Here is a 144179-nt window from a genome sequence, read left to right on the forward strand (position 1 = left end):
GAGAGGACCCCAGAACTTGGGCAATCGTTCGTCGCGCCGGATCTCCACGTGGCTTGCTGCCCACCACCTTCGCCTGTTGTTCCTCCACCTGGCGCCTCGCAGTTGTCTAGAATGTTCCACGAGAGGGCGTGGCCGGAGGCAGGGCCTAGCCGCGCCTGCGGCTATATAAGTGGAGGAGGACTCGAGGTCGGTGTGGGGGAGTCTTGGGTCCGGACTGCATCGCTGCTCGCCGTCATCTCTCTCCGTCGTTCAGCCACGTGGCAAATCTCCTGCGGAGCTCCACCGCCCTCCCCGGCACGCCGTCAGCCAGCGGCGAGACCGGGAGCGGACAAGCGGAACCCGCCGTGCGATCAACCGTGTGTGTAGTCTGTAGAGCGTAATAGCTAAGTGTGTACTTGGAGAGGAAGCTGATACCGTTGGCCTGTGCTGTGCCCGTGCGTGGAATAAAGAAGAGTACCCTCGATACGACGTGTCGCGGAAGTCGCTCATTACGCATGCATTGCAGACTTGAGTGAGGTCGGAATACATTGAACCTTCCATAAGAGGTTATACTGCTAGGAACCTCCTGATTACACCAGCCCACAGGGGATTATTGTGTCCGTCCGTCCGTCGGGCATCAAAACATGGGAGGGGTGGGGCTGGGTAGAGAGGGGAGGGTGGGGAGGGGCTGGGTGGGGTGGGGAGGGCTGGGGTGGAGGGTGGGAGGGGTGGGGCTGGGTGGGGTGGGGAGGGGCTGGGTGGGGAGGGTGGGGCTGGGTGAGGGTGGGAGGGGTGGGGCTGGGTGGGGAGGGGCTGGTCACCCCGTGGTGCCCTTATAAAACTCAACGTTTAACCTACTCACGCCGGCTTGTGCCCGCCCTCACAGTCGGCCATATTTGCGGAATACACCACGCCGCCGTTGACCCTGGCCATTGACCGAGCAACCCAACGTTCCTACCAGCTCCCTCCGCAGGACAATGTGTTTTTGTTGGGTTAGATCGCGTAAATATAAATGTGTCGTGAAACCCGACCCCAGCCGACACGGCCAATTAATAAGGGTTGACTCCTAAAAAAAAACATGCCTGACCGTTAATAGTAAATGCTGTGGATTTTACTCTCTAACACACCGTTGTGCTAAACTAGTAACGAATTGGCATGCTTCGTTTACGGGACAAACCCTTTCTAACTGTCCGTTTCGGGTGGCGGCGGGTTTAACGACACACATTTATATTTACACAATCTAACACCCCCCTCCCCCACCCCCAAAAAAAACCTCTATTGTGGATAACATCGGTCGCCGAAAGCCTCCTTGCTACGTGTTCAACTGACATTGAACCTCGTCCATATCCCTCGCGGTGCTTTAAACACGAGGGAGGCATTCGGAACATTGACGTCAGTCGGTCGGTCGGTCTTCGCTCGTGACTCAACCCGGCGGCTTTCCCAACGTCCATGGACCCCCCGGACAAAACGAATTCGGCAGGCGGACTTAACACCACGCGGTCGCCGTTCGTTTTTGCGACGAGAACAAACGGACGAATGGAAAACAACAGCAATAAGCTCCTTTAAAAAAGTTTTTTTTAAACAACGGTTTCATTAACGACTTCGTTTAACTCACGGTCGAGACACGCGGCGCCTGCGTTTTGTGCGAGCCGATTCCACAGTTTAGGGACCACGGCGTTTTTTACCTACACAAAAAAATATAATGAATAAGCCGTCCTTACAAAAATTGTAATTGCTTGAAAGGAGGCAATTAATTGATGAATTGATGCCGCTTTTCATACAGGCATGCATTGTCACCGGATCGGAGTACGTGTGTAAAATTTTAAATTGATTGGACAACAAGAAGTCGACTAACTTGTGATTACAAGATTTGACCACGACAAACACAAGTGAAGTTCAATAAAATCGTTGAAAAAATCGCCGACGCCTCCATCAACTGGTTCACGGAGGTACTTGCTACCACCATCTTTAAATTAACTGCTTCGTGAACCGTTTTTTTATTAAAGGACCACTGCCGCCTCGTATTCCCGTTGAAATATTGAGGCGGGCGGGGAGAGGGGACGGGGAGCTGGAGTTTAACCGAATTCCAAAATAATTTGGCTCTTCTCAATCTTCATGGTTTCCGACTCCCTCGGGGATATCGGAACCACGGCGTCAACTCCTCCTCACTCGTGGCCAACAACAGCCTCGCGTGTTCACGCGCCAGTCCCTTTGTCCACTTGAAGGACATCAACTACATTCACCGCGTTCGCCACACTTAATGTGTCTTCTTCTTGGTTTTTTCGGTAAAGTCACGTAGAAGGGAAGTAATAAGATAATAAAAATAAAACATAATAAAATAATTCTCACGACGTTTCGGCTACAACGCAAGCAGCCGTCTTACTTCCCTTCTACGTGACTTTACCGAAAAAAACCAAGAAGATGAATCCCTGCAGTCACGAAAGCTTTAAATCGAAATACACTTAATGTGCTTATGAAGAAGGGGGCCTTCGACCCGAAACGTCGTCTGTTAAGGCCATGCTCGCACACTGCTCAAAGCAGACGCGTTACACGTCAACCCTTAACCACGTACATCTCTATTCATTGCACGCTAATTCGTACCAAGATCCCCCGCGTAGCCTTAACAGCCTGTTTGGGGCAAGGGTCGTTAGCGAGTGGCACCCTATGAAGGCCGGCACGGTACGGCACACGTGCGGGTAGGGTGAGACCAGCATCACGACCCCGAGTAGCGACGTTTGCACATTGTATCGGGTAGTCATTTGAGGCCGAGCCGACCTAAGCGAAGCCCCGGACCGATTTCAGATATCTGCCAGTGGTGTTGTTGGCCTCGAGCGGGAATCGAACTCGGACCTCCGGGTTCGTAGCGCAACACGCTGACCACCGCGACACCGCTGCCCACAGGGGTGAAGGTCTGACCTCCCCGCGCCGTGACCATACCTCAACGCATTGTGTTCACTGCGGGGGTTAAAAATGATTTTCAATATATCACTCGCCACGTCGTCCCCTAGCACCACCCCCCACCCACCCACCCCGCCACTCGTGCACAGAGAGGCAGAGAGTGCCGGGGGTACCCCTCCCTCCCTCCTCATTCCTCCCCTCCCTCCCCTCTCCCTCCCCCTCTCCCTCCCTTCCTACTCCTCCCTCCCCCTCCCCTTTCCCTCCCTCCCCCTCCCTCTCTCCTCCTCCGCTCCCTCCCTCCCCCTCCCTCCTCTCCTCCCTCCCCCTCCCCCCCCCTCCCTCCTCTCCTCCCTCCCCCTCCCCTTCCCTCCCTCCCCCTCCCTCTCTCCTCCTCCCTCCCCCTCCTCCCTCCTCTCTCTCTTCCTCCCTCCCCCTCCTCCCTCCCCTCTCTCCTCCTCCCCTCCCTCCTCTCCTCCTCCCCTCCCTCTCTCCTCCTCCCTCCCCTCTCTCCTCCTCCCTCCCCCTCCTCCCTCCCCTCTCTCCTCCTCCATCTCCTCTCTCCTCTTCCCCTCCCTCCTATCTCCCTCCCCTTCCTCCCTCACTCCCCTCCCTCACTCCTCCCTCCCCCCTCGCTCAACGTGGAACTGCGACACCAACCAGCATCGCCCACGTACCGCGATGCAATGCGTGGCGGAGGAGTGCGCATCGCTTACGGCAGCGTATTCCCTTGCAAGGCCCGCGGGCCACTCACGGCCCCCGGTGGCCTTTAGTGTGGCCCCTGGTGGCCTTTAGTGTGGCCCCCGGTGACCTTTAGTGTGGCCTCTGGTGGCCTTTAGCGTGGCCCCCGGTGACCTTTAGTGTGGCCTCTGGTGGCCTTTAGTGCGGCCCCTGGTGGCCTTTAGCGTGGCCCCCGGTGACCTTTAGTGCAGCCCCTGGTGACCTTTAGTGCGGCCCCTGGTGGCCTTTAGTGCGGCCCCTGGTGGCCTTTAGTGCGGCCCCTGGTGACCTTTAGTGAGGCCCCTGGTGACCTTTAGTGCGGCCCCTGGTGACCTTTAGTGCGGCCCCTGGTGACCTTTAGTGAGGCCCCTGGTGACCTTTAGTGCGGCCCCTGGTGACCTTTAGTGCGGCCCCTGGTGACCTTTAGTGTGGCCCCTGGTGGCCTTTAGTGTGGCCCCTGGTGACCTTTAGGCGGCCCTGGTGCACCTTAGTGCGGCCCTGGTGACCTTTAGTGCGGCCCCTGGTGACCTTTAGTGTGGCCCCTGGTGGCTTTAGTGTGGCCCCTGGTGGCCTTTAGCACCTGGTGACCTTTAGTGGCGGCCCTGGTGGCCTTTAGTGTGGCCCCTGGTGCCTTTAGTGTGGCCCACCTGGTGGGCCTTTATGCGGCACCTGGTGGCCTTTAAGTGCTTAGGCACCTGGTGGCCTTTAGTCGTGGCACCTGGTGGACTTTAGTGCGGCCCCTGGGTGGCCTTTTAGTTGTGGCCCTTGGTGGCCTTTAGTGGTGCACCTGGTGGCCCTTTAGCGTGGCACCTGGTGGCCTTATAGTGCGGCACCTGGTGGCCTTTAGTGTGGCCCCTGGTGGCCTTTAGTGCGGCCCCTGGTGGCCTTTAGTGTGGCACCTGGTGGCCTTAGTGTGGCCCCTGGTGGCCTTTAGCGTGCACCTGGTGGCTTTAGTGTGGCCCCTGGTGGCCTTTAGTGCGGCCCCTGGTGGCCTTTAGTGTGGCACCTGGTGGCCTTTAGTGTGGCCCCTGGTGGCCTTTAGTGTGGCACCTGGTGGCCTTTAGTGCGGCACCTGGTGGCCTTTAGTGTGGCCCCTGGTGGCCTTTAGTGTGGCACCTGGTAGCCTTTAGTGCGGCCCCTGGTGGCCTTAGTGTGGCACCTGGTGGCCTTTAGCGTGGCACCTGGTGGCCTTTAGTGTGGCACCTGGTGGCCTTTAGTGTGGCCCCTGGTGGCCTTTAGTGTGGCACCTGGTGGCCTTTAGTGCGGCCCCTGGTGGCCTTTAGTGCGGCACCTGGTGGCCTTTAGTGTGGCCCCTGGTGGCCTTTAGTGTGGCACCTGGTGGCCTTTAGTGCGGCCCCTGGTGGCCTTTAGTGCGGCACCTGGTGGCCTTTAGTGCGGCACCTGGTGGCCTTTAGTGCGGCCCCTGGTGGCCTTTAGTGCGGCACCTGGTGGCCTTTAGCGTGGCCTCCGGCGGCCTTTAGTGCAACCACTGATGGCATTTAGTGCGGCGCCCACAGACGATACACAAACAGTGAAACCACCCACCCATCATCATCATCATCGTGCTACTGTCCAAACCCCCCCCCCCCGCACCCCCCCAAATGGTTTCAAATGATGTGGCGGCCCTCACACCGATAATATATTATCGGGGAAAGTGGCCATCTCTGAAAATGATTTGCTTACATCCCTTGTAATATATACGACCCCTCTGGTCTTCACACCTGATTGGATCATAGTGATGACGTCACCTTTAAACCCGGAAGCAGGAAGACTTCTTCACAATTCCGGCACATCACCTGATGAAGTTGGTTGCGATCGCCAGCGAAACGTCACGTTACTAGAATTATAAACGTTGCCGTGGGTTTACTCTCCAACGCACCGGTGTGTGCAGAAGTTGCAACTGATTGGCACGTTTTGTTTACGTGACAGACCTTCCTAAATAATGACACATTTATATTTACGCAATCTAAGCCAAAAAAAATAACTTTGTTACGCACCGCTTATTTTTGCTTTTCATCGGTAAAATATCAATAGTGGAAACGTCTTCAAATAAAAATTATAACGTTTAAGAGTTGTTTATTTTACATATACATTGTTTATTTGACTATTGGGGTAAAAAATATAAACATTCATTATATCCGAATCTAACGGGTAGCATTAATCGTACAGTGCATAAGGCGAAAACAAAAGGCAAAAAAACAAGGCAACATACGTAAGGAAAAATACATGAAGCAAAATACGTGAAGCAAAAACAATTGAACACGTTTGTCAATAACATGGATCAATAACAGCAGGCATGTTATTTATAAGCGGTCCGACTGCGATTTACACCGTAAAAATTGTGAATGCATGTTTTCTGTAGTTTTTTTGTCTTACTGTGTGCCCATTAAACTGGCTAACGTTAGCCCAACGTTGGCATTTAGTTTCAAATTCTTGGGTTTTTTCGGTAAAGTCACGTAGGTAAAAAATTTAAATTATTAATTTTAATTAAAAAAAATTAAAATTATTAATTTTGATGTTTAACCTACGTGACTTTACCGAAAAAACCTAAGAATATGAATCCTTGCAGTCACGAAAGCTTCAAATCTAGAATTAAGGCATTTAGTTTGGCCCAACGTCGGACCAACGTTGGCCCAACGGTGACTGGGTGGGTCTCGTGGCAATTCACGTGCACCAAGCCCAGGGGGGGGGGGGGCGGGGGGGGGGGAGCCTCGCTGCCGCTGTGCGTCACTGCGGTGATGGGGCCAGATGTCAACAACAACAACAACAAAAACCCGACATGCGTGCCGAAGCTCTATGAAAGTTTTGATTTAAAGCTTTCGTGACTGCAGGGATTCATCTTCTTGGTTCTTTCGGTAAAGTCACGTAGAAGGGAAATAATAAAAGAATAAAAATAAAACATAATAAAATTATTAAACTTCCCTTCTACGTGACTTTACCGAAAGAACCAAGAAGACTCTATGAAAGTATTGTGAGGGGCCATCCATTGAGTAGGTACCCAAAAATCTGTCAAAGCATGACCACCTCCCCTCCTCCCTGTACGCACGCGAACTTTTTACACCCCCCTCCCCCGAATCCTACAGAACGGTCGATATTTAATCCACGCAGAAATTATCAAGGATTAATAATATTAAATAATATTATCGTGTTTAAGCAAACAGATACGATAGTCCGGCGGTGGATCTAACTCATTTGAAGGCCAATGTAGACAAATTATTATCGAGGCTTCAACCCCCCTCCCCCCACGTTTCCAATGCGTACATTGTCAGTAGACCCACTCATACGCAAGCATACGCATTTGGGTTAACCCCCCCATGCATGCGTACGTACTCAATGGATGGCATCCTTATTACGCTTGTTAACCGATGAGAGCCTCACTAAGTCACTGAGACTCAGGAAGGGTCCTGCCAAGTTGTCGCAGCAGAGGGCGTGGGGTGGAGGGAGGGCAATTTATTTCTGCTGCGCATGCAATGCAAACCGAGTCATTTGCGGGAACATTTTTATTTTATTTTTTTATTTGAACCACGACGCGACCGACGCCAACGTGATCTAGAACGTCAACTGCTAGTCAGGCGGACAGTGGCGCTTAGTCCAGACGTGTGGGATTTTTTTTGTTTTTGTTAACACACCTGCAGTAGACTTTCGCGAACAAATATTATCCAATTCTGGGCAAATCGCCTGACGAAGCTGGTTGGTGTTGGTGTAATCACCCGGCGAAACGTCACGGTAGCCAAATTGTAAATGTTGTTGTGGGTTTACTCTCCAACACACAACCGGTGAGTGCTGAACTAGTATATTACACTATACACTACACTATACACTACACTATACTACAAATGTAAATGTTGTTGTGGGTTTACCCTCCAACACACAACCGGTGTGTGCTGAACTACGATATTATACACTACACTATACACTGCACTATACACTACACTATACACTACAATATAATTGTAAATGTTGTAGTGGGTTTACTCTCCAACACACAACCGGTGTGTGCTGAACTAGTACACTACACCATACACTACAGTATACACTACACTATACACTACACTATATACTACACTATACACTACACTATATACTACACTATACACTGCACTATACACTGCACTGCACACTATACACTACACTATACACTGCACTATACACTACACTATATACTACACTATAATTGTAAATGTTGTTGTGGGTTTACTCTTCAACACACAAGCGGTGTGTGCTGAACTAGTATATTACACTATACACTACACTATACACTATACTACAATTGTAAATGTTGTTGTGGGTTTACTCTCCAACACACAACCGGTGTGTGCTGAACTAGTATACGATACTACACACTATACACTACACTATACACTGCACTATACACTACACTATACAGTACACTACACTATAATTGTAAATGTTGTAGTGAGTTTACTCTCCAACACACAACCGGTGTGTGCTGAACTAGTACACTACACTATACAATACACGATACACTACACTATATACTACACTATACACTACACTATATACTACACTATACACTGCACTATACACTGCACTGCACACTATACACTACACTATACACTGCACTATACACTACACTATACACTATAATTGTAAATGTTGTTGTGGGTTTACTCTTCAACACACAACCGGTGTGTGCTGAACTAGTATACTACACTATACACTACACTATATACTACACTATACACTACACTATATACTACACTATACACTACACTATACACTACACTATATACTACACTATACACTGCACTATACACTGCACTATACACTGCACACTACACTATACACTGCACTATAATTGTAAATGTTGTTGTGGGTTTACTCTCCAACACACGATCGTTGAGTGCTGAACTCGATACGATTTGGCACCGTTTTTGTTTACGTGACAAACTTCACTAATCGGCTGCGTCGGGTGGTGGCGGGTTTAACGACGCGTTTATAGTCACGCGATCTAACCCCCAACAACAACAAAAAAACACTTCATTATGGACACCTGCAGTGATAACCAAGGCGCCACTTTTTACAAATTTTCTTGCTGTGATTTTCACACCTGATGATGGGCGCTTGTGTTGCAATCGAAACGTCGTGAGAATTGTATTGTTTATTTTTGTTATTTCCCTTCTACGTGACTTTACCGAAAGAACCGAGAAAATGACAACAACACATTCGAAAATAGCTCCACCACACGAGCTTGAAAGGATAAATGTTTCTACTGTAATTGGTGACGTTTCGGGCAATTGCCATTCTTCAAGGTGCAAAGCACAGCAGGGCCCATGTTATGCAACATTTAGCCCAATGGATCATTCGCATGAACTAAACTATAAACTAAACGAATTTTTTTTTATCAGCCCCACTGAGCTATTTCGCTCTTTTTCAGAAGCGACCTGGCCATCACAGATGATAGCTCAGCAAAGCGCCTTACCACGTGGTAATGTATAGCAGCAGCCAAAGCGCGACCACGGGGGGAGCGAGACACGCAAACTCAAAATATACAGCAGGCATCAGGGTCTGGATCGAACCCACGACCTCCTGCGTACCAGGCGAGGTAGTTAACATCTAGCCACCGTGATGATGATGAGAGAGAGAAAGAGAGACACGCAAACTCCAAATATACAGGGATTGTCAGGGTCGGGATCGAACCCACGACCTCCTGCATACCAGGCGAGGTAGTTAACATCTCCTAGCCACCGAGATGATGATGAGAGAGAGAGACACGTACACTCCAAGTATACAGCAGGCATCAGCAGGGTCTGGATCGAACCCACGACCTCCTGCGTACCAGGCGAGGTAGTTAACATCTCCTAGCCACCGTGATGATGATGATGAAAGAGAGACACGTACACTCCAAGTATACAGCAGGCATCAGCAGGGTCTGGATCGAACCCACGACCTCCTGCACACCAGGCGAGGTAGTTAACATCTCCTAGCCACTCTATGGTCAATCGCAACTGCAACTATTGTGGGCGACTATTAACGACTTTCAAAACAACGTACAGTTTAGAGATCGACATTTGAACCTTATTCAAAATGCATCATCGATTGCAAGCGTTTGGGCTTTTATTGACTCATTCATTGAAGAAACTAACGGGCATGATCAGCATTTTGACCGCTATCGAAAGCGTTGCCGGCCGGACAGTTCAATTCCAGCGCGGGTTCTGAGCAAGTAGAACGAAACGCGCCTCAATCTCTGCTCAGCGCCAGTGCCATCAATCTTCTGGATTTCACCTCTCGTATCTCTCCCCCCCCCCCCCCCCCCGGTTTATTGTGAACGCAGCTCGGTTTGGTCTGACACACACACACAGAGATCCCCCGCGTAGCCAACAGACTGTTGGAGCAAGTGCTGTCAGCGTGCGCCTATGAAGGCCAGAACGGCACACGAGGGGGTGGGTGGCCAGCAGCATGCCCGGCTGCCTTTGTCTCTCCAGTGGCGATGTTTACTACACACCACAACGAGGTACTCATTTGAGGCTGAGTTGACTTAGGCGAGGCCCGGGGCCCGTTCAGATATTCGTCACTGGTGGTGGCCGTGAGCGGGAATCGCCGGGTTCGTAGCGCAGGGTAGCGCTACCCACTACACTACCGCTCCTCAACAACAACAACAACCGCCATTCACCACTAAGTGGCGGTGACGTCACCACGACGCTTGTGTCAGGCTATGTGCACCATGAAGCCACGTGAAGTGTAGAACGCCCGCTGGCAGGAGGTCACGGGGCAGACCCAGGTGCCACGAGTCGACTGACTGAAATGACCGAGACGAGTGGCCGATGCACCACCTGTGCCCTCTACTGTGCCAACTTGCTGTGCTTTAGCCACCCGGCACTCCGCTCGTTGTTGTGAGCGTCGCTCCTCCGCCCTCCGTTATTGTTGGAGGGCGACTGCCTCCAACTGCCCAGTAGCGTCCTTCACGAGCCTCCTCCACAGAGGCCGATCTTGACACCGCTGGTACCGGTCATCGGCAAGTCCACTCAGCTCCACGTCCTCCTGTACCACATCACTCCATCTCTTCTCTAGCCCGTGCCGTGCACGTTTAGCCCCCTTCATCCAGCCAAACAAAAGCTGTTTAGGCATGCGGTGGCTGGGCATGCGGGCTACATGACCCAGCCAACGCAACCTTGCCCGCCAGAGAAACCCACCAATGGGACTTTGTCCAGAACTTTCAAGGATTTGTGAGCTCCTCACACACACAGACGCACGCGCACACGTTGCAACACTTCCCTTCCCCGTGGGCATCGAGGTGGTGGCATAACCCTGGAACTCGCCAGGAGAATCCGGGTACGAGAAAATGTGGACTCCACCCGGTTCCCTTCTGTATGGGATGCAGCGTTGCTCCCTCGCATGCGTGGGTATTTTTAAATCCTTTATATTAAGTTCACTTGCTTGCTTGCGCGCTTACGACCGTGCAAATCTTTCGGTCGTTTTTTAACCCACTTCCCGTGATCCAATCGAGCTGACATTTTCCACACAGACTCGTTGTGCGTGACAATTAATTTTCGTGAAAATTTTTTTCCAAAATTTTACACTGTTTAGGGGAATTTTTTTAAATATTTAATTACCAATTGCTTAATGCTGGCAGACAATCATCTGACCCATAGATGGCAACCATCTCAAGCCAGAGGACGAGAGGACTCTAGCCGCCACGCATATAAAGGATTTATAGCGAAAAACTTAGTTTTTACGGGTTAATTTATTTTGTGTTCCGGCTGCTCCGGTTCTCCAACACACCGGTGTGCTGTACTGGTAACGAATTGGCACGTTTTGTTTACGTGACAAACTTTACTAATTGGCTGTGTCGGGTGGTAGCGGGTTAAACAACACGTTTATATTTACGCAATCTAACCCTCTTAATAATATTGGTCGCGATAGCCTCCTACTACGTGTTAAATTCCCCAAAGCTCTGCGGTCCTCTATGTAGGGTGCTTCCAATAAAGTGTTAACACTTACATGGGACAATCGTTTTTAATGGGAAAAATTAACCCGTAAAAACAACGTTTTTCACTATAAATCCTTTATATGCGTGGCATCGGTTTTATTTTATTATTCATTTCTGTTTTTCTTGAGTAAGAGTTTAATTTTTATCACATTGCTATTTTAAATGAAATATGAAATGTTTTTTTCCTAAAATGTGGAACATTTTGGAAATTGTTTTCACGAAAATAAATTGTCACGCACAACGAGTCTGTGTGCAAAATGCCAGCTCGATTGGATCACGGGAAGTGGGTTAAAAAACGACCGAAATATTTGCACGGTCCTAAGCAAGCAAGCGAACTTAATAAAAAAGGATTTAAAAAGAACGGACAATGTACACTGTAGACATGATAACAAATGTAATGTTAATAGCGTCAAAAAGTCACAAAGTCTCCACTTGCTCGCCGCCGTTGTCAACACACGTTGCCTGGAATCTTCTCCAGGTGGTCTCCAGAAACCGGGAGGCGCATTTCTCGTGGTATCGTTGCAAATTCTCAGAAGCGTTAAAATGTTTTAAGCACCCTGATACATTCAGGTGCTATCGGCCAATCGATGAACATTTGACACGTGGGAGGAAACCGGAGCACGTGATGGGAGAGGCAGCACCACTGGCACAGACGGAACGGGTTGGAGCAGAGGTCGCAACCGGGTACCCGATACCCGTACCCTACCCGCAACCCGGCTACCCGTACCCGGCCAGGTACGGGTACCCGTTTGCGACCCTGGTGCGGCCGGGTACGGGTAAGGAATCAAAACCCGTTTGCGACCTCTGGGTTGGAGTCCACGTTGTTGCTGTACTGCCCTCTCCTGGCAACCCAGGGGTCACAGCACCTGCTCGAAGCCCACCCAATGGGAAGGGGATTTTTCAGGCGAACATCGATTCCTGATTGCCGGTGGATCCAAGCAAACCATCTCGGCCGCTGCCTGGATTTACAGGCAGCAAACTGCGGTAGCCACCACCGCTGCCCGGCTAAGTTGAGAACGTTTTGGGCCCGATGCCAGTTCGTTTACGTTTGTACGACGGTAATTGTTGTTGCCTTAAAGCTTTCGTGACTGCAGGAATTCATATTCTTGGGTCTTTCGGTAAAGTCACGTAGATAGGTTCAAAGAAAATAACAAAAAAACTTAAAAAGTTACAAAAAACTACGTTTCGATCGCAACACAAGCAATCGTCATCAGGAGAGGGAAAAAAACGATCTACGTGACTTTACCGAAAGACCCAAGAATATGAGAATTTTCGTTCTCCCCCCCCCACCCCCCGCAGTGAAAATATATCAATGGGAAAATGTGAAAACGGCGGCGGTTGCAGAGGTGGCACGTGCGTCTGTGAGTGTGGCGAGGCCGGGGACTGTGGCTTGGCACAAACGCCGCTTACACAACATTAAACGCAAAGGCGTTCCTGGTAGGAACCTCCTGTTTCCACCAGCCTACAGGAGATTATTGTGTCCGTCCGTCGTGCATCCAGAAATGGGAGGGATGGGGCTGGGTGGGGAGGGGCTGGGTGGAGAGGGTGGGGAGTGGCTGGGTGGGGAGTGTGGGGCTTGGTGGGGGGTGAGAGTAGTGGGGCTGGGTGTGGAGGGGCTGGTCACCCCGTGGTGCCCTTATAAAACTCAACGTTTAACCTACTCACGCCGGCTTGTGCCCGCCCTCACAGTCGGGCATATTTGCGGAATACACCACGCCGCCGTTGACCCTGGCCATTGACCGAGCAACCCAACGTTCCTACCAGCTCCCTTCGCAGGAATGTGTTATTTTTTTTACTAATGACAGCTCATCGCCGAATTTAGTTTTCTGGGGAGGGGGTGGGGGTTTAATGCAGGCACGTTGTCTTACGCGTGCGTGAACCACTCACGCGCGTTCTCTCTGACAGGTTTTCCGCAAACGTTCAAATTGTAGGAATCGGCGTGACCTGTAACGTAGGCAAGAATCACTATGGCACACATATCACCCCCAGAGAATTGTAGCTACCCATGTGACCGCAAAGAAAAAGACCCCGCATAACCTTGAACAGGCTTCTTGGGTCAAGTGCTGTTAGCGAGCAGCTAAGAAGGCCGGAACGGCACACGAGGGGGTGGTTCTGGCAAGAAACCATCCCCAGCCGCCTTTGTCTCCCCAGCACCAGGCACTCGTTAAAAGGGCGAAGAATCGACCTAGGGGGGAGACCCAGGACCGGTTCAAATATTCACCACTCTCGTCGGCCGTGAGGAATCAAACTAGGGTGCGCCGGGTTCGTAGCGCAGCGCGCTAACCGCTGTCCCGCCGCTCCCCAATTACACGCCTGTCGCATGCAATGCGCACCAGCGTGTGGTCGGGGAACGACCGGAGAGAGGGGGGGGAGGGGGGAGCGCAAAACCCCCGTGGTAGAAAAAAATAAAATCCAAAATATATGATGGGCAATAAAATTAGTGGAAAGTGATGCGAGCTTGCACTCATTCGCCTCCATACGATTACGCACAGTTCTGTGCTGCCGCACAATCTCATCATCTGCGCCCCCGTCACGGCCTGCGGGGAACCGCCACTGGGCATAAATTATGTACATGGAGCGGCTTCACTTTCCTAATTATTTTCTCCACTGCTTCTCGCAACGGCCCCCCCCCCCCCCCCCCCAGGTCGCAAATTCCATTTCGTGGATTAAATTGTTCCGACGGACCTCGTGTTTAAGATTGTCCGCAGTCCTTTCACGCAGCCGCCCAGTAAACATGCCAAAACGTTGGCCTCGACGTTGGCCCCAACGTTGACCTAACGTTGGATTAACGTTGGGGCTAACATTAGGGCAAACGTTGGGGCCAACATTGGGACTAACGTTGGCATGTGGTCGGAACCGTTGAGGCCAACCTTGACCCAACGTTAATCCCACGTGGACCCAACGTTAACCCAACGTTCACCCAACGTTTCATGCCGACTGGGTTGTGTTAAGATTCCCCCCCCCCCCTCTGCTCCCACACCCAAACACAAACACGGATACCAGAAAAGGACAAACAAAACAAGGCATTCTAAACAAATGCTACCCCCACCGACTTCAACTTTACATTTTTGTTTTACCGATAGCGAAATACGTAAATACCGCAATGAGGACACGACGCACAGAAACAAATTACGAACGCAGGACAGCCAAGTTGGTCAGTATTATTTTATTCAAATGTAATACACCGGCGTAATACAAATTGTGCATGTGTGTGTGTATATATATTAAATCGAGGGGGCTAAACGTGCGCGGTATTGGCTAGAGAAGAGATGGAGTGATGTGGTACAGGAGGACGTGGAGCTGAGTGGACTTGCCGATGACTGGTACCAGCGGTGTCAAGATCGGCCTCTGTGGAGGAGGCTCGTGAAGGACGCTACTGGGCAGTTGGAGGCAGCCGCCCTCCAACAACAACGGAGGGCGGAGGAGCGACGCTCACAACAACGAGCGGAGCGCCGGGTGGCTAAATCACAGCAAGTTGGCACAGTAGGGGGCACAGGTGGTGCATCAACCAGTCATCTCAGTCGACCTGTGGCACCTGGGTCTGCCCCGTGACCTCCTGCCAGCGGGCGTTCGACACCTCACGTGGCCTCAAGGTGCACATGGCCTGGCACAAGCGTCATGGTGACGTCACCCCCACTTAGTGGCGAATGGCGGTTGTTGTTGTTGTTGTTATATATATTAGGGGTGCGATCTCACGATTTTTGTGTTCATCCAATTTTTCCCAAATTAATTAATCGCTCCTAGATATAAGACATCGGGATTATCCCGAGTGGAAAAAAAATCCTACGTCGGATTGATCCGGTAAAGCAGCGGTCGGGAACCTATGGCTCGCGAGCCATATATGGCTCTTCCGGTGACGGCATATGGCTCCCAGACAATTTTGAGTTGAAAAAAATAATAATAAAAAAATAAAAATAAAATCAGTTTGGAACTGATTTTAAAATACTTGTGATATTGCTTAATAATACCGTGTCATTTTAAAGTAAACAGAAATTAGTTTTGAAGATAACATTTCTCGGGTCACGGGTCCCGTGACCAGAAGTCGCATTAAAAGTAAGACATTTAATTTATTATACGTTAAAAATTACAATATGGCTCTCAATGAAATATGTTTAGAAATATTTGGCTTTTATGGCTCTCCCAGTCAAAAAAAATCAACACACACGGCATCGGACGCCACGTGTGTAGATTTACAACTAAGACGTATTGAATTAATGTTACGTGTCTTTTGTTTTTCGTTAAATACTACAGACTTTAACGGTAATTCTAGATTTGAAGCTTTCGTGACTGCAAGGATTCATATTCTTAGGTTTTTTCGGTAAAGTCACGTAGGTAAAACATTAAAATTAATAAAAGTAAAATAAAATTAAAATAAAAAATCACGACGTTTCGGAGGCAACACAAGCTTCCATCTTCAGGTGGAACCGTCACAGCCACGACAGCTGTATCAAGTAAATGAGAGATTACAAGAGCTACCACTCCGTATATATAATGGTTGGAGAGGGGAAGGGCCAAGTACAGCACACTTTTTATTAATATGGTAAGGTGAGGCTTAAGACTAAGAATAGACTGCATAACAAAGGCTAATTTTAATGTGTTACCTACGTGACTTTACCGAAAAACCCTAAGAATACTTTAACGGTATTTAAAAAAAAGGAATAGTCACAAACACGAGAATATTTTCTATCGGGAAAACGGCACGCACGAGAGGAGCCGTATATTTTGTGTTTTCTTTATTTAAATCGTTTCATTACACCACACCCAGCACCGGCTTAAGCTAGTGCGGGGCCTGTAAATAAATAAATATACACGTAAATATTAAAACAAACATTTTAAACTTGCATAGTAAAGTAATTGTATTTTTTCATTTGCTATACAGCCAAATAATACGACAAATCGCTAACCTTAAACTACCCCATCATTCATAAAAGTCGAAGGCGGTATAGTACTATAGTGATAGAGCAAGTGCAGAATCACTGAACCGGAATTAATAGCTTGAAAGCATTTAGCGCGGGGGCCCTTGAAATTGCGGGGCCCTTGAAAAAAAAAAGAACACGTTTCAGGTGACGGACGCTTGTGTTGCAAACGAAACGTCGTGTTTCTTTTATTATTTTTTCTATCTACGTGACTTTACCGACAGAACCAAAGATTATGTAGTAGCTATTCTGTAAAGTCACGTAGGTAAAAAACTTTAATAACGTAAATCATGACCTCGTGATTTAATTTATTTTAAGTGCGTCCACTTAAGCGGTTGTGCTTTCGCTAAGTTGTCCCTTACCACGTTTCAGGTGACGGACGCTTGTGTTGCGCCCGAAACGTCGTTATTTAATTTATTTGAATTTTTTACCTACGTGACTTTACCGAAAACTTAAAATCTAGAATTATGTAGTAGCTTACTTGTGCTCCTAGGATAATCCGGCGCTGCCACCACCCCGTGGCATACGAGACGGCAACGTCCTTAATGCGTAACGCCACGAAGCACAGCGATTCTTACAGAGCCCCATGCACACGCAGCGCAGGAGTTGTGTGCCTGTCGACCATCACCCCCCCCCCCCCCCCCCACTGCTTTCGTGCGTTTTCCGTTTTTTTCTCGTAACAAAAAAATCATTTTCATTTAAGAACAGCAACAGAAAGAGCCTCCCTTGCTGATAACAATTTCACCACAAAGCCTATTCATCTTCTTGGTTCTTTCGGTAAAGTCACGTAGAAGGGAAATAATAAAATAATAAAAATAAAACATAAAATAATTCTCACGACGTTTCAGCCACAACGCAAGCAGCCTTCTACGTGACTTTACCGAAAGAACCAAGAAGATGAATCCCTGCAGTCACGAAAGCTTTAAATCGTTTTCCGTTTCTTTCACGACTCAAAAAGTTTGCGCGAGCTGCAGGCCTTTGACGTCGGTTAACCTTGCCCGGCATTCAATGAGGGTATTTTAAAAAAAATCTGGCTCCGCGACCAACGATCCCCAATTTTATCGAATGCGTTCACGTCCCAAATCCGAGGGGATAAAAAAAAAATTTGTTGAAAAAAAACCGCAACAATTTTCTTGGCCGCTCCGTGCCGGCCGTAATCGCTCTCCTCATTAAAGATGCTGCCACTCTCTTCCTCCCCTCGTCGCTCTGCCGATCCGTCACAGACAGGTCTCGCAAGGCGCCACGGTGGCTAGCAGATGTTAACGACGTCGCCGGGTGTACAGGAAGGTCATGGGTTCGATGCTGACGCCTGCTGTGTATTTGGAGTTTGCGTGTTCCCTCTCTCTCTCTCGTTCGCTCCCCGTGGTCGCGTGAATTTTGCCTCCGGTTTCTTTCCGTTAACACATTATAAACATGCGTTTAGTGTATTTGGTTTCGATGCACGTCGACCTGATAAACCACTTTGCTGGACTATCATTTCTGATAGCCAGGTCGCTTAAAAATAAAAAAAAGCTGTACAGCTCAGTGGGCCTTACCTGGTAAAAAAAATTAACCCATAAAAACAAAGTTTTTCACTATAAATCTTTATATGCGTGGCGGCTAGAGTCCTCTCGTCCTCTGGCTTGAGATGGCTGCCACCTATGGGTCAGATGATTGCCTGCCACCATTAAGCACTTGGTCATTAAATATAAAAAATAAAAATTCCTAAAAAGTGTACTATTTTAGAAAAAAAATTTCACGAAAATAAATTGTCACGCACAACGAGTCTGTGTGCAAAATGTCAGCTCGATTGGATCACGGGAAGTGGGTTAAAAAACGACCGAAAGATTTGCACGGTCGTAAGCGCGCAAGCAAGCAAGTGAACTTAATATAAAGGATTAAAAATAAAACATATTTTATAGTTTCTACTCAACCCCAATTATTCAAAAATGACGTCTCGTCATCTCCTCCTCCATCCGCCACAAGACCCCGGGATGTCCCTGCGAATCGAGGAAAACAGTCGCCTCCCCATTCAGCAGGAACCTCGCTCGGTCACCTGCCTCGCCATCACTTGAAATCACGCAATCCCTACTCTTGGTTCTTTCGGTAAAGTCACGTAGAAGGGAAATGATAACATAATAAAAATAAAACATAAGATCAAATTCTCACGACGTTTCGGCCACAACGCAAGCAACTGAAACGTCGTGAGAATTTGATCTTATTATGTTAAATTTTTTATTATTTTATTACTTCCCTTCTGCGTGATTTTACCGAAAGAACCAAGAATATGAATCCATGCAGTCACGAAAGCTTTAAATAGAAATTTCACGCAATCCCCTTTGGGACCCGTCCGTTTCACCTCAACCAATGCCAATTCAACGCCGGCGAAGTTTTGTAGAGCTGAATAAGCGAGTTCAAAAGAACTCGCGAACAAAAAAACTGCCTTGTGAAAGACCCAACGCAGATGATCCCTGGGGTCTGATCTTCCACGAAGCACATGGCCCACCCCTAAACCGCATTCACTGCACAAACCATGGCAGATGCGGACAATAGCGTAGCCAGGATTTTCAGGTAGGGGGGGGAGGCAACCCCTCCAGCAGTGAAAAATTATAGAGGAGTTGTTAGTAAGTAAGGACTTGTCCCTTGCTTTTTATTCGATGCGTGTTGCGGCGATGGCGCAGCCATCGATCGAGGGTCGAATTCGAACCGCGTTGATGTGATCGGCATCGCGCTCGCTGAAGGTGAATGCCTTCAGGGAAGTCGTGTACTGTATATGCAACTGCGCACAATTCTGTGAGTCACTTATAACTGCTTTGCCGTTACTTATTGCCAATTATGGACTCAGACTATTGTCCTATCATCTCATAGAGTCCCTGGGACGTAATAATATGCAACACAGTGGCAGTGGGGGTCGCAAAATGCCGATTTATTACCAATAAACCCCAATGATCCGATCGAAATTAGGGATTTCGATCGGATCATTGGGGGGGGAGGCACGTGCCACCCCCCACCCCCCAATGGCTCCGCCAGTGGATGCAGATACCTGATGTACAAATGGAACATTCAAAACTATCCGGTGTGCGACTGCGGTCATCCACAACGTGTAACGGACCCAATGGCCCCGTCCATAAATTACTAATGAGACGTCGCAGCAGCGTTAAACTCCTCTGCCATTATCTAATCATCTGAATGTGAAATTCGCTGCTGTTGCTATGCATCCCCAACACCATCGGCCGCACGCCAAGCAGACGATCTCCTTCAAACGTGCAATGGGGGGCCAGCTCTTGAAGCCAGCGTGGACACGCCGAGAGCCATTTTGTCTATCCACTGCTGGGACGGATACTTTCCCTCCCCGCTTTAACGACAACACAGCAAGCATCACCACAACAACAACAACAACACGACCACAGCGATACAACAACGCAAGCTCTTATCAATCGCAATCATTCGCCGTCGTTGTGCTGTACTGCTATGCCCCCTGCCTTCAACGTGTAGCTATCATTTGCGGCCAATGTCGGTTCTTGAAATGAAGTTATCAACTCGGTGGGCTTTGCCTGGTAGAACGGGGGATGGTTTCGTGTTGTTTTTGTTTGTGTTTGGGTCGATTTAACTTTCTCGTGCTTTGCCCTACTGTTGTGTCTTTGTACCGTTTGTTGTTGTGACGTTCCTACCCCGTGTACCTCATCGGATTCCTCCGGCGTAAAGACCTATTCTGGTTCTGAATTAGTAAAAGTGCATCACGTTTCGCGATGTGGACGATACTGGCGTTTGCTGCAGTCCGGCTGCATCCATTCCCCTACGAGCAGGTGTTGATTATACCAATCTGTAACACGATTCTTGTCCATGGGTAGGAAGTGTTATTTCATAATTGATTATGCCTCAAAAGTATAGAAAATGGCTGTTATTCCACACAAACAAACTTTGCTTTTGTGACCAGGACTTTAAGTGAAGGAATGACACAAATGCACACCACGTTTTCTCATTTAAAATAGGAACATTTCAAAATATCACTGTCCTGGTCACAAAAGCAAAGTTTATGGGGGATAATAGCCATGTTCTGTACTTGTGAGGCATAACCAATTAGGAAATAACACTTCACACCCAAGAACAAGAATAATTTCGATTTAAAGCTTTCGTGACTGCAGGGATTCATCTTCTTGGTTCTTTCGGTAAAGTCACGTAGAAGGGAAGTAATAACTTTACCGAAAAAAACAAGAAGATGAACAAGAATAATCTTGATTTAAAGCTTTTGTGACTGCAGGAATCAATACTCTTTGGTTCTTTCGGTAAAGTCACGTGGGGGGGGAGGTGGGGGGGGGGGGGAGGTGGGGGGGAGGTGGGGGGGGGAGGTGGGGGGGGAGGTGGGGGGGGGAGGTGGGGGGGGGCATAGAGCAGCAAAGGATGACAAAAAAAACAAGAAACGCGTCGCGATCTCAGCGACGAACAAGCAGGTTAAACAACAATAACAACAACAATGACAACAACAATAACAACAACCCCCTCAACATTCGTCCACACCACGCGCGTGGCGACGGAGAAGACAATGACGATGACGCTGATGACTTTGATGACTTTGATGACGATGACGACGACGATGATGAAGATTACGCTGATGACGTTGATGACGACAATGATGATGACAATGATGACGATGACAATGATGACGACAATGATGACGACAATGATGACGATGATGGAGATTATGCTGATGACGATTATGAAGATTATGCTGATGACGTTGATGACGATGATGATGACGATTACCATGACGACGATGATGACGACGATGATGACGACAATGATGACGATGACCACGATGATGATAAAGATGATGCTGATGACGTTGATGACGATGATGACGATGATGACCACCATGACGATGATGATGATGACATTAATGACGACGATGACCATGACAACGATGATGACGATGATGATAACGATGATGACAATGATGACGATGATGGACAACGATAACAATGATGATGATGATAATGACGATGATGATAACGACGATCACAATGATGATGACGACGATCTTTTCTTCTTCCGTACGGCTACTGGTGTAGATTGCAGAGACAACAACAACAACTACAAATTCAAATTCAGGTGGTCAAGCCAAACCACCGCATCAGCAGGAGCAGCAGAGCAGCGCACCGCTGCTGCGATGTCTCCTTTGTATTAGTGCAGCGGTCGGGAACCTATGGCTCGCGAGCCATATATGGCTCTTCCAGTGACGACATATGGCTCCCAGACAATTTTTAGTTGGAAAAAATAATAATAATAATAAAAAATAAAAAATCAGTTTGGAACTGATTTTAAAATACTTGTGATATTGCTTAATAATACTGTGTCATTTTAAAGTAAACAGAAATTAGTTTTGAAGATAAATTTCACGGGTCACGCCTGCACGAAGCTCAACCTCACCACGTATGAACCAGACTACAAGGCCATCAGGAAAACCATGCAGCACCAGAAGTCGCATTAAAAGTAAGACATATTTAAATTATTATACGTTAAAAATACTATATGGCGCTCAATGAAATATATATAGAAATATTTGGCTTTTATGGCTCTCCCAGTCAAAAAGGTTCCCGACCCCTGTATTAGTGGATTGGGGCATTGCGTCGTTATACATCGTCACGGTGCTGTTCTAGATGACCACAGTTGCACAATACTACTGAAGAGTTTACGACGACGATGATGATGTCAGCAGTGATTTCACACGTAGGCTTTTGCGACCAATATTATTCATAATAAAGGTTTGTGGGTTAGATCGCGTTATTTATAAATGTGTCGTAAACCTCCACCGCCCGACACGGCCAATCAGTAAAAAAAATGTGTCACGTTTACAAAGGACAAATAGTTCACTACTTTAGCCCACCGGTGTGTTGAAGAGTGAATCAACATCATTTACAATTTTGAGTACCACGTTTCGCTGGTAATTACATCCAGCATCATCGGGCAATTTGTCAGAATTGAGAAATGTGACGTCACATGCACAACTTTAAATAAATATAGAATTGTTATAACAACACTCCTACAACATCAGAGTGCAGCGCCACATTAAACACGCACTACACTGACAATAGTTTAAAGCGATTTGAAGCATGTTTTATTTTCAAAATGGAAATATGTTTTTTTTGGGGGGGGGGGGGCAGAGCTTTGTGACGTCATATTTGAGGGGGGGGGGGGGTCTGACTTTTTGTGACGCCGTGTGACCAGGGTGGGGGGGGGGGTCAAAAATCGTCCAAAATCGCGTGACGTCATTTATGGACGGCCCCATACATTATCTGTGTCCTATTTGTCAGAATCATTACACTTCATCCATCCACGTTATTGAATGCAAATGGTCTGTCCTAACTCGTGGCCATTGAGCAGGCGAGAACTCTCCACTTGCCTCGCAACCTCAAATTATCACGGGTGGCTACGTACGGTGCAAAAGAAGTTCAACATACGCACGTACGTATCTGTATTTCCCCGCTACTCAATGAAAACAACAACAACAACATCTTGCATCCATGACGCGTTTAAAATGCAACCGCGTCTCGCAACGCTGTTCAATATAATGGCACGCCTCCCATGGTGAGCGAACAAGGAGGCTTATATAAGGCATCTCTCTCTCTCTCTCGCTCCATGAGCCGTGTCCTTTCTGAAATATGTCAACGACCGTGTCCTTCCTTCCCATTCAGCTCTGAACCGCTCGATATCCACTCGCGAACTTTTGCGTCGAATAATCCTCCCCCCCCAGTCGCATCCAATCGTCCGCACTTGCTTACACAGCGATTCATCCGCTTCTATAACAAGGCGTTAAACCTTCTTGGTTCTTTCGATAAAGTCACGTAGATGGGAAATAATAAAGTAATACAAATAAAACATAATACAATGTAGTATTTTATTTTATTATTTTATTCTTTTAATTTATAATGTTGTATTTTTATTATTTTATTTTAGTATGTTTTATTTTTATTATTTTATTATTTCCCTTCTACGTGACTTTACCGAAAGAACCAAGAAGATGAATCCCTGCAGTCACGAAAGCTTTAAATCGAAATTTAAGGCGTTAAACCTTGTACCTGCGTCCCACCCCACACGCCACACCACGGCGAAGAGAGCAGAGTCAAGGACGATCATACAGGTGGAAACAATGTTCCACACTGCCCACCAGGGATTTATTGTCTGTCTGTCTGACTGTCTGTCTGTCGTGCATAAATAAATATATAATGCACACAGCTCTTTGATTGGTGGAGACCTACTGCCGGGTACGGAGAGGTGCCTAAGGGAGGAGGGTCAGGGGAGGGGCCTAAGGAAGGGGGGAGTCATGAAAGGGGCATGAGTGGGGGGGGGGGGGTCAGAGGAGGGGCCTAAGGGAGGGGGGGTCAGGGGAGGGGCCTAAGGATATGGGGGGTTGGTCAGGGGAGGGGCCTAAGGAAGGGGGGAGTCATGAAAGGGGCATGAGTGGGGGGGGGGGTCAGAGGAGGGGCCTAAGGGAGGGGGGGTCAGGGGAGGGGCCTAAGGATATGGGGGGTTGGTCAGGGGAGGGGCCTAAGGGAGGGGGGGTCAGGGGAGGGGCCTAAGGGAGGGGGAAGGGGGAGGGGCTGATAGTTAAGAGGGCTGGCTACCTGGCTGTCTGCCTGGCTACCTCAAGTCAAGTTATCTTTTATACAGGTAGGAACAACAGGTTCCACACTGCCCACCAGGTATGAGTTGTCTGGCTGTCGTGCACGAATGCGCTGTCCAACCAAGTTCCTACCTGCCCACTCCGAAGGAACGTGTTTAATGAAAAAGAAGAAAGCAACGGGGCAAGGGAAGGGGATGTCAGGACGGAAGCCTCCAACGACGGGCAAAGATGGAGGAGGGCACGGCCCAAGATGAGCAGCGGGCAGAACGAAGAAAGAGCGCTGGCGGAGCAAGGAGTGGGAAGGTCGAGAGGGAATGACCGGGCCATGATAATCGGGGATGACGAGAGGGCTTACTAGTTCCCGCTCCGCACTCAAAACTCACTTATTGCTCCCCGGCTCACCCCACCACCACCGCTTAATCTCCGCCTCATAACCGCCACCGTTACTTTTCCCTCTTCATAGTCTCAGTGCATGGGCTTTCACTCATTCCACATTCATTCAATTCCATTCGTCATCATTTACTGCCATGAATTCCACTTTCACCGAATCCACACATCGGCACGCACTTGCCCATCGCAAACCTCTCATCGCTTTCATCCGCCTCATCTCCACCGTTACATCCGTAGGTTGTGCCGTTGTTGGTTCCGTGGCAAGCGCCTTGGGATGAGGCGCTATGTAACATTCCTTTAAGACGAGGAGGGGAAAGAGAGATGGAGAGGGTGGGAAGTCGGCCGAGTCTGTTTTCGCAGCGGGCGGAATGGGGGGGGGGGGCTCCGAGTGGGCGTGTACGCACCGGAAGCCACGTGACCCTCGGGAGGCTTCAGCTGGTTTTAAAAAGATAAACTTTGCTTGTTTGAAAGTCGTAGGCAGAGGGAACGATGGATGTCTTGAGCCTGGATTTACACAGGCATCTTTTGGGGTACTAACGTCCCAAATTTAGGAGGCCATTGGGAGCTAAGCACCTTTAAATCCAGAATGAAAGCTCATTCCTTTAGGGCGTGTTGTTGTTGTTGTGTTTGGCTTGTTGTCATTTCTCCCGCACCTCCGATTAGCGCGGCTGGCTAACGTACGGTGCGGAAGAAGTTCAACCGCACATACGTACAAACGTGGGGGGGGGAGCGAACGGATGGCATCGTTGGCCGGGTGACCCTTGAGTTTCAGATAATAGCCGAGACAGCCGAGATGGACTAGTTGAGAGCTCAGCGCCAAGAATAAACCCAAAAGGCTTCACGCACTGTCTCATCGCCGGGGGCAGCGAGTTGAGGAGGCGCACGCTGAAACAGGAATCATTGACGAAGCGTGAACATTTATTTTATTTTTTGGCTGACGAGGGGTTTTCAGAATCACGTTCTGGCGATGCTGGATGAGGTTCGCACCGATTTAAGAATGGGCCCCATGTCCATATACTTGTCAGAATTATTCCCATTCTCCGTTATTGTCTTTGTCTCTGTCTCTCCGTGCGTCTCGTTATCTCTCAGCCGTGTTCCGCTCTCCCAGTGTCCGTCTCTCTCCGATTCACGCTGCCTCTTTTTAAATCCTTTATATTAAGTTCACTTCCTTGCTTGCTTGCGTGCTTGCGTGCTTGCTTGCTTGCTTACGACCGTGCAAATCTTTCGGTCGTTTTTTAACCCACTTCCCGTGATCCAATCGAGCTGACATTTTGCACACAGACTCGTTGTGCGTGACAATTAATGTTCGTGAAAAAAATTCCCAAAATTTTACACTTTTTAGGCAAAAATATTATATTTAATTACCAATTGCTTAATGGTGGCATGCAATCATCTGACCCATAGGTGGCAGCCATCTCAAGCCAGAGGACGAGAGGACTCTAGCCGCCACGCATATAAAGGATTTATAGTGAAAAACTTTGTTTTTACGGGTTATACTTGTTGTGTCTTTCTTTCCACACCATCGATCGCTATGCCGACATCATAATCATCACAATTTATTCCCGTCAACCAAGTTCATGGTCAGTGCTCTCAATCACCAACAGTCACCATCATGCGCACCCACTGCCATGGCCACCACCATCACCACCATCCCCATCACAGCAAATTATCGTCATCAATCACATCAAGCTTATCCGTAAATTGTCATCAATAATCTCCATCACCAACGTCATCAATCGCGATCATATTCCCCACCAACACCACCATCATCATCATCACCACTGTCAACATATCAACAAATCATTCTCAATCGTTGTCATTATCATCCAGAACCAAAATCAGCATCACCATCCACCACCATCATCAGCGTCCCCGCTAACATTAATATTACAACCATAATGCGTCACCATCATAATCATCATTACCACCGTCATCATTCCTGCCATCAGCATCACATTTAGTAATTATCAATGATCTTCAGCATTATCATCATCATCATCATCCATACCATACTATCATCGTAAATCACTGTCACACATCATCACCATCAACACTAAGATCTGCAGTGGCAGATCTCTCGCCTACTTCAGCAGTTTTTTTCTTGCTGTGGTTGTCCCACCTGATGACAATTGCTTGTGTTGCGATCGAAACGTCGTGATCCATTACACTGGTCAACAAAAAAAAAAAACATTTTTTTCTGGCCTGGACTTTTGCAGCTGTTCTAGATTAATTTCAGGGTGCTGATTCCAAATCTGATCTTAGATTTGCTCTATCACATAATTTTTATGCTATTGGCATACCCCATTTTCATTGATTTTACCCGAAATTAACTCTGTCACTTATGATTGCAAGTCAGTGACTGCTTTAGTGTTAAAATATGTTGCTGTATTTTTAGGATAGTGTGTTTATAATATCATTTAATGTAGATATCCACATTTATTTAATATTTTTCTTCTGCAGTTTTTATTGAAATGCAATATTTGATATGCAGCTGTTCTAGATTAATTTCAGGGTGCTGATTCCAAATCTGATCTTAGATTTGCTCTATCACATAATTTTTATGCTATCGGCATACCCCATTTTCATTGATTTTACCCGAAATTAACTCTGTCACTTATGATTGCAAGTTGTTGCGAGTCAGTGACTGCTTTAGTGTTAAAATACGGTGCTGTATTTTTAGGATAGTGTGTTTATAATATCATTTTATGTAGATATCCACCTTTATTTAATATTTTTCTTCTGCAGTTTTTATTGAAAATGCAATATTTGATATCTCAAAAACCTGATGTGATAGACAAAAAATGATGACAGATTTGGAATCAGCACCCCAAAATTACCTTAAAACCGTTGGAATATCTTATGCCAGAAAAAGTGTGTTGACCAGTGTTATTATTCTACCTACGTGACTTCACCGAAAGAACCAAAGAGTTTGGATTCCTGCAGTCACGAAAGCTTCAAATCTAGATTTTACCTCCTCACCTGTTACCCCAGCCATGGTCAAGTGGTACACTGGCATCAAGCAGCTTAATAGCAGCAGCTCGTCGGTAGGGCTTGGTGCCAACCAACGCCACACTGCCACAACCTAAGGATCTAGAGAGGTCGGGGAGTACTGTACGTACGCCAGTCAGTACTTTAAATACGTACGGAAACCGGGAGAGAGAGGAAGAAAAAAAATTAACCCGTAAAAACTAAGTTTTTCACTATAAATCCTTTATATGCGTGGCATCGGTTTAATTTTATTATTCATTTCTGTTTTTCTTGAGTAAGCAAGCAAGTGAAGTAATATAAAGGATTTAAAAATGTAAGATCACCTCTTGACATGCTCCGTATATTCCCGAGGGCACTAGCGTTGACCCGTTTTACCACTTTCAAGAACCTGGCGGCTTCAATGTAACTGCTCTATAAATAGTCTCCATTGTGCAGCGTGGGGGCAGGGATTTCATGCCATGTGGTTAGTCAACATTTGCGTCATCATGAAACGGGCGGCTAGAGTCCTCTCGTCCTCTGGCTTGAGATGGCTGCCACCTATGGGTCAGATGATTGTCTTCCACCATTAAGCAATTGGTAATTAAATATTTTTAAAAAAATTCCCTAAACAGTGTAAAATTTTGGAAAAACATTTTCACGAAAATTAATTGTCACGCACAACGAGTCTGTGTGCAAAATGTCAGCTCGATTGGATCACGGGAAGTGGGTTTAAAAACGACCGAAAGATTTGCACGGTCTTAAGCAAGCAAGCAAGTGAACTTAATATAAAGGATTAAAATAAGTAATATTAAAAAAAAATTAACACGCTTTAATGAAATGTACCGTACGAGTAATGGCAGAACTCCACGACTCCAGTAAGTGGCCCTGAAGCTTGCCATAACGTAAGGGGCCGTGGACAATTACAGTCAGTTGAGCATGGACAATTAGACCCAAGCCGAAACATAACATATTTTAAAAAAAATTGTTACAAATATATATTTTATTTTTTTATGATAGAATATAGTATTGTCACCAATATGACATAAGTATACCAAGTTTGCAGTCGATACGACATTGGGAAGTGGGTTAAAATTGAGTTACAATATTTGAGGATACGACAACAGACAGTGAGTTTATCAAAAGCGTGTAAAAGAATGTTTAAAACTATATTTTCGATTTTTAATGATAGAATATAGTCTTGTCATCAGTATGTCATAAGTATACCAAGTTTGCAGTCGATAGCACATTGGGAAGTGGGTAAAAATTGAGTTACAAGATTTTGTTAAATAAAACCGCGTAACAATAAAATAAAAACCACACGCACGTAAGATAACAATTTTGTTGCAGATGTAATTGGGAACAGGATGAGGTTGCAATGGATGAGCGAAGCGTGCAGGATGTAGGAAGGCGGACACTGCCATTACGATCCTCAACACCGGTTGGGACTCCGCGTCTTTCCTTCTCTACATCTCCCCCCCCCCTGACTCCCGAGTGCGTTTCTCTCTTTGACTAGTGTGCGTGTTGCAACTCGCTGACCCACTTCATCGCCTTTTGGCATCGTCTGGTCTAACACCGTTTGAGACTGGGCTCAAAAGAAAGTTGTCTCTGGTGTGGACCAATCAGTTTCAAAGACAATGCCACAGATATTATCAGAGTATTTTTTTTGTTTGCATTCTGACCACAAGTATAGTGGTTAATGCAGACATGATTCCTTGTAAAAGGTTTCAGACACGGAGACACAGACACACACACAAGCAGAGAGAGACACACAACATAGACACAGAGAAATCTATGTTGTGTGTCTCCGTGTCTGTTTTGTCTCTCAAATGTAGTTCTACCTGATGACGGTTGCTTGTGTTGCAATCAAAACGTCATATTCTATTATTTAATTTATTTTCTTTCCACGTGATTTTACCGAAAGAACCAAAGAGTAATTCCTGCAGTCACGAAAGCTTCAAATCAAGTTTGAAAGGTTCTAATTTCTGAGGCTACCGAGATGGGCGCGTGGAGTGGCACACAGATGTCAGCGACCATCAAAGGGGAAGTCCTACAACCAGATGGTGGTGGTGGTGATGGCGGTGATGATGATCAGACTGTAGGGAAGGGGACCCTAGAGGTCAGGCATCGACTTTGCAGTCACTGCGGAGTTCTATGAAAAGGAGGCGATCGTGAGGTGTGGCAGCATCAACGGCATTGGCCGAGATGACCCCTTGACCTTGATATTGCATTCAAGACTGCAAAACGGCCAGTGCACACCACTCATAGGTGATTCGGGCTTAAACCGCTAAATAATGACGGACCACACTAACATGTATGGGCCACTTTGTGCAAATTGATTTGATGTATATATCAATATTTAATCAACACATATCCGGCATTAAATTCAGACGAAAAAAAAAAACATTTCGCTGGGCGCAACATCTCGCTCCGAAACACAACCCGATCTAAATATTCCACATTCATAAATCCCCAACAATTCAGTCACACAAAGACAAAGGTCCCCCGTAGAGCCTTAACCGACTATTGGGAACAAGTGTCGTTAGCGAGCACCCACGAAGGCTCACAATGCCAGGGTGAGAAGTTGACTGGCCGTGCATCCGCCCAGGCGATCGATCCCTCCGTGGAAATCTCAGCCACTTGGGACATGCCCATCGAGCAGAGGAGGTGTTCAAGTACGGGGGCAGTTCCAGAGACCTTCGCCTGTGCAAGGTTCTAACTTCGCGTTCATTTTTTTCTGTCTCCAGTGACGTGTGCGATGAAACGCCTGAGAGAAATGTCCATTGCATTAAAGCGGCGGTTAGCCACGTTCATGACTGGAGACACCAAATGCGGAATCTCCTTAGACACACCTGAATGTTGCGCTCATGCGAGCGCAGAGTTCTCGTTAAGACTCCGGTGATGCCATCTATTTCTTGTCTATTTTTATTTTACCAGGTAAGGCCCACCGAGAGCTGTTATAGCTCTCTTTTCAGAAGCGACCTGGCCACAAATGATAGCTCAACGAAGTGGCCTATCAATGTGGACATTTATAGCAGCCAAATACTCTTAGACGCGTGATTCTAAATGCGGAGGGAAAAACCGGAGGGACCCGGAGAAAAATCCACGCGACCACTGGGAGAAAAATGCAAACTCCAAATATACACGGGGCAGCAGGGTCGGGATTAAACCCACGACCTCCTGTATACCGGGCGAGGTAGTTAACATCTCCTAGCCACCGCAGCGACACATCGTAAAAAAAAACGTTTGTCAACGTTTTGCCCGCTTTCAAACGTGAAAACCCACGTTCAATGAAGGCATATTTTCCCCATGACGTTACAAATCGAGTTGCCTCTGTCGGATGGTGGGGAGTGATATCTACGCGAGGATATAACTAATAAGTAAAATTTAAAAAAAACTTTTTTTTTTAAACACGCTTCAATGAAATGTACCGTACTCATAATGGAAGAACTCCACGACTCCAGGAAGTGGCCCCGAAGCTTGCCATAACGTAAGAGAGAGTGGTGATTTACAGCCAACGTCAGTTGAACGTGAACATTTAGACCCAAGCCGAAACGTAACATATAAAAATGAATGTTTAAAAAAAAATGTCAATAGAATATAGTATTGTCATCAGTATGACATAAGTATACCAAGTTTGCAGTCGATACCACATTGAGAAGTGGGTTAAAATTGAGTTACAATATTTGAGGATACAACAACAACAGACAGGGAGTTAAATAAAAGCGTGTAAAAATTATTTTTAAAAAATTAACCCGTAAAAACAAAGTTTTTCACTATAAATCCTTTATATGCGTGGCAGCTAGAGTCCTCTCGACCTCTGGCTTGAGATGGCTGCCACCTATGGGTCAGATGATTGTCTGCCAGCATTAAGCAATTGGAAATTAAATATTTTAAAAAAATTCCCTAAACAGTATAAAATAATTGAAAAAAAATTTCACTAAAATTAATTGTCACGCACAACGAGTCTGTGTGGAAAATGTCAGCTCGATTGGATCACGGGAAGTGGGTTAAAAAACGACCGAAATATTTGCACGGTCGTAAGCAAGCAAGCAAGCACGCAAGCAAGCGAACTTAATATAAAGGATTTAAAAAGTAGTAATCGTAACCCAACAGGAAACGAATTGCTCGTGAAAGCCCACGAGTAACAATTAATTCTAGATTTGAAGCTTTCGTGACTGAAAGGATTCATACTCTTAGTTTTTTCGGTAAAGTCACGTAGGTAAAAAATGAAATAAAAAAAAAAATTTATTTAATTTTAATTTTATTTTTTACCTACGTGACTTTACCGAAAAAACTAAGAGTAACAATTAACCAAACCTTAAGTGACGTTTATTTTTTTAACAATTTTATTTCCAAAGGTGAAGCTCACCGAGCCACGAGTTCTTTATCAGAGGCGACCTGGCCATACGTGATGACAGCGGGCTATTGAAAGTGGCTTCTCACCACACGTGGCAATGTTTTGCAGCAGCGGCAGCCAAATAATCTAAGCGCACGTTTTCTTGGTTCTTTCGGTAAAGTCACGTAGAAGGGAAATAATAAAATAATAAAAATAAAACCATTACATTCTCACTACGTTTCGATTGCAACACAAGCAATCGTCATCAGGTGTGAAAAGCCACAGCAAGAACATTTTTAAAAAAGTGGCTGTGGTTTTTTTCTTGCTGTGGGTTTTCACACCTGATGATGATTGCTTGCGTTGCAATCGAAACGTCGTGAGAATTTTGTTTTATTTGTATTACTTTATTATTTCCCTTCTACGTGACTTTACCGAAAGAACCAAGAATATGAATCCCTGCAGTCACGAAAGCTTTCAATCAAAATTTAAGCGCACATTGTTTATCAATGTGGAGGAGTACAAACACCCAGGACGGACCCGGTGAACAATCCACAAGACCACCACGGCAAGAGAAAAACACAGAGAGAGACATTGATAGATAGAGAGAGAGCTCTACATGCAGATACGAGCTACCCGTCGGAGGCCGTAGGACTGCGAAAAGGGCTGGTTGCAGATGCAGCAATTGTCGTAGTAAACATTTTTTGTTTGCAAATATTACATAGAAAACAGGGGGGACATAGACATAGAGTAGGGGAGAGAGGGGGTAGAGAGAGAAGGGGGGTAGAGAGAGGGGGAAGGAGAGCAGAGCGTGCCATCTTTTGTAAAATCATTCATTTAAAAGAGGGGACACACATAAAGAGAGAGATTCTCTACATTGCATCGATGAGCGAGATAACACGCGACATAGCAAATCTACAACAGGCATCGGTCGGTCAGGGTCCGGGATCGAACCCAAGGGAGGACCTCGTTCCGTACCATTTGTACACGGTGCACGTGGGAGCGAGACGGAGTCCTCACCGCCATGCACCCCGCGGACAACACCTGCACAGTGGCCGTGAGAACGACGGCTCGATCGTGTTGATATTGTTACAATGATGACAATTTTCCCTGTTGTAAAGGAGAGCCAGCCCAAAGTCGCAGTGACTGTTTTTTTTTCAGGGAAGACCCTCTGTTGTTAGATTATTAGGTGTTAATTTTAAGATGTTTTCAGACAATTCATTAATGGATTTTTATTTTATTTTGCTTATACGCGTGGCGGTGGGATGGGGGTGGGAAGAAAAAAAACCGGAGCACCTGGAGAAAACCCCGCGCCTTGCGAGAGGGGGCAACGCTCTATCCCCCACCCCCCCATCCTCACCCACCTACCCCCAGCACGAACCGAAGTGGATGGCGATGCGTACCCTCGCTGCTAACAGCCTCCTGGGCGAGATGAGATTCGGAGCACCCAACTCAACCCAACCTCGTACCGTAGTTGTCCCACCTGATGAAGGACGCTTGTGTTGCGATCGAAACGTCGTGATCTATTAGTATTTTTCTACCCACGTGACTTCGCCGAAAGAACCACAGAGTATGGAGGATTCCTGCAGTCACGAAAGCTTCAAATCAAGATCGAATACACAAAATGCCACCACGGCGCGGATTACTGCAGCAGATTACGACTACGCATCACGGGATTGACAGCAGCAGCAACAAACAACAACAATCAACAACAATCAACAACAACAACAATCAACAACAACAACCACTGCCACTCGCGCCTTCATCTCGGACCAAGGAGCGGTTTCGCTTCCCTGGGTGGCCCAAGGGGTGCCCCCCCCCACACACACTCGCAGGGCCCCCCACACACTCGCAGCCCCCCCCCCCTCCACACACTCGCAGCCCCCCCCCCACACACTCGCAGCCCCCCCCCAACACACACTCGCAGCCCCCCCCCAACACACACTCGCAGCCCCCCCCCCCACACACTCGCAGCCCCCCCCCCCTCCACACACTCGCAGCCCCCCCCCCCCCACACACTCGCAGCCCCCCCCCCCACACACTCGCAGCCCCCCTCCACACACTCGCAGCCCCCCCCCCACACTCGCAGCCCCCCCCCACACACTCGCAGGCCCCCCACCCCCCCACACACTCGCAGGGCCCCCCACGACCCCGCCACTCACCGCTGGCAGGCACCGAGCTGCGCCTGCAGGGCGAGCAGCAGCAGCAGCGAGAGGCGCCTCATGGCTCCACGGGTAGCGAAGCGGCGGCTACAGCGACCGAAGCGATCGCCTCCTCTTCCCTCTCCTCTTCCCTCCTCGTCCTCTTCCTCCACGCCGCTCGGGCACACGCGGGGGGCTAGCGCCAGAGACGCGGGGGGGGAGGGGGGCCGACTCTGCGGTGTTGGCGCTGGAGCGCTGCGAGTGGCGACGTCGATGGTGCCGAGGTCTCCTCCTCGGCGTGAGCGCCGACGCTGCTGCTGATGATGATGCAACTGATTCTACTGCTGCAGCTGATGCTGATGATGATGCAGCAGCAGCTGCAGCGGCTGCTGCTGCTGATTCCGCTGCTGCTGCTTCAGCTGATGCTGTTGATTCCACTGCTGCTGCAGCTGATGCTGCTGCGAAGCGGATGAAGCAACGATACCGCACGGTTCCTCCTCCTTCGCGAAGGAGCTGACTGAGTGAAAGAACGAGGTGTCGTGAAGAGGTGACGGGCTGAAGAGGTGGGAGTTGGGAGTGTGGAGCGGAGGAGTGGAGCGGAGGAATGAAGCGGAGGGGAGAGAGAGAGTGAGAGAGGCAGGTGGGAGGAGCCAGGGGCACCACTGAGCTGCAGTTGCGGTGCGCATCCAGAGATTTACGACAGAGGAGGCAGCAGCAGCAGCAGCAGCGAGTGGACACGGCTCGCATCCCTAATGCGCAGGCCACTGCGAGTGGACACGCGCAAGTCGTCGTCTTCCGCAAGACGTAGATCGCCTGGCTATTTTACAGACGCACATAGATATTTTTTTGTTCGTTACATTTTTACATATTTCGCAAGGAAAGTCATTAACCTGGGGGGGGGGGGGGGGGGTTGGGGGTCATCGCTCATTTCAATGTCGCCATCGCAACACTCACGATCAACAACAGCTACGATGTGGTTCGCGTTTTTTTATTCGATTTAGTTCAGTCTTTGACAAAGTGTCAACGAGCATACTCTTTGGTTCTTTCGGTAAAGTCGCGTAAGTATGTAAAATTATCTTCTTGGTTCTTTCGGTAAAGTCACGTAGAATGTAAATAATAAAATAATAAAAATAAAACATAATAATTATTTTATTATGTTTTATTAGATGAATCCCTGCAGTCACGAAAGCTTTAAATCGAAATATATACAATTAATCACGACGTTTCGGGCGCAACACAAGCGTCCGTCGTGATATATTTTATGTTATACCACCCTACGTGACTTTACAGAAAGAACCAAAGAGTATGGATTCCTGCAGTCACGAAAGCTTCAAATCAAGATTGTCAACAAGCAGTATTAGCCGTGCAAATGATTTACATGCGGAGGCAATATTTCGTACGTTTGTGAAAAGGATAATTTGATAATACAAGCAACGCGTAAACAAAACTGGTTTCGCAGATTGTAATGAAGTGGTCCTGCATACGGGCTATAATTAAAATCAGCAATTATCGTATTGTTTAAGCAGCGATACGCTGCACATAACCATTAACTCAGCATAAAGTAGTGATCAGTAGTCTGTAGAATAGTGCTATGTTTCAATCTGTAATGGACTAGAAAAGTAATTAGTTGTTGTCCAATGAAGAGCGGTGGCTTTCCCACCTGATGACGGACGCTTGTGTTGCGCCCGAAACGTCGTGATTTTATTTTAGTTTATACCTACGTGACTTTACCGAAAGAACCAAAGAGTCAAGAGCATCCTCGCTATCGTAGCAGATGGACCAGCAATACCTCGTCTCTTCCGAATGGACGATAAGATTCCTGGCTACATTCTAGATGTGAAGCTTTCGTGACTGCAAGGATTCATACTCTTAGTTCTTTCGGTAAAGTCACGTAGGTAAAAAATGAAATTCAAATTAACAAAAATTTATTTTATTTTCATCAGGTGGAAAAGCCACCGCTCTTCATTGGACAACAACGGATGACTTTTCTAGTCCATTACAGATTGAAACATAGCACTGTTCTACAAACTAATGATCACAACTTTATGCTAAAAAATGAAATTAAAATTAATAAAAAATAAAGAAAATGTTATTTTATTTTTTATTAAATTAAATATAAATTAATAAAGAATTAAGAAAATTTTATTTTACTTTTTTTTTAATTTAATATAAATTAATAAAGAATTAAGAAAATTTTATTGTACTTTTTTTTTATTTTAATTTCATTGTTTACCTACGTGACTTTACCGAAAAAACTAAGAGTATGAATCCTGGCTACATGTTTACGCGTCGGCGCTTAAAATTACGTGCGCCAGATGCAAATCTTGTGAGCTTGGGGGGCTCCCATCAGCACGCGAGTCAAACGCCACTCTCCTCCGCCTTTGAGCAATGCAATGGCAGCAACTTCACAACGTGAGCTACGATATGACGATAGCCACGGACAGCAGGAAGGGGACAAGCTCCGTGGAGACACGGAGAGATGAGAAGATGCGTGGACGATTGAACTGGCGGACACGCAGGAGACGCGGAGAGATACGAACACTGGACGCAAATGACGGTAATGTGTTCAACGACTCATATACATCCATGCCAAAGACCCCCTACGGAGGACAGGTGGAAAGGGACAGCGGATTACAGACGAGTAAAATGGAGACACGGAGAGAGATGGTGCATGGAAGACATCAAGAAAGCGAGTTGGAGACATGGGTCTGTGAAACGGAGAGAGCCCGTGAAATGGATGTGGAAAATAAAATAAAAATTGGGAGAACCGCAGAGAGGGAATGGGTAAGGAGAGCAGAACGTGAAATATTTCGTGAAATCTTTAATTTAAAAAGGGGGGTTGGGGTTTACAAAAAGCAAAGCATTAAAAAAACTAAATGATGAACGAAGCAAAGTACCGACTACACCGAACATCTTCTTGTTTCCTCTGATCGTAAAAAATAGAAAGAGACAGAGCGACATGGGGTAGGAAGAGAGGGGGTAGAGAGAGAGGGGGGACAGAGAGGGGGGGGCTGATAGGGGGTAGAGAGAGAGGGGGGGTAGAGAGAGAGGGGGGTAGAGAGAGGGGGGATAGAGAGAGAGGGGGGGGGCAGAGAGGGGATAGAGAGAGAGGCGAGGGGGTAAGGAGAGCAGAGCGTGGAATATTTCGTGAAATCTTTCATTTAAAAAGGGGGGGTTGGGGTTTACATAAAGCAAAGCATTTAAAAAAACGAAATGATGAACGAAGCAAAGTACCGACTACACCGAACATCTTCCTGTTTCCTCTGATCGTACAAAACAAGAGAGAGCGAGAGAGAGAGCGACATGGAGTAGGGAGAGAGGGGGTAGAGAGAGAGAGGGGAGGACAGAGAGGGGGGACGCAGATAGGGGGTAGAGAGAGGGGGGTATAGAGAGAGGGGGGGCAGAGAGGGGGGTAGAGAGAGAGGGAAGGGGGTAAGGAGAGCAGAGCGTGGAATATTTTGTGAAATCTTTCATTTAAAAATGGGGGGTTGGGGTTTACATAAAGCAAAGCATAAAAAAAAAACGAAATGATGAACGAAGCAAAGTGCCGACTACACCGAGCATCTTCTTGTTTCCTCTGATCGTTAAAGATAGAGAGAGAGAGGGCCAAGTGAAATGGAGAGGGAGAGAGTAAGAGACACGGGAGCTATGACAGACAGCGTTACCGCCTGCCCCAATGGAACGAGGACCGGGGAAGGCAGGACACCCCAACCCTCTCCAGTGACTACAGAAGGCCGACTGCCCCACCTGCTGTCTGGTATTGTTTTGTTGAAGGGGTTACACTGTCAGAGAGCAGTGCGTCCTGCGGACGGGGTGAATCTTTAACCATCGACCATCCACCCACAGTCATCCCTTGCCCCACTGGAGATGACCTGGCCACACTCACCTTGTGTCAATCACTACTCACCTGGTATAACTCACAATTCATACTCACCTGGTAACACTCACAATTCATACTCACCTGGTATAACTCACAATTCATACTCACCTGGTAACACTCACAATTCATACTCACCTGGTATAACTCACTATTCAAACTCACCTGGTAACACTCATAATTCTCACCACTCACTTGGCACCAATCATCAGGCACCACTCACAATTCACATTGAACCCTCACGTGTTGCCAATCACCAGCGCGTCACTCACCTGGTCCCAATCATCGGGCACCACTCACAATCCACACGGAGCTCTCACGAGTTGCCAATCACCAGGGCGTCACTCACCTGGTCCCAATCATCAGGCACCACTCACAATCCACACAGAGCTCTCACGAGTTGCCAATCACCAGGGCGTCACTCACCTGGTCCCAATCATCGGGCACCACTCACAATCCACACAGAGCACTCACGTGTTGCCAATCACCAGGACGTCACTCACCACTCGGCAGAGCAATCTTCTTCCCGTCGTACGGCTGCCGATGCGAGATGCAGAGCAACGGACTGCAGTAGAAGATTCGGGTGGTGAAGCACAGAAAGACCGCTTCGGGAGCATTGGAGTCGGGCATCGCTGCGTTGTCTTCTTCGCGTTTGTGGATCGGGGGGGCATTGCATCGTTACGCGCCATGCGGTGTCTCTTCCGGATGACCGCAGTCGTACGCTGGGCAGTTTTTAACGTTACATCTGCGCATCAGGGCATCCGCATCTACTGCCCTGATGTGTGCAGTGAATGCTATTTAGGCGGTGGACTGTGAGCTTCGTGAAAGATCAAACCCCCGGACGTCTTCTGCGTTGGGTCTTTCACGAGGCGTGTGTTTGCGAGTTGTTTTGAACTCGCCCGTTCAGCCCTCCAAACTTCATCGGAGTTGAACTCGCATTTTACATCATGGGACCTCCTTTGCCAGTACCAAAATATACTAATAGGGGTTTTCCCCTTTTTTCTGGCAACAAAAACTGACACCTTTTGCAAGGAATCATGTTTACATTAACCACAATACTTCCAGTCAAATGCAAACAAAAAACAATACTCTGATAATTTATGCATTGCCTTTGAAACTGATTGGTCCACACCAGAGACAGCTTTCTTTAGAGCCTAGTCTCATATGGTGTTCGACCAGATGACGCCAAAAGGCGCACAGTTCAAAGACAACGGCACTACCAGAGTAATGAGAGCTCGGGGTGAGCCTTTTGGCGTCATCTGGTCGAACACCATATGAGACTAGGCTCTAAAGAAAGCTGTCTCTGGTGTGGACCAATCAGTTGCAAAGACAATGCATACATTATCACAAGTATTGTTTTTTGTTGCATTTGACTGCAAGTATTGTGGTTAATGTAAGCATGATTCCTTGCAAAAGGTGTCAGTTTTTGTTGCCAGAAAAAAGGGGAAGACCCCTATTAGTATATTTGAACTCGCATTGTTGAAGGTTGAGCGTTGCGTGGGTTGTGCGCGTTCGTGTGTGTGGCAGAGCACAGTTGGCATAGCGGGGGGCACAGGTGGTGCATCGGCCAGTCATCTCAGTCAGTCGACCGATGGCACCTGGGTCTAATCCCGTGACCTGCCAGCGGGCGTTCGACTCTTCACGTGGCCTTAAAGTGCACCTAGCCTTGCACAGGGCGCCGTGGTGACGTCAACCCATGGCACCTGGGTCTAGTCCCGTGACCTCCTGCCAGCGGGCGTTCCACGCTTCACGTGGCCTTAAAGTGCACCTAGCCTGGCACAAAGCCTCGTGATTGGTTGCTGCTGCTGTTGCAGAGCAACATCGCCCCGTGACCTCAAGGCGGCGGAGCGCTCATTGCTGTGGGGCCGTTTGCGGCCACGTCTACATTATAGACTGCCAGTACACTCATTCCGGTTAAGAACCAGGCTACAGTCTACATTATAGACTGTCAGTACACTCACCGAGGTTAAGAACCAGGCTACAGTCTACATTATAGACTGCCAGTACACCCACTCAGGTTAAGAACCAGGCTACAGTCTACATTATAGACTGTCAGTACACTTACTCCGATTAATAACCAGGCTACAGTCTACATTATAGACTGCCAGTACACTCACTGCGATTAAGAATCAGGCTACAGCCTACATCATAGACTGCCAGTACACTCACTCAGGTCAAGAACCAGGCTACAGTCTACATTATACTGTCAGTACACTCACTTCGATTAAGAACCAGGCTACAGTCTACATTATAGACTGCCAGTACACTCACTCCGGTTTAACACGTAGGCTTTCGCGACCAATATTATTCATAAACAACGTTTTTGGGTTAGATCGCGTTATTTATAAATGTGTCGTAACCCTCCACCACCCGACACGGCCAATCAGCAAAAAAGTGTCACGTTGACAAAAGACAAATAGTTCACTGCTTTAGCCCACCGGTGTGTTGAAGCGTGAAACCACAACAGAATTCTGCCGAATTGCCCGATGATACTGGATGCAATTACTAGCGAAACGTTGTACTCAAAAATTGTAAATGTTGTGGTTTCACTCATCAACACACCGGTGGGCTAAAGCAGTGAACTATTTGTCTTTTGTCAACGTGACACTTTTTGCTGATTGGGCGTGTCGGGTGGTGGAGGGTTACGACACATTTATAAATAACGCGATCTAACCCAAAAACGTTGATTATGAACACTCACTCCGATTAAGAACCAGGCTACAGTCTACATTAGTATTTTTTTGGTTTATATTTAAAAAATTATTCACTTTTTATTTTTTTCTCTAATTGACGTTACCTAAAGAACCAAAGACTACGCTTACAACGGTTGACGTCGTTCAATAATAATTAATAATAAATAATTACTAATATAATAAAAATATAAGCCAAGAATGTCCCGTGCGTGACGTCACTCCACATGAGCCCCCCCTCATTAATAATCATGAGCGGGTGACGTCACTCCACATGCCGCACCCCTCCCCAATAACCATTAGCGGGTGACGTCACTACACATGGGGGCAACCCCCCTTATTAATAATCATGAGCTGAACAATTTTTCTATTTAATATTTAAATTATTATTATACACAAGCTGGTGTCTAATAATCGTCGGTGTGTGGGCTCGCAATGTTTCTCTCCTCCCCCCCCCCCCCCAATTATACAAGGTGCTTCAAAAAAATGTTAACGCTTCGGAGAATTTGCAGCAATACCACGAGAAATGCGCCTCCCACACTCTGGAGACCACCTGAAGAAGATTCCCAGGCACGTGCGTTGACAACGATGGCGAACACGTGGAGACTCTCTGACTTTTTGAAGCTATTAAACATCCATTCGTCATTAAGTTACAGTCTACATTGTCCGTTCCTTTCCCATTAAAAACGATAGTCCCATATAAAAGTGTTCGCATTTTTTTTTTTGAAGCAGCCCTGTACATATTCTTTGGTTCTTTCGGTAAAGTCACGTAGATAGAAAATAAATAAAAATTATATCTACGTGACTTTACCGAAAGAACCAAAGAATATGATTTCCTGCAGTCACGAAAGTTTGAAGTCAACCACCAACCAACCACAACCCACCACCAACCCACCCCGACCCACCACCAACCCACCACAACCCACCACCAACCCACCACAACCCACCACCAACCCACCCCGACCCACCAACAAACTCACCACAACCCACCACCAACCCACCCCGACCCACCAACAAACCCACCACGACCCACCCCCAACCCACCACAACCCACCACCAACCCACCACAACCCACCACCAACCCACCACAACCCACCACAACCCACCACCAACCCACCCCGAACCACCAACAAACTCACCACAACCCACCACAAACCCACCCCGACCCACCCCCAACCCACCCCGACCCACCACGAACCCACCACGACCCACCACCAACCCACCCCGACCCACCACCAACCCACCACAACCCACCACAACCCACCACCAACCCACCCCGACCCACCACCAACCCACCAACAAACTCACCACAACCCACCACCAACCCACCACAACCCACCCCCAACCCACCCCGACCCACCAACAAACTCACCACGACCCACCCCCAACCCACCACAACCCACCCCCAACCCACCCCGACCCACCCCCAACCCACCCCCAACCCACCCCGACCCACCACCAACCCACCCCGACCCACCACCAACCCACCCCGACCCACCACCAACCCACCCCGACCCACCACCAACCCACCCCGACCCACCCCCAACCCACCCCCAACCCACCCCGACCCACCCCCAACCTACCCCGACCCACCACCAACCCACCACAACCCACCCCCAACCCACCACAACCCACCACCAACCCACCCCCAACCCACTCCGACCCACCCCCAACCCACCCCCAACCCACCCCGACCCACCCCCAACCCACCCCGACCCACCAACAAACTCACCACGACCCACCCCCAACCCACCACAACCCACCACCAACCCACCACGACCCACCACCAATCCACCCCGACCCACCCCCAACCCGCCCCGACCCACCCCCAACCCACCCCGACCCACCCCCAACCTACCCCGACCCACCACCAACCCACCACAACCCACCCCCAACCCACCACAACCCACCACCAACCCACCCCCAACCCACTCCGACCCACCCCCAACCCACCCCCAACCCACCCCGACCCACCCCCAACCCACCCCGACCCACCAACAAACTCACCACGACCCACCCCCAACCCACCACAACCCACCACCAACCCACCACGACCCACCACCAACCCACCCCGACCCACCCCCAACCCACCCCGACCCACCACCAACCCACCCCGACCCACCCCCAACCCACCCCGACCCACCCCCAACCCGCCCCGACCCACCACCAACCCACCCCGACCCATCCCCAACCCACCCCGACCCACCACCAACCCACCCCGACCCACCCCCAACCCACCCCGACCCACCCCCAACCCACCCCGACCCACCCCCAACCCGCCCCGACCCACCCCCAACCCACCACGACCCACCACCAACCCACCCCGACCCATCCCCAACCCACCCCGACCCACCACCAACCCACCCCGACCCACCCCCAACCCACCACAACCTACCCCCAACCCACCCCCAACCCACCCCGACCCACCCCCAACCCACCCCGACCCACCACCAACCCACCACAACCCACCACAACCCACCACCAACCCACCCCCAACCCACCCCGACCCACCCCCAACCCACCCCCAACCCACCCCGACCCACCCCCAACCCACCCCGACCCACCAACAAACTCACCACGACCCACCACCAACCCACCACGACCCACCACCAACCCACCACAACCCACCACCAACCCACCCCGACCCACCCCCAACCCACCACGACCCACCACCAACCCACCACGACCCACCCCCAACCCACCACGACCCACCCCCAACCCACCACGACCCACCCCCAACCCACCACGACCCACCCCCAACCCACCACGACCCACCCCCAACCCACCACGACCCACCCCCAACCCACCACGACCCACCACCAACCCACCACGACCCACCCCCAACCCACCACGACCCACCCCCAACCCACCCCGACCCACCACCAACCCACCACGACCCACCCCCAACCCACCACGACCCACCACCAACCCACCACGACCCACCCCCAACCCACCACGACCCACCCCCAACCCACCACGACCCACCCCCAACCCACCACGACCCACCCCCAACCCACCACGACCCACCCCCAACCCACCACGACCCACCCCCAACCCACCACGACCCACCACCAACCCACCACGACCCACCCCCAACCCACCACGACCCACCCCCAACCCACCACGACCCACCCCCAACCCACCACGACCCACCCCCAACCCACCCCCAACCCACCACGACCCACCCACAACCCACCACCAACCCACCACGACCCACCACCAACCCACCACGACCCACCCCCAACCCACCACAACCCACCCCCAACCCACCCCGACCCACCCCCAACCCACCCCGACCCACCCCCAACCCACCCCGACCCACCAACAAACTCACCACAACCCACCACCAACCCACCACAACCCACCACCAACCCACCACAACCCACCACCAACCCACCCCGACCCACTAACAAACTCACCACAACCCACCACCAACCCACCCCGACCCACCCCCAACCCACCCCGACCCACCCCCAACCCACCACAACCCACCCCAACCCACCACGACCCACCCCCAACCCACCCCGACCCACCCCCAACCCACCACGACCCACCCCCAACCCACCCCGACCCACCCCCAACCCACCACAACCCACCCCCAACCCACCCCGACCCACCCCCAACCCACCACGACCCACCCCCAACCCACCCCGACCCACCCCCAACCCACCACGACCCACCCCCAACCCACCCCGACCCACCCCCAACCCACCACGACCCACCCCCAACCCACCCCGACCCACCCCCAACCCACCACGACCCACCCCCAACCCACCCCGACCCACCCCCAACCCACCACAACCCACCCCCAACCCACCACGATCCACCCCCAACCCACCCCGACCCACCCCCAACCCACCACGACCCACCCCCAACCCACCCCGACCCACCCCCAACCCACCCCGACCCACCACCAACCAACCACAGCCCACCACAACCCACCACCACCCACCACCAACCCACCACAACCCACCACCACCCACCACCAACCCACCACCAACCCACCACCACCACAACCCACCCCCAAACCACCACCAACCCACCACAAACTCAACACAACCAACCACAACCCACCACAACCTCACCACAACCCACCACAACCCACTACAACCAACCACAACCCGCCACAACCTCACCACAACCTCACCACAACCCACCACCACACACCACCAACCCACCACCACCACTGCGTGAATGTCGAGATAACTTTATTTTTCCCCCAGTTGGGAAATCGAACGCACACTGCACATCAATTGAGACGCGACACGAGGGGGGAGAGAGAGAGAGAAAAACAAACTCCCTACCAGCTACACAACAGCCATAAAAAAACACAACTAGAAGCCGCTCGGGGTTCTCTTTGCCCCCCTGCTCAACATTTTAGTTGGGCTCTAGGTTCACTCGCCCCCCCCCCCCCTCCGAGCTGGTGCAACGGTGTTTGCTCCTAATAATAATTGACACTTTTTAAAATTTCGATTTAAAGCTTTCGTGACTGCAGGGATTCATATTCTTGGTTCTTTCGGTAAAGTCACGTAGAAGGGAAATTATTTAATTGGTTTCTTTTTATTACTTTATTATTTCCCTGCTACGTGACTTTACCGAAAGAACCAAGAACACATTTTTTTAAATTCTACTTTGGAACGCACCTGGCCTTAGTAATTCACCGCTAACTCTCAAACGGGAGAGTGGTGGTGGTGGGGAGGGTGCGACTCGGGAGGTCACCACGTACAGGCAGCAGCAGGCAGCCAAGCTCTGCAGTCCTCTGTGTATGAAGATGTTTTCCAGCCAATTTGTGGTTACGTGCCGGGAGGAGACCGGAGCACGCCCAGAGGGGGGGGGGGGGGCACAAGCTCAGTGAGCCAGGTACATATTTTGCTCTGACAGCTTTCCTCTGGCGAGCAAAGGGTGCGTACGGAGGGCTCCTCTCCTGCACGCCCACGGGAAGAGAGAGTTTGTGGGTGATCCACCAAGACCCTGCTGCTGCTGCTGCCTCCACAGTGCTGGGTTAATGATACAGCCACCGCAGCAGCATCAGCAGCAGCGTAGCCACCACCATCATCAACCACCCAATCGTCACTCGGCTGTTCACTTAGCCCAGCTCCGGGCTAAACATGACCAGTGGATGGGGAGGGGAGGGGTGGGGGTCACTGCGAATCACGGGTAAACCAAATTGTTTAAATAAAAAAAATAGATAAAAATAAATCCCCCCCTCCCGTTTTTTGTAACAACTCTTCTGTGACTAACCATCGACAAAACCCCGTTGCCTTCAGTCCACAGCGGTACAAGGGCCAAGACCATCTGCTGGGCTTGGCTCTGTCCAGGGCCCTCCCTCGCTTTGTGCGGGTTCGCTTTGTGCGGTTCGCTTTGTGCGGGTTCGCTTTGTGCGGTTCGCTTTGTGCGGGTTCGCTTTGTGCGCTGTATATGGAGGGGCTAACCTATTTCTACCTAAAAGATTCGCTCCGCGATGCGTTTAAAACAAAAAAGTCACACTCGACATGCGGCTATGCGGTCGGACGTGGGATAATGTTGTTTGTGGACTGTGTGTGCAGTACGTTTACTGTGTGTGTACTATATGCAATGTGTGTACTGTGTGCGCAGTGTGTGCAGTGTGTGCAGTGTGTGTGTAGTGTGTGCAGTGTGTGTACTGTGTCCGCAGTGTGTGCAGTGTGTGTGTACTGTGTGCAGTGTGCAGTGTGTGTGTGTACTGTGTGCAGTGTGTACTGTGTGTGCAGTGTGTACTGTGTGTGCAGTGTGTGTACTGTGTGTGCACTGTGTAGTGTGTGTGCACTGCGCAGTGTGTGTGCACTGTGCGCAGTGTGTGTGTACTGTATATACTGTGTGTGTAGTGTGTGCACTGTGTGTATTGTGTGTGTACTGTGTGTGTAGTGTGTGCAGTGTGTGTGTACTATAGTACTGTGTGCAGTGTGTACTGTGTGTGTACTGTGTGAGGCAGTGTGTGTACTGTGTGAGTGCAGTGTTACCACATCTATCACACAGAGGGAGATGGGGTGGGGGCAGAACCTGCACCTGGGCGCTTTATTGGAAATTACAAAAAATGAAATCAATGGGCCGCGATGCCAGCCCAGCAGCTGGCATCACGAACATGATATCACCCATGGAGAGGTGAGAACAGAATTGGTCTCGGCCCCATCCGTAAGGCAAGCTGTGGCAAGGATCGAGCTTATTACACAGGCATTGTTGGTAAAATAAACAAAAATGGGTTTTCAATATTGTACCAATAAAATATTTTTTTTTTCAAAAATTATGACAACCATGAGCCAAGTCACTCCTGGAACAAGCTCCCGCACCCACCGACCTCCAGCCTTCTCCTCCCTGCACCGTCTTGGTCCGGGTGGGGTGGGGGGGTGCCAGACGTTAGCCAAGGTCGGGCATCGAACTCGGGTTGTCTGTCGGAGTTGATGGCTGAGTGGGGGGCGAACCACTGTGGGGGGCTACACTTCCCACCACCATCCTCCCCGAAAGAAAAAAAACACCCCACACACAAACAGAGCCGTCTGTCAAAAACGACATTTTAGACGTTGAATAAAATAAAAATTACCAAATCTTCTTCATGGGCATTTTTTTTTAAACCCATTATTTTATTTTGGATTGAGCGCAAAAAACATCGTATGCTTGCCAAGCTACTCTCACACCCCCCTCCCCCCCCGAAACTCCCCTCTCAGCACCAGCGGGTGCACTACTTTAAATTTTGTTGCCACACCGAATGTCTACGCGCAGAGTTGACCTGCATGACCTTTCCACTCCTTCCAAATGGCAACCACCACCACCACCCCAAGTCATGGAAACGAGGTGGTTTGTATTTAGAACGCGCGTGACTGTTTCCTGTGAAATTGTCGCCACTGATTTTGCCAGTCTCCATCCAAATCGGAGCAGTGGCTAATTCCACGAAAAGCCAATGTGATACAATTCTGGGGCATCGCCATCTGCCAGAACGCCATGGACCGAACGGTAACCCACATGGGTTTCAATCATCTAACAAATTCGCCACAGCTGTACCAAGTACCATCGCCTATTGGCGCAATCTATTATAATTTTTAAACTACGAATTGTCATATTCTTGGTTCTTTCGGTAAAGTCACGTAGAAGGGAAATAATAGAAAAATAAAAATACAACAATTAAATTATCACGACGTTTCGATTGCAACACAAGCAATCACCATCAGGTGTGAAAACCACAGCAAGAAAATTAGAAATGTTCTTGCTGTGGTTTTCACACCCGATTAAAATTTCTTGCTGTGGTATTTCACACCTGATGATGATTGCTTGTGTTGCAATAGAAACGTCGTGAGAATTTTATTGTTTTATTTTTTTATTTCCCTTCTACGTGACTTTACCGAAAGAACCAAGAATATGAATCCCTGCAGTCACGAAAGCTTTGAATCGAAATTTTACGAATTGTCAGGCAGGAATTTTGTTTTAGTCGCCACGATCGGCCACCCGTGAACGCAGATTTGTTTGCAACGCTTACGATGCCAACGTTAGTTCCGTGGTGGGTTTTTTTCCCCCTCTTCTCCCGAGATATCCGGGGCTGGCGGTGGTGGAGTGGGGTGGTGTGGATCGTTGTTGTACAGCAGTGGCTCTCCTTTCTTCTGCTTAACCTGGGGTGCGTCACCCCCCCCCCCCCACCCCCCTTTCGGGCGCGAGATGCCCTTTCTTGGGGGTAGTGCGAGAGATGGCCACATTCTTTTGTTTGTTTAAGATGGTAAATCATCGAAACGCACATTTAAGCACGGGGACACATAAGTCCACCTTTACTTTTGTTTCATCAAACCCTATATATTTGTAATGCGGTTGTAAACGGCCCTTCTGAGGCGCCGTCAGGGGGGGAGGAGTTAGGTCACGTGGGGGGCAGAGGGGTTGAGTATAGAAGGAGGGGAACCGGAAGAGCAAGGGGAGTGACGGGGAACCAGGAACAGAGGAAGGCCACGAAGGGCGAAGCGGGGTGTGGCGAGATCGCCACGAACACGGGGGGAGCGAGGATCGGCACCGTTGGCCAGCGGTGACCGACCCGAAGCAGCGAGGAGGCTGCAGTCAGCAGCGGGGCTGCACAGAGAGGGTGGGCAGCGGGTCTGCATACAGTGACAGCCAGAGGGTCTGCACATAGGGGTAGCAGCGGGAGTCTGCATAGGGGTAGCAGCGAGTCTGCAGGGAGGAGGTTACAGTAGATGAAGCAGAGAGTCAGAGGGGAGAGGAAGCTATAATAGCAGTGAATAGCCGGGGGCTACAAATACAGGAGTTATAACAGAGTGCCGTGTGGGTAAAGACGTGAACCTGAATAAAGACACGAAGACAGAGAGAAGTGTTCGAGTCCTTTTATTACACTGGAGTCAGAAGTGAAACGGCATGGCGAAACAACTGAGGAAGAAGAATATCCCATCTCCGGCGTCGGCTTCATCATCGGACGACGACGATCTTCCTCCTGAGGTCGGCTTCACTTCGGCGGAGGGAGAGATCCGTGAGGGCCCGGGTGTGGAGGAGGTTGCCGCTGCGTCCGACCCATCTGCGTTGAAGGACGAAGATTTAAGATGGACCCGGATGGCGGAGCAACTGGCGACCCTAAAAACCGTCATCACGGAGTTGTGTGACCTTGTCACGCCAAGGGCGGCGTTGGAAGGTGATGGTGGTGATCGGCAGGAGCCCGGGTCGTCTTCGATGGCGCCGCCATCGGCCACGCGGCGTGAAGACGCCATCTTGGGCGTGGCGCACCACGGAAGGCGGGAAGCCGCCATTTTGGGGCCGCCACGAGGATCGTCCGCCATCTTGGCGACACCGCGTTGCGACGCCTTGCTGAACTTGCCGCCGGAAGAGTCGGTGACGGACGGAAGCAGGCCAAGGAGCCGCAGTCGTCACCTTACAACTGTTAAGGAGTTCTCCATCGGGGGCGATTGGAGTGCGTTCGCTTGTCGATTTTTGGCGGCGGTACGAACGGCAAGGTGGACGGACGCCGAGGCGCTGGAGGTGCTTCCGACTCTCCTTGACGATGAGTCTGTTCGTTTTTTTCGCTCTATAAAAGCTGCGAAGAAGAAAACATTGCGTGGAGTGTTCGACGAAATGGCGGACGCGTACGAGCCACCGGATGACGCCCATCGCCGCTTCGTGCAGCGGCAACGCGCACCGGAGGAGTCGCCTGTAGCGTACAGGGGCGCCGTGCTGGAACTCGCGATGGCCGCTTACCCGGAGACGGAGCCTGACCTGCTGGAACCTCTCATCTTGGGGAAGATGTTGGAGTTATCCCGGGATCTGGGCATTCCTATGCCGGCGTGCGGTCACGAGAAACTCACGTCCCGGACCGCGGCCAAGTGTTTGGACGCCCAGTTCAATCTCCGCCGCTGGAAACAAGTCACGGCGTGGACGGGCGGTCCTGTCGTCGATGGGGGGGGCCGTAGGGTGGGACCCTACAAAGGCCGTGTACGTGCCGGATGCGACCGGCCCAAAGGAGCTGTCGGCCGCCTCCACTCCGTGGCCGGCTCGAAGCGGGCCGGGGCTGCGGGCTCCGCCGCCGGCGCGGCCACGTCGGGACGGGGTGCCTGCTGCGCGCCGACCCGACGTCGACTGTTTCCGCTGCGGCCGTCGGGGCCACTATGCCAGGGACTGCTGGGCCCGGGTTCCGGGGCCGCCCCAGCAGGAGGCCTCGATCGCGGACGTCCCAAAGAAAGACCCTCCGGCACAGGTGTGGACCGGCTCAGCCCCCCCCTCAGCCTGTCGCGCGGGCAGTGGATGTTCTCGAACCTCCGCTTACACCGGGACCGGTTGAAGGGGGACCGGCTGACGGGATTTTGCGTCATCCAAGACAATCCGGCCGTGACAGCGCAGGGAGGAGGACCTTCCGCTTGTGGGACGCCGACCGGAGCCGCAGAACCCACGGGACCTGCAGCTCTTCCTATCCCTCCGCGGACGCGAGTACGGGATGTTTCTGGACGCGAGCGGGACAGTGGCGGGCCTCCAATGGCGACGGAAGAACTTGCGCCCGTCGCCCCTAAAACCCTTCCACGTTCCCGCTCGGCGGGTGGGCCGCCGACCGTCCGGGACGGCCCGGCTACCCGTACTCGCTCGAAATCCCTCACGTTTCGTTAGATTGTGTTGTGTTGTGTTATTGTTATAATGTTCTTCAATGCTTCGTGTCTTTTTGCGTGTTGGCCCTTTACACCCGCATTGCTTTTCAGGTTGCAATTCAGCCGAGGTCGGCTGGATTTTCTTTAGGGGGGAGGGTGATGTAATGCGGTTGTAAACGGCCCTTCTGAGGCGCCGTCAGGGGGGGAGGAGTTAGGTCACGTGGGGGGCAGAGGGGTTGAGTATAGAAGGAGGGGAACCGGAAGAGCAAGGGGAGTGACGGGGAACCAGGAACAGAGGAAGGCCACGAAGGGCGAAGCGGGGTGTGGCGAGATCGCCACGAACACGGGGGGAGCGAGGATCGGCACCGTTGGCCAGCGGTGACCGACCCGAAGCAGCGAGGAGGCTGCAGTCAGCAGCGGGGCTGCACAGAGAGGGTGGGCAGCGGGTCTGCATACAGTGACAGCCAGAGGGTCTGCACATAGGGGTAGCAGCGGGAGTCTGCATAGGGGTAGCAGCGAGTCTGCAGGGAGGAGGTTACAGTAGATGAAGCAGAGAGTCAGAGGGGAGAGGAAGCTATAATAGCAGTGAATAGCCGGGGGCTACAAATACAGGAGTTATAACAGAGTGCCGTGTGGGTAAAGACGTGAACCTGAATAAAGACACGAAGACAGAGAGAAGTGTTCGAGTCCTTTTATTACATATTTATTAACATACTTTTTTAGATTTTTAGATTTAAAGCTTTCGTGACTGCAGGGATTCATATTTTTGGTTCTTTCAAATTTTCGTTTTTTTTCTTAAGAAAAAACCGCCACTTTTTTTATTTTCTTGCTGTGGATTTCACACCTGATGATGATTGCTTGTGTTGCAGTCGAAACGTCGTGAGAATTTTATTGTTTTATATTTTTATTCTTTATTATTTCCCTTCTACGTGACTTTACCGAAAGAACCAAGAATATACTTTTTTTGGTTTACGATTGAGAGGTTAAGAACAGCTGGTGTGCCGTTTGAAGGCTGTGGCGGTCTTTGAAGAGGGTTTTTTTTGCTCGGTGGCCCCTGTAATACGAGGCTCGAGAGGCAAAAACACGGGTAGAAATTCTACTTCTACGCACGGACCTAACAAAAAAAAACATAAAATCGCACCGCTGCAAACGTCCCAAGGTAAAAATAAAATCAAAAGTGTGCCAAACTGTTTGAAAAAAAAATTAGCAAGGCACCACCGCCAACCAAACCTCACGTACAATGAGATGAAATATGTTTACACAGAGCCTTTAAATAGCTGCATTACCGCGGGACAGCGACAATGATTCGACTTAAAAACATTGTACGAGTCCCAAAGGCAGTTCCAGAATTTGGAAAATAAATTAAAGCATCCAGGCTTACACATTTCCGTAGTATGTAAACAACAACAAATCTCTCCTTCAAACAATTGGTTACCTAAGATGGCTCAATTGTAAGATTGTAAGTGCGAGTCGTTCGTGAAGAGGGCGACTTGGTTTTTTTTATTATTGCCCTCTAGCGGAAGTGGTACTTCAAGAAGTGGCGACGACTGTGAAACCATTCACTTAACTCATGCGGTGAAAACTCGCTGGTTCGTAGGGCCCATCGGATGTGTGGGTGTGTGTGTGTGAGAGCGCCTAGGGGCAACACAAAAAAAGTTGACTTTTTACCCTTGTCGCTTCGAACATGACCAGAGAGCACGAGAGAGAGCCGGGAGCTGTCACCCACCCTGGAAATCGTCGCCAGATTTGAAAGGTCACGGATAGTGTGGCTACGGTTCCGAACGCGATTTCTTTTTGAAATAAAACGATCAGAAAGCGTCGAGTAAAACCAGCGTGACCGATGTGCCATTTGTTTGTATCTCTAAATCAGAAAGGGCCTGAAATTAGATTTGGATTTTGTACGTTTTAAGGACAACGTTTTAAGAACAATGTAAGATATTTGGGAGGGGGGGGGGGGGAGGTTACGGACTGCCTACGTCGTGCGATCATGAAAGTGCGTGCCCATCGTGCCCACAAGCGTGTCTCGCTCGCATTGTCGCGAGACGCGGACCTGGCGGCAGGAACATCGCTGACCCGATGCAGTGTAACCCTTTCACGTTCCGAGACGTCGCTGCAAGTTGCAGGGTGGGTGGATGGGCGGCGGGTGTCCACGTGATTTTATTTGGAGAGGCGTAGTATCGCCGTTGTTTTTAAATCCTTTATATTAAGTTCACTTGCTTGCTTGCTTGCGCGCTTACGACCGTGCAAATCTTTCAGTCGTTTTTAAACCCACTTCCCGTGATCCAATCGAGCTGACATTTTGCACACAGACTCGTTGTGCGAGACAATTAATGTTCGTGAAAAGTTTTTTCCAAAATTTTACACTTTTTAGGAAAAAATATATTATATTTAATTACCAATTGCTTAATGGTGGCAGGCAATCATCTGACCCATAGGTGGCAGCCATCTCAAGCCAGACGACGAGAGGACTCTAGCCGCCACGCATATAAAGGATTTATAGTGAAAAACTTTGTTTTTACGCGTTAATTTTTTTTTAAAGACATTGTTACTCACCGCAGAGAATGGCAGCAACACGATCGCTGCATGCTGCGATAGCTGGCGCCAATCTGTGCCACACGTCCCCCTCCTGCATGGCCTTCTACTTTCGATTCCATTCCGATGATGTACACATTCCCATGACATACACATTCCGATGACGTACACGCACGTACGTCATCAGAATGAGAAATGGTTAAGTGGCGTCATTCCTTGGGACGTCTTACTTTTGGGAAAAAACCGAAACCCAAATTTTTTTTTCCCTGGGTTTTATCCTAAAAGTGCAAACGTGTCGGCTAGTCTAGCAGTGGTAGACCCAGGGCCTGGATTAACATTTTGTAGGCCCCTGGGCTATAGATACTGTGAGGACGCCCCCCCCCCCCCCCCGTAACATTTTTAAAAGGAAAACTAAAGTTAAAAGAAAAATAAAATGTATTTTTTTACAAGGCTAACAACAAATAAAATTCTGCATTCTCAAGTGAAATTAACTTTTCACTTAATCTCTGAAGGCCCTCCAGCTGACAGGGAGATGCAGCCCCTGAACCCCCCCCCCCCCCCCCGCGCCTTGATCCGACCTTGGGTAGAGTTGTATATTTCTTAATTAGTTTTTCTAACATTCATACCGAACACAAAGTCCGGCGTGAAATGGCACTCGAGTGATTAAAATGAAAGAAAACACACACGCCGTGTGCAGTTGGTAGATGTAAAAAAAGCAAGCATTCAGCAAAGTTGTAATATATTCGGACGCTGGGTAAGGATTGTATTAACGTTGTTCGAGAACGGAACGCATTTTTGGCTAATGCGCAGGTCGCATTTCTAGAAAATGCGTTCAATGTCGTCACAAAAGCTCAGCGATGTCTACGAACCAATCCAGAACCCCCCCCCCATCATGGATTGTCTGCAGCAGATATAAAGTACGCCCCACTGCCGATTGTCGAGATACAGGCGGGTAGGTTGTGAATTTGGTGCCACGCACTTTTGTGTCGCTTGGAATGCCAGTGTCACCATCTCCACCTCGTCTGCGAGCAGGTGCTCGCTAACACTACTTGCCCCAACAGTTTGCCGAGGCTACACGGGGGATCTCTGCCTTTGGGTGCCTAAAAGCGCGTGCGTATTTAGCCTTTCCACGCGTGCACGTTTGTGCACAACGCGACTACATTCTTGGTTCTTTCGGTAAAGTCACGTAGAAGGGAAATAATAAAATGATAAAAATAAAACAGAATATAATAAAAAAGAAATAAAAAAAATCTTCACCCGAGGATGGCTGCTTGCATTGTGGCCGAAACGTCGTGAGAATTTTTTTATATTAGGTTTTATTTTTATTATTTTATTATTTCCCTTCTACGCGACTTTACCGAAAGAACCAATAATACGAATCCCTGCAGTCACGAAAGCTTTAAATCGAAAAAATACAACGCGACTACTTGCGCTCCGAGTGACGAGAGAGAAAAGTGTGGGCGTTTGTGGAGGCCGAGGATAATGAAGAGTCCACCTCGCTGTGTAGGGGGCAGAGGACAACCCCAGGAATGGTGGGACTCGGCAAGAGGGGGATTAGAATGCCGTGAGTGCACGTCGAAGGAAAAATTCGCGAGGACTTTTTCTCGGCGACGAAAAAGACGACGGGCCAAGCGGACGAACGGAACAAAATACCGGTTGCTGCGTTTTCATTCACCGATGAGTCAAACGGTTCGGCCGGAGACATCCGCTTATTCGGTTTCTGCTCTGATGCGTCGCACGCTAACCCTAGACTTCATGCAAGGTATTTGTTTTTTTCCCTTCGCCACTGCTTGTCCCCCCCCTCCCGCCACCGCCACACCTCCATGATCCTAGGATGACGAGTACAAAAACTAATAAACTATTTTTTTTTATTTTTACTACCGAGCGATGTAGCTCTTTTTTTCAGAAGCGGCCTGGCCACAAGCATCAACTCAACAAAAGTGGCTTATTCACGTGGAAAAGCATATCAGCGAAACACCAAATACTGTAAACGCGTGACGCCGATTCTAAATGTGGGGGGGGGGGGGGGAGGAAAAAAAAAAACAGAGGACCCGGAGAAAAATACGCGCGGCCACGGTGGAGAGAGACACGCAAACTCTAAATATACCGCAGGCGTCAGAGGTGTCGGGCTCGAACCCAGCGCCCTCCTGTATACCATGCGAGGTAGTCAACATCTCCTAGGCACCACGGAAGCTGTGCGCAGAGCGTCAAGGCTGCGTAATGGCTCCCCGGCAGCCCGAGGTCGTTTCCGAGCGAGCGAGCGAGCGAACCAGGCTATTCCGGAGCGCGACGGAAGCTCGGAATCATCTCTCGTGCGGTGCGCGGGTGCAGAGATCCCCTTTGTAATCGTCGGGATCAGGGCTATCCCCCCCCCCCCCTCGCCGCCCCCCCTCATTGCGGCGGCGAGGAAGCGCAGGCAGGCAGGCTACGCGCGTCAAGTGGGAATGTGAAGTCTTGAGAAGCGAGAGAGAGACGGACGTCGATTTGAGGGTCCGGGTCAAACTGGCCCCCCGGAAGGAAATGCTTCTTTGGCGAGAGTGACGCAGCAATGTTCTTCGTTTGGTTTCCGTAAAATTTTGACTTTCAACTTTCGTGACTGCAGGAATTAATATTATTGGTTCTTTTCGGTAAAGTCACGTAGATAGAAAATAAAAAATAAAATTTAAAAATGAATTAAAATAATACAAATTAAAAATAAATTAAAATACAAATAATTTACATTTTCATTTATTTTTCAATTTATAAAAAAAAATATTTTTATTTTATTTTCTATCTACGTGACTTTACCGAAAGAACCAAGAAATCGGTTTCCGTTGTTATTTTTTGTCACGGGAGATTCAACATCGTCGTCAGGTGCCGACAGCTCTCGAAATGTGCACGGAAGTGGTGCGGACATTTTTATCGACGACCGTCTTTCAACGTCGCCAAGGACTGGTTAAGTGGAGGCGTCCTAATGCGTGCATTGGGTGTACACGTGCGTTGAGCCATCCTAAGTCCCCCCCCCAAAAAAAGACAATAATTACGGTAACGGGACAACGGCGTCGTGAAAGGGTCGCAAGTCGTTTCCACGCGCTTCGCGAGCATCGCCGCGGTACAAAGTGTAGTAAACTTTTGAAACACGTGCGTCAAACAAACAAAGGACACAGCAGAAGGACGCGACGCTAACGAAACAAAAAACTTGCGCGCTAGGAAAACGCTCGGCTCGTAAGGCCAGCGACGGTGGAAGTGGCACGAGCGTGTGAAAGGGGCACCGGGCGGGGGGGGGGAGAAAGAGGTGGTACCGACGCACAGCCCCCGTCCGCATCTCTCTGGTCATATCGAATGCACCGACGGGAGCAAGCCATCGGTTGGGGGGGGGGGGGGGCAAGCCAACTCGCTAACCAGCTAACTAACTCGATAACCAGCTAACTCGCGAGCCGGTGAGCGAGCGAACCGCCAGCGGGGATTGGCGGCGGTGGTGGTGGGGGGTCAACCCGAGCTGTCCTCATCGGCCTTGGCCGCGTTGAGCGGCTGCATCGACCGCAACGGCGACTGGCCGCCGTTGCCCGCGGAAGGGGCGTACTTCTTGGCCTCGCTGCTGTGCTTCAGTCCGTAGAAGAAGTAGATCAGAAAACCTGCGGCGGCAAATGGCGACGACGACGACAATGAAAACGACGACAAACGCGCCGTTGTTAATTCGCGGACGGAAATGTTTCGAAGCGGCTGTGTACAAACCACCCACTCGCCCCCCCCCCCCCCCCATTTTTTTCTAACGATTCTCGAAAAACAATGATCGTTACGAGAGCCAGAGCCAAATCGAAACGTCAAGAGCACGGTTCCGACGAGATGGCATCTGCGTTGAGCCCGCAACGGTGCGAAAACCCCGGCAACCTGAGTTCGATTCCCGGCTCACAGCGACGATTATCTGAACCGGTCCTGGGCCTCCCACCAGGTCAACTCAACCTCAGGCAAGCACCTAGTGCGGCGTGTAAAACATCGCCACTGGGGAGACAAAGGCGGTCGGGCGTGGTGCTGGCCACCCACCCCGTCGTGTGTTGTGCTGCACATCATATAGGTGCTGCTCGCTAACTGCACTTGCCCCAACAGTCTGTGAAGGTTACACGAGGGGTGGAATCTTTGTCTTTGGGTCGTACGCTGTACAAAATCTTAAATGCACCGAAATGATGCAAAGCCTTGGAAAAGAAAAGAAAAATGAGACCACAAATGAGAAAATGCCCGCAGCGGAATAAGAATATAAACACTTTTAGAAATAAAAAGGTTTAAAAAAATTATACCAAATATAATCTTGCAGCAGCAACAAAAAAAACGGTACTGCACACACGTTTGGCACTGCGTGTGCACACGCAAGCGCACACAGTGGAATTACCGCTTGCCAGGCGGATGATGTATGGTAGGCAAGAGGGCCGGCCGGCACGCGAGAGCGAGGAGAGAGAGAGCGAGCGAGTGCGAGCGAGAGAGCAAGAGAGGTCGAGAGAGAGAGCGATCGAGCGAGCGCGTGAGAGAAAGCGAGCGAGAGAGCGAGCGAGAGCGCGAGAGAGAGACCGCGAGAGCGAGCGAGCGAGAGAGCCATCGAGAGGTCGAGAGCTCGAGAGAGCGCGAGAGAGAGCGAGCGCGAGATAGAACGAGCGAGCGAGAGAGCCATCGAGAGAGCGAGCGAGCGAGAGAGCGCGAGAGAGAACGAGCGAACGAGCGAGCGCGAGAGAGAACGAGCGAGCGAGAGAGCCATCGAGAGGTCGAGAGAGAGAGAGCGCGAGAGAGCGAGCAAAGTGCAGAGTACCGTGGCGGGTACAGTGTGTTCCCTGCCGCGCGCTGCATTCTAAGAAGGTCGTTACTCTGAAATATGCTCCGAGGCATTGATGACAGTGCCTGCTGCTGCTGCTGCCTGCTGCCTGCTGCTGCTACTGCTCTGGGAAGCGGCACGAATGAGAGAGGTGGCGTTGCTGCTGTTGCTGCTGTTGCTGCTGTTGCTGCTGTTGCTGCTGTTGCTGCTGTTGCTGCTGTTGCTGCTGTTGCTGCTGTTGCTGCTGTTGCTGCTGTTGCTGCTGTTGCTGCTGCTGTTGCTGCTGCTGCTGTTGCCGCGCACAGCGCAACCTGCGCCGTGCTAGAGACCGTGCCCTCGCCCCACGCTGCACCGCACAAACTGAATCCACATTTCCGATATGATATCCCTCAACTATTGTCCTGTCAAATATAGTTTATTATTCACTATTATTATTACTACTGCGACTACGCTCGTTGACCCGGGGAAAGGCGCGGCGAATCCTCGTCCTGCCAAAACGCAATGACAAATCGAGTCATTCGCTGGTGGGTTTTGTCCACATTGTGGTAATATTTTGGCCGAAACCGATTACAATTTATGGGTGGGGTTTGTTGTTGTTTATCTATGGGAGGAAACCTAGGCAGAACATGGGGAGGTCATAGAAACGTCACACACACACACAAAGGTGCCCAAGGGCAGGAATCGAACCCAGGCCCTTTGACGCTGCACGCGGTACGAGTGTTAACCACTATGCTGCCCTCCTGCCCCAAGGTTTTTTTATAATTATTATCAACTCTTGAATATCTCGATTACTTGCTCATGGAGACTCCAAAAATCAACGGGTTTCTGTGAGATGGTCTTCCTGTGAGGTGTGACAGCCGATGGGAAGCAATGGGTTCTGGGGCAGCAAGGTGGGTTCTGGGGCAGCAAGGTAGATCGTTGCTGCCGCTTCTGTTTCTGTTGCTCTGGGAGATGCTCATGGACCACAGCTCGCCACATTCGCAGATCGGCGGAGTCCTTCAACGGTGAAGTTCAACATACGGACTGTATGTACGTTGAACTTCTTTCGCACCGTACGTAGCCAACGGTGCTAAATCGGCGTTGCGGGGGAAGGACAGCCAACTAAACACAAAAATTAGTTCTAAAGAAATTAGTTTTCAATCTGGATTTCAAAGTGCATAGCTTCAGTGGCTTCTTGATATCGGAAGGAAGAGTGTTCCAGACGGCCGCAGAACCACCATCTTTGTTCGATGGCCAGCCAAGAGCGTTGTGGTGCGTTGTGGTGCATGGTGGTACATGGTGGAGCGTGGTGGTGCGTGGTGGTGCGTGGTGGTGCGTGGTGGTGCGTGGTGGTGCGTGGTGGTGCGTGGTGGTGCGTGGTGGTGCGTGGTGGTGCGTGGTGGTGCGTGGTGGTGCGTGGTGGTGCGTGGTGGTGCGTGGTGGTGCGTGGTGGTGCGTGGTGGTGCGTGGTGGTGCGTGGTGGTGCGTGGTGGTGCGTGGTGGTGCGTGGTGGTGCGTGGTGGTGCGTGGTGGTGCGTGGTGGTGCGTGGTGGTGCGTGGTGGTGCGTGGTGGCGCATGGTGGTGCGTGGTGGAGTCATTGCCATGAACTGTCGCCACCAATCAGGGTCGGGGTTTCGACACAGACACCAACTCGTTGTTAGACATTACGTTGAAAGTAGCGGCCTCCGAGTGCCTGCAGGCGTCGCATGAACCCGCTACCTACGACGCGCATCCCCGGCGGAGGAATTCCCAGTTCCCACGCGCGCTGCCGATCGATGCAACCCGACGCTTTGTCACACCGCCGGCGGCCTCGGCTAGTGGCCGGGTAGGCAGACAGCAGAGCGAAGGGGAGGAGAGGGGAGCGGAGGGATTGCCATACCGATGGTCATCCAGGCTGCAAACCGAATCCAGGTCATGAGGTCCAGCAGCACCATGAGGTAGGTGTTCACGAAGATGCTGACAACGGGCAGCACGGGCAGCAAGGGCACCTGCGAGGCGGAGAGAAAGGCACACCTTGTCACGCGGTACGGCACGCACGTGCGTAGCTGCACGACCTGCACTGTCGTGGCGCTTGCACGATTGCACCTCGTACGGCAGTCTCAGTCTTCTTCACTCAGTTTATCAAAGGTGGGGGGTGGGGGGAACTGTGGCCGATAAGAGAGGGAGACAAAGACGGCCGGGCGTAGTCCTGGCCACCCCCCTCCCCCGCCCCTCTCGTGTCTGCCGTGCCGGCCTTCATAGGTGCTACTCACTAACAGCACTTGCCCCAGCAGTCTGTTAAAGGCTATACGGGGGATATTTTCGATTTAAAGCTTTCGTGACTGCAGGGATTCATCTTTTCTTGGTTCTTTCGGTAAAGTCACATAGAAGGGAAATAATAAAATAATACACGTAAAACATCATAAAATCAAATGTTATTATTTCCCTTCTACGTGACTTTACCAAAAAAAACAATAAGACGGGGGATCTTTGTACTTTAGTGGTGGTGGTGGTGGCAGCATGAGGAGCTGAACCAACACTTCAAACTTGGTGATCTGCACTCAATTTTCAGAGGTGGAGGGTTGGTTGTGGGCCACTTTCGCCGATAAAGGCATCAGTCGGCGTTGAGTTACCGCCACGCCATTTGAACCCACTGGGGGGGGTTTGGACAGCAACACGATGACGATGATGGGTGGGCGGTGGTTTCACCGTTTGTGTATTGTCGGGGAGGGAGGAGGGGGGGAAGAGCAGGTCGCAATCGGGTACCCGATACCCGTACCCTACCCGATACCCGGCTATCCGTACCCGGCCGGGTACGGGTACCCGTTTGCGACCCTGGTGCGGCCGGGTACGGGTACGGGTAGGCCGTGAGTCACTGGCGAGTCACCGTTTGTCACTCATTTCGGGTAGGATACGGGTAGGCAACGGGTACCCGTACCCGGCCGGGTGGGGGGGAAGAGCAGAGGTCGCAATCGGGTACCCGATACCCGTACCCTACCCGATACCTGGCTACCCGTGCACGACCGGGTACGGGTACCCATTTGCGACCCTGGTACGAGTACGGGTTAGGAATCAAAACCCGTTTGCGACCTCTGGGGAAGAGTCTCACGTCAGCGGGCCACCACTGAAGGCCCACCAGGGGCCGCCAGCATCCCCGCGATGGAGGACACCGGCGTACGCGATTTTAGCGCTTGCACGGTGGATACCGCTCAACAACGTTTTGACTCGTGAAGGGTTTTTGTCCGTCACACTCAGTAGCCCCTATTAGTGTAACTATACTCTTAGTTTTTTCGGTAAAGTCACGTAGGTAAAAAATGAAATTAAAATGAATAAAAATAAAATAATAAATCACGACGTTTCGGAGGCAACACAAGTCTCCGTCATCCGGTGGGACCGTCACAGCCAGATTTGCTGCATCAAGTGAGGGAAGAATTCCATGATGCAAGTTCTTAAATACAAGTTAAGGGGGAGGGGGGGGGGGAGCTTATCAGAATGTAGTAGCCAATGAATGGAACGTATCGGGAGAGGGGCGGGGCTAAAAGAGAGCACGAGGTGCTCGTAGACGTCGACGTGTTTGTGCGCAAGTCCCTGTTGGTGCACATGATGACATGATAGAAGAGAACGAAAATGCCCATGTTTATACCAGTGTTGGCTGACAATAAAGAGAGTACTGTTAAACGCCGGGGATGTTAACACTCGGTAAAGTAACGTGACTTTACCGAAAAAACTAAGAGTATGAATCCTTGCAGTCACGAAAGCTTCAAATCTAGTGTAACTAAACATTATGAACAAGTGCCGGCTCGAGCCCTTTATTAGCGCCATCTCTCCCGGTCTCCGTTTCTTTCTTGCCGTGCAGCTGCCGACGCGGATCGCAGAGCGACAGCGCCGATGGATTTGTCACAGCTCCGGTGGTCAAGCCGGACAACCGTGTCGGCAGGACCGCAGCAGCAGCAGCAACAGCAGCGGAGTAGCGTATCGTCGTCGCTGTCACGTGTCCGTGTTTTTTTTGGATCTGAGGGGGACGTTGCGTCGATATACATCGGACGGTGCTGGTCTGCATGACCCACAGTCGCACACTGCTGGAGGAGAGTTTGTTAATTGATGAGCTATGAATGAGAAAGGCCATTGCCTGAAACAATCACCAATATATATTTTTTCTTTTACGGCCAGAGCATTATTGTCAAACGCGTTGAATTATTATTATTATTAAAATCACAATTTACTATTTGTTTTTAGCAGGTAAGGCCCCCCCCTGGGATATGTAGCTCTCTTTCAGAAAAGACCTGGCCACAAATGATAGCTCAACGAAGTTGGCCCAATCACCCGTGGAATTTTTATAGCTGCCAAATTACACATGTCGATTCTAACTGTGGAGGGGAAACCCGCAGGACCTGGGAGAAGAATCCACACGACCACGGGAAGAGAGAACACGCCAGCTCCAAATATACATATTCTTGGTTCTTTCGATAAAGTCACGTGAATAGAAAAAAACTTTTTTTTTATAATAAAAAACGTATTAATGAAAATGAAAGAAAAAAAAACACATAATAAAAATAAGTAAAATAAAAACTTTTTTTTTTTAATAATGCAAATAAAATACAAAAATTATTAATGAAAATAATAAAAACAAAAAACCCATAATAAAAAAAAATAGTAAAATCAAAAATTTAAATAAAATAATAAAAGAAAAAAACTCATCAGGCGGAGAGAAAAGAAAAAAAATCCAAATATCCAAACGGGTGTCAGGGTCAGGATCGAACCCACGACCCTCCTGTATACCAGGCGTGGTAGTTAACATCTCGACACTGTGAGAGAGACATGCAAACTCCAAATATACAGCAGGCATCGTCAGGGTCAGGATCAAACCCACGACCTCCTGTCTACCAGGCGAGGTAGTTAACATCTCCTAGCCACCGTGGCACCCTACATGCACCACTGCCAACGCAGTAGCAGCAGCATCACCAAGTAATGTGGTTGGATGCGATTCAGTCTTGGGTCTCCTCTCCTTTGTGGGAGCACTGGCAGAGGGATGAGATGGTGGTACGTGCCCCTATCGGCGATTGGTGGCACCTCGTGTAGGTACGTTGAACCTCTTTCCCACCGTACTTAGCCACTGTGCAAATGGGAAGTGCAGTGTTGAGTCCACGGGCGGTGTTGAGTCTACGGGCGGTGTTGAGTCTACGGGCGGTGTTGAGTCTACGGGCGGTGTTGAGTCTACGGGCGGTGTTGAGTCTATGGGCAGTGTTGAGTCTATGGGCAGTGTTGAGTCTATGGGCAGTGTTGAGTCTATGGGCAGTGTTGAGTCTATGGGCAGTGTTAGTCCATGGGCAGTGTTAGACTCAACACTACCAATAGACTATGGGCAGTGTTTCGAGTCCATGGGCAGTATGTGTGTATGTTGAACTTTTTTTGCACCGTACGTAGCCAACCGTGCTAATCGGAGGTGCGGGGGATGGGGGGGGGATGTGACTACAAACTAAAAACACAAAACAGCAGTTTGAAAGAAACGAGTTTTCAAACTGGATTTAAAACTGCATAGCCCCCCAGCGGGCTTCCTAAATCATCGGACGGGTGTGGTAAGAGCGGCGAAGAATCACCCCGCCGACCCCCCATCCCCTAACTCCGTGGCGTCGAGGCCGAGATTGATCGCTAGGCCACCCCGCGCTGCTGCGTCTCTCTGTGGAGAGACCGCAGAGAGAGACAGAGAGAGGGCAGGCGTGTCCTCGTGACATTTGAAATAAGAGCAAGCGACAAGCAGCTTGCGATTTTTTTGGTTCATTTTTTTAAATGTGCTTCGTGCCATCGTCTTCACACCCCCGTTGCGGCGAGCAGCAGCCAGGCGGAGTGCAAGCTTCTCACTGGATATTTTGTGGGTCTCCGATAGACTGCAGTAGCCACGCAGGACCGAGGAGCCAGAGCCGTGGCGAGAGGAATACTAATACGGATCATCTCAACTTGTAACTCTGCACTGGCCCCGAACCACAGACGAGTGGCGGGGAATGCAGCGGTCATGCGGTGTAGCCGGCGACAAATTCTCCACCCAAAGCTCTGCGATCCCCTATATGTTAAGGCATTATAGGCCAGTCAGCTGTTTACTTGTGGGAAGAAACTGGAGCGCCTGGAAAAAAAAACACGTGTGCAAGGGGACAACACTCGATCCCATACAGATGGAACAGCTGAAGTGCACATTCGTTGTACCGCCTTCTCACGGCGAGCCAGGGTGTGGCCGGGCCTCGACACCCACGGCAAGGGAGTTTCACACGACATCTGTGTGGTGATCCAGAAACCCTCGCTGCTGCTGCTGCTGCCTCCACAGCGCTGGATTTACAGGCAGCCATGCGCAGCGGCAGCAGCAGCATAGCCACCACCGTCCGATGGATGTGGTGTGCCGGGTGGGGAAATATTTCTGTAAATTAAGGCCCACTGAGCTACGTAAGCTCGTTTTCAGAAGCGAGCTGGCCTCAAACGAGAGCTCAGCGAAGTGGCTCATCATGTAACAAAAGGTTTTACTCTTTCTGGCAATAAAACAGGTGAGAATAGGTTTTTCCCATTTTTTCATGGCAACAAAACAGCTGTGTTAAGATGTTAATACACCAAACTGAAACCTTTAACAAGGAATCATGTCTGCATTAACCACAATACTTGTGGTCAGAATGCAAACAGAAAATATGCTCTGATAATATATGATGCATTGTCCTTGAAACTGATTGGTCCACACGTCCTCTGGTCTAACACCGTTTGAGACGAGGCTCGAAAGAAAGCGGTCTCTGGTGTGGACCAATCAGTTTCAAAGACAATCATTATCGAACGTGTTTTTTGTTTGCTTTCTAACCACAAGTATGGTGGTTAATGCAGACAAAAAGGTTTCAGTTTGGTGTTTTAACATCTCAACACCTGTTTTGTTGCCATGAAAAAAGGGGAAAACCCCATTCTCATATTTTGGTACTGGCAAAGGAGGTCCCAATAAAACAGTGGTGCCAAGATGTTAAAACCCCAAACATAATCCTTACTCAAGGAATCCTGTCCGCATTAACCACACGCACTTGCGGTGAACATGCAAACAAAAATCGTGCTCTGGTCATTTTCATGCTTCGTGCTGTTCACCTTTTGGCGTCCTCTGCTGAGACTCGACTCGATAGAAAGCCGTCTCTGGTGCGGACCAATCGGTTTCAAGGACAATGCCAATATATTATCAGAGCATGTTTATTTGTTTGCATGTTCACCGCAAGTACGTGCGGTTAATGCGGACAAGATTCCTTGAGTAAGCGATTCTGTTTGGCGCTTTAACATCTTGACATATTTTAATACTTGCAAGAAAGGTCCCATATTGGCTTATCATGTTGAAATTTATAGCAGCCAAATACTCTCAAAATGTTTCTAAATGTGCAGGGTTAAACCCAGAGGACCCGGGGAAATATCCACGCCACCACGGGGAGGACATGCGCAGCCGTCGGGGCCGGCATCGAACCAACGACCTCCCGTATACAAAGCGAGGAAGTTAACATCTCCTAGCCACCAAGTCACCGACCAGAAAAAAAGTTTTTCCCGACCCTTCAGCAATCGAATCCCTGGGCTCCACGTCGCTGAAAGTGTGGCAGATGGACAGCACCTGGCTGAAATCGAACCCGCCGGTCACACCGTCCCGCAGACGCATCGCTCGCGATCGCAAATTCCCTTTTTATCATCTCGTCATCAAAATGTAAAATTGCCTGCGGACTTTTTCGGCGTATCTGCAGAGTCATTGCAAAGGGGGCGACATGTCCCCAGGTCAGTGCGAATTAACGAGGGCTGGACGTGAGAATAAGACGACACTGGATGTGAATGTCAAGCGCTGTTTGTCAAAGAAGCCTTTCGGAGACAGCGCCCGACAGGCCCTTCAGCAGCGTCTTGGCCGGTCGCTCTTTCGTCAACGTCGTTGAATAAAAACCCTTTCCCCATTTCCATTCCGAGACGTTGCTGCAAGTTGCAGAGTGGTGGTCGTCCCCGTTCACCTCCGAATCTCGGAACAGCGCGACTGGCGCGGCGTTAATTTGATTTATTTTGTTTTTAAAAGTCGTTGTTACTCACCGCAGAGAACCGGAGCGACGCGACCGCACTCTACGATAGCTGGCGCTAAACAGTGTCGCACGCCCTCCCGCGTGGGGCTTGCGGGAGCCTCGGTAACGTCTTCCGGTACATCATCAGAATCATCAGAATGGGAACGGGTTAAGATGTTTTTGTATATTTTGTATGTATGTGCGTTGAACTTCTTTCGCACCGTACGTAGCCAACCTTGCCAAAATCGGAGGCGCGTTTCTAAATGTATCGCACGGCCAAAGAGTACGTGACACAAGGCTCAACGTCCCCGCGCTCTCGCATTGATCGCGTGCACCCTCCGATCTTGACGCGGTGCATTGTGGGAAGAAGCTAGATGGCAACCATCATGGCTGCACGCTGCACGTTTGTTTATTTATTGCGATTGCCAAGCCCAGCAAAGCCTCGCACCGGAGGCCTCACGACTCCTGCTCGGGAGGGTCCTTACCATGAAGGAGACCTTCGTCTGACTCTGCGGCTGCCTCCAGACGACGACGGTGACCGCGACGAGGGCGGTGGCAAAGATGACGACCATGGCGATGACCCAGGTGGCCTGCTCGGCCAGGGCCGAGGCTCCGTGCACCATGAACATGGTGAGGACCACGCAGAGTAACGCTGCGCACACACACGGACGGACGGACGGACGGACCCACACACGCCAGTTACGTAACCACACCTCAACCAGCGCACACAAGCGCACAATCGCGTTCACAGAGACAAGGATCGCCTCCCCCGCTGTATAGCCTCAGCAGACTGTTGGGGCAAGTGCTGTTAGTGAGCACCAATGAAGGCCGGCACGGCGCACGAAGGGGTGGGTGGCCAGCACCACGCCCGGCCGCCTTTGTCTCCCCAGTGACGATGTTTACACATCGCACCAGGTACTCAGTTGAGGCCGAGTCGACCTAGGGGAGGCCCAGGACCGGTTCAGATAATTGTCACTGGTGTTGACCGTGAGCGGTAATCGATCTCGGGTCGCCGGTTTTGTAGCGCAGCGTGCTAACCGTTGCACCACCGCTCCCCACACAATCACGTTTACAACCAATCCGTGCACATGAGTACGCAATCATGGTCACGAGGTTAAAGTAAACTTTTTATTTGACCAGGTAAGGCTCACTGAGCTATGTGTAGCTCTTCAGAAGCGACCTGGCCACAAATTAGATCTCAACGAAGTGGCTTATCATGTGGAAATTCGCCAAATACTCTAAAACGCGTGATGTTGATTCTAAATGTGGACGGAAAAACCGGAGGACTAAGGGAAAAATCCACGCGACCACGGAGAGAGACACACAAACTCCAAATATACAGCAGGCATCGTCAGGGTCGGGATCGAAGCCACGACCTCCTGTATACCAGGCGAGGTAGTTAACATCTCATCACTGTGAAAGAGAGACACGCAAACTCCAAATATACAGCAGGCATCGTCAGGGTCGGGATCGAACACACGACCTCCTGTATACCAGGCAAGGTAGTTAACATCTCATCACTGTGAAAGAGAGACACGCAAACTCCAAATATACAGCAGGCATCGTCAGGGTCAGGATCGAAGCCAGGACCTCCTGTATACCAGGCGAGGTAGTTAACATCTCATCACTGTGAGAGAGACACACGCAAACTCCAAATATACAGCAGGCATCGTCAGGGTCGGGATCGAACCCACGACCTCCTGTATACCAGGCGAGGTAGTTAACATCTCATCACTGTGAGAGAGAGACACGCAAACTCCAAATATACAGCAGGCATCGTCAGGGTCGGGATCGAACACACGACCTCCTGTATACCAGGCAAGGTAGTTAACATCTCATCACTGTGAAAGAGAGACACGCAAACTCCAAATATACAGCAGGCATCGTCAGGGTCGGGATCGAACACACGACCTCTTGTATACCAGGCGAGGTAGTTAACATTTCGCCGCTGCGGCACGGTGGGGGGGGGGCGGGGAGGGGGGCTCACCGATGAGGCCGACACACACGTTCACGATGACGGTCGATTGCTTGTTGGGAAGCCGCGACCGAGGCTGTATCAGCAGCATGGGCCCCCACTGCGGCTTGTCCTGCTCCTCCGAGCCGGCACCCCCAGGCACGAATTCAAAGTCCGGTGAGTCCTTCCAGTCCGGCTCCGGTTGGTAACTGACCACGCGAACAGTGGGGGGGGTCACACGTGGGCAGCGCGGTCACCAAATCTGCGCTTGACGCATCGCGGCGATCGACCGCGGCCGAATTCGTCGACGCGAGTTTCGCCGTTCGAATGTCGCAACGCCGCAATGGATACGCGCACGCCGCGTCCGCCGGCTGAGCACGTGGGCTGCCTGTAATCCGGCGCCGTGGAGGCAAGCGGCGATGGCTGGTGGATCGCACACAGACGTCGCGTGAAACTCCCTTCCCGTGGGCGTCCCAGAGTACCGCACCGAGAAGGCGGCACAGAAAAAATGTGTTCCATCTGTACGGGATCGAGCGTTCTCCCCCCCCCCCCCCTTCGCACGCGTGGGTTTCCTCCGGGTGCTGCGGTGTCCTCGCACGTTAAAACGCTTATTAATTGGCCGATAAAACATTCATACAAAGAGGATCACAGAGCTTGGGCAATTGTTGGCGCCGGCTCATCGCGTGGCCGACTTGCAGCTCTCGTCTGTGGCTCCGCCTGGCATCTGCCGAGTCATTCTCTCTCTCTTCAGGGAGGCGAATCGCCCGATGAATCTCTCGCGAAATGCCACGGTACTCAAATTGTGTGCCGAAGTAGTAGCCAATCGGCACGTTTTGCTCACGTGACAAACCTTGCGAATCGGGCGAGTTAACGACACATTTATATTTACGCCATCCAACCCAAAAACGTTTATCGTGCGTAATATTGGTCGCGAAAAGCCGACGTGTACGAATAACGGTCCTTCCGTGAAATACCAGGTCCGTGGTCTGTAATGTTATTCATGTTGCTTTCTATATAAACACAACAACAACAACAACACGGACAACCACCGGACATCACAGAGCAGCTCTGGCACGCGCGACCCAGCGCTGCAGCGGTGACCGTGCAGCGCGGGTGCCAGAAACCGGGGCGGCAGTGGCGAGAGCCTTTCCTGCACAAACGCGGAAGAGCCGCCAACGAGCAGCCAGACGATCGGGGTTGTGGCCCTGCACCACCACCAACCCCACCACCACCACCACCACCAACCCCGCCACCACCACCAACCCCGCCACCACCCCCACCACCAACCCAACCACCACCACCACCACCAACCCCACCACCACCAACCCCACTTACCACCACCACCACCACCACCACCAACCCCGCCACCACCAACCCAACCACCACCACCAACCCCGCCACCAACCCAACCACCACCCCCACCACCAACCCAACCACCACCACCACCAACCCCACCACCACCAACCCCACTTACCACCACCACCAACCCCGCACCACCACCCCCACCACCACCAACCCCACCACCACCACAAACCCCACACCACCACCACCCCCACCACCACCAACCCCACCACCACCACAAACCCCACACCACCACCACCCCCACCACCCCCACCAACCCCACACCACCACCACCCCACCCCGCACCACCACCACCACTCACCCCCAAATGTTTTTTGATGTTGTTACCATAACGCCAGGCTGCCGTATATATATCCGCCCATGTTATTCCGAGGCTACACGGCTGTAGCCAACCGCAGCAAAAATATTAAAAAGGACCCCGTGGATTAATTCGTTCGGACGAAAGAGGAAGGGGACCCGGGAAAGAGCGTGGCGAGCGGGGGTGAGGCGGGCGGGGAGCTGCTGCTTGGCATTCCTTACCGCAGGATGAGCACGCAGGCAGCCACCAGAGAGTATGAGAGCAGCGTTCCGATAGACATGAGGTCCACCAGGGCGATGAGGTCAAACAGGAACGCCATCACCGCTGATGCAGACAAACGATAAAAGGCAAAATGACCCTCATGGCGGAACCCCGGGGTACCAATGTAATACAAAATGGCCGAGGCAATAAAATATTTTATTTCTGGGACACGATTTTTTTTCCAGGAGTGTATACTTCAACTCCGCGACTGGGGTACCAATCAAATCGGTGGTGCCACACTCCGCAATGTCGAAACGCAGCGAGGACAATGATTGCGACGAAACCCGGAATGCTCGCACGCACCGTAGCGGTGCATCGTGCACAGCTCGTCGAGATGAGTCGATTGCCGCGTCGCCGACCATCAACAGACTACAAATGACTGCATCACGGACATTGTGCGAGAGCCGGGGTACCGCCATAAGGTTCAAATATCCAGCATTGACGGACTGTTCGGGGCAAGCACCGTGAAGCGAGCAGCGGCACCTTTAAAAGGCCGGCACGGCGCACGAGGGGGTGGGCGGCCAACACCACGCCCGATGTTTACACATCGCACCAGGTGCTCATTTGAGGTGGAGTCAACTTCGGGGAGAGGGAGGCCCAAAACGAGTTCAGATCAGAGGTCGCAATCGGGTACCCGATACCCGTACCCTACCTGATACCCGGCTACCTGTACCTGGCCGGGTACGGCTACCCGTTTGCGACCCTGGTGCGGTGGGGTACGGGTACGGGTAGACGCACGTGACTCACCACAACCAATGAGTGAGAAGGCCGTGAGTCACTGGTGAGTAACCGTTTGTCACTAATTTCCCAACGTCTTGTCTCTTCTCACAATTCAAGTTCCTAGAATCAACCCACCCGCGCCTGCAACATGGCTTCATCCCAGAGGTCGCAATCAGGTACCCGTACCCTACCCGATACTCGGCTACCCGTACCCGGCCGGGTACGGGTACGGGTACCCGTTTGCGACGCTGGTGCGGCCGGGTACGGGTACGGGTAAGGAATCAAAACCTGTTTGCGACCTCTGGTTCAGATAACCATCACCGGTTTGGCCAATGAGCGGGAATGTATAAAGCAGCCAAAGAACTCCAAACGCGCGATGTCTATTCTAAAATGTGAAGCACAAGACCGGAGGACCCGGCGAAAAATCCACGCGACCACGGGGAGAGAGCGAGAGACACGCAAACACCAAATATCCAGGGATTGTCATGGTCGGGATCGAACCCACTCCCTCATGTACGAGCAGCAACGCCTCGGGCTCGCCAGTGTCGCGGCTCGCTGCTACTCACGAGCGATCCGTCAGCCCCCCGCACCCCCCCCCCCCCCCCCCCCCAAGTCCTCGTCGGTGCGCGAATCAAAATTACGTCGTCCGGCCGTGGTCAGAGCACTTCACTCGCCGTCGGAGAGAAGCCGGCTCAAATCTCGGCCGGACCACTTCCCTCGGCCAGGGATGCAGAGCAGAGGGGCGCAACGATAGTTAGGAGATGTTAACTCCCTCGCCTGGTATACAGGAGGTCGTGGGTTCAATCCCGACCCTGACAATGCCTGCTGTATATTTGGAGTTTGAGTCTCTCTCTCATCATCATGGTGGCTAGGAGATGTTAACTACCTCGCCTGGTATACAGGAGGTCGTGGGTTCGATCCTGACCCTGACACCTGCTGCTGTATATTTGGAGTGTGCGTCTCTCTCTCTTTCCCTCTCTCTCCCCGTGGTCGCGTGGATTTTTCGCCAGTTCCTCCGTTTTTCCCCCTCCACATTTTAGTACCACTGTCACGCGTTTAAGAATCTTTGGCTGCCGAGCTACACAGCTCTTCGTCGACCTGGCCACGGTGACAGCCCAAGGAAGTGGGCCTCATCGCCACCCCGTGGACGTCTATAACGGCAGCAGCAGTCAAATAACCCCCGTAGCAGCCAAACAGTCTGAAGCGCAGAGCCCGGGCGCTCACCTGCCACGGAGCCCGAAGTGATCGTCGCGAGGATGGGAGTCTTGAAGCGCTTGTGGACGCGCGCCAGCCAGCGGAACAGCAGGCCGTCCTCCGCCATGGCGTAGATGATGCGAGGCATGGGGAAGATGCTTCCGAGCAAACTGGGGTGGGGCAATCAGGCCGAGCGCACGGAAGGGAGCGAGAGAGAGAGAGTTCACCGATGATGGCGGTAGCGGCGGTTATAAAAATGCTCGTTGCACGCGAAGGCGGGCGAGAAGGCAACCTCCGCACGGGCAACCTGGATTCCACGGAGGCGACACCAGGCGCTGGCGGCTATGCTGCCTTCACCGCTATCCGTACGTTGTGGAGGGAGCGGCAAGGGATGGGTGAATCGCCGCGCAAATGTCGAGAAGCTCCCTTCGGACCCCGCGGGCGTCGAGGCGATGCCCGTAAGCCCTGGCTCGCTAGGAGAATGCAGCGAAGCGCGGACTGATATCGCCTGCGCCTTCTGTGTGGGATCGAGTGTTGCCCCCTCGCACGTGTGGGTTTTCGCCGGGTTTTTGCTCCCACGTGCAGCATAAACGCTCGCCAATTGGCCGAAAACATCTTAATTACGGAGGGAACTGTTGGTGCCGGCTCACTGCCCGGCATCCTTCCAGCTCGGCCTGTGGTTGTCACTCGGCGATTGGCAGATGCAATTTGCATGAATGACGCCGCGATACGAAACTAATCGATTATTTTAAAAAAAGTGTAATCGATACCCAGACATCATAGCATTTGTTTTATTATTTCGCCTCTTTTTCTTTCCCCAGTGAGATCCTTGATGAAAGGCGCTTCTCCATACATTGGGCATTATTATTAAAGAGTTCAACACGTAGACTTCCATGACCAATATTTTCCATAGGGAGGTTTTTTGGGTGCGGGGCCGTCCATAAATGACGTCACGCGATTTTAGACGATTTTTTACCCCCCCCCCCCAACCCTAGTCACACGGCGTCATAAAAAGTCAGACCCCCCCTCAAATATGACGTCACAAAGCTCTGCCCCCCCCCCCCCAAGAATATTGTCATTGTAGTGCGTATTTAATGTGGCGCTGCACTCTGTTGTAGAAGAAAACATTTATTAAAAAGTATATTTAATTAAGTAGAACGTGTTGTCTATATTTATTTAAAGTTGCGCATTTTGATGCGATGTCACATTTCTAAAACCCCCGCCCCCCCCCCCCGTCACACATCGTCACAAATATCTGACCCCCCCCCCCCAGGTGCGTGACGTCATTTATGGACGGCCCCTTAATTCGCGTGAATATCAATGTGTCGTTAAACCCGCCACCACCCGACACAACCACCTTATAAAGATTTGTCACGTAAATAAAACCTGCCAATCCGTTGCTAGTTCGGCACACCACATGTGTGTCGGGAGAGTAAACCCACTACAAAATTGACAATTCCAGCACGACGTTTCGCCAGGAATTACAACCAGCATCATCAGGCGACAGTCAAGTGTTTCTGGATAAATCCTCCTCCTGTTTCAGTCCGAAATAGAGGGATAAATGTGATGTTGTCACTTGTGAGAATTTATATGCATTCATTAATCCCCGCACCTCCGCCTCTCGCACCTGACGATTGGCCGTGTCAGGTGGTGGCGGGTTTAACGACACATTTATAGTCGCGCGATCTAACCCAAAAACGTCTGCTATGGATCATTAACATTACTGTTAACATCACGATGTGCCCGATCTCATCAGACCTCATAAGCCAAGCAGGCCAGAGGCTGGAAGGCGCCCGGATAGGTGGCCACCACCTTGCACGCCAGGTTGCTTAGGCTGCTGCGGGGCTGTGCGCCAGCAAAAACAAACAAAAAATCCATCGTTGCGATGTACTTCTACGCTCCCACGCCTACGCTTTACACCAACCCCCCCGCTGACGGGCGCAGGGAAGTTACGGTTAAATAAACCGCGCTACGGAAGGGGATACTTCCCTCCTGCAAGGAGGGGGGGTGGGCGGGCGGCGGCCGAGCGCGAGAGCAGCGGACGCTCCTCCGCGTGGCCACACGGGGGAACCGACGTCCCAGTGCGCGCGACGACGGTTACAAGCGGCGGCGCGCACCGTGCCAACACCGCACATGCGATGAGCACGGCTGGCTACGCACGGTGCGACAGAAGTCAAACGTACGTATGTACGTACTGCCCGTAGACTCAACACTGCCCGTAGACTCAACACTGCCCGTAGACTCAACACTGCCCGTAGACTCAACACTGCCCGTAGACTCAACACTGCCCGTAGACTCAACACTGCCCGTAGACTCAACACTGCCCATAGACTCAACACTGCCCATAGACTCAACACTGCCCGTAGACTCACCACTGCCCATAGACTCACCACTGCCCATAGACTCAACACTGCCCATAGACTCAACACTGCCCATAGACTCAACACTGCCCATAGACTCAACACTGCCCATAGACTCAACACTACCCGTAGACTCAACACTGCCCATATACTCAACACTGCCCATAGACTCAACACTACCCATAGACTCAACACTACCCATAGACTCAACACTACCCATAGACTCAACACTGCCCATAGACTCAACACTACCCGTAGACTCAACACTGCCCATAGACTCAACACTGCCCATAGACTCAACACTACCCATAGACTCAACACTGCCCGTAGACTCAACACTACCCATAGACTCAACACTGCCCATAGACTCAACACTGCCCATAGACTCAACACTGCCCATAGACTCAACACTACCCATAGACTCAACACTGCCCATAGACTCAACACTCCCCATAGACTCAACACTGCCCATAGACTCAACACTGCCCATAGACTCAACACTGCCCGTAGACTCAACACTGCCCATAGACTCGGCACTGCCCAGACTCAACACTGCCCGTAGACTCAACACTGCCCACAGACACAACACTGCCCATAGACTCAACACTGCCCATAGACTCAACACTGCACGTAGACTCAACACTGCCCACAGACACAACACTGCACGTAGACTAACACTGCCCATAGACTTAACACTGCCCGTAGACTCAACACTGCCCATAGACTCAACACTGCCCATAGACTCAACACTGCCCATAGACTCAACACTGCCCATAGACTCAACACTGCCCATAGACTCAACACTGCCCATAGACTCAACACTGCCCATAGACTCAACACTGCCCATAGACTCAACACTGCCCGTAGACTCAACACTGCCCGTAGACTCAACACTGCCCACAGACACAACACTGCACGTAGACTAACACTGCCCATAGACTCAACACTGCCCGTAGACTCAACACTGCCCATAGACTCAACACTGCCCATAGACTCAACACTGCCCATAGACTCAACACTGCCCATAGACTCAACACTGCACCTCCGATTAGCACGGCTGGCTACGCACGGTGCGAAAGATCAACACAAGGACGTATCCACGAGCCGTTAGCCACGAATGCCGGCGACACCGCGGTGGCCTTACCTCGAGGTGAGCGCGCACAGCGCCCCGATGGCCACCATGTACTTGGCGGGGCCCCAGCCCACGTACTCGAAGGCCACGGGCAGGGGGCTGGCCTCGTCCAGCAGATAGTAGGGCATCATGAGCGTGAGGGCGGCCGACACGCCAAAGTAGGCCACGAAGCAGATGAGCAGCGAGGCGACGATGCTGATGGGGATGGCCCGCTGAGGGTTCTTCACCTCCTCGCCTGCAACCGCAAACGAGCAAAACAGAGAGGGAGGGGGGGGGGGGGCTTGACGGTCGGTCCGTGGCGCGTGTCCGCGCATCCCAGGCGAAGAGCGGCACCTGTTCGGGCCGTGCCTTGGCTCGTTGTTTCGTCGAAGCGTCGACCTCGAGCATCGGGCTTTAAGTATTTGTGTGCGCTGCGTTACGAACCGCGCTGCGTTAACGCCGCGCCAAATGTCGGCGAGGCTTAACGGAGACGACGTTTGGCGGCAGGCGGCGGGCTTTCTTTTTTTCACCCCCCCTCCCTCCCCGTCAACCGCGCACCCACAGAGTGAGTGTCCGCGGAGTTCCTGTGTCCCCCCCCCTCCCTGCGTCGTGGTTCGTGCTCTGTGCCGGCCTCTTTATTTGAAATGCAATTTGAAAAATAAAAACACCAACAGAATGAATTTTATATTCTTTGGGTCTTTCGGTAAAATCACGTAGATAGGTTCAAAGAAAATTTTAAAAAATACAAAAAAAAGACGGAGTTTCGATCACAACTTAAGCAATCGTCATCAGGAGGACGATCGCTTTTGTTGTGATCGAAACGTCATAGTTTTTGTTCTTTTTTTGTTATTTTATTTGAACCCAAGTGACGTTACCGAAAGACAAAAAGAACATGAATTCCTGCAGCCACGAAAGCTTTAAGTCAAGATAGAATAAATTTTTAAGACCAATCCACGTTCAGGCCGCGAGATTGACTGGGTCGCATTCGTGACATTGGCCGGTCGCAAGCGGCGGGGTCAACGTGGAACGCGACGTGGATTTTACTCCGCGTGGAAAGGACACGGGGACAACGCTGCCCTCCGGAGCTCACACCAAACGTGGGATGGGGCGCACTCATTTAAGGCATCCGTCAATAGGCATCACGACTGCGCACAGGCACGGTGCGCCGTAAAGTACCATTCTCACAGACCCTTGTAAATGCTCACCACTCCCCCCAGCTTACGACACCTTTGGCGATATAATATGGGCATTCAAAGTCGTACCGGGGCCTGATGGTCTCACAGCGTAAAACTCACCAAGTCCTATGGTTAATACTGGTAGTAACCACCTGGTTCCACCAGCCCACAGGGGATTATTGTGTCCGTCCGTCCAGCGTGCAGGGAGGGGCTGGGTGCGGAGGGAGGGGCTGAGTGTGGAGGATGGGGTGGGGCTGAGTGGGGAGGATGGGGAGGGGCTGGATGGGAAGGGTGGGGCTAGGTGGGGCGTGGGAGGGGTGGGGCTGGGTGGGGAGGGGCTGCTCACCCCGTGGTGCCCTTATTTAAATGTTTGTGGTGCCCTCTCGTGGCTGCATGAGCGATGCGCAGCCTTACGTGCAAGACGAGGGCGATTTTACACAGCAAATCGCGTATGGGCCTGCTGACAGACCTCCCCCCACTCACTATGAAACGGACTGTCAACAGACCGTGGCACTCTGGTTGACCCCAGAGGACACGTGACCAGGTAAGTCTACACAGGGCCCCCAAGTGGGGTCTAGTGGTGGTCACGTGTCAGGGCCGAGATCCTGCTCGAGGATTCTAGAAGGTGGTCGTGGCCAAGGGCGGAGCCAGCTACGCCGCAGAGGATATAAGCCGAGAGGGACCGGCTGCTGTTGTTCATCCTGAATAATCTACATTCTACTTTCTACGTCCTCCAAGAGTCTCCAACACGTGGATCCAAGCTGTGGTCCGGTCCATTGTAGCTAGTTAGTGTCATTAGCGCAGTTAGCCTGGTGGTCACCACCACAAGTTGTTATCCTGTTAAGGGGCAGTTACCCCTTTGTGTTGGTGTAAATAAATGTGTTGCCTCCAAGTGTACATCTCTGACTCAGTTGAACTCACTACACAGACATAGACTCGGACTTGATTACTTTGGCTGGCAAGGCCCATTGAGCTAGGCAGCTCTTTTACAAGGATGACCACAACCCAAGACTGTCGGTAATGGTCGCAGTTACATGACAATACAGTTTCATCCAGTTACATAGAGACCCATAGAGTTACATAGAGACTCATTGAGTTCGAGATCAGTAGCTAGTCAGAGATGAAGAGTGACGCAGGCATCCAGAAAGTTAGATGGATATTCATAGAACGACACAGATTCAGAGTTACAACAGAAACTCAGACTCGGCTGGCAAGGCCCCAATGAGCTAAGCAGTTCTGTTGCAAGGATGACCGCAGCCCAAGACCGTCAGCAGTGGCGGTAGTTATAGGACACAGCAGTTACGTAGAAACCAATAGAGTTACATAGAGATTCATAGTTACACAGGGATTCGTAGAGTAACACAGACATCCCTAGAGTTACACAGAGACTCAAGATTTCGATTTAAAGCTTTCGTGACTGCAGGGATTCATATTCTTGGTTCTTTCGGTAAAGTCACGTAGAAGGGAAATAATAAAATAATAAAAAGAAAACATTATAAAATAATTCTCACGACGTTTCAGCCACAATGCAAGCAGCCGTCCTCAGGTGAAGAACAGGTCTGTCGGAAAGACGACAGACCTGTTCTACGTGACTTTACCGAAAGAACCAAGAAGAGAGACTCAAGAGTTACGAAACGATCGCAGCCCCAAGAGGCCGACGGCAGCGGCGGCAGTCACGGGACTCCGCGGGGTGGAGGCAAGTCGCAAACTAACGAGAGCTAAAGCAACGACAACAACACCACCGACGATTTGCACGAGAAACCCACGCCTGCCCGGAACTTCGCGCAAACAGGATAAGCAATTAAATAAATAAAAAGGTGCTGACATACTAATCAAAAACGGCGTGTAAAAAGTTAAATAGTTAAAAAAACACAATATCCCCTCCCTTGGATGCTGCTAATCCTGCATAATGCACAGACATAAGTAGTACTAATCACATACCTGCATTTCCCATAAATATGCTAAATTCCTCTTGATATGCAAATTCTTTCGTCAAGGCGCCCTTTCCCCCCCCCTACCAACCCAGCTTAAATATATGCTCTAAGCACGTGTGCTGTTTCATTCAGACGCTGTCGCCTCGACAGACCTGGTTTCACCTGAGGACAGCTGCTTGCGTTGTGGCCGAAACGTCGTGAGAATTATTTTATTATGTTTTATTTTTATTATTTTATTACTTCCCTTCTACGTGACTTTACCGAAAGAACCAAGAAGACAATAATCCCCGTCGCAGACTAAGGCGCGCGAGTAAATAAGGCGCGCGAGAATTGGCACACCGCCGTTGCCGGCGAACGCCAAATCGCGGGCGCCCGTCCCACGCCGCCACCAACCCACCCACCCCCTCCTCCCGCAACGACTCACCGGTGGTGGCGATGCAGTCGAAGCCGACGAAGGCGTAGAAGCAGGTGGCGGCGCCGGTGAGGACGCCGGTCACGCCGTACGGGGCGAACCCCCCCGAGCCGTAAGTCCCGGTCACCGTCGCGTTGCTGCAGCGAGCGACGGGATCGCGGAGGAGAAAAAACAACGACAGCGGCGTTAGCGGCAGCAGGGCATCAAGCGAACCGGAACCTCTCCCACCGCTCTCTCCGCGTGTGTGTGCGTCGCGTTCGTGATCTTGATGGCCCTTCCTGCCACTTGGCTCTCTGTCCATGGCATTTGCTCACGAACTTGTTAGTCGATGGGTAACGTTCGTCTAAGGGCATTGTTAGTCTATGGGCAATGTTAGTCTATGGGCAATGTTAGCCTAAAGGGGCAATGTTAGCCTAAAGGGGCAATGTTAGCCTATGGGCAATGTTAGCCTAAAGGGGCAATGTTAGTCTATGGGCAATGTTAGCCTAAAGGGGCAATGTTAGTCTATGGGCATTGTTAGCCTAAAGGGGAAATGTTAGTCTATGGGCGATGTTAGTCTATGGGCAATGTTAGTTTATGGGCAATGTTAGCCTATGGGCAATGTTAGCCTATGGGCAATGTTAGCCTATGGGCAATGTTAGCCTATGGTAAATGTTAGTCTATGGGCAGTGTTAGTCTATGGGCAGTGTTAGTCTATGGGCAGTGTTAGTCTATGGGCAGTGTTAGTCTATGGGCAATGTTAGTCTATGGGCAATGTTAGTCTATGGGCAATGTTAGTCTATGGGCAATGTTAGTCTATGGGCAATGTTAGCCTATGGGCAATGTTAGCCTATGGGCAATGTTAGTCTATGGGCAATGTTAGTCTATGGGCAATGTTAGCAAGGCAAAGCGACACCTACGCTCAGGGCACCGGGTAAACGAGGACACGTGGATCGCTCGTTCATTTTTACATTTGAGAGATATTTATTTTTTATAGATATAATATTTTTCTATTTGAGAGATATTTATTTTTTGGAGATATGAAATTTTTATATTTGAGAGATATTTATTTTTTTGAGATATATTTTTCTATTTGAGAGATATACATTTTTTATAGATATTATATTTTTCTACTTGCTAGATATTTGTTTTTTAGATATTATATTTTTCTATTTAAGAGATATTTATTTTTTTAGAGATATTATATTTTTATATTTGAGAGATATTTTTTCAGTTACATTTTGTTGCAGCATTGTTATATACTTTTAAAAAATGTACGCACGCAACTCAACGCGAGCCGCCGGTGCAGAGCACCTTTCGTTACCAGAACGAACGTGGGGGGGGGGGGGGGGGGTGCATACAAATTCGGCGTGCCTGAGTTTGGGGCGCGGCAGGGCCTAATTAAGTGGGGGAAGGGGGGCAGGGGAATTGGGTTCACTGCCCCACCCAGGCGGAGAGCACGAAAGCCTGTCGTCTCGGGCCCGCATTAACTCCGACTTTAAGAGTTCTGCTGAATCAAACGTTGCAAAGACTTGTCCCTTCATCTTCCTGTTCTTAGCGGCGTAGGGATTAGGGTTAATCGCTTGAAATGACGGTTTGGAAGCCGACGTATAATCACCGCAACTCAAATGACCCAGTTTCCCCGGCCGAGTTAATGCGGTATGCGCCGTTGAAGCACCAAATTCCTCGGCGTGGCGCTTGGGTCGGGCCCGGCAATAATGAACCGTGGCACCGCGAAGCCATTAATTGGTCTTCTACCACAAACCGAGCCGTCGCAGAGGCCTGTGAGCGGCCACCGCAGCAGCGGTCACGCCCGAACAGTCACCCAAAAACGACGCCAAAACACCTTCTCCTCCGCCGAGCGCGGTTCGTGAATGTCATCGCGACACGGCGGACACGTTCTGATTTTAGGTATCGAGTTGCTGTAGAAGAGAAGACGGATGTGGATCGGAGCGACGGCTGCGATATCGCCTACACTATAAACGGCTCCGTTCCGATGACAAACACCTACGTCTCGATTGAAAGCTTTCGTGACTGCAGGGATTCATCTCCTTGGTTCTTTCGGTAAAGTCACGTAGAATGGAAATAATAAAATAATAAAAATAAAACATAATTAAATAATTCTCACGACGTTTCGGCCACAACGCAAGCAGCCGTCCCTCAGGTGAAGCCGTCCCTCAGGTGAAGACCAGGTCTGTCGGGGAGACATTCTACGTGACTTTACCGAAAGAACCAAGAAGATGAAAGACCTACGTCAAATAAAATTTCAATTTCGATTTTAAGCTTTCGTGACTGCAGGGATTCATCTTCTTGGTTCTTTCGGTAAAGTCACGTGACTTTACCGAAAGACCCAAGAAAATAATATTTACTTTATCGGTACCAAGCCTCCCACGTGGCAAGCTACCGTAGGGTGCGGTGGGGTCGTGTCGCGACAGGTTCTCTGCGGCGAGTAACAGCGTCTTTAGAAACAACGGCGCTACTACTCCGAATAAAATCCATGCCGAGCCGCTTGCGAGCGTTTCCGAGATTTGGCGGTGAACGTCTGCAACTTGCAGACGTCTCTGGACGGCAGAGGGTTAAAGTCGGCACACGAGTACAAAGTTTCGCTCGGGAACATCGAAGTGGCAAAATTAAGGGGGGTGAGAAGGGGGGCAGGGAAGAAGCAGCATTAACAAACTTGGGAGGCCCGTTCACGGATTCTCCTCCAGGTGGACATCGATGTTTTATGTCATTCATTCGGGCATTTAAGGCAACCCCCCTCTCCTTCACCCCCCCCCCCACCCTACTACCACCTCCCTATTCTTTTACCTTCTCCCCCCCCCCCAACCCCCGCCCTTCCTCCATAGAGGCGCTATCCGAGTTAAGCAAGTAGACACCCAGGGGACGCAGAGTTTATCGAAACGCATGGACAGGTTCAAGATACAAAACGCCGGTCGCTCTGCCCGTTTCGTTAAACTCTGGGTGCAACGTAAACCGGACAACGTTGTCCGGTTTATGCTCTGTACCGGGCTCCTATTGAAATATAAATCAAATATTAAATATATATATAACGTTGGTAACAATTATTGTACAAGAATTGGTTTTTACCCTTTCTGACACTAAAACAGGTGTTAAGATGTTAAAAAACCAAACCGAAACCTTTTCCAAGGAATCGTGTCTGCATTAACCACATATACTCCAAGGTGAACATGCAACAAAGAAGCTCGCTCTGACAGTATGATGTGCATTGTCTTTTAAACCGATTGGTCCACACCAGAGACAGCTTTCTTTGAGAGCCGAGTCTCAAGCAGGCAAGGGAAGTCCCATGATGTAACAATTACACTGGTAAACACACTTTTTCTGGCATAAGGTATTCCAACGGTTTTAAGGTAATTTTGGGGTGCTGATTCCATATCTGGCATCAGTTTTTGTCTATCACATCAGGTTTTTGTGATATCAAATATTGCATTTAAAAAAGTAGATAATCAAATAAAATTATATTATAAACACACTATCCAAAAAATACAGCACCATATTTTAACACTAAAGCAGTCATTGACTCGCAAAAACTTGCAATCATAAGTGACAGAGTTAATTTCGGGTAAAATCAATGAAAATGGGGTATGCCGATAGCATAAAAATGAGATGTGATAGAGCAAATCTGAGATCAGATTTGGAATCGGCACCCTGAAATTAGTCTAGAACAGCTGCAAAAGTCAAGGCCAGAAAAAATGTTCTTTTTTGTTGACCAGTGTTATTGTACTTCACTTTGTGTCTGTACCGGTGTCGATCCCCACACATGCCCTCTGTTGTGCGTACCAGAATCGTTTGTTCAATAAAAATAAAATACTTTGAGGGGGGCCCCTTCACCCCCCCCCATTCACCACGTGGCACCCCACCCCCCCACCACACTCCTACAGCCTTCCCGACAAGCCCCGAGGCATTGGACATCCTAGTTTAAAAACATTTAAAAGTTCATTTAAAAAGAAATCGCTCGTGATCGCGTCACTCGCCTGCTGGACGTGAAGTTGTCCAGCTCCTCCTGCTCGATGGCCCAGTTCCCCGCCTTGCCCTTGACGGCGCCGCCCAGCATCACGGCGCAGAGCACGACGACGTTGATCGCCGTGAAGATCTTGCTGAAGAGCGCCGACTCGCGCACGCCAACGCAGAGCACGCCTGCGCACGCGACGGAGTAAGGAGAGGGGCGAAGGGTCATTGCGTGCGGCACCCTGGCGCACGATGGGGACCGTGGGCGATTGTCCGAACCGGTCATGGGCCTCCCCTAGGTCGACTCGGCCTTCAAATGAGTACCCGGGCACGGTTGCTAGCCACCAACCCCCCCGTGTGCCGTGCCGGACTTTGTAGGCGCTACTCGCCAAAACCACTTGTCCCTACAGTCTTTTTAACACGTAGGCTTTCGCGACCAGTGTTATTCATAATAAAGGTTTTTGGGTCAGATCGCGTTATGTATAAATGTGTCGCAACCCTCCACCACCCGACACGGCCAAATCGGTAAAAAATGTGTCACGTTGACAAAAGACAAAATAGTTCACTACTTTAGCCCACCGCGTCCACCAGCGGCTTCCGACGTGCCTTGAAAGCGAACGAGCGCGCGCGCGCGTGCGTTCGCTGGAACCCACGATGAACACACGCTGCAACAAAAGAAAAGGAATCCGCAAACGAACCTGTTATTATGATAATGATGAAGGCGGCGAAGATGTCGGGGTATTTGGCAAGGCCTGGCAGCCCCATGGACATGTGCTCCGTTAAGAAGTGAGAGATGGGATTCCCCAGAATCCCGTCGAAGTTGGCACTCCAGGCCCGCGCGACACTGGACGCTCCTGGAAGGAAGGGGGAGAAGAAAACTAATTTAATAATTTCAAGAAACGAAGAATCGTCGTTTAAACCTAACCGAGAGAGAGAGAGAGCAGCACCAAAAACCAAGAACCGTACCGATGACCCAACGGAGGAACAGCCGGGTTCTCTCCGCCGCCTTGACGACATTGGGGGACCGCTCTCAACTGCGGCACAACGACAACAACGACAACAACGACAACAACGACAACAACGACAACAACGACAACAACGACAACAACGACAACAACGACAGCGACGCGTGGAAGGAGAAGGTGGTGTGTGGGGGGGGACATTTTCTGCGTCGACTGAACGACGGCGAGGTCTGAACCATCACCGATCACTCCGCCGGCACAACGACGCTGTATTCTGGTGGGACGAGCGGACCCACTCCCGCTCGGCTATGAGTCCCGGACGCTGCCGTGCAACGGCTTGCAATGTTAGATATACAATTGCAACACCCCGTTGCTATTTTTGTTCAAAGTGCCCTACGCAAGAATATTGAATACTAATTTAAGAACCCTCCGACACCCGAAAACAAAATCACACTGTACCTTGGCGGACGAGCGCTTAGCTCGCCGATTACGATCGCTTAGACCCGGTAGGTTTACTGAATGATCCTTGACCACTAAAAATCCTCACCTCTTTGCCATTTGCTCATTCTCTTCCTCTTCCCTCCACCCCCCGCTCGCCCCTCCAGTCCTCAACCTAAACGTTTAGTGATCCCCAAAGCACCTTTTAATCGCGGTCACTCATTCCTTAACAGCTTGCACGGCCCTGCCAACCAAATCATCATAATTCTGTCACCTTTCTTTTGATGACAAGCCCCATCTCTCTTCCGCCCCCTTCTTCACCCCGCTCTCACCTCTCCTCCCTCACCAAGTTCTTCTTCTCCCTCACCTTCCCCTCCCCCACGTAAAAGTTCACACACACACACTGCTCGCGCTCCCGATCAACAAGGGCGGCGGCAGCAGCAGCGAGCCCAATCTCCCTCCCTCCATCTAAACCTCGTGGAGCACGGCGGTCGGAACTTGGCACCGCGGAGTTCCTGTACCCCCCTCCCCCTCCCCCCGATCCCTCCTATGTCACGGTTCGTGCTCTGCACCGGGTTCTAACTAAGGGGGGGGAGGGGATGGGGGTGGAAATCCGATAAGCGATCCGACGAGCTCACCGATCACGTAGGAGAGAATGAGCGTCCACCCGGTGACGAACGCGCACAGCTCCCCCACGGCGACGTAGCTGTAGAGGTACGCCGAGCCCGTCTTGGGCACGCGAGCCCCAAACTCGGCGTAGCAAAGCCCGGCGAGCACCGACGCCACGGCCGCCACCAGGAAGGAGAGGACGATGGCCGGGCCCGCGTCGTCTCGGGCGACGGCGCCGGCCAGCACGTACACGCCGGCGCCGAGCGTGCTGCCTACGCCGAGCACCACCAGGTCCAGGGTGGTGAGGCAGCGGGAGAGTTGAGAGTCCTCCGTGCCGTCGGCGTCCATGGCGCCGGATTTGCGGCGGGACAGGCTGCGGGCGAAGCGCTCCACGGTCTGCATGGCGCCGCTCATGGTCGGCGAGGTGTCTGGGGACGGCGCCGTCGGTCGGAAGGAAGCTGCGCGGCGGGGAGAGACGAGGTCGCGGAGAGGTCAAACGGCGGGGCTTGTTGGATCGCAGATCAGAATATTCATTTATACCGCGGGAGGAATCCGGTGAGCTTTTTTCTACAGATATTCCGGTAGGGCAAGGTCAGAACGTTAGAACAACAAACAATACAAAAAAAAACACACAATAGGAGTGCAAAGGAAAAGAAAGGTAAACAAAATCACTTACAAAAATAAACTGTGTTTATCTTACAAAGGTGAAGCCCACCGCGCTATGATAGCTCGGCAAAAGTGGCTTATCGCGTGTAAATGTACGGCAGCCAAGACTCTGAACGCACGTTGATTCTAAATGTGGAGGGGAAAAAGTGGAGGACTCGGAGAAAAATCCACGCAACAGGCATTGTCAGGGTAGGGATCGAACCCACGGCCTCCTGCATACCAGGCGAGGTAGTTAACATCTCCCAGCCACCGTGATGATGAGAGAGAGAGAGAGACGCGGAAACTCCAAATATACAGCAGGCATCGTCAGGGTAGGAATCTAACCCACGGCCTCCTGCATACCAGGCGAGGTAGTTAACATGTCATTACCGTGATGATGATGATGAGAGAGAAAGACACGCAGAATCCAAATATACAGCAGGCATTGTCAGGGTCGGGATCTAACCCACGACCTCCTGCATACCAGGCGAGGTAGTTAACATCTCCCAGCCACCGTGATGATGATGAGAGAAAGAGACACGCAGACTCCAAATATACAGCAGGCGTCAGGGTTGGAATCCTACCCAAGACCTCCTGTGCACCAGGCGAGGTAGTTAACACCTCGCCAACGCCGGTGCCACCCAGAGACTCGTGAGGGCCCCCCCCCCCCGCTCCCCCAACTCGCGCGACGTCACCACAAGCAAAGGGAGACTTCCCGTCTCACCGGGAGAGCCCTGCGGTCACACGTCACCTCGCTCCCCAGGGGTCCGTGCCGGGGCTCTGCCTTGGTTCGCCACGGCTCCCGAGAGCCAGACAACAACGATTCCCACGGTCCTGCCGTCAAACGCGCCCGGCACGGCGGAATGTCCGCTACACTTCACCCAGACGGAACGTAAAGCTCCCTTGATCGAAAGGGCTTTGGCGGCCTGTTGTGCGTGCATTACTCGAGGTCTACTGCCCTTTGAAAAATCGGCAGTGACTGGAACGGAGGGCGGATGGGCACGCTCGGGGGGCCTCTGCTCACGGGAGGAAATCGGCGGGCGTCTCTGGCACAGCCGGAATATTTGCAGCGTGAACCGTACACTCATTTTCGCACGTTTACAAAAACATGCTCAAAACTCACGAATGCGTTTTGTGTTAGTCCAGGGCGGGGGGGGGGGGCGGTGGCGGCGGCGGCGGCGTCTACGCCGCTGCACGTGACTACCTCCATTCCAGCACCGCCCAGGCAGCAGCGAGGGGTCGGTGGATCGCAGGTAGATTCTGCGAAACGCCCTTGGGCTTTGCACGCGTGTCACGGACGGTGCAATAATGCTGGGCTCGCCAGGAGAATGCGGTCCGGCTGAGTGCCGACCAGTTATCATTTGTCCCATCGGTATGAGAGTGCCGTTCCCTTGCACACACGTTGGGGTTGTCTCCCGTGTGCTCTGGTTTCCTCCCGCACGTAGATTAAAAACGCAACTCATCGCTCATTGGAGGAAAATCGCTAAATGTGCACGCGCCGCTTTTAGGCAGATTCCACAGTGCTGTCCGATACAGCTGCACAAATGACGCTGCTGTACAAAAAACTCAACTCAATGTTATTATTACTCAATGTTATTATAACCTAATTCAGTTTTTTTACGTAGCGACTGCTAGTTCCATGCAGCTTCCCACAGTCAAAACACCAGATACATTTACAAAATAAATATGTAGATTTGAAGCTTTCGTGACTATGTTGCGTGTCTCTGTGTCTATGTTGTGTGTCTCTGTGTCTCTGTGTGTCTGTTGTCTCTCTCTGCTTGTGTGTCTGCGTTTTGTCTCTCTCTCAAATTTAGTTCTACCCGATGACGGTTGCTTGTGCTGCAATCGAAACGTCGTTTCTATTATCTAATTTATTTTCTTTTTACGCGACTTTACCGAGAGAACCAAAGAGTATATATACTACATAGATTTTTTTTAATGTCCTTTGAGTGGACGTCAGCCCCACATCACCACGCAGAGCCACTTTGCAGGCCTCATCCTCCAGCACGTGCAAGGCAACAAGAACCAGTACTGGCCGGCACGCCCTGAAGCACTGCACAGCCGCAGACGGTGGTGTGCCACCACGGTCTCCTGGCTCACCTGTGATCACACAATCGCGGGCTGCCACGTAGCATGGCCCCCCGCCCCTCATCGATATTCCGAAACGGCAACACACTTCCCCTGTGGTCACACCGGAAGCGGTTTAACTGCGCCCATTGGCGTGTTGGGAGGTCGCTGAGCGGCATCTTGGACGTATGGATCGCTCATGGGAGGGTCCCCTGTTTGGCACCTTGACGGCTCTCCATTCGTCGCTCCAGGCAGTGGCATCGCCCCAAGTTTTACTTTCATCCTTTTTTTTTTTCTTTCTATTACGGCAGAAAGCATTTCGACTTCAAACTACCATTGGGAAATGTACAGCGGGCAAATAACTCTTAAAACGCGCGATGCCGATTCTAAACGATCCTTATGGCGGTACCCTGGGGTAACCAAATAATACAAAATGGCCGAGGCAATTACAAATTTTATTTCTGGGACACTTTTTTTTGGGGAGTGAAAGAGTGAATCGTTACCACCCCTGAGGATAGCGATTTTGTTTCGGGTGTACTGTGGGCTACCGTGTTGCAAGAGTGTCGCTAAATGCCCTTTGAAAGATGAGCGAGGCTCGCTGCCCGTTTGCCTATAAACTGCGCGTGTGAAATTGGACAAATCAAAAAATATTTTGTTCTATGAAGAAGCCATTTGGAAGTCTCACAGTAGAATTGTTATTATTCTTTTATGCAGGACGTCTCACAAACTCGTGGTCGAACTCTCCCCCCATGCACCCTGCGATGATTTTTTCCCATGAAAGTCAAACCGATATTTAAACCTTTCAATGCTGGAATATAGCCAAAGTAAGGTTAAAACCAAATTAATGTGTTGTGTGCATTAGGTGCGTGTGCAGCCATGACAGATCTGCTATTCAGCCAAATTAAATTAAACATTTTAAAATGAAATTTCTTATACATAGTAATTGGTGACTGGGCGTAGGACCATCAAATGCACTTGAGAACCCAGTAAAGTTACAAGTGAGAGTAAACCTAGATTAAAACCTATATCCCAGCGGTTCTGGCTTAGCTCCCGATCAATGAAGCACCCATCATTTTACAGTTTTACAGGAGAATTTCAACTTTGAATAGTGCATCGTGTACAGCTCGTCGAGATGAGTCAATTTCCGCATCGCCGACCATCAACGGACTAAAAATGACTGCATCACGGACATTAAGCGAGAGAGTTAAAATGTGGAGGGAAAAACCGGAGGACCAGGAGACAAATCCACACGACCACACAGGGAAAGGAGACACGCAAACTCCCAAATATACAGCAGCAGGCGTCAGGGTCGGGATCGAACCCACGACCTCCTGCATATCAGGCGAGGTAGTTAACATCTCACCACAGAGAGAGACACGCACACTCCCAAATATACAGCAGGCGTCAGGGTCGGGATCGAACCCACGACCTCCTGCATATCAGGCGAGGTAGTTAACATCTCACCACAGAGAGAGACACGCAAACTCCCAAATATACAGCAGGCGTCAGGGTCGGGATCGAACCCACGACCTCCTGCATATCAGGCGAGGTAGTTAACATCTCACCACAGAGAGACACACGCAAACTCCAAAATATACAGCAGGCGTCAGGGTCGAGATCGAACCCACGACCTCCTGCATATCAGGCGAGGTAGTTAACATCTCACCACAGAGAGACACACGCAAACTCCCAAATATACAGCAGGCGTCAGGGTCGGGATCGAACCCACGACCTCCTGCATATCAGGCGAGGTAGTTAACATCTCACCACAGAGAGAGACACGCAAACTCCCAAATATACAGCAGGCGTCAGGGTCGGGATCGAACCCACGACCTCCTGCATATCAGGCGAGGTAGTTAACATCTCACCACAGAGAGAGACACGCAAACTCCCAAATATACAGCAGGCGTCAGGGTCGGGATCGAACCCACGACCTCCTGCATACCAGGCGAGGTAGTTAACATCTCACCACAGAGAGAGACACGCAAACTCCCAAATATACAGCAGGCGTAAGGGTTGGGATCGAACCCACGACCTCCTGCATATCAGGCGAGGTAGTTAACATCTCACCACAGAGAGAGACACGCAAACTCCCAAATATACAGCAGGCGTCAGGGTCGGGATCGAACCCACGACCTCCTGCATATCAGGCGAGGTAGTTAACATCTCACCACAGAGAGAGACACGCAAACTCCCAAATATACAGCAGGCGTCAGGGTCGGGATCGAACCCACGACCTCCTGCATATCAGGCGAGGTAGTTAACATCTCACCACAGAGAGAGACACGCAAACTCCCAAATATACAGCAGGCGTCAGGGTCGGGATCGAACCCACGACCTCCTGCATATCAGGCGAGGTAGTTAACATCTCACCACAGAGAGAGACACGCAAACTCCCAAATATACAGCAGGCGTCAGGGTCGGGATCGAACCCACGATCTCCTGCATATCAGGCGAGGTAGTTAACATCTCACCACAGAGAGAGACACGCAAACTCCCAAATATACAGCAGGCGTCAGGGTCGGGATCGAACCCACGACCTCCTGTACACCAGGAGAGGTAGTTAACATCTCCTAGTCACTGTGGTGCCCCGGCAGGAATTATATTTTGCCCAGAGATCGACGGTGCTCGGGAAATGAAGCCCAAAAACTAAACCGCATCCACCTTGTCACATGACATCTACCCCTGCTGCTGGCAGGGGAGGTAACTAAACGAGAGGCAACGAACCCCAAGGAAGAAAAGTTGCATGTGAACACGAACCGAGGAACGGTCCTCTGCGTGAGTTTCCTCCAGACGTTCCGGTTTCTCCCACAGTTAAACAAAACCCCCGTAGAACAATAAACACCTCCTGGGGACATGCGCTCTTGCCGCTCGCTGGAAACAATATCATCTCAAAAGAGAACCCGACACAATCCCCTTTCCGCTCTCCTTGCGGCCGACACCCTACGGCCTTCTACGAATGTTGAATTTACTTTCCTCGCCGTTCGTAGCCAACCGCGCTAATCGGAGGTGTCTAGACCCTGTGCCCTGCACCCACCCTGTCAAGCTAGCGGGTAGCAGTGGGGCATGAACTCTGGATGGATACGAATTGGCGACTACTCCTAGATACTCCTCAACCAAGCCTGTGTGTGCACGGGACCTAAGCTCCGTTTATGCCCGTGGGCTGCGTAGTGCACGGTTTGTATACGGCACGTTTGCGACATGATGATTCAGACGCCGTTTTTGATTTGCATCTCCTTATCCCATCCGCAGCAAGTTCTGGCATGGCCTTCCGTGCAAATTATGTCCTCACGATTGCTTTCGTTAGTTTGCATGCCCTCTCCGCCCCGCCGTGTCCCGCGGCCGCCGGCACTGCCGACGGCCTCGGACTGCGGTCGTCCTTGTGACAGAGCTTGCTCCTCGCAATGTGGGGGGGGGGGGGGGGGGGCCTCACTAGTCGAAATAAAAGCAGAGTCAACGAGCCTCTACGCATTCGTGGATCTCAATGCGTTTCGCCTGTCGTCCTCCCACAGCACCTCCGAATTGGCAAGGCTCCCTACGTTGTGGTGCAAAAGTTTCAGTTTCATTTATTTGGTATAGCCATGTGAGCCATTCGGCTCTTGAAGTCGGGTGCCACCGCAGCAAACAAAAAAACATGAACAAGAAAACATCTTAAAGTGACTATGTGCAAACAGAAAAATCCAGGAAAAAACTGCATAGTCGTCCAGAAGTTCAACGTACATATACGCCCGCACGTATAAAATGCTCATCAATTGGCTGAAAACAACTTCATATGTAGAGGACCCCAGAGCTCGATACAATTGTTGGTTGCGCCCGGCTCCCTGCCTGGCTGCGGCTGCCGTCTCGCTCGTCTGCGGTTCCTCCGAGGCTCCCGATTCGATTCTTTCTCGTTGAGAGCCGGCGAATGGTGCACGGGGCGGTGGTGGCGCAGAGTGACAAGTTAAAACGATAATAATTATTAAGCAACATGGACACAGAGAACTTCTACGTCCTGTGAATGCCACCACTGCCAACCAGTCTGTGGTCATCCTCGTAACAAGAGCCGTTTTTAAAGCTCCACGAGGCTTTTCCCCAGCTGAGGCCCACTCAACCAAATGTATGGCAGTTCGATACTCTGAACGCGTGATGTGGATTCTAAATGCGGGAGGGAAAAACTGGAGGGCCCGGAGAAACATCCACGCGACCACGGGGAGAACATGCAAGTTCAAAGTAAAAGATCCCCCATATAGCCTTAACAGACTGTAGGGGCAAGTGCTGTTAGCGAGCACCTATGAAAGCCAAAACGGCACACGAGGAGGTGGGTGGCCAACACCACTGCCCGGCCACCTTTGTTTCCCTAGTGATGTTTACACACCACCGCAGGTACTCATTTGAGGCAGAGTCGACCTAGAGGAGCCCCAGTTCAATTAATCGTCACCGGTGTCGGCCGCGAGCGGGAATCGAACCCGGGTTGCCGGGTTCGTCGCGCGAACCGTTACACCACCGCTCCCCACAAAGGGTCGGGATCGAACCCGTGACTCCTGCACACCAGGCGAGGGGGGGTAGTCAACATCTCGCCACCGTGGTGCCCCCCAAGGAAAGTAAACGGACGCGCGGCGGCCTCTGTGGGGGTTGACCCTGCGCGGTGTGCCACATGTCAGCTCTTTGTAGAGTGACGCAGGATTTCCTCCTCGCCTGGGCAAATAAGCATTCCTTCCAAATACTGGGTTGATGGGAATAAGGGGGGAGGGGTGATTACATCGGTCGTTATTTGACACTCCACCGTCTCTGCATATTTCGGTTGCAATTACTAACAACCATTCAATACCACGATATGGACGGGTGAGCACCAACTTTACAAAAATAATCTCGGCGACCCGGAGGTTCAGTGGCGAGTGACGAGCTGCTGATGCTGATATACTTGGGTTCGAACCGAGGCAGCCGGACGTGATTCAGAATCTTTGTTCGTATGTATGTTGAAATTCTTTCGCACCGTACGTAGCCAACCGTGCTAAATCGTAGGTATCCGATGAGCTATAAAATCTATTTTTCACAGATGTCCAGTAGGGACAGGTTAGAAAGTTACGATACAAAAAAAAAAAACACGATAGGAGTGCAGGAAAGGTTATTTAAAAAAAAAAAAAATCACAAAAAAATATACAAATAAATTATTTCTATTTTACCAACTAAGGCTCACTGGAGCTACACAGCTCTTTTTCAGAAGCGACCTGGCCACAAACGATAGCTCAACGAATTGGCTTAATCACATATGAAATTTATAGCACCCAAAAACTCCGAATGGATGTCGATTCTAAACGTGGAGGGAAAAACCGGAGGTGCCCGGGAGAAAAATCCACACAACCCACGGTGAGAGAGACACGCACACACTCCAAATATACAACCAGGCGTCAGGGTTGGGATGAAACCCCCCGACCTCCCGCATACCAGGCGAGGAAGTTAACATCTCCCAGCCACCGTGGGATGTAAAGCGCAGTGAGTTGATGTCTCGGCACGGTCATAAATGACTCCACAAACAAAGGATCGTACGAAATTCGGGTCTGCACTTGCTTCAGCTATGAGACTTAACAACAAATAACATTTCAATCGATTTTAAGGGTCAGATTTCTGCCCGAGTAAAAGAAAAAAATTACAATTGTGTCATATACCCTCCTCCACCCGACAGTCAAAATTTTAATCAATTTGTCACGCGATCCTTTGGGCGGTACCCCGGGGTACGAAATAATACAAAATGGCCAAGGAAATAAAATATTTTATTTCTGGGACACTTTTTTTTCCCAGGGGTGGACTTAAACTCCGCGACTGCGGTATCAATTAATCCAAAATCAGTGCCACTCCGCGATGTCGAAACGCAGCGAGGACGATTGCGACGAAACCCTGAACGCTCGTACGCACCGTAGTGGTGCATTGTGCACAGCTCGTCGAGATGAGTCGATTGCCGCATCGCCGACTATCAACAGACTAAACATGACTGCATCACGGACATTATGCGCGAGCTGGTGTACTATGGTACCCCGGGGTACCGCCATAAGGTTCACGTGAACAGACGTTGCCGATTTATTACCGCTTCGGAAGCACACCACCGGTAGTGCCGGAGAGCGACCCCACCCACATTGGGTACGGACGCTTTGTTGGTAGCTGTAACCAACATCGTCTGGCAATTACCAGAATTGTGAAAATCTCCTCCAGTCTCGGGGGCCTTAAGTAGCGCGGTGTCACGAGACATGCCCCCACAGGTGACGTACCAGAAAGCTGAACTTCGTTACTTTATTTTTTTATATTTGACATCTTCTAGATTTGAAGCTTTCGTGACTGCAAGGATTCACACTCTCAGTTCTTTCGATAAAGTCACGTAGGCAAAACATGAAATTAAAATTAATAAAAATAAAACAATAAAATCACGACGTTTCGGAGGCAACACAAGTCTCCGTCATCAGGTGGGACCGTCACAGCCAGATTTGCTGCATCAAGTGAGGCAGGGATTCAAGATGCAAGTTCTAAAATACAAGTTGTGGGGGGAGGAGAGGGGAGCTTATCAGAATGTGGTAGCCAATGAACCACATTCTGATAAGCTCCCCCGCCTCAACTTGTATTTAAGAGCTTGCATCTTGAATCCTTGCCTCACTTGATGCAGCTAATCTGGCTGTGACGGTCCCACCTGACGACGGAGACTTGTGTTGCCTCTGAAACGTCGTGATTTTATCGTTTCATTTTTATTAATTTTAATTTCATTTTTTACCTACGTGACTTTACCGAAAGAACTAAGAGTATTTGACATCTTGTCCACCGACACAGGAGCAAGAGTTAGTCTGCTCGCCAAGTCACCCGGCCGCACAGCTCGATGGGCGATTTCCTCGGAGAGTAAACTCCCGATCGATTCCGTTGCCTCGCCGCACCCACACTTCCTTCGAGCGCAAAGAATCGCCGGGGCTCCTCCGCTCCAATCCTCCGACAAACGTCAACTCCCTCGGCGTCACCCTCGCCTCCGCCTCATCCTCCCGACGGCTTTTCGCCAAACCGCGTCGTCGGATCTCGCGACTCCCAACCCTCGGAGGGAAGCCCTTCCCCGTCATTTACGTCCACTCATCGCCGCCGAATAAAAATCGGCAACGCCCTCGAACCCGCCGGCGGCAACCGCGTCTCTCGCCTCGGCCACGGAGACTCCGTCCTTGTTGGATCTTCATCGAGTGACCTCCGAGAAAACCCAACGGTTGTAAAGCCACCATCTTGCCCGTGTCGCCCTCGCCACCTGTGATGCCACCATCTTGCCTGTGAAGCCACCATTTTGCCCGTGTCGCCCTCGCCACCTGTGAAGCCACCATCTTGCCTGTGAAGCCACCATTTTGCCCGTGTCGCCCTCGCCACCTGTGATGCCACCATCTTGCCTGTGAAGCCACCATTTTGCCCGTGTCGCCCTCGCCACCTGTGACGCCACCATCTTGCCTGTGAAGCCACCATTTTGCCCGTGTCGCCCTCGCCACCTGTGATGCCACCATCTTGCCTGTGAAGCCACCATTTTGCCCGTGTCGCCCTCGCCACCTGTGACGCCACCATCTTGCCTGTGAAGCCACCATTTTGCCCATGTCGCCCTCGCCACCTGTGAAGCCACCATCTTGCCAATGTCGCCCTCGCCACCTGTAATCCTATAGACTACAGGTTTGAAAACTAATTTCTTTAGAGCTGCTTCTTGTGTTTAGTTTGTTGCCCTTTACCCCCCAACGCGCCTCTTTGATTAGCATGGTCTGCTACGTACGGTGCAAAAGAAGTTCAACGTACATACAATCCGACCCAAATATCAATTATGAATAATTATGGTCGCGCAAAGCCTACGTGTTAAATTTAAACAAAAATTATATTCGTCGACCGTCGGACCTAAAGTGCCAGAAAGTAAGGCTCACATTTCGAATCAACGTCGTTTAGAGTATTTGGCTGCTATAAATTTCGACGTGATAAGCCACTTCGTTGAGCTATCATGTGATAGCCAGGTCGCTTCTGAAACAGAGCTACATAGCTCAGTGGGGCCTTACCTGGTAAGATGTGAATAGTTTCGTTTTCGTAGTTCAATTTATACTTCTCAGAACCAAAGTGAAAAATCTCTCCAGTAGCCGTTCTCCGACGCACAATGTACAGACTGCTCCATGAGATTTCCAAATGGATTCTTCAGCTGATCATTCTTCATCGCGACAAAACCACAACATCCGCCACCCGGCTCAAGGCAGTGTACAACCGGCAGGCCCTGCGGTGTTGCTAGGAGACTTGAGAAGAGCTCTTACTCGTTAGCTTATTACCCGCCGCAAAAAAACCCAATAATCAGAGGGCCCTATTTTTTCCCAAATATTCGCGAGGAGCTGCAGATTTCTCTAGATCGATGCGGAACAACTTCCAATGACGCCCACAATCCCATAGAGGGACGGGTGTAGAACATCAACGCGACAAGACACAGGCGAGTCGGGGAGAGGAGAGGGACCTAGAGCGGGCTCTCGACCCGGAAGCGTCAAGAGTGCGGTTCGTTTAGGTTGTTGAAAAAAAAATGGATCCGGATAACGGAACCTCTCGCGTGTACGTACCCGTACGTCTCTCGGACCGTTCCTTCGCGCGCTCTTCTTGGTCGCCCAAGTGCCGCGCCCTAGAGCTGCCGCGTACGTGGGCTGCGTTGGACGTTGGCGGTTTCACTTGTTTTTTTCGATCTGCTCAAAAATAGAGAGCGCGCTTTTTGCCCGCTTTGGACACGCAACCTTCCCCCGACGCGCCACAGTCATCCGCAAAACGCAGCCGCTGGTCGCCCTTAATCCGATTACACAGCCTTTGCGGAAGAAGGCTTAAATAGCTTATAACAATTCCACACTCCCAAGTGCACAAACTGAATGGGTCGCATGAAAAGTGCAACGCTTTCCTAAAAAACGAAATCCCCTTTAACACAAAACCAGCATCTTAATCTCACGTACAGTACATACACACACGGTACAGTATCAAATCACTCGGCCGTCCTAGTCTGACAAACTGCTGACTTGAACACGTGAGGAGCAGAGCACAGCATTCGTCTGCAGCACGTTGAATGAGATGTTCTTGCCAGCGTCCTTGGCACATCGGACCACGCGTCAAGCCTGAAAAATGTAATACCTGCGTGGCGATGTGCGGCCTGGAAATAATTTCCCCGACCGCAGATACAAAAAAAAATGCCGCTCTCCCGGGACCGATAAATTTGCCTGCCGCTTGCGACACGGTGGGGATTCGTTTCCGTTTCATCCACGACTCAGAACTCCGAGGAAAAACTGCTCTGAACAGCGCTCCCCCGTCATCATCCCCTTTCCCTCCCCGCGGTCCCCATCCATTTCACCCATTTCGCTCATTCATCAATCACTTGCAGTCAGCGAAGGACCGTTGCCCGCTGCGCAAAACGAGTGACCCACCTGCCTAATTGTTTTGGTTATTTTCTTTGAACCTATCTAACGTGACTTTACCGAACGACCAAAAGAATACCTACCTCCTGTTCCACCATGGGACCTTAGACGGTATAAAAATATTGAAAGGGTAAACACCCAATTCTTCTACCTCCTGCAGCGGCGACAGCGTTCGCGTAAACCGCTCTTGGCTGCCGTACACCCGGTGGCTCTCGAGTGATTTGCTCGATCCACAGATCACGGAGGGGGGAGGGGAGGGAGCGAGGGAAGGGGGGTGTGGGGGGCGCCATTCCTCCACCACCCGACAGAGCCAAACAAATAAGAGTTGTCACGTGGAGGGTGCAAAGCTCTAACCGACGTTACACTCGCTGGCGATGTCTTGGTGCAGTGCGGTGTAGTGGTGCCGCGGTGCAGCGTATTGGTGGCGTCGTTGGTGTAGTGTCGTGGCGTAGTGTCGTGGCGTAGTGTCGTGGCGTAGTGTCGTGGCGTAGTGCCGTGGCGTAGTGCCGTGGCGTAGTGCCGTGGCGTAGTGCCGTGGCGTAGTGCCGTGGCGTAGTGCCGTGGCGTAGTGCCGTGGCGTAGTGCCGTGGCGTAGTGCCGTGGCGTAGTGCCGTGGCGTAGTGCCGTGGCGTAGTGCCGTGGCGTAGTGCCGTGGCGCAGTGCCGTGGCGCAGTGCCGTGGCGCAGTGCCGTGGCGCAGTGCCGTGGCGCAGTGTCGTGGCGCAGTGTCGTGGCGCAGTGTCGTGGCGCAGTGTCGTGGCGCAGTGTCGTGGCGCAGTGTCGTGGCGCAGTGCCGTGGCGTAGTGCCGTGGCGTAGTGTCGTGGCGTAGTGTCGTGGCGTAGTGCCGTGGCGTAGTGCCGTGGCGTAGTGTCGTGGCGTAGTGCCGTGGCGCAGTGCCGTGGCGCAGTGTCGTGGCGCAGTGCCGTGGCGTAGTGCCGTGGCGTAGTGCCGTGGCGTAGTGCCGTGGCGTAGTGCCGTGGCGTAGTGCCGTGGCGTAGTGCCGTGGCGTAGTGCTGTGGCGTAGTGCCGTGGCGTAGTGCCGTTGCGTAGTGCCGTTGGTGTAGTGTCGTGGTGTAGTGTAGCAGTGGAGTGCAGTGCTGCGGCATAGTGCGGTGACTGAAGCGCGCGCATTTTTCTGCAGCGAGTTGTTGCTCATCGAGACGGCCGACGTGAACGTGAACCTCGTAACACCGTTCATAACCTGCCCATGTTTAAGGAGGAAAGCCTACCCAGAAGGCACCCCCCCCCCCCAAGCTGAAGTTACCCCGTGTCTACACACGCCCTCTGAAGTGATCGTTAACGTTGGTTACATTTTTCAAACAACAACCTAACAACCTCCCGTCATCCGCTATTATCGAAGCGCCTCTCGCTAGATAGAGGCCGCAGCCCTAGGAGCCGGTGCCGCAGAGAACCTGGGTACGAATCCAGACAGCCGTCCGCCCGCGACTAGTAATGTCCCTACACCAACGTTCAACTTCTTTCGCACCGTACGTAGCCTGACCGTCGCGAAAAATCTGAGGTGCGACTATCAATGGTTCTTCCGAGCGAGATTTGGGGGGGGGGTCAGCCCAGTCAATGACTATCGGAAAAATAAAACCATCACACGAAACGTGCCAGCAATCCCCACTACGCTGACGAGACATCAAATACGTTGTTCCGTTTAGTTTTGCGTTGTCCTTTCCCCCTGCCGGCACCTCCGATTAGCACGGCTGGCTACGTACGGTGCGAAAGAAGTTCAACGCACAAAACGAATGTCCAAAAACCGGTCCAGGAGGTTTTTACTCGTCTCGTAACATTGCTGCCGAAAGGATTCGTGCCCAGAAAGCCGCGCAGCCGATGGGATGTGTAACAAATACAGTACTATATATATTACGTGGAGAGACTAGACATGCGAGGAGACATTGCTTATAGAGTGTTATTTATAGTCTCAACAACAATGCCAATGATGATTTCGAGTTGTCACGTAAGATGAAGCTCTGCGGTTAAATTTAGACATTTTTAAACCGATATGTTTACTCCGCGCGGGAGATTGTGTCCACGTGACAAACATTAATCTCAGGGGCAGAGGTCACTGAAAAGAATTTCAGAGGTAGCTCTGTCCTGACCTCCAACACCGAGGATTGCATTGATCTTCAAGAGCCCCGTACGAATTCTTCGCCAGACTGTCGGCACGGGCCTTGTTTGCGAGCAACTATTAAGGCCGGCACGGCACACGAGGAGATAGGTAGCAGGCCCCACGCCCCAGCCGCCTTTGACTCCCGAATACTCACCGCAGCACGTGCTCACCGCAGCAGAGTCAACATAGAGATGGGTTTAAACATGTCACCGATGATAAACTGAAACTAAACTAAACTTTTTTTTTCTTTGACCAGGTAAGGTCCCACTTGAGCTGCGTAGCGCTTTTTCAGAAGCGACCTGGCCGCAACCGATAGCTCAACGAAGTTGGCTTATCACGTGGAAATCTATAACAAGCCAAATAATCTAAAATGCAAGTTCATAAATACGGAGGCAAAAGCCAGAGGAGCCAGAGAAAAATCCACGCGACCACGGGGAGAATAATACAGCAGGCGTCAGGGTCGGGATGGAAGCCACGGCCTCCTGCATACCGGGCGAGGGAGTTAACATCTCCTAGCCACCGTGATGATGATGAGAGATGAAGAAAGAGACACGCAAACTCCAAATATACAGCGGGCGTCAGGGTCGGGATCGAAGCCACGGCCTCCTGCATACCGGGCGAGGGAGTTAGCATCTCCTAGCCACCGCAGTGTTGATGATGTCTGCGAGGGGCAATAAAACTCGGCTCGCCAGATTCCTAGCGCAGTGCGCCAACCGCTCTCTACACCTCCCTGTAAGGCCATTACAAGACTTTTGGGGCAAGCGCTGTTAGCGCGTAGAACCTATGATGACCGGCATGGCACACGAGGGGGTATGTGGCCGGCACTTCCCCCTGACGCCTTTGTCTCCCCGGTGGCGATGTTTACACACTGGCCCAGCCAGAGCCGTCTCTAGGGTATGGGCGAATCGAGGGGCGACCACCCTGGGCCCCGTTGCTTTGGGGGTGGGGGTCCCCCTGTGATGTAATACTTCAAGGCATCAGGTGGTGGGAGGGGGGGGGGGGACCACACGGTGGGATTTGCCCAGGGGCTCCTGCACCCCCACCCTCACCATGGATGCGCCCTGGCTCCAGGTACACATTTAAAGCCGAGTCAACCTAGGGGAAAACCCAGGCTCAGATATTCGCCACTGCTAATCGGTCACGAGCGGAAATGGAACTCGCGTGGCTGCGTTCGTAGCGCAGTGTGCCAATCACTGTGCCACCGTTCCCCCCACACTCACCAGCGAGTCAGATACAACTTTGCCAATTGTGCCTTTCAGCCCCTTGAGAGTAGACGAGCAAGCTGCCCTACTTAATTGAAAGTAAATTACCCAAGTTATTTATTAAAATCGGGTGCATCATTAATTGCCAAACTATTAGGTTGAGAACATATTAACAGGTTTCACTATCAAGCGGGCCTCAAATTCACATTGTACAGGTCAAAGCACGCAAATTCGCATTAATCCTCTCGCAACTTTACGCCGAAATGTGCGCAAACTCAACCACGGGACGAGGGAGTGGTACCGTCAGCGGTTAGGGCGCCGTGCTACGAAGAACCCAGCGACCCGAGTAATCTGCGTTGAAAAAAAAAAATGCGCACGTGCGAGCATTAATTGCGCGCAATGCAGATTTTAGGAGGAAACAAAATAAACCCACCGCCGGTTTACGGGATGCGGCAAAGTGGTGCAGTGCGGTGTCGTTTCACACGCAGGGATCGCGACCGATATATTACAATTCACAACCGGTGTCTGTCGGGGGATCGGATCGTGTGGGTATAAATGCGTGTTGTAGCTGCGAACCCTCCACCACCCGACCGAGCCAAACAGAGTGATCACGTGAAGGGTGCCGTAGTTCGGATGGACATTACACCCACCTCGCTGGTGCAGTGTAGCGGTGCAGCGTATTGGTGGTGTCGTTCAGCAGTGTAGAGTAGTGGTGTAGTGTAGCGGTGCGGTGTAAGTGGTGCGGAATGGTGCAATGGTGAAGTGTAGTGCTGTGATGCAGCAGTGATTTGATTCCACTGTGTAACAATTTCATTTTTATTTTTTGTTGCTGGGTAGCAAGTGTTATTTTCCAATTGTTTATGCCTCAAAAGTACAGAAAGTTGCTATTATTCCCCACAAACTTTGCTTTTGTGATATTTTGAAATGTACCTAATTTTCAAATGAGAAAATGTGGTGTGCATTTGTGTCAATTCCTTCACGTAAAGTCCTGGTCACAAAAGCAAAGTTTGTGTGTGGAATAATAGCCATTTTCTGTACTTTTGAGGCATAAGCAATTAGAAAATAACACTTACCACCCAGGAACAAATATTGTGTTAAATAGTGTTCTCAGACCTCCAATGTATAAAAATAAGAACGCATTAACTTATTTGTAAGAGGACAGATCGTCCTGCGCGGTTATTGGTGACTGGCCCAAGACACGCTTAAGAAACAGGTTTTTTTTTTTAAATCGCATGGTGGGGTGGGGTGCGGTTGAAACCTGGATTCCAACCCAGGTTTTCTCAGTAGCCGCGGTTTGGCGCTCTCTGGCCCCTCTCCGGCATCCAAGCCCGCCGCGGTTAACTCGACGATTAAAAAAAGGCGGAAAAGAGGGGCATCCGGGAGCCCTTTCACTCCCTCACCCTCGCTCGCTCTCCCGCCACGAAACGTTTCGAGACGTCAGCGACCGTGGCCTCACCCCGTATCCAACGTAGCTCTGTCCCCGAGATATTTACCCGACAACCTTGCATCGGACGCTCCCCTCCCCACTCGCATCCAAAAATCGTTCAAAATCACTTGCGTATTTAATTTCAAAACCGGATCACCCGTGGGGGGGGGGGGGGGGGTGGGGGATATTTGTGCATTGCACGAGGGGGATAACGCTCAAAAGGTCGTACAAGATGGGTTCCTAACCCACCCCCCCCCCCATCTGCTGTCCTGGCCACCTTGCAGAAAACTCTTTCCAGCAACGGCATGGATGCGCGCATCTCTCGTCCTTGCCCCGCACCTCCGATGGGCATGGTTGGCTACGTACGGTGCGAAAGAATTTCGATTTAAAGCTTTCATCTTCTTGGTTCTTTTGGTAAAGTCACGTAGAAAGGAAGTAATAAAATAATAAAAATAAAACATAATAAAATAATTCTCACGACGTTTCGGCCACAACGCAAGCAGCCGTCCCTCAGGGTAAAAACCAGGTCTGTCGGGGAGACAGCGTCTGAACAGACAGACCTGGTCTTCACCTGAGGACGGCTGCTTGCGTTGTGGCCGAAACGTCGTGAGAATTATCTTATTATGTTTTATTTTTATTATTTTATTACTTCCTTTCTACGTGACTTTACCAAAAGAACCAAGAAGGTGCGAAAGAAGTTCAACAAACATACACACACACACGTGGATGCACCTCCAATGAGCACGGTTGGCTACGCACGGTGAAAAAAGTTCAGCGCACACAGATACGTACGTAGAAAGTTCACGGCACACCGCACGCAGTGTCTTCCTTCGAAGGGAAAAGAGATCGGAGGGATGACACCGTTGGCGAAGCCCTGGGGCGTAGACGTTGCGGCAGGCGACGTGTCGCAACGGATGACATCGTGGAAAGAAAAAACTAAATTTGTCCCGATGGTGCCAGCGATAGCAAGAGGAACCCCTTTCTAGCTGTGTGGCAACGTGCGTGTGCGTGCGTGTGCGAGGCAGCAAGCGCACTCGAGGTTTGGAGGGCACATTTTGTTTGCGCGCCGAGCGTCATTTGGCACAAGGGATAAGAGGGGGGGGGGGGGAACGGCGATGGAATATTTAGCGAACGCGGAACACGTAACGAACGTTATGGAACATTTAATGGTATCAATACCCGATACATTGAAACGGAGGAGGCATCATTATCATCACGGCAGCGATGCACCACCACTCTCCCCTCCTCGTGACGCAACCATTTGGCTCAACTAACTCGATGTAAAATTGTAGTTGTGGGCCTACTATCCAACATCATCAGCCGTATGACAGATCTATATATTCACACGGAGACTCATGGACCTCACAGAGACCGATAGACGCATCGAGACCCACAGATTCACACAGAAACCCTTAAGACTCACACAGAGACCTGCAGACATATACAGAGTTCTATACATTCACACCGAGACCCATCGACTCGGAGAGACCGTAATCATTTGGCGCATTAATCAGCGCAACGTAAAATTATCGTTGTTGCTCAACATCAGAACCTTATGAAAAAGTGGGCACAGCCGTTTCATAAAAAGGTTCACAGTAACCAGTTAAGAAGAAGATTATACATTTGCTTGTACTCTTGACACAAACGTAGGCCTCCTTTTTTTTGCAGCATCATCTGGACTGAGATTTTATCATCATCGTCACAGCCAACCGATCCCGCACCACGCCAAAGCTTTAACATCCCTCTGGCAGATCCCGTAGCTTTCCCACGGCGTTGTTTACATGTGGACATTTATTTCGGAGTCTTCGTTCAAATAGGTCACTTGGTAAAAATCCCCTCGCGACGGAACATCGTGTTGACAAGAGTGTCCTCAAGAACGCTGCCCCCCCCCCCTAACCCCCACGCCACCGGCAGCATTTTTATGCCGAAACGACGCCGGTGATGGAACGATCGGGGGATTCCACCAAACGGCGAATGCGGTGAGGTGCAAACCATGAGGCATACGTCCCCAATACAACCGCGCGTACTCTGGGTGGAACAAGCGGACTACCCCACTCAGCTACCCCCAATACTAAACTATAACTATTTTTATTTTACCAGGTAAAGCCCACCGAGCGACATAGCTCTCTTTCAGCAGCGACCCGGGTCACAGATGAGAGCTCAATTAAGGGTCTCGTCACGTGGAAATTGATAGCAGCCCAATACTCTAAAAAACGTAGAGGGAGAGAAATATGCAAACTCCAAATATACAATCTAGATTTGGAGTTTTCGTGACTGCAGGGACCCATACTCTTTGGTTCTTTCGGTAAAGTCACGTAGGTATAAGATAAATTCAACCACGACGTTTCGATTGCAACACAAGCAATCATCATCAGGTGGGAAAACCACAGCAAGAACATACACAGGCGTCAAGATAGAGATTGAACCCAAGAACCCCTGTAGACCGGGCGAGGTAGTTAACACCTCGCCACAGCAGACCCTGCTGGAACGAGCAGGCTCTAAAAATCAGCTACGACTCGGGATGCTGCCTTGGAATGGCTCAACAACATTAAGCTGACAGCAACAGCAGTAGCCGCCCCCCGCTGAATATTATTTCAAACGGCACGCGACAGTAGAAAGCGGCAAGTCAAACTCGGCGTTGTGCTTGTGTCGAGAAACAGAGGGGGAGTTGGAGGGGGGGGGGTAGTAGTGATGTGGTTTGTTTGTTGGGACGGGCAAGCGCGGTGACACTCGGCGAACGCGCACCCACCACACCACACTATCTATGGTCAGGCACACTCCGCGTGTTCCCTCCGCTGGCATTCGCAAATATTTAAACTCGGACCCCCGCTTTGAGGTCGCCACGGATTGCGTGCGGCGGCTCTTTCTGGGCCGCTGGCCGGGAGGCTACGATGCCATGGGGGGTGGTGGTGGGGGAGGGGTGGGGGGGTTCTGGGATAGGAGTCACAACCTTTGAACTGACCTTTGTGCTTTTTCTTACTTGTTTTTAATAACAAAAATATTCATTTTAGTAATTTTTCTTACAAATTATTACATTTTCCTCGCTTAAAATTTATAATAAAATATTTACTTTATTTTCCTACATTAAATTTTTTTACTTTTCTTATTTCTTACTTATTTTTGTTACTTATTTTTTTTTATTGACGTAGTATTCTTTTATGCTGTTTTGCCTACTTATTGTTTTTAGTGACTATTTTTTTTGTACAGCTGCTGCACTGTTTGAGAGGAGAGAACTCGCACGCAAAACACTTTCATTGTACTGCGTTACTTCACTTTATCCCGTGCATATGAAAAGTAAACTTTGAATTCTCCTGCACGTCTGCGGAGAAGATCTTTGTACACTCATCGGATTCCTCCGGTACAAATACAGATTTCTGATTCGGTGTCAAAAGCACCACCTCTTAGGATTCCTCCGGTACAAATACAGATTTCTGATTCGGTGTCAAAAGCACCACCTCTTAGAGGTGTCTGTGTGCGTCACAACAAGCACGTGAACAGGCCTAGCAACGTGAAATGGCCGAGCATGTGGGGCAATGCATTTTACACAAAACGTCAAGCCGGCAACTTTCTTTGGTTTTGTTGCACGGACGACGGCTTCCGTTTCGCCAGCCGCCCGGCTATTTTGGCAAAGGGGGGGAAATCCGTGGCGCTGCACAAGCAGCTCAGCAGCAGCAGCAACAAAAACCAAAGGCAAAGACGTCAGTACAGGCATTGCCTCGTATAGCCGCTGCCTCTTATAACGCCGTTTTCTTGCAGTGCTCTGTACCGGCCGAAAGTTCCTGCCCCTATCAACCCAATATATGGAAGAAAGTAGGCATGGAGTTGCCTGCGGGGGGAGGGGGGGATGTATTTGTCCACATACGGTGTTGTAGAACCTGAACCGACATGTCCGTAATATCGATTCTGCTAATATTATCGATCCGACAGCCACGTGAGAAGAGCGATGAATCCGTTAGTACAGCTTCCTGCGGAACGTGCGTTTATGGCAGACGGTGGTGAATCTTACGCAAGCTCCGACCGAATGCACTGGTGAGTACATGACATTGTAGATTTGTTTAAGTCATTATCATTAGAAGTTATTATTTTTATTTAGAAAAATGCTTTAATACATTTATCATGTGTACAATCACATTATTAAGGCTATTACCGATACCCCAATGAAGCACTCGTAAAAAAATCGCTCATAGGTAGAACAAAAATAGCACTGTCGGTAACGCATCTCCACTGGAACGATGTTAAAGTGACCTCCTACAGCGCCGTTTCCTACAGCGCCGTTTCCTACAGCGCCGTCGGTAACGCATCTCCATTGTAATCCTGTTATAGTGACGTCCTACAGCGCTGTTTCCTACAGCGCTGTTTCCTACAGCGCTGTTTCCTACAGCGCTGTTTCCTACAGCGCTGTTTCCTACAGCGCTGTTTCCTACAGCGCTGTTTCCTACAGCGCTGTTTCCTACAGCGCCGTTTCCTACAGCGCCGTTTCCTACAGCGCCGTTTCCTACAGCGCCGTTTCCTACAGCGCCGTTTCCTACAGCGCCGTTTCCTACAGCGCCGTTTTCCTACAGCGCCGTCGGTAACGCATCTCCATTGGAACCATGTTATAGTGACCTCCTACAGCGCCGTCTCCTATCGCGCTGTCGGTTACGCAACTCCACTGAAACAGTGTTATAGAGACCTCCTATAGTGGTCCGTTTACCAGGAAAGCATCCTGAGCGGGCCGAGTGCAGGGTCCTCCACGAATACCGCACAGCTAACGAACGAGGTGGTGCGCGTATGGTCGTACACAAAACACAGGCAAATTAAAAAAAGCAGATTCATATAACGCAAGCGTTAAAGGAGGCACCAGAAATAAAGTTAGTCACATGTGCAAGCTCTATATTCGAGTCGAACAGGGACGTAAATATGCGCGCCAGGGCAAACAACATGTGGGGCAAGAGGCACCAGAAAAACAAGTCAAACAGCGCGAGCAGTGGGAGGGGGACCCCATTTTGTGAAGTGCAGACGAAGACGTTTAGTCTTAAATTCCACAGGAAAAAAAAACCCTCTTTCTCCATAACCCATTACTCACGATTACTGTGGAAAATAGAATTACAGTGATCCCTCGGTTTACGATGGTTATTGATTAACGAAATTTCGAGTAACAATCCGACTTCCAGAGGGTCCCCCCCCCCCCCCCCCCATTGTTTCTATTAAGGAAACATTTTCGATTAACGATGCGTTCACGATATTAGGCGGACCCGCCAATTTCAGCCAATCAGAACGCTTTTAGTGGACTCGGCAGCAGACCTCAACCAATCAGCGACGCGATTTCATGAGCGTTTTGAGAGCAACTGGCTGCTCGTTTTTCAGTGTTTGATGTTGCGTTGCTTATGGAAACAGTACTCTTGAATAGTTAAGTGTTTATTTTTTTTTACTTAAAAGTTACATAAGAAAAATAACAATGGCAACCAATCATCTTTTTTTCCTTTAGAAAATATTGTTTAAATTTATGCACCTTTTTATGTAATTTGTATTCATTATTTATCCACGTTTCCATTAATAGTAATGCTTTAATGTGTTCTCATAACGTGTGTATTTATTAAATTGCTTGTTTAAGTATTAAACCATTTTTTATACGTGAAAAAGGTAAATTTCAGATCCTCTTGGAACAAATTAAGCCATTCACATGTATTTCTGCTATTTAATTAGCAATCATTTAAATTAGGGATGATTAATACTGTTAACCGAGGGACCACTGCACAATAATTCACAATTGACTTTTGAAAGGAAGGTCTCATCAGTAAAACGCGCTTCACGAACCCTCATCCATCCAACGCAGCCAGTTAATAAAGTTTTCACATGATGAACAAACGCGCCAATTTAATCACGGCTTCCGCACAACGCCAATGATATTAGAGAGCGATCAGCACACATTTAAACAATTTGGTATGCGACGTTCCGCTGGTAGTTACAACCAACATCATCATCATCGGGCAGTTTCCAGAATTCATAAAGCGGGTGGAGGAGGGTTTACAACAAACACAAAATATACTTGCACGAATGGACTAAAAAATCAATCACGAATCATCAATATTGGCGGCAAAATGCCTGCGGTGTTATCCCTGCAACGCCTCTCATTTCAAACACACAGCAGAATATCCCTGCGTTTGATCTTCCACGAGGCTCATGGTCCACCCTAAACCGCATCTCTCTGCACAAGCCATGGCAGTAGATGCGGATACCCTGATGATTGCCACTGTGGTCATCCAGAAGAGACCGGTAACGACGTATAACAACAACAACGCAATGCCCCGATCCACAAATACAAAGGAGACATCACAGCAGCGATGCACTGCTCTGCAGTGATTTTCGAAAAGTTTTTTGGTTTGGCCATGTTTGTTTGTTGTAGTACAGAGTTAGACTGATGGCCTTAATCTAAGTTGTCTTGTGGTTGTTGTTGTTTGACTTGCATCCCACTGGGATTTTTGCACACAGCGTTGGTGTACGGTGATTTTTTCTGCAATATTTTGCTGTCTTTTCTTGAATTTTCTGTTTGCACTTAGTCACATAGTCACTTTAAGATGTTTTCTTGTTCATGTTTTTGTTTTTTGTTTGTTGCGGTTGCACCCGATTCAAGAGCCAAATGGCTCACAGGGCTATACCTAATAAATGAAGTTTGAACTTGAACTTTGCTGCTCCTGTTGACGGTGGCTCTCTGGGTTTGACCACCTCAATGTGAAATTGGAAGTTGTTGCTCGGCATCTACATCGGCAGCCGTACGATAAAAAGACGCAGCAAAAAAAACGAAACGCGTTCGTTATCCATAAATCACAGACATCGGGGAAGTGGGCAGGATGGCGCTGGGCAATGGCGGAGCCAGGAAAAATTAAAAATATATTTCCACATGATAAGCCACTTCGTTGAGATATAATTTGCGGCCAGGTTGCTTCTGAAGAGCTATTCATAGCTCAGTGAGCCTTACCTGGTCAAATAAAAACTTTAGTTTAGCCTCGTGACCATGATTGCATACTCACGTGCACGGATTGGTTGTAAACGCGATTGTGTGTGGAGCAGTGGCAATGGCGGAGCCAGGATTTTCAGGTAGGGGGGGGGGGCAACCCCTGCAGCAATGAAAAATGAAAGGAGTTGTTAGTAAGTAAGGACTTGTCCCTTGCTTTTCATTTGACGCGGGTCGAATTCGAATCGCGTTGTGTGATCGGCATCGCGTTCGCTGAAGGAGTTTGCCTTCAGGAAAGTAGTGTACTCTATACACAACTGCGCACAATTATGGACTCAGACTATTGTCCTATCATCTCATAGAGTCCCTGGTACGTAATAATATGCTACACAGTGGCAGTGAGGGTCACAAAATGCCGATTTATTACTAATAAACCCCAATGATCCGATAGAAATTAGGGAATTTCGATCGGATCATTGGGGGGGGGGGGCACGTGCTACCCCACCCCCCCACTGGCAGATACCGAGCAGCCGTGTGGTGGCAGCGGCGTTGATCGCCGACGGCACAGAAGCGAGACGGCACCTCCAACGCCCCACTGTCCCAAAGTCCCTTCAGGGGCGGGAGGCGCTTCTGGCAGGGCCGACTTAAAACAGCAGCGCGGCGTCGTTGCAATTACTTCACGCGACGTTTCAGCTCAAGGTGCCGGCGGTCGCGTACGACTCGCGTAGTCGGGCCCCTCGCGCTCGTCACAGGGCACCTGGCCGGTTAACACGGTCGGCTACGTACGGTGCGAAAAGAAGTTCCAACGTGCCGTACGCGCGCGCGTACGTACGGATGTAACGCGCACGAAGAATGGGGTGCAGCTTTGGCAGGATCGTGGAGGTCAACTTCACCCGAGGAGACGACTGTACGAGAACAGGCATTCTTATCGGACACGCGGCGTTCGGCCTCGGCCCCTTTGGATGGGAAATGTCCCGCGGTTATTTTTTTGTGACCGTGGCTTTGCCGACGTACGGCCACAGCCTGCCGTCTCGGGCAGTCCCCGGGTATATTTTTTGACAGAGTCAGGCCGTAGTATTTCCGTTTAGCCACAAACTTTCCATTACTCACCGTCCACCCCCTCCTCTCACAGCCACATGTGAAACAAACTAAATAAGAAGGCATTACAGTCAGTCAGTTTCAGTCAGGTGTATTACAGGTAAGGCCCACCGAACTAAGAAGCTCGTTTTCAATGGAAACCCCTCTGTCACGTAGCCGTTTCCCACATATAAAAACATTCTATGTTTTTATATTTTATACACATCCCATGAGCCACACGGCCTTCCGGGAGTATTATTTTTTTCCCCAAGAGTACTGGTTTAATACAAGCAAAACCGGTTCCACATTCAGTGTCCCATCAGCAGTCAGGTTTGCTTAAACCAATGCTCGACAACTGCCAGGCGTTTATAGGCAAGGAATATCTCTGAGGATATGGGTCCTAGTTTTTACCAAATACTTTAGTTTTACATGTGCGAAGAGATATTTCTGCTGTTGCGAATGAAATCGTCATAATAAACGCAAGAATAGCAGGTTGAGACACGCTTATTTTGGAATTCAAACGTACCCGAATTGACGCGAGTGTCCAATGCGAAATGTCTGGCAGAGTTTAACCGATGTGATTTTTTCAGAGAAAGACTATACTACGGGGGCATCGGTGGTGCAGTTGTTAGAAACATTGCATTATAAACCCAGGTCACGTGTTCAATTACATGTTAAATCAAACCCAGCCACCTGCGTTCGATTCCCGGCCATGAACGACACTCGGCTTCATCAGTTGACGTGCGAGATCTGAACCAGTGGTGCCCCATCAGCTGCGATCAACATTGACCGGCGTAGGTGAAGCACGGTCAAACAACCCCCCGAATTCGACATGGCAATGGAGGAGGCCTTTGTCCAGCAAAAACCTGTAAAATTACGTTACGAATTGTTGTCCTTTGGAGACACGCTTAGGCAGGCAGCCTGTAAGTCAGGTCCCAAAAAAAACATTGGGCCAAGGTTGGAATTTCATTTGAATCTTTGAACCAACGTTCTTTCTTTGCTGAATAGCAATTAGCAAGTGGTAAGCGGAGACCTGCACTGAATGCGTTTTTGTTGCCGTGGTTACTCGTTGTGATCAGAGCCGGCCCAGCCACTAAGCGACCCTTGCAATTGCAAAGGGCCCCGTGGCCAGCAGAGGGCCCTCTAGAGTCACTGCTAGCGAGTGGGTGAAAAAAATCATTCATCAAAGGGGCCCTCCAACCAAATTTTGCTTAGGGCCCCCAAAGGTCTAGGGTCGGCTTCTGGTTGCGATTCAGTGGCAGGCCTTTTTCATTTGAAGCACGTGCCCCATTATGTATACACAACAACATGCCTGGCAATACGCTAGCGACTAAACAAGTGGGTTGCAACGTGTAGTGTGTGAAAAGCGCGAAGCATTTTGGACCATCAGGAGTGCATGGAGGCGGAAATACCGCAGAGCAGGGAGTCACACTGATGGTGGCATGGACGAGCATCACGAGACCTCGCTGATCTCGTTAAGGGGCATAATCCGTCATCACGGGAACTGCGGGTCATCCTCACAGCAGCGGCTTTTGGCTCGGCCATCGAACAAAGACGGTGGTTTGGAGCTTTCGTGACTGCAGGAATTACTCTTTGGTTCTTTCGGTAAAGTCACGTAGAAATAAAATAAATTAAATAACAGCATACGACGTTTCGATTGCACCACAAGCAATCATCATCAGGTACAAATGGAAGAGAAAACAAACCTAGTAAACTTAGAAATATAATGCAATACAACACAGAGAGTCGGCTAACATAACAGTCAACACCCTACCTGGTTGATTACGTTCTTCCAAAGATTGCTAAATTTGAGAGAGAGAGAGACAGAACACAGACACGGAGACACATAAGCAGAGAGAGATAACACAGAGACACACAGAAAGAGACACACATATAGGCACACAGAAGCGCATCAAGTACTTCTGTGGCCGACTGGAACGCTCTCTCCCTTCCGATATTCGGAAGCCATTGGAGCTCTGCAATATTAAATCTAGAGAGAAAACTCATTTCTTTAGAACGGGTTTTTGTGTTTAGTTTGTTCATTCTCCCGCACCTCCGATTAGCGTGGTTGGCAACGTACGGTGCGGAAGAAGTTCAACGTACATACAAGCATCTCGGCAGCAAGAGAGTTCTGACGTTCTGTAGGTGCAAAGTGAACATTTCTATCCATAATACATGTTTTTTGGGTTAGATCGCGTAAATATAGAAATGTGTCGTTAACCCCGCCACCACCCAACACAGCAAACTAGTAATGTTTGTCATGTAAACAGGACATGCCAATTCATGCTCGTACTGGAGAGCCAAGCCACAACTTTTGCAACCAGAGTACAACGTTTCGCCGGTGATTACAATTAGCTTCATCAGGCGACAGATTTCGGAAGGGAAATGTGAGAAGCGAAATGAAGTGCCCCCGGTTCAAATCCCAGTGAACAATGCCAACGTTGGCTCAACGTTCGACGTTTATCCAAATCTGAGAACTCGTGTTTGCGTCCAATCAAAGACACACAGGAGGCATGAACCAAAATATGCACAAGGTGTACGGTGGAGAGATGTTAACTACCTCACCCAGGTATACAGGAGGTCGTGGGTTCGATCCCAACCCTGACGCCTGCTGTATATTTGGAGTTTGCGTGTCTCTCTCCCCATGCATGCGTCGATTGGTCTCCTGGGTCCTAAGGTGATTTTCCCCTCCACATTTATAAACATGCATTGGAGAGTACTCGACTGCTATAAATGTGCACACGATAAGCCACTTCGTTGAGCTTTCATTTGCGATGGCCAGGTCGCTTCTGAAAAAGGAACTATATATAGACTTAAAGCTTTCGTGACTGCAGGGATTCATATTCTTGGTTCTTTTGGTAAAGTCACATATAAGCGAAACAATAAAATTAAAATATAATACAATAAAATTCTCACGACGTTTCGGCCAACAATGTAAGTCTTTGAGACCCCCCACCGCCTACACATTCCGCAAGGAGTGACTAACCCCATATCTGCATTTGTCATCAATATGCTAAGTTCCTCTGTTGATATGTAAACTCCTTTGTCAAGGCTCTCTCCTCCCCCCACCCAGCTTAAAATACGCTGCCAAGCTTAGCAGTGTTCATTAGGACGCTGTCTTTCCGACAGCTCTGTTTCTTCACCCGAGGACGGCTGCTTGCGTTGTGGCTGAAACGTCGTGAGAATTTTATTATATTTAATTTGTATTATTTTATTATTTCCCTTCTACGTGACTTTACCGAAAGAACCAAGAATACCCATAGAATAGCTATACATAGCTCAGGTGGGCTTCAGCAGGCAAAAATGTGAGCAGTAAAAAAAACTAAGAAAAATATCCGGAGCACCGGTACCAAAATAACCCTTCATCGGCCCTGGGGCTTTGTGTACCAGGCCAACCTGGACAGAGAGCCTTGTCTGTACACGTCAGAAATTATGTCGTACAATGCGGGAACTGTATGCGGCGTCCGGAAACTCACTCCCATTGATAGTCCACGAAATCGGACGCCTGACGTATGATGGGGGGGGGGGGGTGTACGATGCGGAGAAGCGGGCGCATGCGATTTTGTAATCTATATAAGAACGGGAGACAGAGCAGAGCCTCACCATTCTGGCGAATTGCCCGATGATGCTGGATGCAATTACCAGCGAAACGTCGTACTCAAAATGTAAATGTTGTGGTTTCACGCTTCAACACACCGGTGGGCTAAAGCAGTGAACTAATTGTCCTTTGTCAACGTGACACTTTTTTACTGATTGGCCGTGTCGGGTGGTGGAGGGTTACAACACATTTATAAATAACGCGATCTAAACCCAAAAACGTTATGATTTTGTAATCGCTTGTCCCGTAAAAAGATCTGTCCCGTTAATGTTTGAGCGCCGTGCATCGTAGCCGTTCGAGTCTCTCCAGACGTGCCAGCGCCTGTCAAAATGCAATTCGATATTTTCAATCCAAATGAAACTTGATTTCTTAAAAAAAAGTGCCTATTATATTATTATAATAATTGTTTTTTTTTCCTTTTTATCTGGCAACAAAAACTGACACCTTTTTTTACAAGGAGTCATGTCTGCATTGACCACAATACCTGCGGTCGGAATGCAAACAAAAAACACAACTCTGATAATGTATGCACTGTCCTTGAAATTGATTGGTCCACACCCGAGACAGCTTTCCTTAGAGCCTAGTCTCACATGGTGTTGGACCAGATGACGCCAAAAGGCTATTCTTAAACCAAGAGAGCGCTAATACTTAGTGCATTACCATTCTCCAATTAAAGTGTCAAACCACGCAGAAAGAATGATGAAAATCAGGATAATGTAAAACCAGAAATTTGGCAGCGCAATGTTCATCTGAATATGTAATAGCCAGGCTGAACAGGGTGACGTTTTATGTTTTGCGATGCTTTGGATTGCCAAGCCAGTCCATTATCCGCCCGAGGTCGAGATTTCCACAACACCAACCCAATGACTTCATTGCTTCAGGCAAGTGTTTTTGTCAACCACACTTGAAAACTCTTCAATCTTGATTTGAAGCTTTCGTGACTGCAGGAATCCATACTCTATGGTTCTTTCGGTAACCTACGTGACTTTACCAAAAGAACCAAAGAGTATGTTTAAAACTATTGTTGAGCAATGATAAAAACAATTTTTAACTTTGTGCATGAAACACCACGTCTTTGTTCGTCTTCGAAGCATGCCATTCCTTCCTTAATAAGATCGCACTCATTACACACAAAACGCTTGCCACAAATTAACCACAATACCTCGCTAATCTCGTCAAAGAGCCAGAGGTCGCAACCGGGTACCCGATACCCGTACCCTACCCGATACCCGGCTACCCGTACCCGGCCGGGTACGGGTAGCCATTTGCGACCCTGGTGCGGCCAGGTACGGGTACGGGTAGGCCGCGAGTCACTGGTGAGTCACTGTTTGTCACTCATTTCGGGTAGGGTACGGGTACGGGTAGGGAACGGGTACCTGGGTACGGGTACCCATTTGCGACCCTGGTGCGGCCGGGTACGGGTACGGGTAAGGAATCAAAACCCGTTTGCGACCTCTGCAAAGAGCACAAGCCACCATCACGCGAACTCCCATCGTCATCCTAGCAGCAGCAGCGGCATTTGGCTCAGCCGTCGAACAAAAGCGGTGGTCACCGCATCGTCGCGCGGCGCTTTCAGATGCGCTTCCGCGGCCGTCTGGAACGTTCTTCTTCCGATATTAGGAAGCCCACTGGAGCTTTGCCCTTTAAAATCTACATTTAAAATAATTTCTTTAGAAACTGCTTTTTGTGTTTAGTTTGTTGTCCTTCCCCCGCACCTCCGATTAGCGCAGGTTGGGTACGTACGGTGAGAAGGAAGTTCAACATACATACATACATCCGACACTGAATAGCAAAACCTTGGGCGATCTAAGGATAATGCGCACGAGTCTGTCTGTGCGTCACGCTCCGGGATCTTCCAAACGCTACGTGGAAGGAACACGTGCGTAAAAGCAACAAAGTGTTCTATCGCTGATGGGATTAAACAAACCGTGCGCGCTAGGTTTAATGGCACACGCAGTGGTTATGGGTGTTGTTATAATGTGGTTTTGGTTAGAATGGGGCTGTGGTTATAATGTGCTTATATGGTTGTAGTCGTAATATGGTTGTGCTTACGCAATTGTGCTTCCACGTGTGGTTATAATGGCGTTATAATGCGTCCTTAGTGATTTGTGCTTAAATTATCGTTGTGGTTATATTCTGGCTGTTGTGGTTATCTGGTTGTAGCTGCGCTATGAACCCAGCGACCCGAGTTCGATTCCCGCTCACGTCCAGAACCAATGACAATTATCTGAACTGGTCCTGGACCTCCCCTGGGTCGACTCAGCCTTCAAACGAGTACCCGGTTGCAGTGTGTAAAACATCGCCAAGTGGGAAATAAAGGCAGCCGGGCGTGGTGCTGGCCACCCACCCACTCGAGTGCCATGCCAGCCTGAATAGGTGCTACTTCCTAACAACTTGCCGTTGTGACAATGATTGTGGTTTTATTTCGCGGCTGTTGTGGTTGTCATTTGAGTTGCGATTATAATGCAGCTGTTATGGCTACAAAAAATAAACTGGCTGTAACAGGAGGATTTCTCCACAAGTCTGGCTGTCGCCTGATGAAGCTGGTTGCAATTACTGGCGAAACGTCGTACTCTAATTATAAATGTTGTGGATTTGCTCTCCAACACACCGGTGTGCTGTACTAGTACACTATACACTACACTATACACTACACTATACACTACACTACTAGCTGTACTAGTGACGATTTGGCCACGTTCTGTTTACGTGACAACCCTTACTAGTTGGCTGTGTCGGGTGGTGGCGGGTTTAACGACACATTTATATATTCACGCGATCCAACCCAAAAAACTCTGTTATGGAAAACTGATTGTAGTTGTGTGTTACGGTTGTGGTTATATTGTGCCTTCAATTGTGGTTGTAAAAAAAAACAAGTCAGCTGTTGCTAATATTTTACGCGCGTGGTGTTGACATTCACTTTAGCATTGTTGACATTTCTTATTGCTGCACCGCATGTGTTATTGTTGACATTAACAAAAACCTCTCTACGTCGATATTGTCGACTTTATCGGCGCTGTAAAAAAAAACATCGGTGTTGCCCCACGCTAGAAACAGCTTTCTTTTGAGCCCAGTCTCAAACGGTGTTAGGGGACCAATCTTGATTTGAAGCTTTCGTGACTGCAGGAATCCATACTCTTTGGTTCTTTCGGTAAAGTCACGTAGGTAGAAAATGAAAGAAAGCACGACGTTTCGGGCGCAACACATCAACTAGCCACTTCTTTATGACCCTTGGGCTACACCCACTTCAAACCTTTTAAAACAATCTGCCTCAGCAGCAGCTTTCCCACCTGATGACGGATGCTTGTGTTGCGCCCGAAACGTCGTGATTTATTTTGTTTTATACCTACGTGACTTTACCGAAATAACCAAAGAATACGGTGTTAGACCAGAGGACGTGTTGACCAATCAGGTTCAAAGACAATGCATATATTATCAGAATACGTTTTTTGTTTGCATTCTGACCACAAGCATTGTTGTTAATGCGGATATGATTCCTTGTAAAAGGTTTCATTTTGGTATTTTAACATCTTAACACAACTGTTTTGTTGCCAGAAAAAAGGGGAAAACCTATTCTCATATTTTGGTACTGGCAAAGGAGGTCCCATGATGTTGTTGACTCATAATTATTTCATAATGGACGGGCAGCCCTTACGGATAGTCCAAATTTGCGGATTACTCGAAGGGCAGGGCATCTGTTTTAAGACTGCAACGAGAGGGTCTATATTTAGCCTCGCCAATCCACGAAAGTGTCACGTACCAAATCCCACCCTGTACCCCATTCAGCGCCATTGGATGCAAGTTGGTTTTGGAAATTGACACAAGCCTTGTGTGGAGACAACACAAGGCCCCCCTTGACACAATCCCTGTGTGTCGGGGCAACACGCAAGTCCCCTTTTACACATGAGCCTTGCGTGTTCACCGTTCAAACACACGTGTTCCCACCGCACACGTGCGTACAGCGTGGTCCAGATGTCTTGTGACCCCCCATTTCATTCTCTAAAGCGGATTTTTTTTTAAAATCAGGTTATTTTATACATAAAGTAATAACGCACAAGGAAAAAAAATAATGTTAGGGGTTATTTGGGGGGCGTGGGGTCACGAAAAATCTGGACCAACCCGTATGTAGTGCATGCCACGTGGAGTTTGCGTGAAATGAGCGTGTGTGGTTGGTATGTGTGCGGTGTGTAGTGGAGTGTGTGTGTGTTGTGGAGTGTGTGTGTTGTGTGTGTGTTGTGGAGTGTGTGTGTTGTGTGTGTGTGGTGGAGTGTGTGTGGAGTGTGTGTGTGGAGTGTGTGTGTTGTGTGGAGTGTGTGGTGTGGAGTGTGTGGAGTGGAGTGTGTAGTGTGTACGTGTGTGTGGTGGAGTGTGTGTGGAGTGTGGTGTGTGTTTTGTGTGTGGTGGAGTGTGTGTGTACGTGTGTGTTGTGGAGTGGTGGTGTAGTGGTTAGCGCCACGCTGCACTACGAACCCGGCGATCCGGGTTCGACTCCCGCTCACGGCCAACACCAGTGACGATGATCTGAACCGGTCCCGGGCCTCCCCTAGGTCGACTCAGCCCTAAATGAGTACCCGGTGCGGTGTGTAAACATCGCCACTGGGGAGACAAAGGCGGTCGGGCGTGGTGCTGGCCACCCACCCCCTCGTGTACCGTTCCGGCCTTCATAGGTGCTCGCTAACAGCACTTGCCCCTACAGTCTCTTACAGGCTACACGGGGGATCTTTGTCTTTGTTCCACATTGCAAATGCATTGGGAGCGGTGGCGCAGCAGTTAGCGCACTAAGCCAACCCCAGTGAAAATTCCCACTCGAGGCCACACCAACACACGTTCATCTCCGAACCGGTCCTGCCCCCCACCCCTAGGTCTACTCAGCCTCAAATGTGTTCGCCGAGTGACCACGTGTCAACCTCGCCACCGGGGGAGACAAAGGCGGTCCCGGTTGCTGGCCACCCACCCAACACTCATCTCTTGCCAGTGACGGTCTTCGTGGACCATCTTAGTCGCTTGCTACTAAAAAAAATCTGCAATAAGTATAACCCGTAAAAACAAAGTTTTTCACTATAAATCCTTTATATGCGTGGCGGCTAGAGTCCTCTCGTCCTCTGGCTTGAGACGGCTGCCACCTATGGGTCAGATGATTGTCTGCCAGTATTAAGCAATTGGTAATTAAATATTTAATTTGTTTTCCCTAAACAGTGTCAAATTTTGGGAAAAAAATTTCACGAACATTAATTGTCTCGCACAACGAGTCTGTGTGCAAAAAAGTCAGCTCGATTGGATCACGGGAAGTGGGTTAAAAAACGACCTGAAAGATTTGCACGGTCCTAAGCAAGCAAGCAAGTTAACTTAATATAAAGGATTTAAAAATGCTTCAAAGTTAAAGAGCCGTCAACGACACGTGTCTGTGTTGCGTCCACGTGGATTCAGAGTTTTTTATTTGACGCCGGTCTGGATCTCCCACTCGCCCCCATCCTCCCACCACTTCCTCCCACCACTTCCTCCATCAAATCTCTCCGATACGAGTTGTTGTTGTTGTTGCTGCTGCTGCTGTTGTTGTTGTTGTTAATCGGAGCTACAAGTGTCGGATGTGTCGTCCGAGTCGTCTAGCCGCCACGTGCTCGCCGGGGGAGAGGGCGAGACCCGACACGTCTCGTTCGCCGTGTGTGGTGGTGGTGTGGGTGGTGTGTGGGGTGGTGTGTGTGGTGGTGGTGTGTGTGGTGGTGGTGTGTGGTGGTGGTGGTGTGTGTGGTGGTGGTGGTGTGTGGTGGTGTGTGTGGTGGTGGTGGTGTGTGTGGTGGGGGTGGTGGTGGTGGCGGTCTGGTGGTGGTGGTGTGTGTGGTGGTGGTGTGTGTGGTGGTGGTGATGGAGGTGGTGGTGTGTGTGGTGATGGAGGTGGTGGCGGTGTGTGCGGTGGTGGTGGTGTGTGGTGGGGTGTGGTGGTGGCGGTGGTGGGTGTGCGGTGGTGGTGGTGGTGGCGGCGGTGGTGGTGGCGGGGTGTGGTGGTGGCGGTCTGGTGGTGGTGCCGTGGTGGTATATGGTGGTGGCGGTGGTCGTGGTCTGTGTGGTGGTGGTGTGTGTTTGTTGGTGGCGGTGGTGATGGTGGTCACTCGCATCAAACGAAATTATCAACGCGTGTAAGATCCGTACGCAAGTACGCGCTACGGACACGTGTTCACTTACCCTCTGCAAGAACGCACGTGTCCCACCACCGAAGCTGACTTCCGCCTGATGCAACACGCGAGTAGCAGCCGTAGCAAGGGCCTCCGTCTCGCGTCTCATCCACACACACTCACTCACTCCACCCCCACGCTCCTTCTCTTATATTCGCCTCCCCCCCCTTCCCTCTACCGGCTGTTGCTGTGACTGCATCCCAGACGACGTCTCACGCAACGATTGCGCCATATACAGACACGCACGTGTGTGTATTGAACTTCTTTCGCACCGTACGTAGCCATCTGTGCTAATCGGAAATGCGGGGGGTGGGGAGGACATTAAGCTGAACGCAAATAAGTATAACCCGTAAAAACAAAGTTTTTCACTATAAATCCTTTATATGCGTGGCGGCTAGAGTCCTTTCGTCCTCTGGCTTGAGATGGCTGCCACCTATGGGTCAGATGATTGTCTGCCAGTATTAAGCAATTGGTAATTAAATATTTAATTTGTTTTCCCTAAACAGTGTAAAATTTTGGAAAACATTTTTCACGAACATTAATTGTCTCGATTGGATCACGGGAAGTGGGTTAAAAAACGACTGAAAGATTTGCACGGTCGTAAGCAAGCAAGCACGCAAGCAAGCAAGCAAGTACGCAAGCAAGCAAGCGAACTTAATATAAAGGATTTTAAAAAAGCAGTCTGCTATTTGCTAGAGAATGCAATTGCATCCTGCATCCCATGCCATGCATACAAACCACTCCTGTCATTGGCACAATGGCATTCTACACGGCTATCCGGAGGCCACAAACGTTGCGAGGTGTAGGGATACTGTAAATGCAAAACAAGCGTTGGGGTGGCTTGAGATGTCCTGAGGGTATTATCCTCCGTCATATCTAAGATGATCTATCGTCCGAGGTCCCTCCCGCAAGAGCTCTCAATTAAACACAACTCAGCTGTTTTATTTACCGGGGTAAAAGCTCACTGAGCACTCAGTTATTTTTAAATCCTTTATATTAAGTTCGCTTGCTTGCTTTCGACCGTAAAAATCTTTCGGTCGTTTTTTAACCCACTTCCCGTGATCCAATCGAGCTGACATTTTCCACACAGACTCGTTGTGCGTGACAATTAATGTTCGTGGAAAAAAAAATCCAAAATTTTACACTTTTTAGGACAAAAATATTATATTTAATTACCAATTGCTTAATGGTGCAATGCAATCATCTGACCCATAGGTGGCAGCCATCTCAAGCCAGAGGACGAGAGGACTCTAGCCGCCACGCATATAAAGGATTTATAGTGAAAAACTTTGTTTTTATGGGTTTTACTTGTTCAGATGCGACCTGACCACACATCATATAGCTAATCGAAGCTGCTGATATCACCACCACCACATCAGCATCATATGTGGGTAACTTATAGGAGCAGCCAAATAAATACTCTTAGTTCTTTCGGTAAAGTCACGTAGGTAAAAAATGAAATAAAAATTAATAAATTTTATTTTTATTAAGGATTCATACTCTTAGTTCTTTCGGTAAAGTCACGTAGGTAAAAAATGAAATTAAAATTAATACATTTTATTTTTATTAAATTAAAATTAATAAATTAAATTTTTATTAATTTTTATTAAAATTAATACATTTTATTTTTATTAAGGATTCATACTCTTAGTTCTTTCGGTAAAGTCACGTAGGTAAAAAATGAAATTAAAATAAAGACATTTTATTTTTATTAATTTAAATTTCATTTTTTACCTACGTGACTTTACCGAAAGAACTAAGAGTATGACTCCTTGCAGTCACGAAGGCTTCAAATCTAGAGCCAAATAAATCTCAACAAAACGTGACCACGAGGAGAGAAATATCTAACAGGCATCGTCAGGGTCCGGGATTAATTCTAGATTTGAAGCTTTCGTGACTGCAATGATTCATACTCTAAGGTTTTTTTTCGGTAAAGTTACGTAGGGGAAAATAAAAGTAAATAATAAAATAATATAAATTATTATAGAAATAAAATAATAACACCACCTGGCTGGTGAATTAAGACATGTACATCGGGCTCTCAGGATCAACGGATACTCTGACCGCACTATCCGCCAAGCTGTTTCTCCCACCACACAGAAACAGCCACATGAAACTCCGACCAAAACTATCACGTTACCATACATAGCAGGCGTGACCAAAAAGATCTCCAAAATTCTAAACAAACATAAGATCCAAGTCCGATTCAGTACAGTGCATAAAATCCGTGATCTGATTCCATCTGTGAAGGATGTCGTTCCTGACTTACAGTATCCTGGAGTCTACAAATTGAGTTGCATTTGTGGTGATTGCTACATTGGAGAAACGAAACGTCATGTTTATGATCGTGTCCGCGAGCACAAGTCAGATCTGAAACACGGAAGAACTGATTCTTCGGCCGTTGCCGATCATTGCTACAACTCGGTGGGCTCTCATGAAATTGTCTTTTCCGAGACCAAGGTTCTCTGCAAACCTCCTGGCTACCATCAAAGGTTTGTACACGAAGCCATACAAATATACAAACACATACATAATTTCAACCGTGATGATGGTTACAAACTGAGTAATCATTGGAAAGATGTGATTAACCATGCAAAAAAGATTTAACTACACTTAGTTGGCCAATCTTATTTGACAGACTATTAGAAGTTTACCATGTTTAGTGGTTGTCTCCTTGTCACAGGTTGAGTCACAAACCGTACCTCTCCATAACAAAGGCTCAGCCTTTGTTATGCAGTCTATTCTTAGTCTTAAGCCTCACCTTACCATATGAATAAAAAGTGTGCTGTACTTGGCCCTTCCCCCCCTCTCCAACCATTATATAAACGGAGTGGTAGCTCCTGCAATCTCTCATTTACTTGATACAGCTGTCGTGGCTGTGACGGTTCCACCTGAAGACGGAAGCTTGTGTTGCCTCCGAAACGTCGTGATTTTTATTTTATTTTACTTTTATTCATTTTAATGTTTTACCTACGTGACTTTACCGAAAAAACCTAAGAATAAAAATAATAAATCACGACGTTTCGGAGGCAACACAAGTCTCCGTCATCAGGTGGGACCGTCACAGCTAAATTTACTGTATCAAGTGAGGCAAAATTCCAAGAGACGAGCTCTTAAATACAAGTTAAGGGGGAGGGAGGGGAAGGGCTTATCTGAATGTGGTAGCCAATGAATGGAACGTGTTGGGGGGGGGGGGGCTAAAAGAGAACAATCGGTGTACCTCGACTTGAGGTTGTAACCGGTGTTGGCTGACAATCCAAATACAAAAAAGGCAGTACTGGGATTAAACCCAAGGGCGGAACCAGGATTTTCAGGTGGGGGGGGGGGGGGGCAACCCCTCCAGCAATGAAAAATGATAGAGGAGTTGTTAGTAAGTAAAGACTTTGGTTCTTTCAGTAAAGGTGGAACAACCACCTGATGACGGACGATTGTGTCGTGATTTCATTTATTTTATTTTCTACCTAAGTGACTTTACCGAAAGAACCAAAGATTATGGATCCCTGCAGTCACAAAAACTTCTAATCTAGATTGTATTGTCCCTTGCTTTTTATTCGACGCGTGTGCGGCGATGGCGCAGCCATCGATCGAGGGTCGAATTCGAACCGCGTTGTGTGATCGGCATCGCGCTCGCTGAAGGTGAATGCCTTCAGGGAAGTCGTGTGCTGTAGACGCAACTGCGCACAATTCTGTGAGTCACTTATAACCGCTTTGCCGTTACCTATTGCCAATTATTGACTCAGACTATTGTCCTATCATCTCATAGAGTCCCTGGCACGTAATAATATGCTACACAGTGGCAGTGGGGGTCGCAAAATACCGATTTATTACCAATAAACCCCAATGATCCGATCGAATTTAGGTATTTCGATCGGATCATTGGGGGGGGGGGGGGTACGTGCCACCCCAATGATCCGCCAGTGATTAAACCCATGGGCTCTTGCGTACCAGGCGAGGGTGTTAACATAATCTCGCCACTGCGACACCCAATTATGCATACCCGGTCATGTAACCATCTCAACGAGATAATGCGGACATAGATTATGCATGCTAAATGCATTATGCATTACAATTTTGACTTGAAACTTTCGTGACTGCAGGAATTAATATTCTGAAACCTTTTACAAGGAATCATGTCTGCATTAACCACAAATACTTGTGGTTAGAATGCAAACAAAAAACCTACTCTGATAATATATGGCATTGTCTTTGAACCTGATTGGTCAACACGTCCTCTGGTCTAACACCGTATTCTTTGGTTCTTTCGGTAAAGTCACGTAGATAGAAAATACAAATAAAATAGCAAAAAAAATGAATTAAAAATTAAAGGAAAAAACCCACGACGTTTCGATCGCAACACAAGCGGTCTTCATCAGGCGGAGAGAAAATAAGAGGGCAAGCCTCCAAATGCAACTGCTTTTAAGGGCTTTGCACACTTTTAAACGTAGTAGTTTGTTTATTTTATATTTATTATTTTTCTTAATTTGAACCTATCTACGTGACTTTACCGAAAGACCCAAAGAATACGAGACCGTGAATTTTCTGTAAATAAAAGCAGGTGCCTCCTACAAACCTCGTCTCCGAATCACTGACACTCCATATGTATGCATTACATTCCTTAGTAACCCCCAATACACCACACTCTCAAAAGCAATGGATAGCACGTGATTCAAGTGGGATCATACATAGCAACCAGTGGCCCCCATCCCGGAAAGATTTGACACGAGATTTAAAGCGAGGCTTTCCCTGGATAAGCAACAGGAGCAAATACAAAATAAAATAATAAGTCATATTTTTAAAATACCTTTTTCTTTAAACACGCTTTAATGAAATGTACCGTACGAGTAATGGTAGAACTCCACGACTCCAGGAAGTGGCCCCGAGGCTTGCCACAGCGTAAGGGAGCGTGGCGATTTACAGCCAACGTTAGTTGACCATGGACAATTAGACCCAAGCCGGAACATAACATATAAAAAAAGATTGTTTCAAAAAATATATGTTTCATTTTTCATAATAGAATATAGTATTGTCACCAGTATGACATACGTATACCAAGTTTGCAGTCGATACGACATTGGGAAGTGGGTTAAAATTGAGTTACAAGATTTGAGGATACGACAACAGACAGAGTGAGTTTATCAAAAGCGTGTAAAGTAATGTTTTCAAATATATATTTTTTCTTTTTAATGATAGAATATAGTCTTGCCATCAGTATGACATAAGTATACCAAGTTTTCAGTCGATAGCACATTTGGAAGTGGGTAAAAATTGAGTTAAAATATTTTTGAGGATACGACAACAAACAGAGTGAGTTAAATATAAGCGTGCAATAATAACAATAAACAATGGCCAGAGTTGAACCGACCATCCATCCAGCCACTGGCGCGTTCTGTTCACTGTGAGGCAAGACCATAGCCATGGAGTCAACATTGGGGGGGGACCAAATCTTCCAGGGTGTCTGGGGGTCCCAACCCAGAAAAATATCTAAATTTGAAAACTCATTTCCTACCTAAAATATACAAAATTTCACTAATACATAGGATGGACTTTTTAATATATAATGTCTAATAGTGTATTTTATTGCATTGCTCTGTTTTTACTTTTTTTTACAATTTCTTGTTTCATTGTATGTAATGGCAGAGATTAAGGATTAATAAAGTACAACCATAACCACAATCACATAAACAGAAATCTATGCATTGATTTATATGAAGACAAGTCCAGATATTGTGGCCAAGGTTTAGCAAATTTTTGGTTTTATTTACATAGCATAGCAATTATTTTCTTTATAGCAATATATTGGGGGGGGGACATTTTGAGCATATTTGAATATTGGGGGGGGGGGATGTGTCCCCCCCCCCCAATATCTATTATAATTACGGCCTTGCTGTGAGGCTATTGGGGATTGTTGCCCGCCAGGCATGAGGCTGGCGATGGTGAGGTGGGGGGGGGGGCTGCGTGGGGAAGAGAGGCTTGGCTCATTAGCTAACACGCAGATGATCGTGTTTCATGCTATTGCGTTAAATTATGGGGGTGGGGGGAGGGAGGTTTAAATCACGATTTTGTCAACGCTGCACGTGCTTTGAATTTCCACGACGCAAAACTCGGGGTTCACAAGCTTCCGTTCGACATCGACGTTATGTAATGCGAGGAAGGACGAATGTAATGGAGGTATGGTGCATGATGTCGGATCATTCATTTTAAGATTGCATGACAAATAATGTTTTTTTTGTAACACGCCACCGCCGAACAGTATCCGCTCGCTCTCATAGAGAGAGCACGGCTCATAGGCAATGATAAAGGAAGCACAGACAGCCAACGCTAACGATTCTCCAAGCTCTGCAGTCCTCTAAGCAGCAAGGTGTTCTCGACCAATGAGTGAGGGTTTACATGCAGAAGGAAACCAGAGCAACCGAAGAAAACCCACCCAATAAGTGGGAGGTATAAACACTCCATCCCATACAGACAGGACAGGTGGAGTAATAGGTTTTTACCCTTTAATCTGACAACAAAACTGACACCTTTATACAAGGGATCATGTTTGCATTAACCACAACACTTGCGGTCAAAATGCAAACAAAAAAGACAACCGTGATAATGTATGGACTATCCTTGAAATTGATTGGTCTACACTTAGACCAATCAATTTCAGTCTCACATGGTGTGGGACCAGATGACGCCAAAAGGCGCACAACTCAAAGACAACGCACCATCAGAGTATTGAGAGCTCGGGGTAAGCATTTACATTATGAGACCTCCTTTGCCAGTAGCAAGGTGGAGTCCACGTTTGCTCTACGGCCTTCTCGCGTTGAGTCAAGGGGTTATCAAGGGGTTATGGCATCTCGGCGACCCACGGGGGACGGGAGGTTTAAGTTTCATTTATTAGGTACGAGCTGTACTACCCGGCTTCGCCTGGGACTTGGGCGATGTTCACACACCAGTTACTCGTTTGAGGCTGAGTCGACCTAGGGGAGGCCCAGGACCGGTTCAAATAATCGTTACCGGTGGTGGCCGTGAGCGGGAATCGAACTCGGGTCACCGGGTTCGTAGCGCGGCGCGCTACCCGCTACACTACAATGCGTTACGCTTCCACATGCGCGGGTCACGTGACAGATGTGACGTCACAGCTCACTTGCCGTGCAAAAAATAAATGCATTTTTGAGCCCCCCCCCCCCCCCCCCCCAAAAAAAAACCCACAAAAGTGTATTTTAATAATTCGTGCATGGTGTACAGTCTGGAAAGTGCATGGCAAATTTCAATTTTGTTGCATGTCGGGAAGTACTCTAAACATTTTGAACAGACACACATAATCACAATTTCGATGTAAAGCTTTCGTGACTGCAGGGATTCATCTTCTTGGTTCTTTCGGTAAAGTCACGTAGAAGGGAAGTAATAAAATAATACAAATAAAACATAATAAAATTATTTTATTATGTTTTATTTTATTATGTTTTATTTGTATTATTGTATTACTTCCCTTCTACGTGACTTTACTGAAAGAACCAAGAAGACATAATCACAATTTTGCCTTTTATATTTATGGCGAAAACCCTGTGAGCCATGCGGCTCTTGACTCGGGTGCAACCGCAACAAAACAAAAACACTAACAAGAAACATCTTAAAGTGACTACACGCAACAGAAAAATCCTGGGGGAAAACAGCAAAGTCTTCCAGAAAAAACACCGCATTTCAACGCTGTGTGCAAAAATCCCAGTGGGATGCAAGTCAAACAAGTGATACAGTAGAAGGTAAATAATTGAAAACACAATTTTATCACTTGATACAGTAAATTTAGCTGTGACGGTCCCAAGTGATGACGGAGACTTGTGTTGCCTCCGAAACGTCGTGATTTATAATTAAATTTCTATAATTATTTTATTATTTATTTATATTTTTCCCTACGTGACTTTACCGAAAAAAACCTAAGAGTATGAATCCTTGCAGTCACGAAAGCTTCAAATCTAGAATCTTTCGGTAAAGTCACCTGATGACGGACGCTTGTGTTGCGCCCGAAACGTCGTGATTTATTTTATTTTACACCTACGTGACTTTACCGAAACAACCAAAGAGTATGGATTCCTGCAGTCACGAAAGTTTTAAATCAAGATTGAACGTCTCTTCAGTGCAGTGGTTCTTCTTCTTCTTAACCTGGGGGCGCGAGATGCCCTTTTTGGGGGGTGCAAGACGTGGCCAGATTTTTTTAGAAGTTAAATCATCGATAACACAAATTGAGCATAGGGCACGTGAGTACAACTACTTACTTTGTTTCATCAAGCCCCTATGTATTGATTAACATTCTACTTTTTTTGACCATTGAGAACCAAAGGGGTGCCAGGCTGCAGAAAAGGTTGAGAACCACTGCTTTAGTAGCCTTCATGCGGCTATGGCTTACGCCAAGGCCGTAGCCATGGAGTCAACATTGGGGCGGACCAAATCTTGCAGGGGGTCTGGGGTCCCCCCCCAGAAAAAAAAATCTAAATTTGAAAACTCATTTCCTGCCTAAAATATAATTTTAAAAAATCACTAACACATAGGATGGACTTTATTTTTATGTTTTACAATAATGTCTATTAGTGTATTGTATGACATTGCTGTTTTTTCTTTTTTACCTTTTCTTGTTTCATTGTATGTAATGGCAGTGATTAGAGATAAATAAAGTACAACCATACCCACAATCATATAAACAGAAATCTATTTTATAGCAATATATTGGGGGGGGACATTTTGAGCATATTTGAATATTGAATATATATTATAATATATATTATAATTACGGCCTTGGCTTACGCCAAAAACGCCTTTCACCATTTAAGTGCTGCGTCTTTCGATTCCATTTCTCTTTCGTTTCCCAATCACTTTACAATCCCACGAATGAATGCATTCTATTGGCACAACAGCAAAACTAATTTGGACTGCGTTTGTTCCGTCTTCATGGGATAGAGCGTTGCCCCCTCGCACGTGTGGATTTTCTCTTGGTGCTCTGTTTCCTCCCACATGTAAGCTACTCATTCATTATGGGACCTCCTTGAACTGTGCGCCTTTTGGCGTCATCTGGTCGAACACCATATGAGACTAGGCTCTAAAGAAAGCTGTCTCTGGTGTGGACCAATCAGTTTCAAAGACAATGCATAAATGATCAGAATATTGTTTTTTTTTTGCATTTGACTGCAAGTATTGTGGTTAATGTAAGCATGATTCCTTGCAAAAGGTGTCAGTTTTTGTTGCCAGAAAAAAGGGGAAAACCCCTATTAGTATACTCATTCATTGGCTGACAACACCTTCATATGCAGAGGACCGCAGAACTTGGGCAATCGTTGGCGTCGTCTCATCGCACGGCTGCTGCTGCAGTCTTTCCGCTCGTCCGTGGTTCCCGTTCGTACCTCCGAGTCGTCCTCTCTCTACGAGAGCGGGGAGAGATACCGTGTGTGGCAGTGCGTTCCAAGTAGAAATTATTAATTACTCGCTTACTCAGCAAGCCACACAAAAACCAACGACTGTTTTTTTTTCCTTCCCGTAGTGTCCTGCATTGTGTGTTGTTTTAATATTGAACGAATGCATTCTATTGCTTGCAGTCTGATATAAATCAGCATTTCCATTGCTGATGGACAGATGGAAGCTCACCATGTGAACGGACAACCAAAGCAACAGAGACTCATTCTCTCCTACAGACACTGAGTTAATGGGCATCGCCACTCTCTGTACTCAACTCATGAGACCACAAGACACGCCTGCCACGAACTAGAAACTCATTTCACCCCCCACCTCCCCGAAAAAAAAACTTTACACAATTCCCCCCCCCCCACGCCAAAAAAAAGATACTGACCCACAATCTCGCTGAACTATCAAATGCCTTTGGTGCGGAAAACCTCTGCGTTGTTGCGAAATTCGTCCTCGGCAAAAAATCTCCTTCTGGAGTTGGGAAATGCGCAAGTAAAACTTATCATCCGAAGAGATCAAAGTCTTGCAACAGTCTCAACAAGAACATGTCCTCTAAGGAATACACGAGGACATACAGGGTGCGATTTTTGTGTGGAGAAGGGGAGGGAGGAGTCTGGGAATATCTCTGACTCTGACTTTTTTTTTCCCTGGGATTGCACTCTTAGTACTCAGCCCGGCAAGGGATGACAACAGTGGAATGTCAAGACACTACCCCTCAAACGGTGAAGAAAGAGCAAACGTGACGTGCATTTCGAATCTGTGGAATAAGCGCAACGAGGTGGCTTGGTTCGGGTCAGCCCCGGATTGAGAATGATATCTCGTGGTATAAAGTAGTGGGAGGAAGAATGATGAGCATCCGGCAGGGAGTAGGGATCGTCATTAGCAACAGGATAGCGAAGTTCGCGAACAAGTTTGTACCCAAATAATGAACACATTCCTGCGGAGGGAGCTGGTAGGAACGTTGGGTTGCTCGGTCAATGGCCAGGGTCAACGGCGGCGTGGTGTATTCCGCAAATGTGGCCGACTGTGAGGGCGGGCACAAGCCGGCGTGAGTAGGTTAAACGTTGAGTTTTATAAGGGCACCACGGGGTGACCAGCCCCTCCCCACCCAACCCCACCCCTCCTACCCCCCACCCACCCTCCCCACCCAGCCCCTCCCCACCTCCCCACCCAGCCCCTCCCCACCCATTTTTGGATGCACGATGGACGGACAGACGGACACAATAATCCCCTGTGGGCTGGTGGAACCAGGTGGTTCCTACCAGTGTAATAACACGCTGGAGACGGCTTGTAGAATCGGTCCTTTTATTTCACTTTCTCTTAGTTCACAAACACTCCCCGTTGCTAGCAGGCAACGGGAAGCGGGCAGACAGTCACCAGAGACCCACCACCACGTGGCACCCGGAGCCCCACTCGCGCGTGGCCTCTCCCTCTTTCAGTTCTGTGTCTGACCCCGTGTCTCTCCTCTCTCCCCTTATTTAATGCCTGGGTCACGTGGTACCCTCCATCCAATCCTCAATAGCCTGCACCGAATGTTCCAGATCCCCCATCAACTCCCGGGACCACACCCCTGACTTGTCTTCCCATTGGCTGAGGCCAAGACCACCGAAACCAATCACCTCGCTGACATCCCGTGATCACGCTGGGGCCATGCTCCCAGGCTCTTCCCCCATTGGCTGTAAAGCGGGACCGGCCAAGCCGATCACCACGTGAATCTTGACATAGGCTCTTATTACTCCAGTATAATCCAGCACTGTGGAGACGAGGGTTGGTGGACCTAGCAAATGTTGTGCAACTCCCTTCACCGAGGTGTCAAGGGGTCATAACCCTGGCTTGCCAGAAGGCAGGACAGCAAAACGAATGTGGACTCCGTTTGTTCCGTATTCATGGGATAGGGCGTTGCCCCCTCGCACGTGTGGGTTTTCTCTGGCTGCTCTGTTTCCTCCCACATTTAAGCTACTCGTCAATTGGCTAACAACACTTTCATATGCAGAGGACCGCAGAGTTCGGGCAATCGTTGGCGTCGGCTCATCGCACGGCTGCTGCTGCCTTTCCGCTCGTCCGCGGTTCCCGCTCGCACCTCTGCGTCATCCTCTCTCTACGAGAGCGGGGGGAGATATCGTGTGTGGCAGTGCGTTCCAAGTTAAAATTATTCATTACTCGCTTACTCAGCAGGCCACACAAAGGCCAACGACTGTTTATTTTCCGGAGTGTCCTGCATTGTGTGTGTTTTAATATTGAAATGTTTCCAGGGGATTATTTTATTCAGGCCGCGGTTGGAGACATTGCGAAGTGTCGATCGTGGGAAGCGTAAGCGCCCATTGGGACAGCAGAGGAAGATATCAAAGATAAATGCTACAATAGTCTCACACGTACGTGTTGAGCATGGAATGTTTGAATTAACTTTGATTTGTTACACGGATGGTCCCGTTTATGTTGAACTTCTCTCGCACCCTACGTAGCCAACGGCGCTAATCGGAGGTGCGTGTGGAAGGACAACAAACTAAACACGAAAAAGCAGTTCTAAAGAAATGAGTTTTCAATCTAGATTTGAAAGTGCATGGCTTCAGTCTCTTCCTGATATCGGAAGGAAGAGCGTTCCAGACGGCCACAGAAGCACACTTATCCTAAGCCAATGGTCCCGGCTATTTTACAAGGGAGATCCGTAGTGCGCGAGCACAGCAGCAACACAAACAAAAGACAAGGAACATTGCACCACTAACAAACAAGGTTTTTAACAACCAAAAACGAAACATACACGCGAATCGGAACAAAAAAGTGTAAACGTGAGAGCAGAAGCCAGGTCTGATTACACTGGTTAAGAAAAAAAACTTTTTTTTCTGGCCTAGACTTTTGCAGCTGTTTTAGATTAATTTCAGGGTGCTGATTCCAAATCTGATCTCAGATTTGCTCTATCACATCTCATTTTTAAATCCTTTATATTAAGTTCGCTTGCTTGCTTAGGACCGTGCAAATCTTTAGGTCGCTTTTTAACCAACTTCCCGTGATCCAATCGAGCTGACATTTTCCACACAGACTCGTTGTGCGTGACAATTAATGTTCGTGAAATTTTTTTTCCAAAATTTTACACTTTTTAGGACAAAAATATTATATTTAATTACCAATTGCTTAATGGTGCAATGCAATCATCTGACCCATAGGTGGCAGCCATCTCAAGCCAGAGGACTAGAGGACTCTAGCCGCCACGCATATAAAGGATTTATAGTGAAAAACTTTGTTTTTACTGGTTATTCTTATTATGCTATCGGCATACCCATTTTCATTGATTTTACCCGAAATTAACTCTGTCACTTATGATTGCAAGTTGTTGCGAGTCAGTGACTGCTTTAGTGTTAAAATATGGTGCTGTATTTTTAGAATAGTGTTTATAATATCATTTTATGTAGATATCCACATTTATTTAATATTTTTCTTCTGCAGTTTTTATTGAAAAGGCAATATTTGATATCTCAAAAAAAACTGATGCCATATATGGAATCAGCACCCCAAAATTACCTTAAAACCGTTGGAATACCTTATGACCAGTGTTATACTGGTAGGAACCTCCTGGTTACACCAGCCCACAGGGGATTTTTGTGTCCGTTGTGCAGGGAGGGGCTGGGTGGGGAGGGAGGGGCTGGGTGGGGAGGGGAGGGTGGCGAGGGGCTGGGTGGGGAGGGTGGGGAGGGGAGAGTGGGGAGGGGCTGGGTGGGGAGGGTGGGGAGGGGCTGGGTGGGGAGGGGCTGGGTGGGGGGTGGGAGGGGTGGGGCTGGGTGGAGAGGGGCTGGTCACCCCGTGGTGCCCTTATAAAACTCAACGTTTAACCCACTCACGCCGGCTTGTGCCCGCCCTCACAGTCGGGCATATTTTCGGAATACACCACGCCACCGTTGACCCTGGCCATTGACCGAGCAACCCAACGTTCCTACCAGCTCCCTCCGCAGGAATGTGTTTTAAAACATCAATCACTGTTTCAATGATCGGTTTGATTTCTCAAATCGGTGGATGACACGGAAATGGCTGTAAAAAGGGTCTCACCGCTGCGTCCCATTGGAGGAAAGTCGATGGGAGGAACTCTACGACGTCACCCGCATAATTAATCGCATCCCGGTGGGCGTGGCTTGCAAGGGGGTTTCCTGCCTTCAGAAGGCAGGGATGTTGTTCTTGGTGGCTGCGATTTTAAAATGGGGAATCGACAACAGAAAGAGTTATTGGTTCAAATGTGTCATTGATTTAATTGACCGATCACCCCCATCTCTATCGATTAGTCACGTTCATAGTTCTCATATCTTCGAGATTTATTGAGCCCCTTATCCCGAGGTCCTTTACAACAATTGTAAAATGTTTTATATGAGATTAAAGTGGTTGAGATAAATAGTGGGGTTTTAAAGTGGTGGCGTAGTTGTTGTGACAGGAGAACAGGCGGGAGTGGTTAAGGAGGTGCTGGGGTCGGGGTAGTGATAGGGGTTGGGGTAGTGATAGGGGTAGGTGTAGTGATAGGGGTTGGGGTAGTGATAGGGGTAGGTGTAGTGATAGGGGTTGGGGTAGTGATAGGGGTAGTGATAAGGGTAGTGATAGGGGTAGTGATAGGGTTTGGGGAAGTGATATGGGTAGTGATAGGGGTTGGTGTGGTGATAGGGTTTGGGGTAGTGATAGGGGTTGGGGTAGTGACGGGGGTTTACAGTAGTGATAGGTGTTGGGGTAGTGATAGGTGTAGTGGTAGTGATAGGGGTTGGGGTAGTGATAGGGGTTGGGGTAGTGATAGGTGTAGTGGTAGTGATAGGGGTTGGGGTAGTGATAGGGGTTGGGGTAGTGATAGGGGTAGGGGTAGTGATAGGGGTTGGGGTAGTGATAGGGGTTGGGGTAGTGATAGGGGTAGGGGTATTGATAGGGGTTGGGGTAATGATTGGGGTTGGGGTAGTGATCGGGGTAGTGATAGGGGTTGGGGTAGTGATAGGAGTAGGGGTAGTGATAGGGGTAGTGATAGGGGTTGGGGTAGTGATAGGTGTTGGGGTAGTGATAGGGACTGGGGTAGTGATAGGTGTTGGGGTAGTGATAGGGATTGGGGTAGTGATAGGGGTTGGGGTAGTGATAGGTGTTGGGGTAGTGATAGGGATTGGGGTAGTGATAGGTGTTGGGGTAGTGATAGGGATTGGGGTAGTGATAGGCAGAGGTGGGACAAAGTCATTGTTATGCAAGTCCAAGTCGAGTCTGAAGTCATCAAATTCATGACTCGAGTCTGACTCGAGTCCAAGTCACATGACTCGAGTCCACACCTCAGAGGTGGGACAAAGTCATTGTTATGCAAGTCCAAGTCGAGTCTGAAGTCATCAAATTCATGACTCGAGTCTGACTCGAGTCCAAGTCACATGACTCGAGTCCACACCTCAGAGGTGGGACAAAGTCATTGTTATGCAAGTCCAAGTCGAGTCTGAAGTCATCAAATTCATGACTCGAGTCTGACTCGAGTCCAAGTCACATGACTCGAGTCCACACCTCAGAGGTGGGACAAAGTCATTGTTATGCAAGTCCAAGTCGAGTCTGAAGTCATCAAATTCATGACTCGAGTCTGACTCGAGTCCAAGTCACATGACTCGAGTCCACACCTCTGGCACTGATAGGGGTAGTGATAGGCGGTTGGGGTAGTGATAGGGGTTGGGGTAGTGATAGGGTTGGGGTAGTGATAGGGGTTGGGGTAGTGATAGGTGTTGGGGTAGTGATAGGGGTTTGGGTAGTGATAGGTGTTGGGGTAGTGATAGGGGTAGGGGTAGTGATAGGGGTTGGGGTAGTGATAGGGCTAGTGATAGGGGTAGGTGTGGTGATAGAGGTTGGGGTAGTGATAGGGGTTGGGGTAGTGATAGGGGTTGGCCTGGCAGTCGATGGGGGGGGGGGGGCTAGTGCAGGGAGTAGCAGTCGCAGGATGATGGTGATGATGAACGCTGGCTCGAGTGAAGAGATGATTGTTGTACGTGCAGTGGGAGCGAGACTGGGTGCAGGGCGAGGCAGACACGGGTTGTGACGGTAGAGACCGTGACGAGGTGCAGAGTAGTGAATGAACGAGGGAAGCGAGATGAGGTGGAGCAAATCAGCACCCAGTACTGTTCTGAAGAAGCTTGACTCAATGTATCACTCGGCCTTAAGATTTGCATTGAACTACCCATATATGACCCACCACTGCGATCTCTACATTGGGTAAAACTTAACTTATCTTAATGTTCGACGGCTTATGCATCAGATATTATTTATTTACGATGTACTTACAAAAAAATCCGCAGATTACCTGCTGGATCTCCTCATTGTTTCGGAAAACAAATATGAGCTAAGATCTTCGCTCATTTAATAGCTTCGCATTCCTTATTGCCGTACAAATACTGGAGGAAGGGCCTTTGCTATAGATGCCCCCAGGGTCTGGAATGCTATCGCAAATAAACTCCAGCTTGGATCGTTACCAACAAGACAATCACTAAAAAATGCTGTAGAGGAGTCGTACACCTCTAGCTGCCACTGTTATCCTGTGGCCTGAAATCAAATCTATAGCTATAGATGACCAATGCGAGACATTATCATGTATTTGGATTATAGTGTGCTGCCACTACTATTGTTACTCCTGCTATTATGGATTGACTCATGCAACTAGTGAAGGATGCTAGGTTTAGTAATATATGTTATGTATGTCGCTATTGTAATCTTTCAATTACATTTCTTATGATAACTGTAACATTGCTTTTATAGCATTATTTTAGTAATTTCTAGAAAGGTTTAGTTTAGCCAGATTTTTGATGTAGTATAGAGTTAGACTTAAAAAAAATGTAATCTAAATTGTATTGATTGTTATTGTGATCTAACATCAAAATGGGATTTTTGCACATTTTTGTACGCAGCATAAACAAATGGTGCTTTTTCTGGATGATTTTATTTTTTTGTGGGGGATGTTTCAATTTGCGTACAGTACATTTTACATCTATCTTCTAATTTTATTGTTTGTTGCGGTTGCACCCGAATCAAGAGCCGAATGGCTCCCATGGTTATTCCAAATAAAAAAAAAATGAAACTAAACTAGACGAAGGGTGAGAATCTTGATTTGAAGCTTTCGTGACTGCAGGAATCCATACTCTTTGGTTCTTTCGGTAAAGTCACGTAGGTAGAAAAAAAAATTAACCCGTAAAAACAAAGTTTTTCACTATAAATCCTTTATATGCGTGGCGGCTAGAGTCCTCTCGTCCTCTGGCTTGAGATGGCTGCCACCTATGGGTCAGATGATTGCCTGCCACCATTAAGCAATTGGTAATTAAATATAATTGTTTTTTTTCCTAAAAAGTGTAAAATTTTGAAAAAAAAATTCACGAAAATACTTTGTCACGCACAACGAGTCTGTGTAGCAAAATGTCAGCTCGATTGGATCACGGGAAGTGGGTTAAAAAACGACCGAAAGATTTGCACGGTCGTAAGCGCGCAAGCAAGCAAGCAAGTGAACTTAATATAAAGGATTTAAAAATAGATCACGACGTTCCGATAGCAACACAAGCAATCGTCATCAGGTGAAACAATACAGCAGGTGGACTGCTGAGGCTTGAGGACATGTCAGTAGGGGTGAGAATTTTTAAACACAGAGCGATAGTAGCAACCAGGGAGGTCAGCGGAGGCGTGGGAGAGTAGAGCAGAAGCGTGGGAATGGTTGGGGGGTTAAGGGGGGGTTAAATGACCCGGGCTGAGGCGTCTTGCACAAGGCCGTCATTATAATATACATTTGGGGGGGGACACATTCACCCCAATATTCAAATATGCTCAAAATGTCCTCCCCAAATATATTGCGAGAAACATTGTTTTATTTCTATGCTTTGTAAATAAAAATAACAATTTGCTAAACCTTGGCCACAATATCTGGACTTGTCTTCATATACATCAATGCATAGATTTCTGTTTATATGATTGTGGTTATGGTTGTACTTTATTAATCCCTAACCTCTGCCATTACATACAATGAAGCAAGAAATGGTAAAAAAAAAAAAAGTAAAAACAGAGCAATGTAATACAATACACTATTTGACATTATTGTAAAATAAAAAGTCCATCCCATGTGTTAGTGAATTTTTTAATATTTTAGGCAGGAAATGAGTTTTCAAATGTAGATATTTTTCTGGGTTGGGACACCCTGGAAGATTTGACCCCCCTCCCCAATGTTGACTCCATGGCGACGCCCTTGGTTTTGCATCAGTCGTTGTCGTTGTTGTTGGAGATTAGTGAAGGCGTGGGCGAAGAAGGCCGAGAATCAGAGGAGTTGCAATCGTCAAGGATGAGTGAAAATTAAGGGAGTGAACGTGTAGGCGATGCCGTAGCAGAAGCGCGAAACGAGTTGGCTGCAGGATTCTCACAAAGTCTTGGCACGAGGACTGGGATTGTTTTCGTGTAATTCATCAGACCAGTGTCTCTCTCTGTATGAAAATTTGAGAATAGTTTTGAACCCTTCCTGGCAATACAAACTATTTTGACAATGTTTTTCTTTTTTCACCAGGTAAGGCCCACTGAGCTGTACAGCTCTTTTTGTCAGAAGCGACTTGGCCACGAATGATAGCTCAACGAAGTGGCTTATCACGTGGAAATGTATAGCGGTCAAATAACCGAAACGCGCGTTTATAAATGTGGATGGGGGGGGGGGGAACCGATGGACCTGGAGAAAAACCCACCTGACCACGGGAAGAACAGACAGGCATCAGGGTCGGGATCGAACCTACGACCTCCTGTGTACCAGGCGAGGTAGTTAACATCTCCTAGCCACCGCGGCGCCCAGGGGCGGCCCTGCCAACATGCCAAGCGTGACTGAGCGAATGCGCGTGCTCAAACGGGTGTCATAAGATGTTCAAACACCTTTTGCAAGGAATCAAATCCGCATTAACCACACACATGACTTGTGGTGAACAGGCGAACAAACGTGCTCTGATAATTGTAATGTACGCATTTTTTTTTTGGCAACACCTACAACCAGACTGCTTAGAGACCTGGGAATTAAGGGCCAGAGCCAGCGTTCGGCAATCAGAGCTGTATCGGAGGCGGCAGAAGGCAGCAGTCAGTGGCTCTGGATGAAGAGGAAAGACCCCAGCTGGGCCCCGAAGTGAGAGGGCCAGGAGGTATGCGGTCAACAATGCTTGACTCAGGGAGGAGGACGCCCCTGCCATGCATAGTCCCATGGGATGTTGGCTATCAACAACAAGGCAACTCCTATGACTAATTGGGAATGGGACGCAAGCGTAGGATTGATCACCCTGTCGCTGGCCGCCTTTGGGGAGGGTGTATAGTATGAAAGGCCGAAACACCCTAGGAACCAAAGGGTCACTACTGACGATGCGCTCCCCAAATTTCACCAGGATCACTGTTCATGAACTCTTGGCAGTGCTTGCACAAAGGATAGTAACATCTCGTCCTGTGTTCTTGGAATCTTACTGATTGGCCTATACCACAGACAGCCTAATCTCACCAATGTCAGACCAGAGAACGCTAAAAGGCTAACGGTACAAAGGGGCCGTCCATAAATGACGTCACGCGATTTTAGACGATTTTTGACCCCCCTCCCCCTTCGTCACACGGCGTCACAAAAAGTCAGACACCCCTTCAAATATGACGTCAGAAAGCTCTGACCCCCTCTCAAATAAAACATGCTTAAAATCGCTTTAAACTATTGTCATTGTAATGCGTATTTAATGTGGCGCTGCACTCCGATGTTGTAGGAGAAAACATGTATTTAAAAGTCTATTTAATTAAGTAGAACGTGTTGTCTATATTTATTTAAAGTTGCGCATTTTGATGTGACGTCACATTTCTCAAACCCCACCTCCCCTCGTCACACATCGTCACAAATGTCTGACCCCCCCCCCCCTAGGTGCGTGTCGTCATTTATGGACGGCCCCAAAGACAATGCACACATCACATCATTCATAGTTCGGAGTGAGCGGCTATAACACATTCCTGCGGAGGGAGCTGGTAGGAACGTTGGCTTGCTCGGTCAATGGCCTGCAGGGTCAACGGCGGCGTGGTGTATTCCGCAAATATGGCCGACTGTGAGGGCGGGCACAAGCCGGCGTGAGTAGGTTAAACGTTGAGTTTTATAAGGGCACCACGGGTGACCAGCCCCTCCCCACCCAGCCCCACCCCTCCCACCCCCCACCCAGCCCCACCCCACCCAGCCCCTCCCCACTCAGCCCCCACCCAGCCTCACCCTCCCCACCCAGCCTCACCCTCCCCACCCAGCCCCTCCCCACCCTCCCCTCCCCACCCAGCCCCTCCCCACCCTCCCCTCTCCACCCAGCCCCACCCCTCCCATTTTTGGATGCACGATGGATGGACGGACACAATAATCCCCTGTGGGCTGGTGGAACCAGGTGGTTCCTTTCGATTTAAAGCTTTCGTGACTGCAGGGATTCATCTTCTTGGTTCTTTCGGTAAAGTCACGTAGAAGGGAAGTAATAAAAGAATACAAATAAAACATAATAAAATAATTATCACGACGTTTCGGCCACAACGCAAGCAGCCGTCCTCAGGTGAAGACCAGATCTGTTGGGGAGACTTTACCGAAAGAACCAAGAAGACAGGTGGTTCCTACCAGTATTACGGGGACTTTGTTTTGCCAGCATCAAAGTGGTTTGGAGCACGTGCGAGGGTGGATGCCCCTCCGGATTCAAAGTAAAATTTATGTGCCCATCTGGTGGGACAAGCTGCTTCTCATCCCCTTCTGGTGCCGGAGTAATATTGTTCACCAAAGTAATTTCGTCAATATTGCACACAAAAAATTCCAAGGGATGGAAGTGCCTCAGTTTGGCTTGACCAACAGATGTTGCATTTTTGTAGTAAATCCTCAGCTCCTACGTTGCATCATCACGTGCGCCTGATTTCTAGATGCACAACGAGGCAACTCCACACTTTATACTGGGCGTCGAATCACCAGTTGCAACTTCTAGGCCACGGATGCTGTGGAGTTGTTGTTTGTTTTTTTGCCATTGTGCAATTAACGTTCTAATAAAAAAATTTATACTTTTCCTCGGGTGGATTGCTATGGATGTCTGCTGCAAGCTGCCTTACCGCTTCACTGCTCGCCAATCCTTAACCTCGACATTTTAATGCGACCGTAAGTTCAACTTGAATACCGCTGCGATTTCAACTTTCATACAACTGCAATGCCAACTCGCAGCGCATCCTCTGCGGCACAGATTCGGAGGTTGTAGGTTGCCACGCTGTGGCTCGCCAAGAGAAGGCGGTACAGAAAAAATGTGGGCTCCCACCTGTTCCGTATACAACCTCGAATGAATGGGCTTTCTCCGGATGCTCCAGGCTTCTTCCCACTAATTGGCCGAGAATACTTTCGTACATAGAGGACCGCAGAACTTGGGAGGATGGGGGAATTAGGCACTGGCTCACCACGTGGTAGCTCCGAGTCGTTCTCAGAGAAATTCTAGATTTGAAGCTTTCGTGACTGCAAGGATTCATACTCTTAGGTTTTTTCGGTAAAGTCACGTAGGTAAAAAATAAAATTAAAAGTTAATAAAAGTAATAATGAAAATAAAATAAAATAATAAATCACGTGATTTGTTATTTTATTTTAATTGAAATTGAAATAAAATAAAATAATAAATCACGTGATTTATTATTTTATTTTCTTTCCATTATTACTCTTCTTGGTTCTTTCGGTAAAGTCACGTAGAAGGGAAGTAATAAAAGAATAAAAATAAAACATAATTATTTTATTATGTTTTATTTTTATGTTTTATTTTTATTATTTTATTACTTCCCTTCTACGCGACTTTACCGAAAGAACCAAGAAGATGAATTCCTGCAGTCACGAAAGCTTTAAATCGAAAAATCCATTATTACTTTTATTAACTTTTAATTTTATTTTTCACCTACGTGATTTCAGAGAAGTATTTGGCTGCGCTGCAATAAATCTCCACGTGACGATCAGCCACTCTGTTGAGCTGTCATTTGTAGCCAAGGTCGCTTCTGCAAAAAGAGCTTGGTTATAGCTCAGTGGGCTTTACCTGGTAAAATACAAAATAGTTACATCATGGGACCTCTTTTGCCAGTACCAAAATATAGTAATAGGGTTTTTCCCCTTTTTTCTGGCAACAAAACTGACACCTTTTGCAAGGAATCATGCTAACATTAACCACAATACTTGCAGTATTGTGGTTAATGGAGCCTCGTCTCATATGGTGTTCGACCAGATGACGCCATATGAGACGAGGCTCCAAAGAAAGCTGTCTCTGGTGTGGACCAATCAGTTTCAAAGACAATGCATAAATTACCAGAGTATTGTTTTTTGTTTGCATTTGACTGCAAGTATTGTGGTTAATGTAAACATGATTCCTTGCAAAAGGTGTCAGTTTTGTTGCCAGAAAAAAGGGGGAAACCCCTATTAGTACAAAATAGTTGATTGTATAATTAAATCGTTTTTTGTCACGTGCATGGAGATGCGGTTGGAATTTAGCCACCGTCACATCAGTGGTGGAGGGTTAACGCCAAGGGCCTGTTGGCGTAAACTTATCTTGTGACAAGTAAAATTAAGAAACGGTTTCGTTTTCTCGCTCCCTTTGAGAGGCGAGCGGCGACTGCGCGTCGCCGAAGCTTTCCGAGTTGATCATTTTTGTCAACCTCGAATATTTGAAAGCTTATAACAACCGCTCTGCCAGCCAAAGCTTTCAGCGGAGATTTGCCAACGCGAATTCGTGCGCACCCCCCGATTCATTGGGGCCCGATCCACCACCCAAAGCCGAGTCGGCGGCGATTCAAATTTGCGCGAATTTTTTTTTTGGCACGCCATTATTAAATGCGGGCATTCTCTCCCTTTCTTCGTTAATCGGATGTTCAGCGGCCATCGGAATACTGGCAATTTTGTAGCGCGTGTTTTTTTTTTTTTGGCGATGCAACGAGTTTAATTCGGCTACGGGGAAACTTTCCCAAGCACCGTTAGCAATCTTGCTTAATAAATATAATCACGAGCTTTTTTGCCCGTCCAAGTGTAATAAAAGGACTCGAACACTTCTTTCTGTCTTCGTGTCCTTTATTTGGGGTTCGCGTTCTCCTTCCCACACGGCACTCCTCCTGAGACTCTCTCCCTGGCAGCCCCACATCTGCCTTCGCTCCCGTAGCCTTCCACGCTCCTGCAGCTCCGCTGCAGGCTCTTGGTACAGCCCTCTGGCTGCTCCCCCAGCAGCTCCATCTCTGCTCCCTGTTCCTCCGTGCGTGGCGATCTCGCCACCTCCCAATGTCAGCCCTTCGTGGCCTCTATGGCTATCTCGCCATTTCCTACCTCAATCCTCCACTCTCTCTTCCACCCCGCTGGCTGGCGCCGTCATGAGCCCCTCAGCCACCAGGCTGAGGCACGGCGACCACCCAACGTGTTCACCACCCTTCACTCCCCCGACTGACCCAGATAGCTTCCTGTCTCCCCGCTATAACTTCTCCCCCACGTCACCCTGACTCCTCCCTCTCGGATCGTCATATCCGCCCCGCCCATTTACGCCCGCATTACACTACCCTCCCCCGTAGAGAAAATCCCAGCCGTCCTCGGCTGAAACAGAACAAAATAATGCGGGCGAAGGCATCACAATCAGGAGTCCCCCAGACACAACGGAGATTATAACAACAACAACACAAGCAACGAAAGGGGAGGTATCAGGAACTGGAACAGAACACCGGCCTGTCCTCCGCGCAACAACAACAAGAATAAGAATGGCACAATGAACAACAACGGCAACTGACACGCAAGAACGGCCAACGCGCACAACCCAGAATGTGATGTTTTAGTGCGTGTCCATGTTGCAGTTCCATCCGCTCGGCTCAAGTCCAACGTCAAAGAGCAAGTGGTAGAGCAGAATGACGAACGGCGCTCAATTGCTCCTTCAAGTCCTCATCCAGCTAGCACACCAGGTAACACCCAGTGCGACGGGAGCTGAAGAATCTGTGACGAGAAGGAGAATCCAATCCCCTGAGGCACAGCACAACAACGCACATCCGCATGTCGTACACGACAGCCACCCGGCCTCAGGGTAGTGGAGATGATGTAAATCCAGCCCGCTTAAAAAAAACTCCCCATAAATACCCAAAATAACGCAATGGATGCCCCATTATTTACATTTTAACAACAATATTATTTACACGTCAACAACAACAACAAAATTTTCTGCTCTTACCCACCAGCAGTCCTCCCTTGAGGACCAGCACAGACATCGCACGTACACAGCATGTACCCACGGTCACTCTCAGCAACCCAACAAAACGCCTAATCGCACACCCTCGCGTGGAGAGAGCCACGCTCCCCAGCGGTAATGTTTAACTCGCCCTAACCCCCACCGCGGTCGTCAACCCACAGCAACATCCACTGACCATACTCTCAGCTAGTGCAATTTCGGGGATGAGCAGCAACTCGGCCACGCTCCTCCCTTACTATCCCATCAGAGATGGACACACACCAGCCTCGTATAGTCCGATGCTTTATAGCCCAGGGAAGGTTCATCCCCCAGCAATGCCAGACCCCCTGTACTCCCCCCACGGGGCAATGTTCTCTTATAGAGACAATAACACCCTAACCCAGATCCCGTGAGCCCCCGGCACACCAGGTTCAGTCTGCCACCGCACAACTGAACCATGACTCCCCGAGCCATATGAGCACATGGCCCATTAGTTTAAGACATACCACGGAGGTTTCGCCTCCGGGCTGTCAGGTCAGCCATCAGCCATAGCCCGATGTGACCACAACTCGTGCATCACCCAATCAACAATGGCAGGCATAACAGATGGAATATTTGCCCCACCCCGGTTTTTCCCGCGCGCTCAAAATGGCGTCCCCCTTCGCCCAGCGCGTTCGCGCAATCTCTCGCGCGCACTCAAAATGGCGGCCCTTTCCGCAAAGCGCATCGTCGCCATACCCCGCGTGCGCGCAAAATGGCGGCCCAACGTGCGAACACGTGGCCAGTTTTCTCCATTCGTGCACCCCAGCTTCCCTTAGCTGGGGGTCACAAGACGCATCTCCCGTCACATTATAACAACCCCACCAACGATAGACGCACAGCCCCAGCTTGCTGCGCACAGCTGTCATATCGTGGAATTTTTAACCAATATTTTACCAACCACATTAGTTACACAACCCAACTCGCCAAGCAACTCGTGGCTGCATGCGATCAACCGAATACGCGACGCCACTTGGCGCCAATTTACGGTCCCATTAGCATTAACCTTTGAGACACCCACAACGGCGTCATCACGCACCCTCAAAGCGCGCTCTCTCTCTCAAAAAGCGCAATTACCCATAATATACACGAAATCTCGTGTGCACAACACCCATACAACCAAATTTTAGGGTCCCCCTCTATAATATACACGCAATCTCGTGTGCACAACAACCATACAACCAAATATTTGGGTCCCCCTCGAATTTGTTACCAATTTCCAACAGGTACGCACAATATAATAACAATCCCAATTCCAATAATCAACCACTGCATCGCACCCCATAACCATACAGAACGGTATAACAGCACATGCAATCAGCATATC

General features: G+C 49.3%; 1 protein-coding gene across 4 annotated transcripts; it reads right to left on the bottom strand.

The window, feature by feature from the left end:
• Nucleotides 1-51205: 51205 nt before the first annotated feature.
• On the bottom strand, nucleotides 51206-119354 carry LOC133357798 (cationic amino acid transporter 2-like). Of its 4 annotated transcripts, none has more exons than XM_061575931.1 (13): nucleotides 119215-119354; nucleotides 95848-95967; nucleotides 84601-85029; nucleotides 83261-83416; nucleotides 82589-82751; nucleotides 78630-78754; nucleotides 75130-75352; nucleotides 71656-71795; nucleotides 69672-69774; nucleotides 67824-67999; nucleotides 66322-66488; nucleotides 59701-59809; nucleotides 51206-56675 (listed from the first exon to the last, which is right to left on the bottom strand). In XM_061575931.1, the coding sequence occupies exons 3-13, from the start codon at nucleotides 84983-84985 to the stop codon at nucleotides 56530-56532; spliced, it is 1893 nt and encodes a 630-aa protein (XP_061431915.1). In that variant the 5' UTR covers nucleotides 84986-85029; nucleotides 95848-95967; nucleotides 119215-119354; the 3' UTR covers nucleotides 51206-56529. The 4 variants fall into 4 exon arrangements, with proteins under 4 accessions (XP_061431915.1, XP_061431918.1, XP_061431917.1 ...); XM_061575934.1 differs by lacking the exon at nucleotides 119215-119354 and adding an exon at nucleotides 102218-102236; XM_061575933.1 differs by lacking the exon at nucleotides 95848-95967 and having other exon boundaries at nucleotides 119215-119336.
• Nucleotides 119355-144179: the final 24825 nt, after the last annotated feature.

Source organism: Lethenteron reissneri, chromosome 59 (assembly GCF_015708825.2).
Source record: "Lethenteron reissneri isolate LAM-NWPU_2019-01 chromosome 59, ASM1570882v1, whole genome shotgun sequence".
NCBI classification, from domain to species: domain Eukaryota; kingdom Metazoa; phylum Chordata; class Hyperoartia; order Petromyzontiformes; family Petromyzontidae; genus Lethenteron; species Lethenteron reissneri.

What these genes read in the sequence shown, in the direction of transcription:
- LOC133357798 (XM_061575931.1), bottom strand. Translation starts at nt 84,985, where the DNA reads ATGAGCGGCGCCATGCAGACCGTGGAGCGCTTCGCCCGCAGCCTGTCC. An exon ending in CGACTGCATCGCCACCACCG is followed by an intron (nt 75,353 to 78,629) that starts GTGAGTCGTTGC and finishes TTGCGGTTGCAG; the next exon opens with GCGAGGAGGTGAAGAACCCT. An exon ending in AGACGAAGGTCTCCTTCATG is followed by an intron (nt 59,810 to 66,321) that starts GTAAGGACCCTC and finishes TCCGCCTCGCAG; the next exon opens with GTGCCCTTGCTGCCCGTGCT.